This window comes from Ceratotherium simum, chromosome 39 (assembly GCF_057802395.1).
Source record: "Ceratotherium simum simum isolate JZ-2026a chromosome 39, ASM5780239v1, whole genome shotgun sequence".
Lineage (NCBI taxonomy): Eukaryota > Metazoa > Chordata > Mammalia > Perissodactyla > Rhinocerotidae > Ceratotherium > Ceratotherium simum.
The window spans coordinates 5,035,684-5,163,405 of record NC_141938.1 but is presented as its reverse complement, the minus strand read 5'-3'; the positions used below and the strand labels follow the sequence as shown (position 1 = coordinate 5,163,405).

The window sequence follows — 127,722 nt, the reverse complement described above, 5'->3', positions numbered from 1 at the left end:
CTATGACATACAACTATCTGCTGGGGCTTTGGGGGAAAAAATAAATAAATAAAATCTTTAAAAAAAAATAGCATTGGGAGCAAAAACAAGCCACCATTTCGGTAGAAAAGTGACTTCTGGGTATTCAGAATGGTTAACTTTAGAAAATGTTTCTCACATAAAAATATTTGTGTCTCACTGAAAATATAAACAGGAACTCTTTCTCATGGTGGTGAAATCACTCTCTATGGTCATGACCCACCCCTTACTTGTGGTTACACTATTTAGTCCATCTATAATGAGAGTTGTTAGAAAACTGGTTTCATCTAAATAATCATCTCCTTGATTGGTGAGTCTATGATCCTAGAGAGTAACCCTCATTCTGAAAGTGTTGGAATCACTCTGTGATAGGCATCCTCTCCATATAGTACACACGGGTACCATTTCTGACCATTTCCTCTCCCAATTCCCAGAGGAAATTCTTACCTTTAATATCACCTCAGACAAACAGCCCCACCAAATTCCACCCAAACTGCAGCAATAACTCCACGATACCCAGGGACAGAAGCATCCCTGGAGGCCATCTGACAGATGGAAACTGAGGGGCAGGGCCAAAGAGCCATAAGTGATCTCAACGGAGAGAGAACATAAGAGCCCAGTTTGCAACCACTGCTCATCATACAGGGTGGAACACTGCTGGGCAGTAGCATCATCGATCAGTCACCCATCAATGCAGGAAGAAAAGTTCTGTGGATATTCAGCATCAAGCATTGAGAGATGGAGAAGATATTTCCATTTCATTATCTGTTTTTCATCTTTCCTTTAAGAACTATCTAGAAAATAATAGTCTAGAAGCAGGTTTACTGGAAATCAATATGATTTCATATGTCACGAATGCCTCTTTTTTGTTGTTTTGCCTTCTAACTCCTCATCTGTACCTCAAATAAAGGACACACCATACTAAGAATGTGCACTCACTTGGGAAAATGCACATGTCTGGCTCCACTCTCATACACTATCAGAAACATGGTGCTGAGGAAACTGCATTTCATCACTGCCTTCCCCACCCTGCTTTCATTGGCACCTGTGGGAATTGTACATTTCCAGTAGTGGCCTCATCTGGACAGAAAGTGGGGATGTGCTTCCTGCACTGATGAACTGATAAATTGTCCTGCTTCTCACGTAACATTAGGGGCAGTCTGGCTCTCTCTTGAAGTCATATCATGGTGCTCTCAAAGGTCCTTTAATCACTGTGGTTGGCACAACAGACATGATGTCTTAAGGTTGTCTTGGGTAAAAGCATTTGGTTCCTGTTTATCTCCATCACGGGAAACATGAGGGCCAGAATATACTTAGAGAGTTAGTGAATCCACCTGCACTGAGGGAAGCCCTTGAGAACTCAAGAATCTCCTACAAGGTGGTCTTCCAAGCCAAACAAAGAGCTCCACTTAAGAAGCACAGGGAGTTGTTTGTAGGTATGGAGAGAGAGATTTTTCCATGACTTTGAAAAATGGCCCTAATGGAATGAGTTACCCAAGATTCAAGAGGCTGCTCTGTTGGAGGAGGTCACCGAGAGGATGTGACCACTGGTTGACCCTCCAGCAGGACTCGGGCAATGGGAGCCTCCTTACCCACTCCCTGTCCTGGGAATATACATTCTGCCCACTCTTCCCAAACTAAGCGATATTTCAAGGATGCAGCCTGGAGAGAGTATTGTGTTGTTGAGACCATCAGGACTGTAGACATTACTGAACCCCATTAAAGGCTCTATATAAACTTTCAAGATTCTTGTGGGCGGATGTGGAGAGCTCCTCATCTTGTTCCACCTAAGACAAGCCTCATATATAAGTTCTGTTGCTTATTAATGCTGCCACCTCCCAATCTGGAGTGATCTGCCTCTTTCTTCAGTCTCTCCTTGCCTCCATGTACAGGAGCCAGTTTCAAATGCCACCAGAGAACTCTCGAGTTCTCAAACATGCTGTTAGTTCTGAAGGAAAATAAGAGAGCAATTGATCCTTCTTGTGCTGGGAAGCATGAAGTACCTTTAAATGGCACAAGATGAAGATATATGTTTGCGCTTTAAAACTGCTTTTTCTTTATGATCTGACTGAACTGTGACATGGTGTTTGAGGTAGTGGTGAGAGGAAGAATTAACCAAATTATTCTATCTAGTGGGGAAGGCATGAATTACCAAAAACTACTTATCACAGAATTCATTTAGTGAAGATTTGAAAGTATGGGAAAGTAAGCACGTAGCAGAAATCAAAACAGTCATCACAGAACTTTATTAAAAGCACTATTTCTCAGTAGTCCTACAGGCCAGTTGCAACCTTACATGTCAAGGAACCATTGGGTCATCTACAGTGTAAAATGTTGTAGATTCCACTGAGAGAAGTTCTGCTTTCTAAGTAGTTATAAAGATGATGATGACAATGACAGTGAGAAAAGTAACAGGAATGCTGACACTAACAATAGAGGCACTTTAGGGAGGCTTACTAAGTGTAAGGCACTGCACTCAGCACCACAGATGGATTGGCTCATGACTTTTCATCTTCACAAACTTCTAACAGGGAAGCACTAGTATGATACTATTTGATAAGAGGGGAAACAGACTCAGGGGAGCTAAGTGACTTGTCTGACTTTACACAGGCAGTCAGGAGGGTGCTCAGATTCACCACCAGGCTGCCCGACTCAAACCAAGCTTTGCCACTGAGCACATTTCACCTTTTATTATGAAATTAGGACAATGATTCATAAACTAGGATGGACCCTCTGTAAGAATCAGAATCAACTTTGTTCTTCCTCACTAGCCTTATTAAAATCCCCACTATGGAATAGATTGCTCTTGCCCTTGGTTGAAGTTGAAATCTGAAAAGGGTGCTACAAACTAAAAGAAATATACACCAGGTGTATATATGACCAGGTGGGATTTATTCCAGGGATGCAGGGTTGGGTTAACCTCTCAAAATCCATTAATGTGATACATCATATTAATAGAGTAAAAAGTGAAAATGACCTGATCATCTCAATAGACTCAGAGGAAATGCTTGACAAAATCCAACATCCTTTCATGATAGAAACACTCAGCTAAACCAGGATTGGAAGGAAATTTCCTGAACCTGATAATGAGCAACTATGGGACACCCACAGCTAATGTTATATTTAAAGGTGAAAGTCTGGATATTTTCTCCCAGAAATTAAGAACAAAACAAGAATGTTTGCACTTGCCACTTCTGTTTGACAATGTACTAGCGATTTTAGCCAGAACAGTTTTGCAAGAAAAGTAAATAAAAAGCATCCAGACTGGGTAGGAAGATGTAAAACTGTCTCCACTTGCATCTGACTTATCTTGTAAATAGAAAACTCTAAGCAATCCACTAAAAAAATTTATTAGAACTGATAATCGAGTACAACAAGTTTTTATGATACAAGTTAAGTAGATAAAAATAAATGATATTTTATACACTGCAATGAACAGCCTAATAATGAAATTAACAAAAGAAATCTACTTATAAGAGCATCAAAAAGAATAAAATAGGAATAAATTTAATAAAAGAAATAGAAAATAATCCCCAAACTGCAAAACACCATTAAAAATTAATAAAGATCTACAAGTGTGAAATAACAAATATTGGCGTGGATGTGAAGAAAAGGAACCCTGTGTACTGCCAGTGGGAATGTAAATTGGTGCAGCCACTATGGAAAATATTATGGAGGCTCATCTAAAAATTGAAACAGACCCACCATATGATTCAGCAATTCCACTTCTGGCTATTTATCCAAAGAAAGGAAAAATGCTAACTCAAAAAGATATATGCACCCCCATGTTCACAGCACCATTATTTACAATAGCCAAGGTACAGAAACAACCTAAGTGTCCACCAATAAATAAATGGATAAAGAAATTGTGGTATACATGTACAATGGAAATTATTCAGTCATAAAAAAGAATGAAATCTTGCCATTTGTGACAACATGGATAGATCTCGATGGCATTACTCTACGTGAAATATGTCAGACAGAGAAAGACAATAATTATATGATCTCTCTTATATGTGGAATCTAAAACAAACAAACAAACAAACAAAAACACCAAGTTCATGGATCCAGATAAGAGAGTGGTGGTTGCCAGAGGCACAGGGTGGCAGGTGGCATAAATGGGTAAAGGGGGTGAAAAGGTAAAATGAAAAAGAAAGGGAGCTGTATCAAAAGATGCATATTTATGATAATCACAGAATGACAGAAAAATGATTATATACTTTTATATATTTTAAATTTACAAACTGTGCACCACTGCTCTTGGATGGTCATTACTGAGTGTACATATGCGCAGAGGGATGTCAGTTACAGAGCTGCAGGCATTCTGAGGGCATGTGGAGAAAGACCCTCTTCTAGCCACATTTTCCCTGAAACTAAATTCTAGTAATATCAACTATTAAACTTTTTTTATTGCCAAAAATTTGATTTGCATTTTTGGAAATTAAAGGAATAGAGTGAGGTTGGGAGGGGATTTAGATATTTAGACATTGCAAATCTTTAATAAAATGAGCAAAGATCTTGGAGTGATGCTTTTTCCTTGTTCTTTATTACTCCCTAACCAATAGAGGCAAGAAAAAAAAAAAGAGTGAACCCTAAAAATCAATCAATCAATCAATAAAAGGGAAAATAGCCCATGTTCATGGATCCTTAGATTTAACACTGTTGAAATAACACTTCCTAGAATGACTCATATTTTCAACACAATCCCTATCAGAATCTCAGCTGACTTCTTTATAGAAATTGGCAAGCTTTTTATAAATTATATGGAATTGCAGGGGAACCAGAATCACTAAACCAATCTTGAAAAAGTAAGACAAAGTAATAAGACTAACATTTCCTGATTTAAAATCTGACTACTCAACACAGTAATCCAGGTATGTGGTAACGACACAAGGACAGACACACAGATCAATGGATTTGAATGAGATTCTAGATGTAAACCCATTCATCCATGGTCACCTCATTTTTGAAAAAGGTACCAAAAATCAGGAAAGAATATTCATTTTCAAAAACTGGTGCTGGGACAACTGGATAACAACATGCAGAAGAATGGTTGACCCATACATTACAGCACACGCAATTATTTACCAAAATGGATCAAAGACCTAAACCAGAAGTAAAACAGTAATAGTCTTAGAAAAAACATAGAGGAAAATATGACCTTAGATTTGGCAAAGAATTATGAAATGTGAAACCTGAAGTAAAAACACTAAAAGAAATAGATAATTTGAACTTCATCAAAATTAATCACTTTTGTACTTCAAAGGACACAATCAGAAAAGTGAAGACACCCATGGGAACCCCTGTGCACTTCTGGTGGGAATGTAAAATCATACCGCCACTGTGGAAAACAGTATGACACTTTTTTAAAAATTACAGAGACTGTTACCATATGATCCAGCAATTCCACTTCTGAGTATATACCAAAAAGAATTCAAAACATAGAGTCAAACAGATATTTGTACTCCTGTGGTCATAGGAGCATTATTCACAGTAGCCAAAAAGGGTAAGCAACCCAAGTGCTCATTAATGGATGAATGGATCAAGAAAATGTGGTACACACATAGAACAGAATATTATTCAGCTTTAAAAAGAAATGAGGGCTGGCCCCGTGGCTTAGCGGTTAAGTGCATGTGCTCCGCTGCTGGCGGCCCAGGGTTCTGATCCCGGGCGCGCCCTGACATACCGCTTCTCTGGCCATGCTGAGGCCGCGTCCCACATACAGCAACTAGAAGGATGTGCAGCTATGACATACAACTATCTACTGGGGCTTTGGGGGAAAAATAAATAAATAAATAAAATTAAAAAAAAAAAAAAAAGAAATGAAATTCTGACCCATGCTACAACATGGGTGAACCTTGAGGACATCATGCTAAGTGAAACAAGCTAGTCAAAAAAAAGACAAAAACTGTATGAGTCCACTGATATGAGGTACCTAGAGTAGTCAAATTTATAGAAACGGCAGAAGAGTAGTTGTCAGGGCCTGGGGTGCAAGGGCAAGCCGGCAGTGCTGTTTAATATGGATAGAGTTGTAGTTTTGCAAGATGAAAAGAGTTCTGGAGATTGGTTTCACAATGTCATTGTACTTCACACTACTGAACTATACACTTAAATATGTATGAGATGTAACTTTTTTTTTTTTTGGTGAGGAAGATTAGCCCTGAGCTAACATCTGTTGCCAAACCTCCTATTTTTGCTGAGGAAGATTGGCCCTGGGCTAACATCTGTGCCCATCTTCCTCTACTTTGTTTGTGGGACGCTTGCCACAGCATGGTTTGATAAGCCGGGCGTATGTCCGCACCTGGGATGGGAACCTGCGAACCCTGGGCCACCAAAGCAGGGCGTGCCAGCTTAACCGCTACGCCACCTGCTGGCCCCAAGATGTAACTTTTACACAATAAATATAGAAGGTGATCAAAAGATACACTCTTAATGTTATAGAATAAATAAGTCATGAGGATGTAATGTACAGCATGGTGACTATAGTTAATAATACTGAATTGTACATTTATTTATTTTTTAATTTTTTGTTTATTGCAGTAACATTGGTTTATAACATTGTAAAAATTTCAGGTGTACATCATTATACTTCTATTTCTGCATAATTACATCATGTTCACCACCCAAATACTAATTACAACCCGTCACCACACACATGTGCTGAATTACCCCTTTCCCCCTCCTCCCTCCCCCTTCCCCTCTGGTAACCACCAATCCAATCTCTGTCTCTATGTGTTTGTTTATTGTTGTTGTTATCTACTACTTAATGAAGGAAATCATACCGTAATTGACCTTTTCCCTCTGACTTATTTCACTTTGCATAATACCCTCAATGTCCATGCATGTTATCACAAATGGCTGGATTTCATCATTTCTTATGGCTGAGTAGTATTCCATTGTGTATATATACCACAGCTTCTTTATCCATTCGTCCCTTGATGGGCACTTAGGTTGCTTCCAAGTCTTGGCTATTGTGAATAACGCTGCAATGAACACAGGGGTGCATGTATCTTTTTTTTTTTTTTTTTTAAAGATTTTATTTATTTATTTTTCCCCCAAAGCCCCAGTACATAGTTGTCTGTCATAGCTGCACATCCTTCTAGTTGCTGTATGTGGGATGCGGCCTCAGCATGGTTGGAGGAGTGGTGCCTCGGTGCGCACCCGGGATCCGAACCCGGGCCGCCGGCAGCAGAGAGCACGCACTTAACCGCTAAGCCACGGGGCCGGCCCGAACACAGGGGTGCATGTATCTTTATGCACTTGTGTTTTCAAGTTCTTTGGATAAATACCCAGCAGTGGAATAGCTGGGTCATATGGTAGTTCTAGCCTTGATATTTTGAGGAATCTCCATTCTGTTTTCCATAGTGGCTGCACCAGTTTGCGCTCCCACCAGCAGTGTATGAGAGTTCTCTTCTCTCCACATCCTCTCCAACACATGTTGTTTCCTGTCTTGTTAATTATAGCCATTCTGACGGGCGTGAGGTGATATCTCATTGTAGTTTTGATTTGCATTTCCCTGATAGTTAATGATTTTGAACATCTTTTCATGTGTCTGTTGGCCATCTGTCTATCTTCTTTGGAGAAATGTCTGTTCAGGTCTTTTGCCCATTTTTTAATTGGGTTGTTAGTTTTTTGTTGTTGAGATGCATGAGTTCTTTATATATTTTGGAGATTAAGCCCTTATCAGATGTATGGTTAGCAAATATCTTCTTCCAATTGTTAGGTTGTCGTTTCATTTTGTTGATGGTTTCCTTTGCTGTGCAGAAGCTTTTTAGTTTGATGTAGTCCCATTTATTTTTTCTATTGTTTCTCTTGCCCGGTCAGACATGGTGCTTGAAAATATGTTGCTAAGACCGATGTCGAAGAGCGTACTGCCTATTTTTTTTCTAGAATTTTCATAGTTTCAGGTCTTACATTCAAGTCTTTAATCCATTTGGAGTTAATTTTTGTGTATGGTGTAAGGTAAGGGTCTACTTTCATTTTTTTTGCATGTGGCTATCCAGTTTTCCCAACACCATTTGTTGAAGAGACTTTCTTTTCTCCATTGTATGTTCTTGGCTCCTTTGTCAAAGATTAGCTGTCCATAGATGTGTGGGTTTATTTCTGGTCTTTCGATTCTATTCCATTGATCTGTGTCTGTTTTTGTGCCAGTACCATGCTGTTTTGGTTACTATAGCTTTGTAGTATATTTTGAAATCAGGGAATGTGATACCTCCAGCTTTGTTCTTTTTTCTCAGGATTCCTTTAGCTATTCGGGGGTCTTTTGTTGTTCTGAATTGTACATTTAAAATTTGCTAAGAGAGATCTTAAAAGTTTTCAACACAAGAAAAAAATTTATTACTCTGTGTGGTGATGGATGTTAACCAGACTTATTGTCGTAAACCTGAAATGAATATAATGTTGAGTGTCAATTATATCTCAATTAAAAAAAAATGAAGTACATGGAGGCTGCCCGGTGGCGCAAGTGGCTAAGTGTGTGCGCTCCGCTGCGGTGGCCTGAGGTTCGCGGGTTCTGATCCCCGGTGTCGATGCACTGCTTGTCAGGCCATGCTGTGGCGGTGTCCCATATAAAGTAGAGGAAGATGGGCACGGATGTTAGCCCAGGGCCAGTCTTCCTCAGCAAAAAGAGGAGGATTGGCAGATGTTAGCTCAGGGCCGATCTTCCTCCCCCAAAAAAAGAAGTATTGATACATGCTACAACATGGAATTCCCTGAAAAAATTATACCATGAATAAAGTCAAACACAAAGACCACATAATATACAATTCCATTCATATGAAAGTAAATAAATATGGAAATTTATAGCGACAGAAAATAGATTAGTGGTTGCCTAGAGCTGGTGCTTGGAGGAGCTAGGTGGGAAGATAAGGCAGTGATAACTTAAGGGTATAGGCGTTTCTTTTTGGTGATGGAAATATTCTGAAATTGACTGTAGTGATAATTGCACAATATCTGTGAATACTGAAGATCAGTGAGTCGTAGACGTTAAAGGTCTCTATTGCATTGTATGTGTAAAGTTTCTCAAAAAAAAAATGTTCAAATAAGTGGACAAATGCATTAACAGCTTTACAATGCGAAAGAGTTTTGTACTGTATCTCTTAAGTATTTGACTACTTTCCAGGTACATCCCACATTTACATAACCTTTTCTTGTTTTTTTGTTATATCAGTCCACACGAAATGCATTACCTTAGGGATATTATAGACTTTTACATTTCAAAGTTCTCTCAGGATACATTCGAAAAAATGATCTAGGGGCTGGCCTGGTGGCATAGCGTTCAAGTTCATGCGCTCTGCTTTTGGGGCCCGGGATTCTCTGGTTCAGATCCGCGGTGCAGATCTACACACCCCTCACGGAGCCATGCTGTGGCTGCGTCCCACGCACAAATAGAGGAAGACAGAGACAGATGTTACCTCAGCGACAATCTTCCTCAAGCAAAAAGAGGAAGATTGACAACAGATGTTAGCTCAGGGCCACTCTTCCTCACCAAAAAAAAAAAAAAAGATCTAAAATAAAATTCCCTCGAGTGTAAAACGTGCGCCTGAGAATTGAATGAAAACATCTCACACCTAGTGGTTAGACTGAGAAGAGTCCTTGCGCTCAGCTATGGCTGCGGGTTCCAACTTCCCACCATAGCTAAAGGCTTGGGAGGCCACAGGATTTTTTAAAGTATGATATGAGTGGGCGTGGGGAAGCGCTGGGTGGAAGATCAAAGATCAAAGTGGAGACAGACTAATTATTACACATGGTGAGGTGATCTTAAGTGTGTTTGCAAAGAAGGGTCACCGTTCCCCGAGTGGCCTTGTAGCATTGCATTTCAACGGAAAAGTGCCCGGAGAGGACAATTTCCGGCTCTGGGTAGGCTGAGATCTGTAATCTCCATCCCGCTGTCACTCAGGACCGAGGACTTTCGAACTGTCCAATCAGGGTCGGCTCCGGGGCAGGTGGGTGGGGCGACACTCCGCCCCTTTCCCGACGTCCTGCTCGCGCCGCAGTCCTTCCGGTCACGGGCCGCTGTCCTTAAAGGTCCCGCGTTGCGTTGCCGCCAACTGTGTCGCGCTGTGACCTGTGCCGAATCGCAGCAAGGACGCGGGGGACCCAGGAAACTTAGAAATGGTGAGAGTTCTGTCCCGGGGGTTCAGAGACTCGGTTTGGGGCAGGAGGGGCTGGTTGGAAGTGGCTGGAACCGGCCGTGGCGGGACCGGCCTCCCCGCGGTCGCCTCCGAGTCTGCGGACCCGAGTCCGCGGGGGCGCCGCTCGGACCTCAGTCCCCTCCGGCCGCAGCGTGGGGGCGGGGCCGGCAGCCGGGACCCCGGGCGTCCTGTGGTCACTGCGCGCGGCGACTTCGGCCCCGGAGCCTCTCTGGGCAGCTCTGCGCCCGCAGCCCCGCGTGTCCCCATATGGTGCGGTGACCACGGGGAGGACATCAGGGACAATAGTGACTCAGTCTCCGGGGTTCGTGCGTGGGAGGAGCTGTGGTCTGTGGGGTCCCCAGTCCCTCCTTTCTTCTCAGAGGGGACTCGTGTTCTCCTGAGTTTTCTAAATGTTTAGAGAGCCGGGTCTCGAATCCACGACCCTGTCCCCCCAGCTCTCCCTAGGACTGGCAATAAATCCCTGAATTTCCAAATTCCTCCTTGCATCCCCAAACACCAACTTCTGGTCTCCGATTCACAGCATCATAATCAACTACAAACACACCCAGTATTTTAATTATTTATCATTTTTCCATAGTCAATGGGTGGCCCTTTTAAAAAGGTTTATTTCTTGTTTGTGGATGTTTAACATGAGAAAAAAGTAGTGAATAACCACCTGGAAATACCTTGTGTGAAATCCTCTGTCTCTCCTCCCAGGACGTGTCCTGGGCACAGACATTCAATCGTAAGTCCTCTGGGTTGGAGGTTCCTCTGGATAAACTTTTCTGGGTGATCGGTCCTGTCAGCACTGCCCCTCCTGGGTTTGTCACCGTGAAAAGATATATTCACTTTAGTTTAGTTTCAGTTTTTCAATGAATAAAAATTTATTTAATCAGTACAGCTTGAAAACAATATAAAATGTTTCCAAAGAGGAAAAAGTTTATTTTCAGGAAAAAAATAAAACATTCCAGTTTTACATTGTGTGATTTAAAAAATTGTTTTTATTTTGTCCTCCCAGAGCATGTTACTAATATTCTGGGGTCTTTTCTTTCATTTTGGGTGAGTTCAAATGGATTTCCAGGGCTTAGACTTGTAGTCCTGAAGTGTTCAAGTATGATTAATAGTTTATGGAACAATTTGTTGTCATGGAAATAATACTATATTAACATCTTTTTTTTTTCCCAGAATGCAATACATTCTTGTGGGGTTTCTTGTTGAGTCGGCAAAGTGTCAAAGAATTTTATTCCCTTATTTCCACGTAACGACTGGTTTCAGTGTTGTACCTGGATTGTTCAAACACTGGGTTTGTGTATTTAAAATATCAATAGTGGTGCAAAAAAACTCCAGTGGGGACAGAGGCCTGAGGGCAGTGGATCTAAGCTAAGGCCCCCTTGGGCCTGCACAGGGAAGGACTTAAAGGCCCAGTTGTTCTTCCTGGGGAGCCTCCCCCTGCAGGTGTCCTACTGCTCACACCCCCCCATGGAAGGAGCCTCTATACTGAGAGAAGCTGCAGAGCCCTGGAAAACTGGGGGTGCACGTGCACATGGGGTGTGGAGAGATACTCCTTCTGAGGGTGTAACTGGTTTCCCTGGGCCTCTTTCTAGCGGTAAGTGGGAGTCCACAGTGTAGGTGCACTCAGAGTGTGATTTGTTTACATTGAGAAAGTCGGTGCAAGTCAGGAGTTCTGTGTCCTGGATTAGGGCCCGTTAATTTGGGAGTTCATTTGGGTCAGAACCTTTAACTGAATCCAGCTGAGTTTTCCTCATTGTGAGAAGGGAAGCCTGAGAGAGGGAGCATTTGCATTATTCCCTGGGGAGAGGAGGGTGTGTGGAGCTCCCAGAGTTCACTCCTGTGGCTGCTCAGGTGCCCCACCCTCCTCCACCAGGGACTGACCCACTCCAGGGGTTCTGTCCCAACCAGGAGGGTCAGGAATATGGAAGCTTCTGAGTGTGGCTTTCCTTCTGTCCTGTGGGAAGCAGGCTGCTCATCTGTGCTGATTCCAGTATTTGTGTTTCTTTCTTTTAGATTCCTTATCGATTGACTAGTGCAGCCCTTTGGCTCTAGTTTCCCTTAGCACTTGGGCCCTGAAACTGTAAGTTGATTGAGAGATAAGATGTGAGGAAAGCAAGAAAATTGTGGAATCAAATAGAATCTTTGTTCCTTTTCGGCGAGAGAGACTCAAGATGTGAAATGAATGTATTGAAGTTCTCAGGTACATATTTCATTTTTAGGTCAGTTTTCTTATGTGCATGTCCCTAGAGATCATAGAAATTTAAAAAGCTAAAGCAGTTTAATTCCTGTTTTAATTGATGTGAGGGAAACTTCTGAAAGCTTATGTAAATCTTTGAAATTCTTACTATATTGAAGCAGATAAACTCAAACCCCTATCGCATTATAATATGCTGCTTATTCCTGGAAATACCCCCCAGTGTGAGATAGAGGGGAAGGACAAACTAGGATGCCGCATGTCCTTTTAGTTAGAAAGAGATTTGCAAATTTTTATTTTGAGTGGTTTACATTGTTGTAACCAGTAGTGTTTTTTGTTTTTTTTATAATTTTTATTTATTTATTTTTCCTCCAAAGCCCCAGTAGATAGTTGTATGTCATAGCTGCACATGCTTCTAGTTGCTGTATGTGGGACGCAGCCTCAGCATGGCAGGAGAAGCGGTGCGTCGGTGCGTGCCCAGGATCCGAACCTGGGCCACCAGCAGTGGAGCACGCGCACTTAACCGCTAAGCCACGGGGCCGGCCCTACCAATATTGTTTAAAGGATTTAAATCTTAGAATGGTTTCCAATGTATAGTAGTTAAAATTAAATAAAAGACTGTAAAATGGTAAAATATAGTATACATAAATTGCTTGTTTATTTGCAATAAAACTGTAAGACTGCAAAGTCTCACTCTAGAAGACTCGCTGCCAATATATCCTGGTCCCCTCCAGCACTGTTACTCCAGCCACCCCCAAATACAGTTTTAATCATTTCTTGAGCCTCCTGTTAGTGTTTCTTTATATAAATCAATCAAGAATGCATATTTTTCTTACCCACTTGGTTCCTGTAATAAGCAGTCAGGCTCCACATTTTGGATGACTCTCACAGCCTAAGCCTCACCCCTCCTTCTTCCCCTTGTGCCCCTACCTGGACAAGCTGATGAGAAAGCCTGGTTGTTCTCTTCTCTGGAGCAGGCAGGAGATTCCACCACACAAGCCCCTGCCTGTGTGCAGAACTCTTACCCCGGCCCCACTCTCAAGCCCAGTGCACACCAAGGCGAGGCTCTGTTCCTTGCTTTCTGAGCCCTTCCAGAGCTGCTTAAGAGGCTGGCCCTGTCCTCCCCTGAGACCTCTGTTATATGAGCCGTAAGCCTTTTCCTACCCTGTGTGTGTGTGTGTGTGTGTGTGTGTGTGTGCGCGCGCGCGTGCCACACTGGCATCAGTCTCAACAAGGGACCCACCCTTCTACAGTGACCATAACAGTTGTGCCCTGAGCAGCATGTCCAGACATGACCTCCCCCACCGTGGGTCTGTCTGCTCCTGCTCTGACTTGCTCACCTGCTTTGCTGCCTGGTGGTGGCCTGCACTGTGGGCTGCTGCTTGCTGGGGAGCCTGTGCTGTGAGCTGTGCTGCCCCGTGTTGCAGTGTTCACCCACCAAGCCTCAGTTCTAGGTTCAGCTGAGCAGAGTTGGCAATTTGAAGAATTTCTAGGCATTTGGGAGCAGGACTACGGGGTTGGGGCCTCCTTAAATGAGTCCTGGGTGAATGTCTTTCCTGGGATTTATCTGTGTGTTAGAGTGAAGCTGTGACAGAGGCTCTCGTGGCCTGACATTCGCCAGGGATGGAGGTGTAGACAGGGACTATAGCCTGTGCAAGAGGTGGGTCCATCAGATGGTCACTCCTGAAAGAGCAGTCATTTAAAAGAAAAAGAGAAGAGAAGGGGAAAGGCAGGCAGTAGGTGGTGGGCTGAGTCCACACTCCTAACACCAGAGGGCTCACCTGTACCCTTAAGTACCTCTGCTGCTGCTGCCCCTGCCTCTACTGGCACAAAGATCCTGACCTTCGGGTTATAGGGGACAACACTCATGGCTCCCGTGTGGCACAAGGTATTAGTTCAAACCTGACTTAAGTCCGGAATTGAAACCGTGTAAAGAACCAGTTGTCACAGGGGAGGCTCCTAACCCTGATGGCACTGTTTTGAGGCTCTTGGATGGAAAAAAATTTATAAATACCAGTGTAGAGAGGTACTCCTTCCACTGAAGTGTATACCGTGATGAAGAAAACTAATATTAAACAGGAAAGATCAGGAGGAAGGGAACAATAGATAAAATACTGAAACAAAGGTCCACAATTTGACCCAATTGGAAATCCAAAATATACTGAAAAAATTTACATAACAAAACAGAGGTACACTGCTTGGCTTTTGGGCCTGTACAACATAGGTTCTGAATTAATTTTGCTATCTGATGTAATGCACTAATTCAGAAACCTTCAAGCAGTTAATCAATACTAGGTGTCAAATTACAGTTATACCTGGGATCCCACTAAATTTAAGGAAGGTGCCCCTATGATCTTATGGGTGTTAATGAATATAATATAGATGACAAATGGGACAAATGTTTCATCTTTAGCCTTCAGAACTATGGTCTGTCTAAATTCTCCGTGGTCATAACACACATTGTCCTAAAATATCCCATAGTGAGCTGGGAAGCTCTGATCCAGTGATCAAGAATTAAAGTTAAATGAGTTATTTGCCACTTACAAATTGGCTTGACACATTGGGACCCCAGGGACCTTACCTCCAAAATCAAGCAGTTAAAATGGCCCAATGGCCATTACCCAGGGCCTTGAAGGATTGAAAACTGTATGGGAAACCTAGTTAGTGAAGGGTTGATTATTCCCAGTGCTTCTTTTAACAGCCCAATTTGCCCTGTTATTAAACCTGGAAAGAACGAATGGTACATCAGAGTGGTTTACCTCAGCTTGAGGCTATGGTTGCACAGAGATCTTTCTATTCTAGTTCCCAACAGTATGCAAATTACTACAACCAATCAGCAATTGATAAATATCCTGCTCTCACAGATTTGGCTAAGTCTGTTCTGCCAGTGCCTATGTCACCAGCCTCTCAGCTGCACTTGGCCTTCGCCTCTGAAGGGACATGATGCACCTTTACTAGGTTGTCCTCATGGATCTTCAACAGCTGTGCCCTCCCACACAGTTATTGCAGGCAGGATCTGAAATGCATCCTGGTTTCTCCAAGAACACAGGTATGAGGTTAAAGACATGTCCTCTGAGGACATTCAGGACTTACAAATATTGGAAAAAGGAGCTCACAAAAAGTGGATGGGACATTGCCATGTGTGTAATATGAGGCCCTGATAACTTTGTTAAATTTCTGGAAATTATTTGATAATCTGAGACCTGCTCCTTCTCTGACAGCATGAAGAAATAACAGTTGTTCCTCTTAGCACCCACAACGTCTAATGGGTTCTCTTGATGTTTGAGAGGCAATATATTCCTTGTTTACAAATTTTTCTTGACCCCATTTGTACTGTTACTGGCAAATTTGCCATCTTGAATAGGTACCACTATCACAAATTGAGGAGGTTCTCTTCAAATTTCATACAACCAACACTCCTATTAGTGCCCTCAGAGACTCCTTCACTATAGAGGCCTCAGTGACCTTCCGTCATCCTCCTGGTGTACTCATGATGGTCCTAAGTTGTCCATAGGCTTCTGATGCAAGAACGTGCCCTAGGCCCCACACTGTATGCCATTAGAGCTGCAATGACCTCTTCTTACAAGGCGATCCTGAAGGTAGATGCCCCTGATTGTGGGACCAAATATCCAGCAGTCCATTTTGACTTGCAACTTGGAAACAGCACCCCAGGAGCTAGCATGGCTACTGAGACCCGCTGGAGACACGATGGAGCCAAATCTGGGCCCTCTGAGATGTCCACCTGCAGGAGGTGGTGGTCTGAGGTCTTCCCTGTCCTCAGTCTCTTGCTAGTGCCATGCTTTTGAAGGAGGTCACCCCTTTCCCAGACCCCCAGGCTTCTCCAAAGTCTTTAGGACTCCCTGAATAAAAAGCAATGGGAGTTCATAGACTTTAGGGATGTGATCACCACATTTGTCCATGATGGAGCTCAGGCAGTGTTGTTTTTCATGTCTTAACTGGGACATCTCTGATGAAGGACTGGACACAAGTGTCATCATAACTGAGCATACCTCCAGCAGTCATCTTAGCACCAACCAACAACGGGCTCCAGCTGCAGACGTTACAGACTGTGGGTGATTCCCTGAGAGTTACCCCTCTCTAGTAAAATGACTCCAGAAATCTCTTGCCTACAGTTATCTACAATATAAATCAAAGTCATACTTGTCTCTACACATACGGAGGCCACACACAACCCTTGTCAGGACACTCTCTATCCACGTGGCGTTCCAGACACTACTAATAGTAACAAAGGGACTCATTTCACTTCTCAGAATATACAGTGCTGGGCTCTTAGCAAGGCATTCAATTTAAGGGTCTCCTCTCTTCCAAGTCTCAGGGTGCAGGCCTCATAGAGCACCATAATGGATATTTGAAATAAGTTCAAATTAGTGGATTGAAAGATGGTCTGCTTATGTCATCAGTCAGTCATCAGTGGTGAATATTAATGCATCTGTCTTTATCTTTTTTTTCTAGTAGACTTTACTTGTTTTTAAGAGCAGTTTCACATTCAGAGAAAACTTGACCGGAAAGTACAGAGATTTCCCATATAACCCCACCACCCCCACACACTTTGCCCTGCATTGTATATCTTGTATTGCTGTGGTACACTTGTTACATTTGATGCCAATTTGATGCATGAAAGTTCATAGTTTACATTAGTGTTGACTCTGTGTTATACAATCTCTGGGCTTTGGCTAATGTCAAATGTCACGTCTCCATCATTTCTGTATCCTGTGGAATACTTGCTCTGTCCTAAAAATCTCCTGTGCTCCATCTATTCATTCATCCCTCCCTCCCTCCCCCAAATCCCTGGCAACCAATGATCTTTCAGTGTCTTGTATTTGATCTTTTCCAGAATGTGACATGCTTGGAATCATACAGTGTGTAGCCTTGTCATATTGGCTTCTTTCACTTGGCAATATGATTCTAAAATTTCTCCATATCTTTTTGTGTTGATAACCTCATTTCTATTCATCACTGAAGAATATTTCATCCTATGTACATATCAGTGATTATTTATCCATTTGCCTATTGAAATGATCTTGGTTACATCCAGGTCTTGACAATTATGCATAAAGCTCCTGTAAACATTCACATGGAGGGATTTTTGTGAACATCAGTTTTCAGCTCAGGTGGGTAAATTTGAAGTGTGATTTCTGCATTGTGTGGTAAGCGTAGCCTTCCTTCCTTCCTTCCAAAGTAGGCATACCATTCTCCATTCACACCAGCAATGAATGAGGGTTCCTGTTGCTCTCCATCTGCACCATCGTTCGGTGTTCTCAGTGTTTTTAATTTCTGCCATTGTAATAAGTGCCTGGTAATATCTCATTCTTCTTTTATTTGAAATTTCCTAGTAACATGATTTTGAACATCTTTTCATGTGCTTATTTCCCATCTGTATATCATTGTTTAAGTGTGTGTTCAGATCTTTTGCCCATTTTTAACTGGGTTGAGTGTCTTCTTTTTTTTGAGTTTTAGTTCTTTAGGTATTTTGAGTACCAGTCTTTTATCAGATAAGTGATTTTAAAAGATTTTCTGCCAGTTTGTAGCCTGTATTTTCATTCTCTTAACACTGTTTCCTGAGCAGAAGTTTTTCATTTTAATGAAATCAAACTTATTTTTTTCTGTCTTGGATCTTGCATTTGGTGTTGTATCTAAAAATTAATCACCAAATCCAAGGTCATCGAGATTTTCTCATATGTTACCTTTTTGAGTGTTGTAGTATTACATTTTATACTAATATCTGTGATTTATTTTGAATTGATTTTTGTGAAAAATGTAAAGTCTGTGTCTGGATTCTTTTATTTTTTGCATGTTGATGGCCAGTGTTTCTGGTATTATTTGTTAAAAAGAGATTTTTTTCCTGTTGAATTGCCTTTTTTCCTTTGTAAAAGATGAGTTCACTATATCTGTGTGGATTTATAGGAAACAGTTGACTTTTGTGTATTAACATTTTATCTTTCAGCCTCCTCTACTCTCATCTTAGTTCAAGGGGTTTTCTTTGTTATTGGGGATTCTCTGAGATTTTCTGCGTAGATAATCTTGTGCCACAAGGACGGTTTTATTTCCTACTTTCAAATCGATGCACCTTTTGTTTCCTTTTCATGTCTAATTGCCTTACTCAGAATCCATTACAAGGTTGACTAGGAGTGGTGGGAGAGGGGACATCCTTGTTTTCTTCTTTTTTTGTGTGAGGAGGATCAGCCCTGAGCTAACATCCATGCCAATCCTCCTCTTTTTGCTGAGGAAGACCGGCCCTGAGCTGACATCTGTGCCCATCTTCCTCCACTTTATGTGGGACGCGGCCTCAGCGTGGCCGGAGAGGCGGTGGGTCGGTGCGCGCCTGGGATCCGAACCCCGGGCTGCCAGCAGCAGAGTGCGCGCACTTAACTGCTACGCCACGGGGCTGGCCCCTGTTTTCTTCTTGATGTTGCTGGAAAGCATCTAGTTCTTTCAGTGTAGTCCACTAATATTAAACAGAAGCCAAGTTGATGTAGAGGTAGGTGTGGGCAGAGGGGAAGCATGCTGTAGTCCGGTGAGTTGGTCTCAATCTTTCAGTGAGTCTGTGTCCCTGGGCTTGACCTTCTGTGTTACAATAAGGAATATATTTGGTCTTTGTCCTCAGTTCCTAGCAAAAACCTTTAGAAGCCATTGGAATTACTTGAGTGATAAGGGTGAAAGAGTGTCTTGTTTTAATGAGGCAACTCTCGGCCCAGCTCCTAGATGGCTTCAGGATGGGGTGGGACACCAGCAACACCAAGCCTTGATTAGAGACTTGAATCTTTCAGCCCCAGCTCCCAGCCCCAGTGGAGAGGAGAGGGCTGGAGACTGAGTTGACCAATGGCCAATGGCCAGTGATTTAATAAATTGTGCCCATACAATGAAATCACCATCAAAACACTTAAAAGACAGAACTGAGCGAGTTTCTGGTTTGGTGAACACATCCAGGTGCTGGGAGGGCCGAGTGTCCAGAGAGGATGTGGAATCTCTGCAGCCCCCTCCACCTCCACTCCCCTCACCCATACCACCCCCCTCCTTTGCCCTGTGCATGTCTGCCTTTTGTCTGCTCCTAAGTTGTATCCTTCATAGTAAACCAATGATAGTAAATAAAGTGGTTTGCTGAGTTCTCAGAAACATTTCAGTAAATTACCAAATGTAATGAAGTGTTGAGAGAATCTGTGAATCTATAGATGGCTGAGTAGAAATGTTGGTCTCCTGGGCACCCCATCTGTGGTTGGCATCTAAAGAAGGGGCAGTTTGTGGGACTGAGCTCTCAACCTGTGGAGACTGATGTGAACTGTGTGTAGTTAGTGTTAGAATTGAAGCGAACTGTTGGACAGCTCTTTGGTCATGTAGAGGTGAAGTGGCGTTGGAACAGACAGAAAAAATTTGGTGTCTAGAGGGGAATAAAACCCTATCATCCTCACAATTGCCCCACCTTTGAGAGCACAAAAGGCTAAAAGAGGCTCCAGTTGGCTATTTCATTGCCCCCTGCTCAGTTAGGTTTTGGGAAAATCCCAGTCATTTATGCTTTTGTGAAATAGATTGTTTTTAGGACATGCCTTGTTAAGAACAGAATATTTTGGGTAGTTTTTAAGATTGCTACCATTTTGTCTCTCTTTCTAATTGTGGAGGCCGTAGTTTACCCTGTGACCTCAATTCTCTGATGGTTGAGTTGTTGGTTTCAAGTCTCTTGGCTTTTTTCTTTTGAGAGCTGGCATCTGGCTTCTGAGCTCCTTGTGTGACAGTCCAGACACCAGCAGTCTCTGATTCCTTTTTTATTTCAGTTTTATTGAGAAAAAATTCACATACGTGACTGTATAAATTTAAGGTGTACAAGCTGGTGGTTTGGTTTACACATATTGTGAAATGATTACCACAATAGGTCAGTTAACATCCATTTTTTGATATAGGTAAAATGAAAAGAAAGAAGAAAAGAATAAAGAAAATAAATTTTTTCTTTGTGATGAGAACTTTTAACATTTACTCTCTTAACAGCTTTCCTATGTATCATACAGCAGTGTTAGCCATAGTTGTCAGTTTTTCATTACATCCCTAGTAATTGTTTGTCATATAAGAGGCTTGTACCTTCTGACCACCTTCCTGCAGTTGACCCTCCTTCTCCCCGCCGCCTCCCACCTCTGGTAACCACAAGTCTGATCTCCCTTTCGATGAGGTTTTTTTTTTTTTTTTATATTCCGCATATAAGTGAGATCAAAGTATTTGTCTATGGGCCGGCCCCGTGGCTTAGCGGTTAAGTGCGTGCTCTCCGCTGCCGGCGGCCCGGGTTCGGATCCCGGGTGCGCACCGAGGCACCGCTCCTCCAGCCATGCTGGGGCCGCGTCCCACATACAGCAACTAGAAGGATGTGCAGCTATGACAGACAACTGTGTACTGGGGCTTCGGGGGAAAAATAAATAAATAAAATCTTTAAAAAAAAAAAAAAAAGTATTTGTCTGTCTCTGTCTGACTTATTTCACTTAGCATACTGCCTTCAGGTTTCATCCATGTTTTCTCAAATAGTAAGGTTTTCTTGTTTTTTATGGCTGAAAAATACTCCATTGTATATATATGTGTGTGTGTGTATATATATATCTCTCTCTCACAACTTCTGTATCCATTCATCCATTGATGGATATGTATCTTCTCTATGGTAGATAGGGACCTTAGTGAGTGAGGATGTCATCATCAATCATTCTTTTCCCACCATCTAATACATCTTAAGCACTCCTGGAGGAACTGCTCGGGTGTGGATGGAAACAATGGACAGCAATACTGAAAGTCCGGCATTCCTGGGGTTAACAGCAGTCGTTCCCCGTAGAGATACAGGCATAGACAGAGTTCATCTTCATTTTAGTCATGTTTCAACGTTTTACTGCATGTGCTATTTGATCATGATCCAGATACACGGGTGTCTGGAACTCGAGACTTCCCTTGCTTTGGGCCATGGGTATTTGTGGTATTTATGTTTCTGTTTAATATCAGTTGAAAGGAATTGAAATTGCCTTTTGATTCAGCATATCATTTTGCTGCTATTCAGACTGAGTGCCGTAATTTCTATCTGATGAAACCTTCGAGTTTCTCCCAGTCTGAGGAAGGGTTCTGGTTGTCTGCACAGTTGTAGCCTATCATGGGTTTTCCTACGAGTGGAGTCATGTCTGTGCAAGTTCAATGTGATTTCCTGGTTAAAACACTAAAAAGAGCTGTGACTGTTTAGAGGGTAATGATCCAAGCAGTGACTGAGGAGAGCTGTAGACACACACAGCGAGTCATTTTGAGTAATACCCTGTGTGGTGGCAAAGGAGGTAAACCTGACATCCTCAAACTGGAAATTTTCTATGCCTTTTATAAGAGGAGTAGCTGAGAGGTTTTTGTTTCAATGATGCACAAAGACCCCAAAGCCCATTTTTACTGTTTTCAAAGATCATTTCCATATGTTTACATTTCCAGGAGATGTTTTGGAAGATGGGGTAAAACTTGACAGCTTTTGTTTTGTTAAACAACCATGGAAATCCAAGCTTCTTCCCTTTTTATCCAGTGGTAATTTATGTTTCCTTAGCAGTATAGAGATTATATGATTAATTGATGTCTTAATAGTTTATAACATGGTGAAATTTTGGTTGTACATTTTTGTTTGTCAGTCACCATATACATGTCTCTCTTCACCCCTTGTGCCCACCCCCCACCCACTTTGCCCCTGGTAACTACAATGCAGTTCTCTCTGACTGTGTGTTGGTTTACATTCCACATGTGAGTGAGATCATGTGGTGTTTGTCTTTCTTTTTCTGGCTTATTTCACTTAACGTAATACCCTCCAGGTCCATCCATGTTGTTGCAAATGGGACAATGTTGTCTTTTGTTATGGCTGAGTAGTATTCCATTGTATATATACACCACATTTTCTTGATCCAATCATCAGTCGAGGGACACTTGGGTTGCTTCCACTTCTTGGCTATGGTGAATAATGCTGCAGTGAACAGAGGGGTGCATAAGCCTCTTTGGATTGTTGATTTCAGGTTCGTTGGATAGATTCCCAGTAGTGGGATAGCTGGATCATAGGGTATTTCTATTTTTAATTTTTTGAGGAATCTCCATACCATTTTCCATAGAGGCTGCACCAGTTTGCATTCCCACCAGCTGTGTATGAGGGTTCCTGGTTCTCCACATCTTCTCCAACATTTGTTGTTTTTTGTCTTGGTGATTATAGCCATTCTAATGGGTGTGAGGTGATATCTTGGTGTTGTTTTGATTTGCATTTCCCTGATGATTAGTGATGTTGAACATCTTTTCATATGCCTATTGACCATCTGTATATCTTCTTTGGAGAAGTGTCTGTTCATTTCCTCTGCCTATTTTTTGATCCAGTTGTTAGTTTTTTTGTTGTTCAGTTGTGTGAGTTCTTTATATAGTATGGAGATTAACCCTTTGTCAGATAAATGTTTTGCAAATATTTTCTCCCAGCCGGTGGGTTGTCTATTCATTTTGATCCTGGTTTCGTTTGCCTTGCAGAAGCTCTTTAACCTGATGAAGTCCCACTTGTTTATTTTTTCTTTAGTTTCCCTAATCTGACTAGGCATGTCATCTGAAAAGATTCGTTTATGACCAATGTCAAATAGTGTGTTACCTATATTTTCTTCTATGAGTTTTGTAGATTCAGGTCTCACCTTCAGATCTTGGATCCATTTTGAGTTAATTTTTGTGAATGGTGATAGCTGATGGTCCACTTTCATTCTTTTGCATGTGGCTGTCCAGTTTTCCCAACACCATTTGTTGAGGAGACTTTCGTGTCTCCATTGTATGTTCTTAGCTCCTTTGTCGAAAATTAGCTGTCCGTATATGTGTGGTTTTATTTCTGGGCTTTCAATTCTGTTCCATTGATCCGTGTATCTGTTTTTGTACCAGTACCATGCTGTTTTGATTACTATTGCTTTGTAGTATGTTTTGAAGTCAGGGATTGTGGTGACTCCAGCTTTGTTCTTTTTTCTTAGGATTGCTTTAGCTATTCGGGGTCTTTTGTTGCCCTATGTGAACTTTAGTATTCTTTTTTCTATTTCCATGAAGATTGTCCTTGGGATTCTGATTGGGATTGCATTGAATCTGTAGATTGCGTTAGTTAATATAGACATTTTAACTATGTTTATTCTTCCAATCCACGTGCATGAGATATCTTTCCATTTCTGTCATTATCGATTTCTTTCAATAATGTCTTGTAGTTTTCATTGTGTAGCTCTTTCACTTCCTTGGTAAGATTTATTCCTAGACATTTTATTCTTTTTTATGGAATTGTAAATGGTATTATCATTTTGAGCTCTCTTTCTGTTAGTTCGTTATTAGCATACAGAAATGTAACTGATTTTTGTAGGTTGATTTTGTACCCTGCGACTTTGCTGTAGTTGTTGATTATTTCTAATAGTTTTCCGATGGATTCTTTAGGGTTTTCTATATATAAAATCATGTCTTCTGCAAATAGTGAGAGTTTCACGTCTTTGTTGGCTATTTGGATTCCTTTTTCTTGCCTAATTGCTTTGGCCAAAACCTCAGAACTATGTTGAATAAGAGTGGCGAGCGTGGGCAGCCTCTTCTCAGAGGAATGACTTTCAGACTTTTCCCGTTGAGTATGATGTTGGCTGTGGGTTTGTCATAAATAGCCTTTATTATGTTGAGGAACTTTTCTTCTATACCCATTTTGTTGAGAATTTTTATCATAAATGGAATTTGGATCTTTTCACATGCCTTCTCTGCATCTATTGAGATGACCATGTGGTTTTTATTCCTCATTTTGTTAATGTGGTGCATCACGTTGATTGATTTGTGCATGTTGAACCACCCCTGTGTCCCTGGTATAAGTCCCACTTGATCATGGTGTATGATCTTTTTCATGTATTGCTGTATTCGGTTTGCCAATATTTTGTTGAGGATTTTTGCATCTATGTTCATCAGTGATATTGGCCTGTGATTTTCCTTTTTGGTATTGTCTTTGTCTGGCTTTGGTATCAGGGTGATCTTGGCCTTGTAGGATGAGTTAGGAACTGTTCCATCTTCCTCTATTTTTTGGAATAGTTTGAGAAGGATGGGTGTTGGATCTTCTTTGAATGTTTGGTAAAATTCACCATCTGGAGAAGCCATCGAGTCCTGGACTTTTATTTTTTGTGAGGTTTTCGATTACTATTTTAGTCTTTTTACTTGTGATTGGTCTATTCAGATTCTCTGTTTCTTCTTGGTTCAGTTTTGGGAGGTTGTATGAGTCTAAGAATTTATCCATTTCTTCTAGATTGTCCAATTTGTTGGCCTATAGTTTCTCATAATATTCTCTTATAATCCTTTGTATTTCCGTGGTATCCATTGTAATTTCTCCTCCTTCATTTCTAATATTATTTATTTGAGCCTTTTCTCTTTTTTTCTTAGTAAGTCTGGTTAAGGGTTTGTCAATTTTGTTTCTCTTCTCAAAGAACCAACTCTTTGTTTCATTAATCCTTTCTACTGTTTTTTTGGTCTCAATGTCATTTATTTCTGCTCTAATTTTTATTGTTTCTCTTCTTTTGCTGACTTTGGGCTTTGTTTGTTCTTTTTCTAGTTCTGTTAGGTGTAATTTAAGGTTGCTTATTTGGGCTTTTTCTTGTTTGTTGAGGTGGGCCTGTATTGCTATGAATTTCCCTCTCAGGACTGCTTTTGGTGCATCCCATATGAGTTGGTATGGCATATTTTCATTCTTGTTTATTTCCAGATATTTTTTGATTTCTCCTTTAATTTCATCAGTGATCCATTGGTTGTTCAGTAGCATGTTGTTTAATCTCCACACCTTTGGCACTTTCCTAGTTTTTTTCTTATGGTTGATTTCCAGTTTCATAGCATTATGCTCTGAAAAAATGCTTGTTATGATTTCAATCTTCTTGAATTTATTGAAGCTTGCCTTGTTTCACAACATGTGGTCTATCCTTGAGAATATTCTATGCACGCTTGAGAAGAACGTGTAGTCAGCTGTTTTTGGATGGAGTGCTCTGTATAGGTCTACTAGGTCCATCTCGTCCAGTTTTTCATTTAAGTCCACTGTTTCTTTGTTGATTTTGTTTGTCTGCATGATCTATCCATTGATGTAAGTGGGGTATTAAGATCCCCAACACTATTATTGTGTTGTTGTTAATATCTCATTTTAGGTTTGTTAATAGTTGCTTTATGTACTTTGGTGCTCCTATGTTGGGTGCATATATATTTATAATTGATATGTCTTCTTGGTGGAGTGTTCCTTTTATCATTATATATTGCCCCTCTTTGTTTCTCATTACCTGTTTTATCTTGACGTCTGCTTTGTCTGATATGAGTATGGCAACACCTGCTTTTTTTGTTTGCCATTAGCTTGGAGTATTGTCTTCCATACTTTCACTCTGAGCCTGCGTTTGTCTTTAGAGCCGAGATGTGTTTCCTGGAGGCAGCATATTGTTGGGTCTTGCTTTTTAATCCATCCTGCCACTCTGTGTCTTCTGATTAGAGAGTTCAATCCATCCACATTTAGTGTAATTATTGATATATGAGGGCTTAACTTTGCTGTTTTATCGCTTATTTTCTGGTTCTTTTGCCCTTCCTTTGTTTCTTGTCCCGTGTGTTTTGGACTGCCAATTCAGTTTGGTTGTTCTGTCTTATGACTCTTTTAGTTTTCTCTTTATTTATCCTATGTGATTTTGTTCTTTTTTTTTTTTTGTGAGGAAGATCGGCACTGAGCTAACATCTGCCAGTCCTCCTCTTTTTGCTGAGGAAGACCTGCCCTGGGCTAACATCCACGCCCATCTTCCTCCACTTTATATGGGACGCCGCCACAGCATGGCTTGCCAAGCAGTGCATTGGTGCATGCCCAGGATCCGAACCCGCGAACCCTGCGCCGCCGCAGCGGAGTGCGCGCACTTAACAGCTTGCGCCACCGGGCTGGCCCCGACTTTGTTCTGATTATTTGTTTAGTGTTTACCTTGAGGTTTGTATAAAAAAATCTGTGTATGAGATAGTCCATTATCTGATGGCCTCTTATTCCCTTTTACTAAGTCAATTGGATCTCTTTTCTCTTCCCCTTCTAAGTTATTTTTGCCACAATTTATTCTATCTTGTGTTGTGGGTGTGTGGTTAAAGTGATGAGCTTATATTTATTTTTGGTGATTTCCTTCCTTTGATCTTTGCTTTTGGTATTTAAGTGGTTGTTATCCTATTCCGGTGAAGATTTACTATTTTTCTGATTTTGTCTACCTATTTTTCTCCTTGCTCTAACTTTGTATTCCCTTTCTCTTCTTTTTTTCAGGCCTGAGGGCCGCCTTGAGCATTCCTTGTAGTGGAGGTCTCATGGCCATCAACTCCCTTAGCTTTTGTTTATCTGGGAAAGTTATTATTTCTCCATCATATTTGAAGCATATTTTCGCTGGATAGAGTATTCTTGGCTGAAAATTTTTGTCTTTCAGTGTTTTGAATATATCATTCCAGTCTCTCCTAGCCTGTAAAGTTTCTGTTGAGAAATCCACTAAGAGCCTGATTGGAGTTCCTTTGTACGTTATTCTTGGTTTTTGTCTAGCTGCTCTTAATATTGTTTCTTTGTCGTCGACCTTTGCCAGTTTTACTACTATATGCCTTGGAGTGGGCCTTTGCCTGTTGACATATTTAGGCGACCTGTTGGCTTCACTTACAGGTATTTCCTGTTCCTTCCCCAGATTTGGGAATTTCTCAGCTATTATTTCCTTGAATAGGCTCTCTGTTCCTCTTTCCCTCTCTTCTCCCTCAGGAATACCTATAATTCTTATGTTACATTTCCTAATTGAGTTAGATATTTCTTGGAGACTTTCTTCATTTCTTTTTAGTCTTAGTTCTGTCTCCTCCTCCATCTGGAGCATATCTGTATTCCTATCCTCTATAATGCTAATTCTTTCCTCCATATTGTCAGCTCTGTTCTTTAAAGATTCCATATTCTCCTTTGTCTCCTCCATTGTGTTCTTAATTTCCATCAACACTGATTGGTTTTTCTTTATGATTTCAATCTCTTTTGTGAGGAAACTCCTTATCTCATTGAATTGTCTATCTGTTTTTTCTTGTATTTCATTGAACTTTTTTTTGATAGCTATTTTGTATTCTCTGTTGTTCAGGTTATGGATTTCTGTGCCTTCAGGGTTGATTTCTGGCTGCTTGTTATTTTCCTTCTGGATTGGCAATTTAATGTACTTTTACATCGTGGTTGCTGTATTGGCTTTGTTTTTCCTCATCCTAGAAATACCTGGTTGCAGTTTCCACCTGATGTCACAGTGTGGGGGTCAAGGGCTGTGTAATCTGAGCCCCCTGCACTCCGCCGCGGTGGTTCTGCTGCTGTGGGCCGCCCGGGCTTCACCCCGGCTACTCCGCTGCCGCAGCTGCCTGGGCTCTGCTCCGCCTTGGCTGTTCCGCTGCCCCAGGCCGCCCAGCCTCTGCCCTGGCTCCGCCCTGCCTACTCTGCTACCGTAGCTGCCTGAGCTCCACCCTGGCTACTCCGCCACTGCCACAGGCCTCCTGCAGTCTGCCCCGGCTGCTGGGCTGCTGTGGGCTGCCCGCACTCCGCCGGGGCTGCTCAGACTGGTAGGCTGAGCTGCAGTGTCATGCATGCGGTGGGTGAGGGGCTCTCTCCCTTGCCCGCTGGGTCTCTGGGTAGGCGTGCTTCTCACTTGCCCCTCATTATCCACTTTCCTGGGGTGCTCAGATGTTGATGGCACCCCTGCCGCAGTGCTGAGTCCTCTGTGTGCAGTTTCTCACTGGCTGAGAGAGCCTGAAGAGCTATGGTTTCCCTGCAGGTGGCCGTCACTCCCCTCTCTCTGGGAGCCACGTGACCCAAGTCACTGATGTGATCGGGAGGGAGAGGATTTCTCCTTACCTCTCCCCACTTCCTCCGCAGGCCCCAGCACGTCCACTCTCAGATGTGGGGCAGTGTGGGTCTTTCCGATGTCTCTCTGTGTAGTGTGAGTGTCTCTTGTTGGTCTATCCTTGACCCTTTTGTTGTATCTTATTGGGAGAAGAGTTTACTGGAAAGCTCACTCAGCCATGATGCTGACGTCACTCCTGATTATGTGATTTTATAATTATTAGTATTTCATTTGATCCCCTGCCTCCATCCTTCTTCTCATGATGCAGATGAAGAAAGTTAAGCACAGGGTCTCACCCAAATTCACATAACTCATAACAGTATAGTTTCTTAGTTTTGAAGGCTAATGGGCGATGTCAAAAATTTCAAACTCACAAGAATACTATGAGCTTTCTATATAGGCCCTTTGACAAATGTAGTATCAAAGTTGCCAAATATGACTCATACCTAAGCTGACATGGTGTTCCACTTATTTGACATTCTAAAAAAGGCGAAGGTATAGGAACCTGAAAGAGACCAGTTCTTAACTATGGGAAGTTTTAGTACAAATGGGCACCATGAGAGTGTTCCTGTGGGGTGATGGAGTGTTCTCCATCCTGATGGTGGTGTAACTATGTATTTGTAAAAACTCACAACTACTATAAAACTACTAAGTGAATATATTAAAAACACACCTCACACACCAAGATGATATTTCCCCTGCCCTAAACCAACCCAGGGCCAGGAACCAGATGACTAAGGACCATCTCTATGCCTCAAAGGCTGCTGGAATTGTCCAAAGTAGCCAATCCTTAGCTGGTCACTCTGCCCTGACTTAACATTTCCTGTGGAACCCCAAATGAAGGCTGTGGCCTAGGTTTTTGTCTCACTCCTGATTCTGCCTCCTGAGCAAACCTGATGCAGCCCCTGTGACCCTGCCTGGAATGGCATGTCACCTTATCTTGGGAAATGTAAGTAATAAAAATCTTTCAATGATATTGGTCTGTACTTGTTGTCATTTAGTCACTTCCATAAATTGAAATCTCAAGCATACAAATTAGATACAGATCCTAAGGAGAACGTGTTCAGTTAAGATGGTGGGGCCACCGTGGGAGGACTGAGTGAGGTCTGTGGGAATATGAGTCCACAGCAGAGGTGATGTTTACCAAGGAGCCTGCAGCAGAGGACATGGGTGCTGAGGGAGGAGATGCTCACCTTTGTCCCCTCACTGAGCTCACAATAGAAAAGCAAGGTGACAAAGGGACAATTCATGATGAGTGAGTTTCTGAATACATTTGTAGCAGTGAGAGGGGCTGGAACATCATGACTCCAGCCATTTTGGGCTCTGACTCTGCCATCCAGTCTCCCTTTGTGTGTTTTTTGTACAGATGTACTTTTTTTTTTTTTATGAGGAAGATCGGTCCTGAGCTAACATTCGTTGCCAATCCTCCTCTTTTTGCTGAGGAAGATCGGCCCTGAGCTAACATCTGTGCCCATCCTCCTTTACTTTATATGGGACGCTGCCACAGGATAGCTTGACAAGCGGTGCGTCAGTGCGCGCCTGGGATCTGAACCTGCGAACCCTAGGCTGCTGAAGCAGAGCGTGCTCACTTAACTGCTTGTGCTACTGGGCCGGCCCCTGAGATGTACTTTTTGTCCTGTGTGGTGTCAGGAACGGTGAAATTCCTTCCCCATCTGGAGGAGCTGAGACACCCTCTTTGGGGATTGGTTTGGGAGCCAGGAGACACCCCTCTACCAGGTGGGATGGGAGTGAGAACAAGGCACTGTGTGAAGGTCTGGGCCTGTGATGAGCTCTGTGTGAAGCTTCCATATGAATGTGTGTTTGACACACCCTCTGGTAGGTAGTTTGATGAACAAAGCAGAGCAAATATCCCTGTTTCCTTTAAAGATTTTATTTATTCATTTTTTTACCCCCAAAGCCCCAGTAGATAGTTGTATGTCATAGGTTCACATCCTTCTAGTTGCTGTACGTGGGACTCGGCCTCGCGTTGGACGGAGAAGTGGTGCCTCCGGGCACGCCCGGGATCCGAACCCGGGCCGCCAGCATCAGAGCGCGTGCACTTAACCGCTAAGCCACGGAGCCGGCCCTCCCTGTTTCCTTTAAAGCTGACATTTTAGGAGAGAGGAAGGAAAATATATAAATAAAATTATACGATGTGTCTGTTGGTGATTGGCCCTAAAGAGTAAAGAAAAGTGGGGAGGAGTGCAGAGGGCCTGGGCTCTGTGTGTCTATGGGAACATCTGTGTGCCTCTGAGTCATGAACTGTGAGTTTTTTTGAGTTTGTGTGTCTGTGTCCTCCTACATGTGCCATGACAAAGTCTGTGTGATTTTGTATGTCTGTCTGTGGAGCTATATGTGTGTGTCCATTGAAATCTGGAATGGTTGCCTAATGGCCCTGGTAGCACCTTTCTTAGCCCGTTCGGTAGAAGTGGTGAGAGCAGACATCTCTGTCTTCTCTCTGATATTAGAGAGAAAGCCTCCATTCATTCACCATCAAGAATTTTGTCAGCTGTGGGTTTTTCATTGACGCTGTATTTCAGGTTGAGGTAGTTTATTGAGGGAGTTTATCATAGTTTGTTGAGTGTTTTCCTTGTGAAGGGGTTTTGAACATGGTCTAATGCTTGTTTGTATCTATGGAGATGATCCTGTACTTTTTGACATAAATTTTGTTAATGGTTTCTTACGTTAATTAATTTTCAGATATGAAACAAACATTTCTTTCCTGGGTTAAATCTACTGTGGTCATGGTGTTTAGGTCATTTTATGTATTGCTCGATTCAGTGTACTAGTATTTTGTATGGGCTTTTTTCATCTATATTAAAAAGGAGTATTTGTGTGCTGCATAATGTATTGTGTATAATTATAATTATACTGTAATATACAGTATAAGTTATCTAATACTGCATATAGTGTGTATCTTTGCATGTACATGTGTATATATATTGAGAGAATGTAGAATACAGTATATATATATTTTTATATTTATGATATATGAAGTATATTACCTATATATAGTATGGGTAGTGTATAGTATAGTATTATATGTAATTAGTATATATTATATATAAGTAGACTATATTATATACAATTAACATATGTATAGTTAGTTTTGTAGTGTGTAGTATAGTGTTATATATATATTTTTTTCTTAAACATATTTTTATTTATTTATTTATTTATTTTTCCCCCAAAGCCCCAGTAGATAGTTGTATGTCATGGTTGCACATCCTTCTAGTTGCTGTATGTGGGACCGGCCTCAGCATGGCCAGAGAAGCGGCGCCTCGGTGCGCGCCGGGATCCGAACCCTGGCTGCCAGCATCGGAGGCCGCACACTTAACCGCTAAGCCACGGGGCCAGCCCCTAGTGTTATATTTTTAAAGAATAGTATTACAGTCTTAGTCATTAGCATAGTGGGTATCATTACCATGTCTGTCCACAGAATTATTCAAATAAGCCATTCACATCCTCCAGTGGGAACATTGGGGCACCTCACTATCTTGGTACTCCAAAGTCTGCCTTCCACACCATCTGTTTTCTCTGCTTCTGAGTGCAACTGAGGTGTCAGTATGTGTTTCAGAAATTTTAAGTAATTTATCAGCCTGAGGGTTGAAGTGAGGCTCTGCAGTTTGATTTTTAGTACATGCAGAGACATGTGTGACCTTCTTATGTATTTGAGTAATTATGAGCAAGATTATCTCAGAGTGCTTCCTCCTAAAATGGTGACCTTAAGGAGCTGATGCTGTTCTTGTTGTCAGGCAGCTAGACCATTGACAATGAGCTAGAAGTCTGTAAAAGTGTGAAGATGAGGTAGACAGCTGGCTAGGGCGTCCTCTAGCATGATGTCCTGGAGTTTGACATCCTGCTGACCATCATGTCCTGTCTTTGATCAGGGATGGCCTGGTAAGGGACAGTAGCAGCAGCTCTCCAGTGTTCCCCCCAGCATGTCAATGGTGCTGGTGACACACCACCATTGATATGAAAATAGGTGCAGGATTTATTTTTACATGAACAAGAAAGCAAAGCATATTTTACAGTGTAGACCACTTGATATTGCATATCAAAGGGAAGAAAAAATATGTACTGTAAATTTCTTCTTAGTACGTAAATGCTGTGAAAAGACTGACAAGAAATGAATTACATTGTTATCTACCTGAGCATGGGGAATCTAAACAGCAATGCTAGAATTCATGCTAGGAGCAGCCTTCAGAAACACTTTTAAATATCAGGCTGAGGTTTTGAAACTTGATGTTCACAATAAACAATTCAAGATAAACAAAAAAAAGTGTATGAATCATATTTTATATTTAATAGTGTTATATAACGAAAAGTAAGTTTTAAAGATCTAATTGCCTTTACTGAGCAATTCCTCACTTGGGCAGTGTGGGAGATCAAGATTTGGCCACCCTGAAATATATCTCTTTACCTTGATTGTTTTCTCTGAGGGACATTTGACCTCCCCCACTAACTGCCTAAAAAATTTGACATGCTGGCTCCTTCCTGGAACAGATCTTCTATCATGATGGCTGTAATGATAATGTAAAATAGATGTTACAGTGGGAGGGGCACCAAGCCCCTTTTAGCAAAAAACTCTCTCTCCCTGACCACATTATCTATAGATGACCCTGAAAAGAATTGTCTTCTTGCCCTCTGAAGTCCCAGACCACTACCCACCCCTAACAACTTCCTCGCCTTTAGCTACAATACTTAAGCAAGCAGCTTAGACAGAGGGACGAGTTGCTCATTTCTGAGCTTCTCCCATGTATACATGTTATTAAACTTGGTATTATTTTCTCCTGCTAACCTGTCTTGTTAATTATTTGGCCAGCCATAAGAACCTTAAGGGAAGGGGCAGAGGGGGATTCTCCCTCTTCCCCCACAGCAGCATCCTATCTTGCAAGTAGAGAGGAGCTCCAAGGAGCTACAGAAAGGGTTTAAATGCAGGACAAGGAAGTCATAAACAGGAAAAAAGGATTATTTTAGGCCAGGTTACCTCCCTTTCGGGACACAAGGATCTTCTTAGGTGGATTACCTCATCTTCCTTTGGAGGATGGAGAGGGCCCATGTGGCAGATTACCTCATTGGTGCTGACCAGAAAATCCTAGACTGACCCGTTAAGACTACATTGCTGGAGAAGGTTGAAGCTGCAGTTAGGTTATATGTTAAGCTCCGGTTTGGTGACATGGGCCTACCAAAAGTGACCCCATTTGGTGCTCGTGGTTTTCTTTTTCACAATTTCCCCCTTTTCCATCAGACTCTCAGTTTAACTGAGAGATTGATCAATATTTAAGGCATTAGCACCACTCTCAGCTGCTGCTGTGAAATTCTCTCAGTTTTTGTTGTTCTTTTAGGGGGTATCCAGAGGTCATGACATTTTTCTATAACCCCTGTGACTGTCAAAGGTGAAGGCTTCTGGTTTACAGTCTTTAAGTCAGTCACCTCTTCATTCCTTTTCTGATGTTCCAGTCTTACAGGAAATCACTTGCTTGGTGTTTAGTGGCTGCAAACAAGCATTTAAAGCTTTTGAGAGAATACAGTGCACCAGGGAGTTTATTATGATTACAATAAGCAGGATGGTTCTGAATATCTGGAGTGTACTTTGGAGCTGAGGTCACCAAGACCCAAACCAGTCACAATCAAATGAGTCAAAGAAAGACCCCATTCAAGGAGTCACCTTTTCAAAAAAGCCAAGTGGTTTGCTCAGTGATCTTATGTAATTGAGTTTCAACTTCTCCAGAAGTGTTAATTCAGGTGCAGCAGGAAGTTTGGCCACAGCACAGACTCCTCCTTGCTCAGCTAACAGATAATCAAGGGCTATTCTGTTACCAAGAACAACTTTGGCCAGATTGTCTGATGATCTTTGTTGGGCAACTATTGTTTTAGCAATGGAATTTGCAATATCTTCAAGGGCTAAGGAGAGGTTTTCTGATTATATTCTCATTTACATTTACTCCTAACCATTTACATTTACTCCCCTAACCAGGGAAGTATGGTCCTGTCAAAGGAAGTGAATCCTGAGTCCTGAATGCCTCCTGGTAGGTCCTTTCTAACAAAACAATGTAAATTTGAGGGAGTCAACTAGTGTGATGTCTTAGTTCACTTGTGAAACGTTAGGGGCTCAGGTAGATAAGGTAAGAGTCATTGTGCAGTTATGTACTATCCATCCAGGCTTTCATAGGTCTGAGGAGGACGATCACCACTACCGGCAAAGTTAAGTCCTGTGAGGGCACAAACCACTCTCACTAAGGTGGCGTTGTTAATGGATTCATTCACATGGACTGTTGCATTTGCCCATTCAAGCCAGGGGTCAATTAGATTTTCTCCTAGCCTGAAATAAAAAGTTTGTCTAAATTCCAGAGGTTACCTTTCTTGGCAATGGCCTGGGACATACAAATGATGGTGTTATCTTTCCAGGACCATAGCAGATTAAAGGAAAGAAAGAAAAGAAGTAAGGGTTTTATATTTAGCTGAAGTATTAAGTCTTGATCTGGCGTCTTAGGAGGAAGCAGGCTAAATCCGTGTCAGCTACTTCTCTTCCTTGTCAGTTTGATTTGGAGGTCTCCAGCATCTGTCAGGACCAGATGTCAGGTGGAGCCTTCTTCAGCTGTGAGGGGTCTATCCAAGGTTCAAGCCCCTGAAGTTTGGCTGTCATCTGGGTATATCAGGACCTGATATAGTGTCTTCCAAGGAGATTTGAGAGCAGTCTTGATCCTTACCAATTCATTTTTTCAATCTTAAAGTTATCAAAAAGTTATATTTGTCGAAAAGTCCTTTCTTTGAATGTCCTTGAAGTTGAAGCACTTTTGCAGGAACATTTGTAAAAGCATCAGAGTAAAACAGAGCTTTCTCTAAGTGACAAAGACTTAAAAATTCCCATGGTTCAGTATCTGATGAGAGTTCATTATAATGGAATTAACAAGGAAAATTGGTTATTTTTGTAACATACAACATTTTAAGATAATAATTGGAATTTTTACTGATGAGATTATACCAGGAAATATCAGATTTCTAGGAATTTCACACAATTCCTGGAACACTTAGGACATATACCTATACAGACACAACATAGAAAGGCTTAGTATCACCTTTTGTTTGACAAAGCTTCCCGTGTAATTTAACATATGAAGTAAGCCTAATTAGTGTAACATCTCCGTTTTTATAAGGAGAGAGAACACATTCTTTCAGATGTTTCAGGGGCCTTCTGGAAAAACTCAAAGTTAGTTCAAAGTCAAAAAGACTTCATTTAGAATTAGATTTTGGGGAAGTATGTCAAAAATAGCAAAAGGTTTTAGTTACTTGCCTAAATAGGATCACAGATCATTATGAAACAGTATTTAATTATCTACTTGACCAAAGTGAAAATAAAAGATGTAAAAGGCAAATATAGAAGTTTACATACTTGTCAGCAAAATTTGGCTCTTTTAATATTGAGAGTCCTGTGTATAAGTAATCAGAGACCTGACAAAGACAGCATGGAACATAGGTGATTATTGTGATAAAACAGAAGATCTTTTCTTTTTCTTCTGGGCAGATTACTTAAAAAGGAAGGGAAGCAAACCTTTTATACTATCTGATTATCAAGAGCAGACAAACAGTTAAAGAAAACACTGTCATTTTAACAGAGAGAAAACCAAATACTAATTTTACAGCAGCTTACTTTTATATAAAACTCATTTACTCAATTAAATGTATTCCAATCTTAGCTAGCCCTGGCCGCAGTGAAAATTCCTTTTCCTTATTGTTTTTAGTAGATTTGATTACATATATTAGAAATTTAGCCCTTAGAAAATTTTAATTTCTAGTAAAAACTAAGAAGCAAGCAATTATGAAGTATATTTTACATTAGCATTCTGTAGATTAGCAGACTTATAAGTACGTTTTATATTATCTAGAAACATGTGCTTCCTCATAGTAAATTTTTCAGCATGGCACAAGACATGTTTACTAATAGATCCAAATATCTTTAATTCCTCTGTAGAAAGAAGACAAAAGTGGATAAACCTGTGTTCAGTAATTAATGTTTTAGTATTTTTTCTTATTTGGAAATGATTTGGATACTCAATGAATTTAACTTATTTAACTTAACTCAGCAAAACTTTAAGGTTCCAGGTTACCAAAATGATTTGGGGAGACTATTTAAAAAATGTAAACTTTTAATCTTACTTATATATATTTAACTCACTTGGTTTTTAACAACTATGTTGAGATTACCCACAGAAACTTCATTAGACATCAGACAAAGTCAACCATCATCCAAAACTCATTTTTCTTGCTGAAAAATTTTGTAAAAAGTTGGGGCCGACCCGGTGGTGCAAGTGGTTAAGTGTGTGTGCTCCGCTGCGGCGGCCCAGGGTTCACCGGTTTGGATCCCGGGCGTGCACCGACGCACCACTTGGCAAGCCATGCTGTGTCCCATATAAAGTAGAGGAAGATGGGTATGGATGTTAGCCCAGGGCCAATCTTCCTCAGCAAAAAAAAGAGGAGGATTGGCAGATGTTAGCTCAGGGACGATCTTCCTCACCAAAAAAAAAAAAAGAAAAAAATTTGTGAAAGGTAACATGAATTCATTTGATTAATAAACCCAGCTGGAATAAGAGTTGTATGTCTGCATTATGTTAAATGTTGATAACTCTAAAGACATGTCGATTTTAATTAAATCTGCAAACTTAAACTAATATTAGTACCAAATATTTTCCCAAGTCATGTGAACCTGAAAAGCATTAGGGTTAGTTTCCATTATATTTTTTTTTTTTTTTTTTTTTTTTTTTTTTTTAAAGATTTTATTTATTTTATTTTTTCCCCCCAAAGCCCCAGCAGATAGTTGTATGTCATAGCTGCACATCCTCCTAGTTGCGGCATGTGGGACTCGGCCTCAGGATGGAGGGAGAAGTGGTGCCTCAATGTGCACCCGGGATCCGAACCCGGGCCGCCAGCATTGCAGCGCGCGCACTTAACCACCAAGCCACAGGGCCGGCCCTCCATTATATTTTTGAGAATTGATGACTACTAAGCACTTGTTTTTTCTGTCAGGCACTGAATATCAGCTTGCAATTTGGCCAAGTTTCTGGTTATAAAGTTATTAAGCCAATTAAATAGAACTATTTACAAATTAATTTTAGTAATACCATCCGCCAGTGGAAAAATACCGCATATCTACAAAACATACAGACAAATGCAAACAGAGATCTTATAGTTTTTATTTTAAAATTTTAGCCATGAGATAGGTATGGTAATGTAAAACTCACTGGTTATTAAGAAGTTGGATCTAAGTTGTTTCTGGTAGATGGAATAAGTAAAGGTTATCTGCTCAGATGGCTTTCACTAATATCTGTGGAGAAACACTAAAAAGATTTTTATCTGCCCAAGTTTCAAGTGACCTTTCCCCCTTTCATTTTTCTTCTGAAGTTCATACTTTTAACATTTGCATCTCAGAGGCACAGGAAAGCAATGCAAGTTTCTCCAAAAAGGACTTTGATTTCCTAAAGCCAATCATTTATAAGCATTTGGAGATGAATAGGGGAGGTTTTGGGATTGGTAAAAAAAAATTTTAACTGCCTTGAGAGCTGCATTTCTAGTTTTGCAAGGATTTGTGAGACCAGGACAGTTGCTCTCGATTGCTCCACGAATTGGGTAGTAGCCTAGATGCTAAAGGACTGACACCCATCCACCTAAGTTGGAATGCTTTCTTCTCCGTCTGGGTACGTTTAGCTTAGAAGAGAAGGCAAAAAAATTTTTTTTCTGTCAGGCACTGAATATCATCTTGCAATTTGGCCAAGTTTCTGGTTATAAAGTTATTAAATCTTTATTTTTTGTCAGGTTCCAGCCAGGACAAGCAGGGACAAACAGTGAATACTTCTGGTGATATTGAATAATCTCTTGGACTCAAGATGTGTCCCCAAGAAGAGTGCAAAAGATGTTATGTTCACAAGGTCTAGAGTCACTCCCAAAGATAGCCAAAAGAAAGAACCAACAACTTGCGTGTCTCAGGCAGGCAGAAAGCCAAGCCAGGTTTTTAGGACATAAAACAAGGGAAGCAAGAAGGAAATAGCTACCTTTGGGAGAGAAGGGATCAATAACCAATCGGTTTGGATTTGGAAAGGAAGGGACAGCATGAAATTTTATTTCCCTCTCTTGATACTACAGACAGTGACCCAGGAGAGCTGGCTCTGGTAAGAATTCTTACCCAGGGCCGGCCCCGTGGCTTAGCGGTTAAGTGCGTGCGCTCCGCTGCTGGCGGCCCGGGTTCGGATCCTGGGCGCACACCGAGGCACCGCTTCTCCGGCCATGCTGAGGCCGCGTCCCACATACAGCAACTAGAAGGGTGTGCAGCTATGACATACAACTATCTACTGTGGCTTTGGGGGAAAAAAATATTATATTTAAAAAAAAAAAAAAAGAATTCTTACCCAAAGCCAGCATTGGCCAGTTCTCCCAGGATTCCATCTCCAGGCTCCAAGTGGGATTGAAAGTAGAGGCTGTAGCTCTGGTGCTTACCAGGATTTGGCAAGGATTTTCACTAATTTTACTTGTAGTTTTTCTTGGCTGTTTAAGAGAATAATGTAATAGTTTACCAGAAAATCCCTCAGAGTCTTATCAACTTTGGGAAGGGCCTATGTGAGGGCCTTCCTTTTGAAGGTAGAAATGGGGGTGTGTGTAAGACCGTTAACTTGGTGAACTTTTGTTTATCGTCATGTAGTCTAGTTTTAGGTATGTCTTATATCTTTTAATTTTTCATCAGTATTTGCAATGAAACATTCAATAACCTATTTTTGAAACTTTGAAGCTTTTGTTTTTAAGTGCATTTCTTTTTTTATTATTTTGTTGAGGTCATAATTGTTTATAACATTGTGAAATTTCAGGTGTACATTATTATTTATCAGTTTCTGTATAGACTACATCATGCTCACCACCAATAGTCTAATTTTTATCTCTCACCATATATATGTGCCCCGTTACCCCTTTTGCCCACCCTGTAACCCCCATCCCCTCTGGTAACCACTAATCTGTTCTCTTTGTCCATGTGTTTGTTCATCTTTCACATATGAGTGTGAAATCACATGGTGTTTTTCTTTCTCTGTCTGGCTTATTTCACTTAACATAATAACCTCTAAGTCCATCCATGCTGTTGCAAATAGGACAGCTTTGTCCTTTTTTATGGCTGAGTAGTATTCCACTGTGTGTGTGTATGTGTGTGTGTTTGTATATTATATATATATATACACACACACGACATCTTTATCCATTCATCATTCGATGGGCATTTGGGTTGCTTTCACATCTTGGCTATTGTGAATATGCTGCAATGAACATAGGGGTGCATAAAAGTCTCTTTGACTTGTTGATTTCAAGTTCTCTGGATAAATACCCAGTAGTGGGATAGATGGATTGTATGGAATTTCTATTTTTAAGTTTTTGAGAAATCTCCATACTGTTTTCCATAGAGGCTGTACCAGTTTGCATTCCCACCAGCAGTGTGTGAGGGTTCCCTTTACTCCACATCCTCTCCAACATTTGTTTTTTGTCTTGGTAATTGTATCCATTCTGACAGGTGTAAGATGATGTCTCATTGTAGTTTTCATTTGCATTTCCCTAATTATTAGTCATTTTGAACATCTTTTCATGTGTCTATTGGCCATCTGTATATCTTCTTTGGAGAAATGTCTGTTCATATCCTCTGCCCATTTTTTGAATTGGTTGTTTGTTTTTTTGTTGTTGAGTTATATGAGTTCTTTATATATTTTGGAAATTAACCCCTTGTCAGATATATGATTTGCAAATATTTTCTCCCAGTTCATTTTCTTTCTGATTTCCTTTGCCTTGCAGAAGCTTTTAAGTGCATTTTTTTCTTTCTTTTTTTTTTTTTTTTGCTAAGAATGATTGTCCTTAGCTAACATCTATTGCTAGTCTTCCTCTTTTTTTTATGTGAGCTGCTGCCACAGCATGGCCACTGACAGATGAGTGGTATAGGTCTGTGCCCAGAAACTGAACCTGGGCTGCTGATGTGGAGCACATGGAACTTAACCACTAGGCCACCGGGGCTGGCCCTGCATTTCTTAATGATCTTATCTAATTGGAACATTCCTTTAATAAACACTTTTTTCCCTGAGTTTGACAGCAGTTAGGTGGGACCATTAGCTGCAAATGGAGTTTCACCCACTTTTCTGTCCAGCCTTATCTAGCTGCAAGTGGGGTACAATTCACATTCCTATCCAGCCTTGTTTTGGGGCCACCAACCTGATGGTTACCAAGCCAAGCTCTCAGGACACAAAAAATCTTAGTAAGATTTCACCATTTTTGTAGACATTTATAGCTTCCAGGACCATAGTTCTTAGGTATATAATAAGTGGTTGTGCCCAAAGGTGGCACACTTAACTCTTTAGATTTTAAGGATTCTATTTCTTTTAGCTAAGCCTTTGGGCCTTTCAGAGACAAACCATTACTGAAAAGAATGTGCCACTGGGTTGGAGATTGTGTGATGTTTCACAGTGTGCCTCATTGTACAGAAATTTTCTTGAGGTTGGTGAGTGACTTAGTGTCAGTCTAACCCATCTGTGACCAACTTATCCTGACATGAGAGCCTTTGAGTTTCATGGCCAGTGCTCTAACAGCCTTTAACTGCCCCACCCATGCCTACCAATTTTTGCAGCTTTTTGTTCTCTGAGATCCTCTTTAATGATAGCTTTTATATACATAAAACAAGAAAAACAAACATGTACCTGTACATACCAGGAGTAACCAAAAAATGCTACTGCAGACTAGCCAAGAAAAAGGCCCAATGTGCAACGTCAATTTCCAAAATGGATCCTAGGGAATGGAATGCACCAACAGACCTCAACAAATAGGTACTGCAGACTGATGCCAAACAGATGGTAAACTTCAGCTGCTAGTGGCAGTTCCCAACATGGAATCTGGGGAAGAATTCCAAACAAATGGGAATTGCAGACTAAACTGCCAACAGTTCCCAACATGGAATCTAGGGAGAGAAGCAAGAGCTAAGGCTTCCAATGAAATAGGGAATTGTGGCCTGAACTGCCAGCAGTTCCCAATGTGGCACTAGTGATTCCGGAAAAATGGAGAAATTTCTGGAAAGCCAATTAGATTACAGTCTTTAGGCAAACAGTGGAGCTCAGAACTGATAGGGAACTTATCCATGGCCTTCAGAAGTGGCAAGAAAAATAGAGAACTCGAAACGGGTTTATGGGTGCCACTCCAGTGTTTATCGTTGTCGCAAATGCTGTAAAAGTTTCCTTTGGATCCTGTTGCTGCCATCAAACCTGGGAAATAACAAAAATTCAACTGAGTAAATTTTAAAGATCTAATTGGCCTTATTGAGTGATTCATGAATTGGGCAGCCTCCCGTCTAGCAAGTAGAGAGGAGCTCCAAAGGGCTACAGAAAGGAAAATGATTTTAAAGGAAGTCATAAACAAAAAAGGGGATTATTTCAGACAAGGTTATTGCCCTTTGGGGACAAAAAGGTCTTATTAGTTGGATTACTCATCTTCCTTGGGGGATAGAGAAGGCCTATGTGGCAGATTACCTCATTGGTGCTGACCAGAAAATCCCAGAATGACCAGTTAAAACTGCATTCTTGGGGAAGGTTGAAACTGCAGTCAGGTTAGGTATTAAGCCCTGGTTTGTTGATGTGGGACTAGCAAATGTGACTTCATTTGGGGCCTGTGGTTTTCTTTTTAACAAAAGTTCATAATCAAATGACTAACGTATTTTCGATGGGAAGCCACAGCTGTATGTGTTAATTCTCTAAACAATAATTTTTTGAAGTGTCCGATATATTTTTGCAAACCATAAAATATTAATTTTCCCAATTCTGTTTCTCTATAAAATGACAAGTGATATTACAGCCTCTAGTGCCATTGTATATCAATCTGGAGAGGGTTTTCTGATATAGTCTGTGGATTAAGTACACTAGGGGTTTATCATAATATGAGGAGATCCACTCCCACTCCCCAGTGAAACTGGTAAAAATTACTATTATTATTATCATTTTTACCTTTTAATTTTTTTTTATTGTGGTCATAATAGTTTATAACATTTCAGTTGTACATTATTCACAGTTGCAAAATTTCAGTTGTACATTATTATTTGTCAGTCACCATATAAATGTGCCCGTTCACCACTTGTGCCCACCCCCCATGGTGAAAATTATTTTAAAACAATCATTTAAAGCCTCTGGAAATTGTCCTAAAGGCAAGCAGACAATGAGGAACATCTATTCAAGATCAATAGAAATTCTTTGAGAAAGAGGAGAGTGTGTTCTATTTGAACCATGTCCACTCCCTCCCCACTCTCAGCTCAAGAAGTCAACACTCCTCTCCCGAGTACTGCACCCTGAACCAGAAGACACAATTCTGTCTCCCTAAGCTTCCAGAATGGGGGCTTTTTCCTAGGATGAGCAGGACTTCTGCATTACCCATCCTGCCCTCAGCTCCCTATTGCTGAATTTAAGTCCCTCATTGGTTCACATGAGAACTGGGGACACTCTTCTTGCACCCAGCCCCTTCTCCTGGTACAGGGGCTCTGCTGTGCTCATGCTTTGCTGAGAATACTGGGCACTGATCCCTCTTTCCCCAGCTCATGAGGTGGCTGTAACAGGAGACAATCAAGAGGACCTCTGGCTGCTGTCTCTCCACTGCACTGATCACTCAGCCCCTAAAATGGGATTGTCACCCAGAGAGAGGCTTCCTGTTGTCCCCATCACAGCTCTGGAGTCCTGGCACAGAGATTTTGCCTGAACACAGGGGAAAAGCCAACCATAAAACACAAAGCTCTTAATCCTTCTCAAAGGAATTAACTTGGCCAGCAAAAGATCATGCAAAGTTCAAGTCAAAGGACTCTCTCAAGAAAGTAGAGAATGGGGTGAAAGGCAAATAATAGATTTGTTTATTTAATGAAGATACAGCTTAGGCTGTAGGCTGACTAGTTTTCTGGAAAGAACCAGGGAATTTGACTACTGGTAGGACACTTCCAAGTATCAGAACAAATATCAAACAGTGACTTCAGAAAGTATTTTTTCTGTAAAGGAGCCAGAATTTCAGTGGAGTATATCATAGAGCAAGTTATGCTCATCAGGACATTGGTGAAAATAGTAGAGCACTCAGTCAGCAATTAATCTAGTTTAACCATGGGGTGTGTCCATGAAAGAGAAAGACAGCGCTGTCATTATTACTGTCTCATGACAGTGGACATACCCAAAGTCATGTCTGATTCTAGGAGCTACGTCAGAGGTTCTCTCTGTGTGGAGGACATGGACTTAACTACAGTGATCCATCCTGTCACTGAATAAATAAATAAGCTAATAACAATAAAAGTCCCAGTAGAAAGTGGACCAGTGACCAGAGTTGCTATAACGTACTGCCTGAAATGTCTGGGTTTTGTCAAAAATATTAGACATGCAAAGATACAAGAAAGTAAGAACTATGAACTGGGAGAAAACCAGCAATTGAAAAAAACACCCTACTGGTACAGCAATCCACAGTAAAATTAATAGGTCTTGTCTCAGCAGAGAAAATGGAGGTCAGAAGGGAAAGGGAAAACATTCGAAGTGCACAAAGAAAAAAACTGTCAGTCAAGAATCCTATATTCACCAAACTACCGTGTAAAATATAAAGATGAAATAAAGACTTTCCTAGAGTAGCAAAAACAGAAAATATGTTAGTAGCCAACTGCCTTATGAGATTACTGAAGGAGTTCTTCAGCTTGAAAGCCAGTGGCCAGGATGGCAGTTGATATCAACCTAAAGAAACAAAAATGTTGGTATAAGTAATTAGGTAAATATGAAAGGCAGAATAAATACCTGTTTTCTCCATTCTTCTTTTAGCTGTTATTAAAAGAATTGTATAAAATACTATGTATTTAATGTGCTGTTGTGCTTATTCCATATAGAAATGTAATGTATGTGTAATTTGTTTCTCATTAAAAGCACAAAGTTCCTGGGTGGTAGCAAAGCTGTGTTGGGCTAAGGAAGTGACTACAGATAATAAAGAAATAACTGTAAAACTATATTAATGAGTTCTATGAATAGATATAATCTGCATAACAATAATACCACAAGAATGGCAAAAGGGAATGAGCTATATATGAGTAAAAATTACATGTGTCACTGGAATTAGGCTAGTATAAATCTGAAGTTTATTCTTATATATTAAGATGTATATGTTAAATAGTTGAGCAACCCCTAAAAAAAAAGAAACTTCAAAAATATAGTGAAGTCACTTAAAAATTAAAATGCCACATTAGAAAATATTCAGTTAATGCAATTGAAGCCATAAAGGAGGAGAGGAGAAAGTGAAAAGAACATAAGTGTAGAAAATGAAAAGTAAGATGGCAGGTGTAATTGCAACTATGTCAGTAAAACTAAATGTGAATGGATTACATTATCCAAACAGGAGGAAGAGATTGTCCCCTCAGATTAAACAAATAAACCATGATCTAAATATATACTGTGTTCAGGAAGCACGCTGTAGATTCAAAGATATAAACAGATTGAAAATGAAAGCTCTGGAAAGATGTATCCATAAACAGCACATGCAAGAAAATTGGATAGATGATAGAAATTTCCAGCAAAATATACTTAAAAAAATAGTCATTAGAGGTAATGGAAAACATATAACTAAAGGGTCAAAGTTTACGGCCTGCATCTAAAATAATACAAAGAAATAAGTTTACAGCCAGTAATGGCTATACTAACAAAAAAGAGAAATCTCAAATCAACAACCTAACCTTTCACCTTAGCAGACTTAAAAAGATGAGGTAGCAAACCCAAAGCAAGGAAAAAAGCAAATAATAAAAATTAGAGCAGAAATTAATGAAATGAGGAAGAGAAAAACCACAGAGAAAATCAATGAAACCAGAAGTGGGTTCCATGGAGAGAATAACAAAACTGACAAATCTTTAGCTAGATTGATCTAGAAAAAATGGGGGAAGATTCAAATTAATACAATCAGAAAGAAAGAAGGATATTACTACTGACATTGCTGAAATAAAAAAGATTATAAAAGAATTCAATGAAAAATTGTATGGCAACAAATTGTGTAACTAAGGTGAAATGGACAAATTCCTGAAAAGACACACACTTCTGAATCTAAATCAAGAATAAATGGAGAGGGCCGGCCCTATGGCTTGGTGGTTAAATGTGCGCTCTGCAATGCTGGTGGCCCGGGTTCGGATCCCAGGTGCGCATCAAGGCACCACTTCTCCGTCCATCCTGAGGCCGAGTCCCACATACAGCAACTAGAAGGATGTGCAGCTATGACATACAACTATCTACTGGGGCTTTGGGGGGAAAAAATTAAATAAATAAAATCTTTAAAAAAAAAAAAAAAAGAATAAATGGAGAATCTGAATAGAACTAGAACAAGTGAAGGGGGTTAAAATGATAACCACCCACAAAGTAGGTCTAGGCCCAGATGGCTTCAATACAGAATTCTCAAAACATTCAAAGATTATTTAATACTGATTCTTCACAAACTCCTTAAAAAATTAAAATGGAGAGAACACTTCATACTTGTATTGTGAGGCCAGTACAACAAATGCCAGCAAACTGAATCCAGCAATATAGAAAAGAATATACACCCTGACCAAGTGGGATTTATTCCAGGGAGGAAATGTTGGATTAACCTCTCAAATCCATTTATGTAATAAAGGATATCAATAGAGTAAAAGCAGAAATGGCAGATCATTTCAGTAGACTCAGGGAAAATAATTGAAAAAATCCAGTATCCTTTCATGAGTAAAGCCCTCAGATTACCAGGAATACAAGAAAAGTTCCTGACGTCATAATGAGCATCTAGGGAAAACTCACAGCTAGTATTACATTTAATTGTAAAAGACTGGATGCTTTCCCCTGAAGATGAGGAGCCAAAGAAGTATGTCTGCTTTCGCCACTTCTATTCTAGAATATACTGGAGATTTTAACCAGAGCCATTATGCAAGGAAAGGAGATAAAATGCATAAAGATTGGAAAGCTATGTCTACTCCAGCTGAGATATTTTGTTTTAGAAAACTCTAAGAAATCCACTAAATAAAATTGATAATTAAGATCAGCAACATGGTTAGGATGAAAGATTGAAATATAAAAATCCATTTTATTTCTATACACTTGCAATGAACAATCAGATAATGAAATAAAGAAATGCTTTGACCATAAAATCAAAAGGAATAAAATAGGAATAAATTTAGCAAAGTACAAAATGAATACTCAGAAAACTGCAAAATATGGTCAAAAGAAATTAAAAATGTATAAATAAATGGGAAAACATCCCAGTGTTGTGAATCAGAAGACAACATTGTTGAAATGGCACTGTTCCCCAAATGATGTGAGATTCAGCACGTACCTGTCATGATCCCAGCTTCTTCCTTTGTACAAATTGGGAAGCTCTTTCATAAAATTATGTGGAATTGTGATGGAACCAGAATAGCCAAAGCCATCTGGAAAAAGAAAAAGAAAATGGTAGGACTAACATTTCCTGATTTCAAACTTTGTCATATGCAATGGTAATCGAGAGTGTGATACTAACACAAGGATAGACATACAGATCTACAGAATAGATTGAAATTTGAGAGCTAAACCCATACTTTTGTGGTCAAATGATATTTGAAAAAAGTACCAAGTATGGGGCAAGAATATTCTTTTCATAAATTGGTGACAGGCCAAGTGGATAGCCATATGCAAAAGAAAGAAGTTTTATCATTACATGACACCACATACAGTAATTTACCGAAAAGGATAAAGACCTAAACATAAGAGTAAACTATAACACACTTAGATAAAACATAGGAAAAACTCCCTAACCTTGAATTAGGCAAAGATTGTTAGCTAATGCACCAAGAACAAAAATGGAAAAAAGTACGTAACTTGGACTTTGTCAAATTAATGACATTTGTGCTTCAAAGGATACTATCAAGAGAGTGAAAACACCCTTTGGAACCCTTGGGCACTATCACTGGGAATATAAAACCATGTTGATGATGTGAATTACAACATAGCAGTTTTTCAAAAAATTGCAAACTGAGTTACCATCGGAACTAGCAATGCTATTTTTCAAAATTGAAGTAGAATAGAAAGTAGGGACTTATAGATATATGTCCACTTGTGTTTATATGGGCATTATTCTCAGTAACCAAAAGGTGGAAGTAACCCAAGTGCCCATCAACAGATGAATGGATTAAAAAAATTGGGCACATACTTACAATGGTGTTTTTTTCAGCTTTAAAAAGAAAGCAAATTCTGACATGTGCTACAACGGAATGAACTATATACACTTGCAAAGTGGTGAAAGTGTAAATTTTATAGTAGGTGTAGACTACTACAAAATAAAAATTTTAAGGCAAGAGAGTGAAAACACAACCTACAGAATGAAAGAAAATTTGCAAATCATAACTGTAATAAGGAAATTGTATCAAAAATATCTAAAGACCTCTCAAAACTTAGTTATAAAACAAATAACTCAATTTAAATATGGCAAAGGATCTGAATACACTATTTTCCAAGGAAGATAGAGAAATGGTCAAGAGCATATGAGAAGATGCTGAACATTGTTAGTCATCAAGGAAATGCAAATCAAAACCCCAGTGAGATACCACCTCACAACCACTGGGATGGCCAGAGTCAAGAAGTGAGGTAAGAACAAGTTCTTTTTTTTTAATTTTGTGAAATTTTTCTTGTACATTATTGTTTGTCAGTCACCATATAAATGCATCCTTCCACCCCTTGTGCCCACGCCCCACCCCCCTAGGCCCTGGCAACCACCAAACAGTTCTATCTGCCCGTGTGTTGGTTTATCTTCCACATATGAGTGAAATCATGCACTGTTTCTCTTTCTCTTTCTGGCTTATTTCGCTTAACACAATACCCTCCAGGTCCATCTTTGTTGTTGCAAATGGGACCATTTTGTCTTTTTTTTATGGCTGAGTAGTATTCCATGGTATATATATACCACATCTTCTTTATCCAGTCATCAGTCGAGGGACACTTGGGTTGCTTCCACTTCTTGGCTATAGTGAATAATGCTGCAATGAACATAGGGGTGCATAAGCCTCTTTGGATTGTTGATTTCAGGTTCGTTGGGTAGATACCCAGTAGTGGGATAGCTAGATCATAAGGTATTCCTATTTTTAATTTTTTGAGGAATCTTGATACCGTTTTCCATAGAGGCTGCACCAGTTTGCATTCCCACCAGCAGTGGATTAGGGTTCTCATTTCTCCACATCCTCTCCAGCATTTGTTGCTTTTCGTCTTGATGATTATAGCCATTCTAAAGGGTGCAAGATGATATCTTAATGTAGTTTTGATTTGCATTTGCCTGATGATTAGTGATGTTGAGCATCTTTTCATGTGCCTATTGGCCATCTGTATATCTTCCTTGGAGAAGTGTCTGTTCATTTCCTCTGCCCATTTTTTGATTGGGTTGTTTGTTCTTTTGTTATTCAGTTGTGTGAGTTCTTTATATATTATGGAGATTAATCCCTTGTCAGATATATGGTTTGCAAATATTTCTTCCCAGCTGGTGTGTTGTCTATTCATTTTGATCCTGGTTTCATTTGCCTTGTAGAAGCTCTTTAATCTGATGAAGTCCCACTTGTTTATTTTTTCTTTTGTTTGCCATGTCTGAGTAGACATGGAATTCAAAAAGATCCCTTTATGGCTGATGACACGTAGTGTAGTACCTATATTTTCCTCCATGAGTTTTATAGTTTCACCTTCAGGTCATTGACCGATTCTGAGTTAATTTTTGGGTATGGTGAAAGAAGATGGTCTACTTTCATTCTTTTGCAAGTGGCTGCCCAGTTTTCCCAGCACCATTTATTGAAGAGACTTTCCTTTCTCCACTGTATGTTCTTAGCTCCTTTGTCAAAGATTAGCTGCCCAGAGATATGAGGTTTTATTTCTGGACTTTCAATTCTGTTCCGTTGATCTGTGTGTCTGTTTTTGTACCAGTACCATGCTGTTTTAATTACTGTCACTTTGGAGTATGTTTTGAAGTCAGGGATTGTGATTCTTCCAGCCTTGTTCTTCTTTTTCAGGATTGCTTTAGCTATACAAGGTCTTCGGTTGCCCCATATGAATGTAGTATGTTTTGTTCTATTTCTGTGAAGAATGTCTTTGGGATTCTGATTGGGATTGCATTGAATCTGTAGATTGCTTTAGGTAGTATGGACATTTTAACTATGTTTCTTCTTCCAGTCCAAGTGCATGGAATATTTTTCCATATCGTTATGTCATTGATTTCACTCAATAATGTTTTATAGTTTTCACTGTATAGGTCTTTCACTTCCTTGGTTAAATTTACTCCTAGATATTTTATTTTTTGTTGCAATTGTAAATGGGATTGTCTTCTTGAGTTCTCTTTCTGTTAGTTTGTTGTTGGTATATAGAAATGCAACTGATTTCTGTAAGTTGATTTTGTACCCTGCAACTTTGCTGTAGTTGTTGATTATTTCTAATGGTTTTCCAATGGATTCTTTAGGGTTTTCTATATATAAGATCACGTCATCTGCAAACAGCGAGAGTTTCACTTCTTCGTTGCCTATTTGGATTCCTTTTATTCCTTTTTCTTGCCTAATTGCCCTGGCCAGAACCTCCAGTACTGTGTTGAATAAGAGTGGTGAGAGTGGGCACCCTTGTCTTGTGCCTGTTTTCAGAGGGATGGCTTTCAGTTTTTCCCCCTTGAGTATGATGTTGGCTGTGGGTTTGTCATATATGGCCTTTATTATGTTAAGGTACTTTCCTTCTATACCCATTTTGTTGAGAGTTTTTATCATAAATGGATATTGGATCTTGTCAAAAGCCTTCTCTGCATCTATTGAGATGATCATATGGTTTTTATTCTTTGTTTTGTTAATGTGGTTTATCACATTGATTGATTTGTGGATGTTAAACTATCCCTGTGTCCCTGGTATAAATCCCACTTGATCACGGTGTATGATCTTTTTAATGTATTGCTGTATTGGGTTTGCCCATATTTTGTTGAGGATTTTTGCATCTATGTTCATCAGGGAGATTAGCCTGTAGTTTTCCTTCTTAGTATTGTCTTTGCCTGGCTTTGGTATCAGGGTGATGTTGGCCTCGTAGAATGTGTTGGGAATTGTTCCATCTTCCTCTATTTTTTGGAATAGTTTGAGAAGGATAGGTGTTAAGTCTTCTTTCTCTGGTCCTGGACTTTCATTTTTTGGGAGGTTTTTGATTACTGTTTCAATCTTTTTACTTGTGATTGGTCTATTTGGGTTCTCTATTTCTTCTTGATTCAGTTTTGGGAAGTTGTATGAGTCTAGGAATTTATCCATTTCTTCTAGATTGTCCAATTTGTTGGCATATAGTTTTTCATAGTATTCTCTTATAATCTTTTGTATTTCTGTGGTATCTCTTGTAACTTCTCCTTTTTCATTTCTAATTTTATTTATTTGAGCCTTTTCTCCTTTTTTCCTGGTGAGTCTGGCTAAGAGTTTGTCAATTCTGTTTATCTTCTGAAAGAACCAGCTCTTTGTTTCATTGATCCTTTCTAGTGTTTTTTTTAAATTTCAATTTCATTTGTTTGTGTTCTGATTTTTATTATTTCCCTTCTTCTGCTGACTTTAGGCTTTGTTTGTTCTTCTTTTTCATATTCTGTTAGATGTAGTTTAAGGTTGCTTATTTGGACTTTTTCTTGTTTGTTAAGGTGGGCCTGTATTGCTATGAGTTTCCCTGTCGGGACTGCTTTTGCTTCATCCCATATGAGTTGGTAACGGTAGATTTTCATTTTCATTTGTCTCTAGATATGCTTTGATTTCTGCTTTAATTTCATCAACGATCCACTGGTGGTTTAGTAGCATGTTGTTGAGTCTCCACAGCTTGGTCACTTTCTGGGTTTTTTCCTTGTAGTTGATTTCTAACTTCATGGCATTACGGTCTGAAAAGATGCTTGTTATGATTTCGATCTTTTAAAATTTATATAAGCATGCCTTGTTTCCCAACATGTGGTCTATTCTTGAGAATGTTCCATGCACGCTTGAGAAGAATGTGTAATGTGCTGTGTTTGGATGGAGTGCTCTGTGTATGTCTCTTAAGTCCATCTCATCTAGTTTTTTGTTTAGGTCCATTATTTCCTTATTTATTTACTGTTTGGATGATTTGTCCATTGATGAGAGTGGGGTCTTAAGATCACCTACTATTATTGTGTTGTTGTTAATATCTCCTTTTAGGTTTGTTAATAGTTGCTTTATGTACCTTGGTGCTCCTGTGCTGGGTGCATATATATTTAAAAGTGATATGTCTTCTTGGTGGAGTGTCCCTTTTATCATTATATATCGCACCTCTTTGTGTCTCATTACCTGTTTTATCTTGAAGTCAACTTTGCCTGATATAAGTATGGCAACACCTGCTTTCTTTTGTTTGCCATTAGCTGGGAGCATTGTCTTCTATCCTTTCACTCTGAGCCTGTGTTTGTCTTTAGAGCTGAGACGTGTTTCCTGGAGTCAGCATATTGTTGGGTCTTGTTTTTTAATCCATCCCACCACTCTGTGTCTTTTGATTGAAGAGTTCAGTCCATTTACATATAGGGTAATTATTGATATAGGGGGGCTTGTTGTTATTTTATCGCTCTTTTTCCAGCCTTTTTGCATTTCTTTTGTTTCTCGTCCCGTGTGTTTTGGACTACCAGTTTAGTTTGGTAGTTCTGTTTGGGGGTTCTCTTAGTTTTCTCTTTCTTTATCATGTGTGATTGTGTTCTGATTATTTGGTTAGTGGTTACCATGAGGTTTGTATAAAAAAATCTCATGGATGTGATAGTCCATTTTTTGATGGCCTCTTATTCCCTTAGACTAAGTTGATTCGATCCCTTTCCTCTTCCCCTTCTAAGTTGTTGTTGCCACATCTTATTCCTTCTTGTGTTGTGAGTTCGCATTTAACATGATGAGGTTATTTATACTTCGTGATTACCTTCCTTTGATCTTTGGTTTTATAATTAAGTGTTTGCTAATCTATTTTGATAGAGGACTGCAATTTTTCTGGTTATGTCGTCCTATTTTCCTCCTTGTTCAAAACTTTGAATCCCCTTTCTTTTTTTTTCCTCAGGGATGAGGGCCTTCTTGAGCACTTCTTGTGGTGGGGGTCTTGTGGCAATGAGCTCCCTTAGCTTTTGCTTATCTAGGATGGTTATTATTTCTCCATCATATCTGAAGGATATTTTAGCTGGATAGAGTGTTCTTGGCTGAAAGTTTTTGTCCTCCAGAATCTTGAATATATTGTTCCACTCTCTCCTAGCCTGTGAAGTTTCTCTCGAGAAATCGGCTGAGAGCCTGATATGAAATCGTTTGTATGTTGTTATTTTTTTTTGTCTAGCTGCCCTTAATATTTTTTCTTTGTTGTTGACTTTTGCCAGCTTTACTACTATATCCCTTGGAGAGGGTCTTTTCGTGTTGATATATTTAGGAGATCTCTTTATTTCATTCACTGGTATTTCCAGCTCCTTCCCCTGGTTTGGAAAATTCAGCTATTATTTCTTTGAACAAGTTCTCTGCTCCTTTTTCCCTCTCTTCTCCCCCTGGTATACTTATAATCCTTAGGTTGGATTTCCTAATTGAGTCAGATATTTCTCGGAAGGTTTCTTCATTTCTTTTTAGTCGTAGTTCTCTTTCCTCCTCCATCTGGAGCATTTCTGTCCTCAATATTGCTAGTTCTTTCCTCCATATTGTCAGCCTTGATGCTTAAGGCTTCCAGATTTGTCTTTATCTCGCCTATTGTGTTTTTCATCTATAAGATTTCTTCTTGGTTTTTTTTTCACAGTTTCAATCTCTTTTGTGAAGAAACTCCTGATTTCATTGAATTATCTGTCTGTGTTTTCTTGTATTTCATTAAGCTTTTTCATGATGGCTATTTTCAATTCTCTGTCATTAAGGTTATACATTTCTGTGCTTTCTGTGTTGACTTCTGGCTGCTTGTCATTTTCCTTTTGGTCTGGAGATTTAATATATTTTTGCATGGTGCCTGTCGGTGTTGGCTTACTTTTCCTCATAGTGAAAATATATGGTCGCAATTTCCTCTTGCTGCTGCTGGGTGGGGGTCACGGGCTGTGTATCCTGGCCCACCTGAATCCTTGAGCCCTCTTGTCTGCCCCTGGCTGATCTGAGGTGTGGCTGAGTGGAGGCTGCTGCGGGGGAAGCTGGGAACAGCTGGAGCTGGAGCATGGGAACAGCTGAGACTGGAACGCAGCTAGGCCGAAGCAGCTGGGGCTCGGGTGTGGGTGGGTTGAAGTAGCTGCAGCTGAAGTGCTGCTGGGCCAAAGAAGCAGGAGCTGGAGCGCTGCTGGGCCAAAAAAGCTGGAACTGGAGTGTGCTGGGCCGAAGAAGCTGGAACTGGAGTACAGTGGGCCGAAGTTTCTAGCACCAAGTCAGCTGAAGCCTGAGCACAGGCCAAGCTGAAGCAGCTAGAGCCAGGGCGGGGGCAGTCAAGCTGAAGGAGCTAGGGGCCATGGCACGGTGGAGCCAGAGAAGCTGGGGCCGTGGCTTGCTCCAGCTGTGGCTGTGGTGTCGTGGGTCCTGACTGCTGCTGCCTCTGGTGCAGGCTCGCCCCTCCTCTGGTCAGGCCCAAGTCCCTGGGGGCCGCTGCCTGTGGGCAGCTGCCTCTGGGGATGGGGCTGAGCTGAAGCGCTGCTGTGCTGAAGTGCCTGTCAGGTGGGCCGGGTTGCGGAGGGGCGCTTATTTTCGCCTCCCCTATCTCAGAGGTTTCTCGCCTCGCTGTCACTCTCTGCTCTCCTGAGGGGCTAGCTTGTTTAAACTACCCTCGCAACAGTACTGATCCCTCCATAGGGGGATTCCCTTGGGCTGTGAGGGGTCTTGGAGAGTGTGGGAGAGTGCCGGTTTTCACGTGGCGAGCTGCCCCTCCCCCTCCCCTGAGAGCCGTGTGGTCTCAGTCTCTGGGTCGCAGTCCTTGGGGAAGGAAGGGAGCTCCTCTTACCTCCTTCCATGTACTCTGGGGATTCCAGCACCTCAGTCCTTGGGTGTACGGCTGCCTGGGTGCCTCAGACATCCCATGTGTTGTGTGAATAGCTTCTGTTGGAATATGAATGTCCTTTTTGTTGTGTCTTAGAGGGGGAAAGTTCAATGGGGGAAGCTCACTCCGCCATGATGCTGACGTCACTCTCCAGAACAAGTTTTGTTGAGGATACATTTAGAAATTTGAACTCTCATACATGGGTGGTGAGAATATAAAATGGGGTAGTCACTGTGGGGAAAGGTCTGGGAGTTCCCCCGATATAAAAGCTAAAATTACCATATGACGATCAATTCCGCTCCTAGGTACTTACTTCTGTGTGTTTGTGTGTGTGTGTGTCTGTCTGTCTGTGTGTGGTGAGAATGCTTAATCCACTGTCTTAGCAAATTCCAAGTATACAAATTGTATACATATATCAAATGATCACATTGTAATCTTATATATATAGACAAATTTTTTAATCAGTTATACCTCAGTAAAGGTAGGGGGAGGAGGAAGATTTTCCAGGTCTATCCCACGTTTACATAATGATTCATGGCTTTTCTTATATCAGTGAAAATAGGAATCAGTTGCCCTAGATCTGGATATTATAGTGGTTAACATTTGAAAGGTCTCTAGGAACGTAGTCAAAAGCTGATCTAAAATAAATTTCCTTCCAGTGTAACATGTACACCTGAGACTTTAATGAGCACATGTTACACCCTGTGGTTAGACTGAGAAGAGTCCTTGAACCCAGGCTATGGCTATGGGATTCAAACTTCCCACCAGAGCCAAGTACTCTGGGATTCTTTGTCTTCAGTACCAAATGAGCAGGGTGGGGAAGGGATGAGTGGAAGGCTCATCACTAGTACAGATCACATTAAAATGCAGCCTGACTCTTTATTACAGATGGGGAGGTCACATTGAAGTGCCTACATTTCTAAACAAGAGTCACAGTTCCATGATTGGCCCCCCAGCCTTATGACATTCCCTTGACACCTAGAGGACATGAGACCCTCTTGTTTCAGTGTGGTCTGGCCTGGCCATCCTCAGGGTTTGTACTTTCTCCATTTGAAACTCAATCAGGATTTCCCAGTGCACACCAGGTGCCCACGTGTTCACAAAGACCTGTGTGAAAAGAGTAGAGGCAGCCCCAGGCCTGGAAAAAGGCAGCCCCTGGCTTGCAAATGTGCCAGATGAGTCAGGTTCCAGCCAGCAGCCTAGGCTGGTTTTGCTGAGCCATGGAACCACCCACACTCTGTCACTCAGGCGTAAGTGGATGGGGCCTTTTGGACTGTCCAATCGGGAGCCACTGGGGCAGGTGGGTGGGGTGATCCACTGCACCTCCCTGGACCTCCCCTCTTGCTCCTGCTTGCTCAGGATGGATTGTTGCTTCCATTAACAGTCCCTGGTGGCTCTGCCACAGCCTCTGTCACACTGTGATCTGCACTGGTTATGGAAGTCCTAGGAAGGACTCAGGGGGACCCAGGAGACTAGAAATGTTAAGTGTGCTGCCCTAGGGTGAGGAGATGGGGAGGAGGGCCTGGTCAGAATCATTTGTGTCAGGACCCGACCTCTCCTTGGTCAACTGTGGAGTCTGTGGATCTGAGTCCACTGGTGGCGCTGCTTGGACCCTTGTTCCGTCTGGCTGGCAGCGAGGGGGCTGGGCCAGCAGCCTGGACCCTGGGCATCCTGTCATCGAGGACAGTGACTTCATCCCTGGAGCCTCTCTGGGCAGCTCTGCACCTGCATCCCCACACTGTGTGGTGCCATGGGGAAGGTTGTCAGGGACAATGGTGACTCTGTCTCCTGAGTTCATGCGTGCGAGGTGCTGTGGTCTCTGGGGTCCTCAGTGCCTCCTTTCTCCCCGGCGCCATCTGATTTTTCCTGAGTCTTCCAAATGTTTGGGGAGCAGGGTCTCCAATCCACAACCCTGTTCCCCCCAGGCTAGTTCTTCTTAGGACTGACAGTAAGTCTCTAAACTTTCAGATTCCTACCTGCATTCCCAAAACCAACTTCTCCTCTCCAATTCCCAGCATCATTATCAACTCCTCCTCCTCCACGGTGCATTTCCCACAGACCCAATATTTTAACTGTTCGTCATTTTTCCCCAGAGCCATGCATGGCTTTTTTAAAGATTTCATTTGCCTATGGATATTTTACATGAGAGGAAAGCAGAGAATAACCATGCGAGACTACATTGCAGGAAATCCTTGTGCCCCTCCTCCTAGGATGTTTCTGGGCACAGACATCCTATGGGAAGTCGTTTGGGTGGAGGTTCCTCTTGGGAAAATTACCTGTGTAATCTGGCCCATCGGCACTGTCCCTACCTGGGTTTGTGACCTAGAAAAGATATATTCACTTATCTAAGTCTGTTTTCATTAAGGGTAAATATGTTACCACCCAAGGTGGGGGGTGGGGGACGGGGTCGTCTGCTCACCGCAAGACATGCCATAGTTGAGAGGCAAGGAGGTAGGAGAGAAAGGACTTTTTATTACGGCTTGCTGGCAAGACAGAAGATGGCAGTCTCATGTCCAAAAGAACCGCCTTACAGAACAAAGACTACAGGCTAGTTATATATGGAGCTGGTCAGCAGGTGTAGGCGTACATCTGATCCCTGGGCGAGAGCAGACATCTACTCTCCAGGTGGGGACATCCATCTGACCTCCAGGTGGGGGCAGACATCTGGTCTTAGTTCTTGATAGTCTTTTGTTTTACTGGATATGCATCAGAGATCAGAGCAACACCCTATACCCTGATCTTTCAGTTGTCATTAATGATGGCTCTCAGCATAGACTCTTTGCCTAGGGGGTCATCATATTTCTAAGGAACTAAAAAGAACAAACTTATCAACTTATAGCAGCTGGGAAGGGCCATAAAATCTATGCAGCCTGTCTGGGTTAGTTAGTCAGAGGTCGTTCAAAGTTACAACAGGGTTTCTTTTATACAGTATGGCTTCCCTTATGTCAACTTTGTGTTGAGCTGGTATCAAATATATTTATCAGTGAAGCTTGGAAGACAATATAAAATATTTCCAAACAGGCAACAAAGAGGTGAATTTCAGAAAAAAAATATATTCCTGTGTCACATTCTGTTTATTAAGAATACTTGTTTCACTCTTTCCTCCCCTGAACGTGTGTAGTAGGCTTCTGGTGTCTGTTCTTCACTTCTGGATGTTTTCAAATAAAATTCCAGGGCTTAGACATGCAGACCACAAGGGTTCAAGTGTGACTTCTTGCCATGGAAATAATGTAACCACAGGACCAGGAACAGAATTTGCCAGCCCAAAATATGGGCTGTTTTGAGCTTATGATTATTAAAAAGCAGCAGACAGGAAAAGCTCTGAAAACCTAGTAGACGTTACCCTTTTGTAAGTGAAATTTACATTTATAAGAGAAGTGTCCATTTGTAAGGATGCCTCCATCCCTGTGCCAGGAAGGCAAAGATGACTCTAATCTCTAAAAACTCTTATCAATGGGGATGGCAATGAGTGAAATCTGCATTACAAGTTTACCCTTGTTTACTGTGCTTTTCCTGGTAACTTCCCATAAGTAACCCCATCTGAACAACAGGATGTTAAAGCTATTTTTCAAGGGAGGTGAGCCAGCCAGGAGCATGTTCAGAAGAGAGAGTTTTGACCTGCCAATCAAAACTCATCCTGCCAGGGCCTCTGCACACCAGCCAGCCCTCCCTGCTCCCTAAACCTCACCCCATGCTTTGGATGGGGGAAACAGAGTTGAGAGCCTGTCCTTCTGTCAGCTTGCCAATCAATCAAATGTTTCTTCGTTCAAAGACTGATGTGCCATCTTGTCAGCTTCTGTGCACATCAGGTGGTGAGCCCTTGCTCAGTAGCAGTAATAATTAACAGGCTTTTTTTCCTGAAAGAAATAGATATTTTGAGTTTTCTGGTTGAACTACTGAAAATACCTTATAATTTTCTCCCCTATTTTCCATGGAAAGGCTGGGTTTAAGTGACTTTGCAGGAATTATTCAAACACTGAGTTTGTGTCATTTAAAATAACAGTGAGGTTCCAAAGCATCTATAGTGGGGTCAGAGTCCTGAGGGCAGTGGGTCTAAGCTAAGGCCCCCTTGGGCCTGCAAAGGGAAGGAATGAAGGCCCAGTTGTTCTTCCTGGGGAGCCTCCCCCTGCAGGTGTCCTACTGCTCACACCCCCCATGGAAGGAGCCTCTATACTGAGAGGAGCTGCAGAGCCCTGGAAAGCTGGGGGTGCACGTGCTCATGGGGTGGGGAGGTGATGCCCTTTCTGAGGCTGTGGTCATGATTCTTTAGGCCTAGATGTTTTAAACACTGAATTTTACACCCACACTGGGAGAGAGAAGTCAAGACGGTGGCGTAGGCAGACTCTGAACTCACCTCCTCCCGTGGACACAGCCAATTTACAACTACTCGTGGAAAAATTACCCCTGAGACAGAACTGAAAACTGGATAAGAGGAACTTCTGCAACAACAGACAATCCTAACTGAGGTAACAGAGGCAGAAACTCCCTTCTGGAGAGGAAAAACGCTGCCTTCACAAGCCGCAGCGCCTCACGGCCGCCCGGGAGCAACCCAAAGGTATGCAGCCCTCCCTGGAGGCGTGGGGCCCTGAGCCGGGGAGCACCCCCCCGTGGGCTTTTTGTGGACCCAGCACAATTGAGACGAGTGGCATAATATCTGACTTTGCCTGCTACTAAAACATTGGGGAATACCCCCAGAAAAGCTGGTTCACAAAGACATTAAAACCGGCTCTTAAAGGGCCCACGCGCAAACTCACCCATTTCAGAAAGCAACCTAAAATCACCAGAAAGAAAGGTGCACAGTGCTTTGGTGAAAAGAGACTCACCTAATAGGCCCTGTATGCATCTCGGTGAGAGGGGAGACCTCTCCAGGGACTGGGACATTGGCAGCGGCCATTGTTGTGGCCTGGTGTGGGCGTGCTTGACACAGACCCCATTGGAGTTCTCCCTGAGGCCTGCTAGCCCAGGCCTGCCCCACCCACTAGAGCACCGATTTGATCCAGCTCAGCCAGGGCAGGCAGCCCACCCTACAGACTGGCCCCACCCAACAACAAGCCCTCAGGCAACTTGTGGGCCTGCATAGATTGGTGACTGGATTCTCTGCAGCCTGGCAACTGAGCCTACTTCAGTGGGGCAGGGCATGCACAAGGAGCGGGTGGAGAGTGTGGGGCAGTGGTGGAGTGTGTGGGGCTCCCGCCATTGAGAGACTGGGTCCGCTTCAGGAGGTCGGGGCACGCACACGGGGCAGGACTGTGTTGACTGTGTGTGTGGACCTGTGGGCGGCAGGGCTTGTCAGCTGCAGAAGACTTGTGCTTCTCAAAGACCCACATAGGGGGTTTGCCCCACCTTCCAAAGCCTGAAACAATTGGGTGCTCCCGTGCCTGAGGCCAGCCCCACCCAGCTGCAATCCTCAGAGAGCTGACAAGAGACCTAATAGGCTAGAGGCTTACAGCAATTGTAAGGCCCTGAGCCTAACAACCTGCCACGCTGGGGGCCTACTCACTTAAAAGAAATACTGCAACACAAATGTGGTATTAGAACTTGCAGCCAACTGTGCTGGGGCTCCCCACACCTGATAAAGAGACTGAAGGGCCCACAACAACTACAAGCAGCTGAGCATTACAACAGCTGGCCAGGAGCATAACTCAGCCTCCCTGGGTGCCTACAGGGAGAGCAAACAGGCCACAACAGGACACACATAGCCCACATAGGGGTCACCCCTGGAACATTGAGAACTGAGGGAAGCACACGGCAGGCCTCCTAAGCTATCACTTACATAAGGTCACCTATCCAAGAGCAGGAGACGTAGCTGACCTACCTAATACGTAGTCACAAGCATAGGGAAAGAGGCAAAATGAGGAGGCAAAGGAATACATTCCAAGTAAGGGAACCGGACAAAACCCCAGAAAAGGAACTAAGTGAAACAGAAATGAGCAACCTACCCGACAGAGAGTTCAAACAAAGAGTGTTAAGAATGCTCACTGATTTGGGGAGAAGAATAGATGAACTCAGTGAGAATGTCAACAAAGAAATGGAAGATATAAAAAAGAACCAATCAGAAATGAAGAATACCATACTGGAAATGAAAAATTCACTAGAGGGACTCAAAAGCAGAGTAAAGGATACAGAAGAATGGATCTGTGAGCTGGACGAAAGACTAGAAGAAATTACCCAAGCTGAACAGGTAAAAGAGAAAAGAATTAAAAAGAGTGAGGACAGTCTAAGGGATCTCTGGGACAACATCAAGTGCACTAACATCCGCGTTATAGGTGTCCCGGAAGGAGAAGAGTGAGACAAAGGGGCAGAGAATTTATTTCAAGAAATAATAGCTGAAAACTTCCCTAACCTAAGGAAGGAAACAGACATCCAGGTACAGGAAGCACAGAGAGCCCCAAACAATATAAACCCAAAGAGGCCCACACCAAGACACATCATAATCAAAATGTCCAGAATTAAAGATAAAGAAGGGCTGGCCCTGTGGCTTGGCAGTTAAGTGCGTGCGCTCCGCTGCTGGCGGCCCGGGTTCGAATCCCGGGTGTGCACTGACGCACTGCTTCTCCGGCCATGCTGAGGCCGCGTCCCACATACAGCAACTAGAAGGACGTGCAGCTATGACATACAACTATCTACTGGGGCTTTGGGGGAAAAATAAATAAATAAATAAAATTATATAAAAAATAAATAAATAAATAAAGATAAAGAGAGAATCCTAAAAGTCAAGTTACATACAAAGGAAACCCCGTAAGGCTATCAGCTGACTTCTCAGCAGAACCCTTACAGCCTAGAAGAGAATGGCATGATATATGTAAAGTGCTAAAAGGAAAAAACTTACAGCCAAGAATACTCTACCCAGCAAGGTTATCATTCAAAATGCAAGGAGAGACCAAAAATTTCCCAGACAAGCAAAAATTAAAGGAGTTTGTCACCAAGAAACCAGTGCTACAAGAAATGTTAAAGGGACTGATTTAAGGGGAAAAGAGAAGACCACCAATAGGAAAAATTATCTATTTCCATGATAAGAGGGTAATGGATACAAATGCACAAAAAAGAGGTTAGATATGATATCAAAAATATAAAAGGTGGGAGGAGGGGAGTTAAAGAGTGGAGCTTTCAGACAGAGGTCAAACTAAAGAGACCATCAATTCTGTGTAGAAGAAGGAACGAACAGAGAAGGACTACTAAAACACTGAGAAAAAAAGTTAAAAAATGGCATTAGGTACACCCACACTGTAGGTGCACTGAGAGTGTCATTTCTGCCCATTGAGAAAGTCTGTGAAGACCAGGAGTTCTGCCCTGTGGACAGAGGGTTTATGAATTTGGGGGTTCATTTGGGTCAGAACCTGAAACTGAATCCGGCTGCGAGTTTAATCACTTGTGAGAAGGGAAGCCTGGGGGAGGCAGTGCTTCCATGCTCACAGGAGAGGGGAGGGTGTGTGGAGCCCCCAGAGTTCACTCCTGTGGCTACTCAGGTGTTCTCTCCCTGCTTCCCAGGCACAAGTCCACTTTAGGGGTTATATTTCAATCAAGAGTTTTTAGACCCTAAATTGGGGAGTATGGTCAACTTTCTGAGTATAGGCTCTCATTGTGAACTGTAGCCAAGCAGGCTGCTTCTATGAGCTGATTGGAATATATGTGTTTCTGTCCCTGGATTGGTTTATCAAATGATTTGATTTGATTGTAGTTTCCTTTAGCACTGTGGGTTCTAAAATGTGTGTTGATTGAGTGATATGATATGAGGCAAGAAAATTGTGGAATGAAATAGAATATTCTGTTCCATTTAAACAAGAGAACCCCTGATGTGAGATGGGTGTATTAAGTTCTCAGTTGCATTTTCCTAATGTAGATCAGTTTTTGTATGTTAACGTCCCTAGAGAAATTTGACATTTAAAAGGCTATACTCTTCTTAAGGCAAATGAATTCCTATTGTAATGGATGTGAGGAAAAAGCACTTGAATTTCTGTTTTCATTCATATGAGGAAGCAGGTCAAAGCTTATGTAAATCTTTGGAATTCCTAGTTTATTGCAGGGCTTAATTGCCAACCCCTAATGTCTTGTAATATGTGACTCCTTCCTGAACGTATCCCCAGTGTGAAATGTAGTGGAGGGACAAACTATAATGCCCCTTGTCCTTCCTGTTACGAAAAGATTTTGTAACAGAATTTAAATTTTTATTGTCTGCAGTTTTATATTCATTAGTGTATCAAGGATTAAATCTCGCTGTGGTTTCCTATGTAGAAATGTTAAAATGGGATTAATTTTAAAAAACAAAAGCTAATTAAAAATAATGATCAACCATTGAGAAATATGTGTAGATAAATTTATCTCCTTATTTGGAATAAGTAATGCATGGGAAGATTAAGAAATTCCTAAGAGAGGACAGAACCTTAAGGAGACTCCCTGCCTGCACGTCCTGCCCCACTCCTCTGCTCTCACTCCAGCCCCCCTCAAATGACCAGTTTTGATCACTGCTTCATCCTCCTGTTAGTGTTTCTATATGTAAGAACAAGCCAGTGTGAATGCCTATTATTCTTACACTGTTTGTCCTTGTAATGAGTAGCCAGGGTCCACATATTTGGTGTTTGGCTTCTGAACACTTAAGCCTCACCCCTCCCTTTCCCCTAGGCCTTCTTGTCTGGACGGGCTGATGAGAAAGCCTGGAGGCTCCTGCACTGTGAGCTGCTGCTTGCTGGGCAGCTCCTCCTGTGAGCTGTGCTGCCCTGTGTGCACTGTTCACCCACCACGCCTGGGTTCTATAACGGAGGAGTCCTACTTGGCAGTTTCAGTTCCTTTGGGAGCTGGAGTCTGGGAATGGGGCCCTCCTTAATGTGGTCCTGGGTTATGTCTTCATGGAAACTGTGTGTTTAGAGTGAAGGTGAGACTGAGGCTGGGGTTGCCTCAACATTATGGGGAATCTGGGGTTATGAGGATGATTATACCCTGTGCGTGAGCTGAGCCCATCAGATGGTCACTGGTTAAAGAGCAGTTATCTCAGAGAGAAAGAGAAACAGGAAACACAGCCAGTAGGTGTTGAGATTACAGAGGGCTCACCAGGGCCCCCAGGTTAACTCTGTTGCTGCCCCTGTGTCTATTGCAACAAAGATCCTCACCCTCTGGGTTATAGCAGACAACACCCACAGTCTGAGTTTAGCTCAGAAAAAGGATTAGTTAAAACCCAACTTAAGACAAAATTCCTTAAACTCTATAAAGCAACTGGTTGTCATGGAGGAGGCCTCTAACCCTGATGGCAGTGATTTGAGGCTCTCAGGAGGAGGACCTTACTTGTCCATAGGCTTCTGATGCAAGAACCTGCTCTAGTCCTCACACTATATGCCATTAGAGTTGCTATTGTCACCAGATACTGAGATCTCTTGAAAAAACAGGCTCTCTCAAGCACTGAGCATGTGACCCTCTACCAGGGTGCCTATTATTCCTTTGGCCATGAAAACAGACTCCCAGAAGCTCAGCCTGGGTACTGATACCTACTTGTGATATGATGGAGCCTAACATTGGTCCTCTTGCTTATGTGACCTGCACAAGGGGCATGACCTTTCTTTCTTCAGTTCATTGATAGATGTTAGGGTGATAGAGGAGGTCACCCCTCTTCCAGACATATTGTTTTCCTGCATAGTTCCTTGGGATTAGCTGAATGCACAGCACTGGGGAGTGCATAGACCTTAAGGATGACAATACACATTTGTACATGATGAAGCTCAGTGGAGAGTTGCTGCTCTTCATCCCTTAATTGGGACATCCCTGATGAAGAACCAAACCTAAGTGTCACCAGATGTAACCAAATATCAGGCAGTCATTTTACCACCAGTTAAAAAAGTGGTCTCATCTGCACATGTTCACAAACTCTTGGATAATTGTCTAAGAGGTGCCCCTTTCTGGTTAAAGAACTGTGGGATTCCCTTTAATCAGAGATACTCAAAACCAAAATCAAGGCATTCCTTGTCTGTACGTTACTAGGTCTACAATACAAGGACTCACCAGGACACTCATTATCCACCTTGGAGTTCTGACACTACTGAGATTAACTATGGCACCTCTCAGAGTATACAGTGCCCTGCTCTCCAACAAGGCATTCGGTGGAAGTTTCACCCCCCTTATGGGTCTCAGGCTCATAGAGCACCATACTGGCTTATTGAAATCAGTTGAATGAGAGATGTCCTGTTTCAGTCATCAGGGGTGAAGTGTAATGAGTCTGTCTTCATCTTGTTTTTGAAAGACTTCGGTTTTCTTTAGAGCAGTTTTTCATTCACAGAAAAATTGATCAGAATTACAGAGAGTGCCCACATAACCCTTCTCTCTCCATCCACACAGTTTGCACTCTTTTTCACATTTTGTATTTCTGCTGTACATTTGTTATAATTTCCAAACCCGTATTGATGCATCACAGTGCTCAGTGTACGTTAGCATTGACTCTTTGTGTTATATAACGTATGGTTTTTGGCAAAGGTGTAGTGACATGGACCCATCATTTGTATATCACATAGTGTAGTTTCACTTCCCTAAAAATCCTCTGTGCTCCACCTGTTGATTCATCCCTCCCCCAACCCCCAAATCCTTCACAACTAAAGATCTTTCTATTGGCACATACTTTTCTCTTTTTCAGAATGTCGTATTCTTGGAATCACACACTACATAGCCTTGTCACATGGGCTTCTTTCCCTTAGCAGTAGAGTTTTAAGGTTCCTCCATGTGTTTTCACGGTTTCATACCTCATTTCTTTTTATCCCTGAGCAGTATTTCACTGTATGGATACACCACTGATTGTTTTTGTCTATTCGAGTCTTGAAGGACATCTTGTTTAAGACTCTAACTCTTGCCTGTTATGAATAAAGCACCTGTAATCATTCATGTCTAGGTTTTGTGTGAACATAAGGTTTCAGTTCATTTGAAAAATACGAAGGATGGGCCAGACCTGTGGCTTGGTGGTTATGGGCCAGACCTGTGGCTTGGTGGTTAAGTGCGCGCGCTGCGATGCTGGTGGCCCGGGTTCGGATCCCAGGTGCGCATAGAGGCACCACTTCTCCGTCCATCCTGAGGCCGAGTCCCACATACAGCAACTAGAAGGATGTGCAGCTATGACATACAACTATCTACTGGGGCTTTGGGGGGAAAAAATTAAATAAATAAAATCTTTAAAAAAAAAAAAAAGAAAAATACGAAGGAGTGTGATTTTGGATCTTACTCTATGTAATAACAGTGTATTTTGTTTTGAAGGAAATTTCCTGTCTTCCATTTTAGGTGTACCAAATTCCATTTCCACCAGCAATGAATGAGGATTGCCTTGTAGTTTCACCTCTTCACCAATATTTGGTCCTCTGAGTGTTTTGAGTTTTATCTATTTGATTAAAGTTTTTAGTGATACTTCATTGTTCCATTTGCAGTTTTCCAATGACATTTGATGTGGAGCGTGTTTTCATATCGCTTATTTCCCATCTATATATTTTCTTCAGTGAGCTGTCTGTTCAGATCTTTTGGCCATTTTTCAGTTGGGTTGTTTATCTTCTGACTGTTGAGTTTTAAGTGTTTAGATATTCGAGATACCACTCACTTATCCGATAACTGTTTCACAATCACGACTGTTTCTCTTACTCTGTGAATTGTGTTGTTATTCTCTCGACATTGTCTTTCTCAGAGCAGGAGTTTTTCATTTTAATTAAGTAAAATTTTTGTTTTTTTCTTTTGTGGACCTTGCTTTTTGGTTTTGTATCTAAAAATTCATCTCCAAACCGAAGGTCATCTAGATTTTTTCCTATGTTATCTTCTAGGAGTTTATTTCTTTCGCATTTTACATTTAGATCTGTGATGTGTGTTGAGTTAATTTTTGTGAAAGATGTAAGGCTGGTGTCTACATTCGTTTTTTTGTGTGTGTGACGGTATGTGCGTATCCATTGTTTCCTCTACTATTTGTTTAAAAGGCTTTCCTTTTCATTTGAATTGCCTTTCCTTCTTTTTCAAAGATCTGTTGACTATGTTTGTTTGGGTCTATATGGAAAGGAATTGGCTCACTTATCCTTCAGCTGTTCTATACTCTCTTATTAATTCCAGGAGTTATTTCTGTTGTTATGAATTCTCTCAGATGTTTCACAGAGACACTCATGTCGTATGCAACAAATGTTGTAAATTTAGCTACAGATTTTGTGACGATATTCTTTCTCAAGTGGAAGTTCCCCCCTGTTACTAGTTTATCATACATGCATGTTGGATTTTATCAAATCCTTTTTTATTTTCATTTCCCCCTCCTTTCCTTTCTGATATTGGTAATTTCTGTCATCCATTTTTTCTTTGGTATCTTCGCTAGAGGTTCATCAATTTTATTTGTCTTGTCAAAGAACCATTTAATTTTCTTCATTGGTTTCCCACAATGATAATGATTTCTTTTCTAAGTTTTAACATTTCTTTAATTGTGCTTCCTTTGCGTTTAATTTTGTTTTCTTTTTATTATTTCCTAAGGTAGATGCTTACATTATTGATTATAGATCTTTTGTTTTTCCAGTGTATTTGTTCAATGATGTAAATTTCCCTCTAGACACTGGTTTTGCTGCATCCAAGAACCTTTGGTATGTTGTGTTTTTATTTCATTTAGTTAAAAATATGTTTTTATTTCCCTTGAGACTTCTCTGATACTGTATATTATTTAGAAGTATATTGTTGAATCCCCACGTATATGGGGGTTTTCCAAATATCTTGCTGTTATTGACTTCTAGATGAATGCCTCTGTGGTGTGAGAGCATATTTTGTATGATTTGAGTTCTTTCAAATCTGTTAAGATGTGCTCTCTGTCCCAGAGTGTGCTTTGTCTTGCTGAATGTTGCATGTGAACTTGAGAAGAATGTATATTCTGCTCTTTTTGTATGAAGTATTCCATACATTACAATGAAGTCCAGTTGTTTCATAGTGCTGTTCAGTTCACCTCTTTCTTTGCTCATTTCCTGCCCGCTGGAATTCATAGTTCATAATAAAGGGTGTTGAATTCTGCTGCTATACTACTATATTCATCTATTTCTCTTTGCATTCTATCAGTTCTTGCTTCATGTATTTTGCCCCTCTGTTGTTATTCACATACGCATGAAGGATTGCTGTGCCATCTTGGAGAATAGACCCCTTTGTCAGTATCTAATGCCCCTCTCTATCCCTGAATTTTCCTTGGTTTAAAATCTGCATTGTCTATAAATCATATACTTATGGCAGCTTTCTTTTGATTAGTGTTGGCATGGTCTACTTTTCTCCATCCCTTTACCCTTCATCTATCAATGTCTGTATAGTTAAAGTGAGTTTCTTTGTAGATAGTTCTTGTAGATAACGTATAATTGTATGTTTGGAAACCTGATGTTACTGTGTCTTTCAATTTTATCGAGACCATTGATGATTCAAGTGGTTATTCATACAGTTGGATTAATATTTTCCAAACCTTTTACTGTTTTCCATTTTTACCCTTTTTGTTTTTTTCTTTTTGTCTTCCACCGTTTTTCCACTTTCTCTGGCTGAAATTGAGCATTTGCTCTGATTCTATTTTTCCCCCTCTTTTAGCATATCAGTTACACATTTTTTAAGAAACATTTTTTTGTGTGGCTGCCCTTGACTTTGCAGCATACATTTACAACTAACGCACCTCCTTTGCCGAATAACACTATACCAGTTCATGTTGTGCATGTAGCTCTTAACACACTATTTCCAATTTTGCCTTCCCTGTCCCTTGTCACATAGCTGTCATTTATTTCACTTGTCCATAAGCTTCTCATTACCAAATACATTGTTGCTAATATTATTTTAAACAAAGTATCATTTTTATAAGAAATATAAAATATATATTACCTTCTTTTTTTCTTTTTCTAATCCTCTACCTTTATTGTTTACATTCTTTCTGATAAATTTTTGAACACTTCATTCAAAGTACATGTACTCGTGACAAATTTCTTCAGTTTTTGTCTCAGAAAGTCCTTATTTCTCCTTTGTTTATTAAGGATAATTTTGCTTGACAGAGAATTCTAAGAGAGTATTTTTTTATTTTCAAAACTTTAAATATTTCACTCTGTTCTTTCTTGCGTGGTTTTTGAAGAGAAGTCCAATTTAATTCAAATCTTTGTTTGTTTATACCTGAGGTGTGTTTCTTATCTGGCATGTCTCAATACATTCTCTGTCTTTGATTTTTCTCTAGTTTGAATGATATCATTGGGTGTGCACTTTTGTAATTTATCATGTTTAGTGTTCTCTGAGCTTCCTGGATATAGAGTTTGCTGGCTATCATTAACTTAAGGTTATTTTGATGATTATTACTTCACTTGTTTGTTCTGTTTCTTTCTGTCTTTCTTTCCCTTTAGGTATTCACAATATATCTTTTAAAACCTTCTGTTAGAGAGGGTTGCCCTAGGCTTCATGAATGTTGTGTTCTCTGTCTCTTTCCTTTTGTCTTTGCATGAGACTCTTGTGAAATAGATTTTCTGTTTGGCACAGGCCTTGATAAGTACAGAATATCTGGGGCATATTTCAGAATGCCATCTTTTTTTTTCTCTTTCCCCATTATGGAGACACTAGCTTGCTATATGACCTCAAGGATATCATGGATCTAAGAAGAGTTGTTCATTTCAAGTTTGTTCATTTTCTTCTTGTGAGATCAAGAATGACAGCTTCTAAGTTCCTTAAATGTGGGATCAGAAGTTGGCAGGGCATCATCTAGAGTGTCTGGTCAGGAAACACTTCCTCTTGAAGATAGAGAATTAGGATTTTATGTTCTTTCAGAGGGAAGCAATGTTAAATCCTTCACATATTTTGTAATCATGGGCAAATTTACCATCAAACCATTGTGAACTCCCTGCAATCTGCAGCTCTTAACCTGCCCCTCGAGGCCAGCAAGGCCCAGGGTCCGCTGTTAGGGTTTGAGCTAGAAGAGCTCTTATGGTACATGATTATCTCACCGTCTGTTGTAAAAATTGGTGGGAACTAGCTTTGGGGCACATGAATATAGGGACTTTATGGTCTAAGTTGTCATGCCTTCTTACTTTTGTCTGAGCTCTAAGTTCCAAATAAGTTTTTAGCCCCATCAAATCATATATAAAGGGAAAGGAAGAACTGAGTCTATAATAAATACTACACAAGTTAAAAGCAGTGCTTCCTCACAAGTACATTTACATTCATCCAGCTGCCTCTGATTACTTGTAATGGCCTGGAGTACTTTAGGACAATGTGGGCAGCTGGGCTTTGTTAAAAGTTTGATTTCTACAGGCCTCCTGCCCTCTCTGTTTGGTGACTGGACTAGACAAAGGAGCTTCCAGTTGTTCACTATGTTTTTGTCCATTGAAATCTCTTGCAGATTTGACCCTCTGCCTCGTGAAGTGCTATAACTGGTGGGTAATAAGGAAGAAGATGAAAGAATTTTTCTCACAAGGAACCATCAGCCTTTAAAGGATAATATTGGTTTCATTTGTTTGAAATTTCTGTCATTGCCCAAGATTCTCTGGACCCCGTGAATAGAGAAAAATACAATGTTATGTGATCACATTAAAATGTGTATTTTCCACGTGTTCATGATGCTTTTAAATTGATGACAATATGTGTACAGAAAAGCTGAGTTTTTGATGACCATGACATAGAATTAGTGTTTGGAGATGAGAATCACATGTAACTTTCCTACAAATGAAGAATAGGTCCCCACTGCTGTTGCACTTATGCATCCTACTCTACACATATTTATGATGTTTTAGGACTCAGTGGCCATTGAGGATGTGACTGTGAACTTCACCCCAGAGGAGTGGGCTTTACTGGATCCTTCACAGAAGAAACTCTACAGAGATGTGATGTGGGAAACCTTCAGGAACCTGACCTCAATAGGTAAGAATGAGGACATTGACTCCATCAATTAGAGAAACAAGTGTGTCTTGCCCATCAGCATTGTTCCAAGATGTAAAATGTGGAAACAGGGGATATTGGTTAATAAACTAGAAATGGTCATAGCTCATCATGGACTTAGAATCTAGAAGTTTTTCTAGGGCCAGCCCCGTGGCTTAGCGGTTAAGTATGCACGCTCCGCTGCTGGCGGCCCGGGTTCGGATCCCGGGCATGCACCGATGCACCACTTCTCCGGCCATGCTGAGGCTGCGTCCCACATACAGCAACTAGAAGAATGTGCAGCTATGACATACAACTATCTACTGGGGCTTTGGGGGAAAAAATAAATAAATAAAATTATTAAAAATAAATAAATAAAAATTTTTCTATAATTTGTAATGCTTTGAAATCAACTCTCTGGGTCTGCATTTCAGGAAAAGCATGGGAAGATCATAATATTGAAGATCACTACAAATACCAAGAGAGAATACAAAGGTGAGTCACACTCACAATAGGAAACAGTGTCTCACATGAGAATTCTGATATTTTATGAAATTTTAAAAAGAAGCAAGCAAACAAATAATCCTTACTTCAAATTTAGCTATTCTTAGAAAATTTTCACAAAATATACCTTCTGAAATGTGATGTATAGGTTCAGTTTTTGCAAAATAGTTCCCTTGGAAATGTATTAAGAAATCACATAGGGCCGGCCCTGTGGCTTGGTGGTTAAGTGCGCGCGCTGCGATGCTGGCGGCCCGGGTTCGGATCCCGGGTGCGCATCGAGGCACCACTTCTCCGTTCATCCTGAGGCCGAGTCCCACATACAGCAACTAGAAGGATGTGCAGCTACGACACACAACTATCCACTGGGGCTTTGGGGGGAAAAATAAAATAAATAAAATCTTTAAAAAAAAAAAAAAAAGAAATCACATATAGGAATATCACTGTTTAGATAATAACAAAGGTGAAGTCCTTTTGTAGAGCATTCAGTATATTCAATTTCTGAGCATTCAGACAAGGCAGAAAACCTAAACTTTTCCTATGAATCATAATCAATATAACAAATATAAAGTCATTAATGAAGAAATCATTAAAAATGTGCTTCTCATTTTTTACAGAAGTCATATGGTAGGGAGACTCTGTGAAACTGAAGAGGGTAGTCAGTGTGGAGAAAACAGCTGTATTTCAAATCTCAATCTCAACAAGAAAACTACAGGAGCTAAACCACGTGACTGCAGTGAATGTGGAAAAGTACATCATTCATCCCTTATTAGGCACATTAGATGTCACACTGAACACAAACCGTATGACTATGAAAACTATGGAGAGAAGCCATATAAATGTAAGGAATGTGGGAAAGCCTTCACTTTTCCCAGTTTTCTTCAAATACATGAAAGAACTCATACTGGAGAGAAACCTTATAAATGTAAAATATGTGGTAAAGCCTTCCGTTTATCCCATGGTTTTAAACTACATGAAAGAATTCATACTGGAGAGAAACCATATGAATGTAAAAAATGCAGTAAAGCATTCATTTCTTCTGGTTCTCTTCAAAAACATGAAAGAACTCATACTGGAGAGAAACCCTATGAATGTAAAATATGTGGTAAAGCCTTCCGTTTATCCCATGGTTTTAAACTACATGAAAGAATTCATACTGGAGAGAAACCTCATGAATGTAAAAAATGCAGTAAAGCATTCACTTCTTCTACTTCTCTTCAAATACATGAAAGAACTCACACTGGAGAGAAACCCTATGAATGTAAAGAATGCAGGAAAGCCTTCAGTTGTATTAGTTCTCTTCGAAAACATGAAATAACTCACAGAGGAGAGAAACCTCATGAATGTAAAAAATGCGGTAAGGCGTTCACTTCTTCTAGTTCTCTTCAAAACCATGAAAGAACTCATACTGGAGAGAAACCTCGTGAATGTAAAATATGTGGTAAAGCCTTAAGTTTATCCTATAGCGTTAAAGTACATGAAAGAATTCATACTGGAGAGAAACCATATCAGTGTAAAAAATGCAGTAAAGCATTCACTTCAGCCGGTTCTCTTCATGTACATGAAAGGATTCACACTGGAGAGAAACCCTATGAATGTAAGGAATGTGGGAGAGCGTTCAGTTATAATAGTTCTCTTCGAAAACATGAAATAACTCACACTGGAGAGAAACCTCATAAATGTAAAAAATGCAGTAAAGCATTCACCTCTTCCAGTTCTCTTCGAGTACATGAAAGAATTCACACTGGAGAGAAACCCTATGAATGTAAAAACTGCAGTAAAGCATTCACCTCTTCCAGTTCTCTTCGAGTACATGAAAGAATTCACACTGGAGAGAAACTGTATGAATGTAAAAAATGCAGTAAAGCATTCAGTTGTACAAGTGCTCTTCAAAAACATGAAAGAACTCATACTGGAGAGAAAACTTATGAATGTAAAATATGTGGTAAGGCCTTCTGTTTTTCCAGTAATATTCAAGTACATAAAAGAATTCATACTGGAGAGAAAGCTTATGAATGTAAAAAATGTAGTAAAACATTCACTTCTTCCACTTCTCTTCAAAATCATGAAAGAAATCATACTAGATAGAAACCGTCTGAATGTAAAAATGTAGTAAAGCGTTTAGTTTTCTCAGTTCACTTCCAGGACATGAAAGAAGTCACACTGGAGAGAAATCCTGTGAATGTCAGTAAAATGGGAAAGTCTTTAATTCTTGTGGAAACTTTCAAGGATATGTGCAAATGCACACTAGAGGAAAAACTATGTAAATGTAAAGAATGTGGGCAAGCCTTTTCTCATCCAGTTCTCTGTGAAGGCATGAAAGGACTCACTTGATCAAAACCTCTTGAATGTAAATAGTGTGGGAAGGACTTCAATTGGCCTACATCCTTCTATGTGAAACTCCCACGAAAAAGAAATAGAAATGTAAGTCATAAGAGAAAGCTTGATGGAAATTAATGTGCATATAATGTTGTAGAAAACTTTCAACATGAAAGATTTGTTATAAAAGTTGTAAACTTATTGTGTTTACCAAGCCTCTTTCCCAAAGTCCAACATTGAATTGTGGATTTCTATTAATAACTTTCAGAAATGAATACTGAGGTGAGATAATTCTGTGAGTCTTCCTTCATTAGTACTACATAAAGATTAATAGGTGGTGCTTTTTTCTTAAATCAGTTAATAATATTTTCTCTTTACTTCTTTTAAAATATTTTAATTGTTCTGTGTTAGGGGCCCATTGAAAAATGATGGTTTGTAGTCCATGGGTTTTTTTTAATAGCCTTGAATTGCAGTTCCCGGATATGCCTAATCCATTGTGCATTTTGTACCTTTATTAGAGAAAGCTCCTGTTGTGGGCTGGTGGGTATAGGAGCCTGTTTTTATTTTCCACACTATTAAACAGTTGGAATAAATTGTTATGTATGGCAAGATTATCAAAGAGTATACTTTATTGTGAATTCTTATTTTTATATTTGGGCTTTTGTTCTTTGTCCTTCCTTCTGACTGGTATTTGGTGAATAGACTTTGAATTAAGTAGAGGCCTGTGATAGGGCAAGAAAATCTAGAGCTGGAGACATCACCCCTGTATTGTGTTATGTCAGTGAGGGTAATAATAAGAACTAGATCTTTAAAAATCCATCCCCTTTATGGTTCCATGATGGAATTCACCAGTAGCCTCTCTTGCATGAGATTTGAAAGACAGAAGCAAACAAGGCATTAGTCAGATTTTGGAGCCACCATACAGGGAGAGAGACAGTTACGTAGGAGCTTCAGCGAAACCATCTTCCATCCCATTTTCTGGACTCTTTGCCTTTCTAGTCAACAGTATCTTGAAAAGCACCACCCACTGTTTGATTTACATTTTCTTACAGGTGTATTTTCCACTGATGTTTTCACAAGTTTCACATCAAAGATCCATTAGAGTTAGGATTTTTCTGTAAGGCCTCTTGTGTCCACCAGGAAACTAAGTCAGACTTGTGGTTAGGAGTATTCTCTCGGTGACAGCTGTATAAGGTCTAATGTGCATAGGAAACACCTTATGCTGTTAATAGTGCTAGTGAACGTGTTTTCCTGATTCACCATGATGTCTACAATGTGCAATAAGAAGAAGGAACTGGAAGTTTGTTTCTCTGCTGCATTGTGTAGTGGCTGCCTTCACCCAGTTCTTCCACGTGAGAACAATCACCTTTCTCATGTTATGAAGACTGTGTGAGTTTCCTGTTACTTGTATCTGAACATATTCCCTTAATATATTTTCAATAATGTCTGATTGTATATCATTTAAACTAGTACATTTCCTTGAGAAATGAACACTTCTGTAGTTGTTTCATTTATATATTTTATCAACTGGTTTTATTTCCTCAGAATATATTAAAATTCCTTTTAATTATGGATTTTCAGATATACTTTGCAATTTTCATTTTATCATCATATATTATGTGTAAATTTTGTCATGTACATACAAATTCAGGTATTCTTTCCTCAGGGAAACTTTATTTTTTATTCTTTTATACTTGTAATTTTTGTCATGAATCTAACTTCTCATTTATACTTAACCCAAAACTAAAAAATCATGGTTTTTTCAGTGCCTTTTCCAGTGACCTGCAGGATTGCACCTGTAATCAAAGAGAGAGGTGTAATGAATTCTAACAAGATTGACCACAGACCATAAAGGACTGTGAGGTATAACAGTGACAGGGTGCTCAGAAGCACTTCTTACAATATTTTGGCATGTGATTGTTGATTTGACTGCTATTCAAGTAAGCAGGTCATTTTCTGTATTGAATGTTGTGAAGAGGTAAACTTGATTCTATTAAGTTTATCACTTTATCTTTGGTAAACATAATCATTATTTTCTAGAAGGGGGAAACTACGTAGTGGAGCTAAAGTTAATTTGTAAAAAATTCCAGGGGCCAGCCCCGTGGCTTAGTGGTTAAGTGCACGCGCTCCAGTACTGGCGGCCCAGGTTCGGATCCTGGGTGCACACCAGCGCACCACTTCTCCGGCCATGCTGAGACCACGTCCCACATACAGCAACTAGAAGGACGTGCAGCTGCGACATACAACTATCTACTGGGGCTTTGGGGCAAAATAAATAAATAAATAAAATTATAAATCAGGTTGTGTGGACAGATCTTTAGAAATACTGTGGTCCTAAATCATTAAAGTGTATCCCAAGTGGGTTCTGCCCCGGGACATCCTCAGTCATGTGCATCAGCATCATTTCTTTTCACTGCCATCCATAGACCATTTCCAGCTGTTCATTTCCCACATCAAGCCTACCCTGTGCCTGCTTACTTGGAAACATCTTTAGAAATCCACACGTGTCCCCCTCTGGAACATTTCCCTGAGCCAACAGGAGGGGCCTGTGAGCTGAGAGGGGCCCAGAAGCCGTGGTAGAACCCATGTCACGCGCACATTCTGTCAGCTGTCAGCCACAGCAACCACAAACATCCCATATTTATCGGATCTGCTTGCTTACTTTTTCATACAACACTTAGAAATTGACTGACTTTGAATTGGGAAAAAAGGGCTCTAGAAAACTTTGAAATACCTGCCCCTCCATTAGCATCTCCCTTCACTCACCCTTTTGCCATAAAGGCTTTAGCAGGCTCCCGTTATGCATCCAAGAGTCCCTAAACTCACAGTGGACATAAGTTGCCCAAGGCATTCTTCTACCAAAAGTACATTCCATTGATACCCTGTCAGGTTTCGTAATGTAAAGACAATTCTGAGAACCTTGCAAAGCACTTTGTTTACTATTAGTGGTTTACATAAGGGTACAACTCCGGAGCAGGCAGAAGTTAGAGATGCAAAGGGCAATGTAGGGCAGTGATATGGATGAGGGGAGTGGAGGTGGAGGGGGCTGCAGAGATTCCACATCCTCTCTGGACACTCCACCCTTGCAGCACATGGATGTGTTCACTAACCTAGAAACTCTCTAAATTGTCTTTGGGGTTCTAAGGGAGGTTTCATTACATGGGCACAATTTATTCAATCATTGGCCATTGGTGATTAACCCAGTCTCCAGCCCCTCTCCTCTCCACACACAGGCTGGGAGCTGGGTCTATAAGTTCCAAGCCTCTAATCGAGGCTTGGTGTTTCTGGTGTCCAACTCCATCCATCTTGAGGTCATCTAGGAACTGGCCAAGAATTGCCTCATTCAAACAAAAGACACTATCACCTTAACACTCAAGTAATTGCAAGGGCTTCAAGAGATTTTTGCTAGGAACTGAGGGCAAAGATCAAGTATCTTTCTTATTATGTCACAGGAGGTTAAGTCCAGGGACACAGGCTCACTAAAGGATTGAGACCAAATCACTGGGTTAGAGAACGCTGCTTCTCAGCCCACACCTACCTCTACATCACCTGGGCTCTTGTTTAATATTAATGGACTACACTGAAAAAGCTAGATGCTTCTGGTAAGATCAGGAGGAAGGCAACAGTGTCCCCTCGCACCACTCCTAGTCAACCCTGTACTGGAATTAGCTAATGCAATTAGACACACACAAAAATAAGAGATATACAGATTGGGAAACGAGATAAAAATGTCTTTGTGGCATATGACAAGGTTATCTATGGAGAAAATCTGAAAGAATTTCCAATAACAATGAAAACCCCTTGAACTAATACAAGAGTAGAGGAAGGTTGAAGGATAAAAGGTTAATATACAAAAGTCAATTGTTTCCTATTGGTCATAAGGGAATATTTTCGGATGACATGCCTACCCAGACTAGGGAAACTAAAGAAAAAATAAACAAGTGGGACTTTATCGGATTAAAGAGCTTCTACAAGACAAATGAAACTAGAATCGAGATGAACAGACAATCCCACCAGCTGGGAGAGAATATTTGCAAAACATACATCTGAAAAGGGGTTGATCTCCATAATATATAAAGAACTCACGAGGGCCGCCCCGTGGCTTAGCGGTTAAGTGCGTGCGCTCCGCTGCTGGCGGCCCGGGTTCAGATCCCGGGCGTGCACTGACGCAACGCTTCTCTGGCTATGCTGAGGCCGTGTCCCACATACAGCAACTGGAAGGATGTGCGGCTATGACATACAACTATCTACTGGGGCTTTGGGGGGGGGAAATAAATAAATAAAATCTTTAAAAAAAAAAAGAACTCACGAAACTGAACAACAAAAAAAACCCAATCAAAAAATGGGCAGAGGAAATGAACAGACACTTCTCCAAAGAAGATATATGGCCAATAGGCACATGAAAAGATGTTCAACATCATTAATCATTAGGGAAATGCAAATCAAAGCAACACTAAGATATCACCTCATGCCCGTTAGAATGGCTATAATCACCAAGACAAAAAACAACAAATGTTGGAGAGGATGTGGAGAAACAGGAACCATCATACACAGCTGGTGGGAATGCAAACTGGGGCAGCCTCTATGGAAAAAGATATGGAGATTCCTCAAAGAATTAAAAATAGAGATGCCCTATGATCCAGCCATCCCACTACTGGGAATCTATCGAACGAACCTGAAATCAACAATCCAAAGAGGCTTATGCACCCTTATGTTCATTGCAGCATTATTCACCATAGCCAAGAAGTGGAAGCAACCTAAGTGTCCCTTGACTGACGATTGGATTAAGAAGATTGGTGTGTATATATACAATGGAATACTACTCAGCCATAAAAAAAGACAAAATCGTCCCATTTGCAACAACATGGATGGGCCTGGAGGGTATTATGTTAAGTGAAGTAAGCCAGGAGGAGAAAGACAAATACTGTATGATCTTACTCATATGTGGAATATAAACCAACACATAGACAGAGAAAACTGTATTGTGGTTACCAGGGGCAAGGGGGGTGGGTGGTGGGCACAAGGGGTGAAGGGAGTCATATATACGGTGATGGACAAACAAAAATGTACAACCCAAAATTTCACAATATTAAAAACTATTAAAACATCAATAAAACATTAATTAATTAAAATTAAAAAGTCAATTGTTTCCTATAGATCCACACAGATATAGTGAACTCATCTTTGACAAAGGAGCAGAGGCACTGTAATGGGGAAACATTCTTTACAACAAATAATGCCAAAAAAAAAAAAATCTTAGCACAGACTTTATACTTTTCATAAAAATTAACTCAGAATGGATCAATGATCTTAGTGTAAAATGCAAAACTGCAGCACTCCTAAAAGATAACACAGGAGAAAGAATAATAATATTCTGTTCTATGTGTGTACCATGTTTTGTTGAGCCATTCATCTGTTGATGGACACTTGGGTTGTTTCCACTTTTTGGCTCCTGTGAATAATGCTCCTATGAACACAGGTATACAAATATCTGTTTGAGTCCACATTTTTTATTCTTTTGGGTAAATACTCAGAAATGGAATTGCTGGATCATATGGTGACACTCGGTAATTTTTGAAAAAGTGCCATACTGCTTTCCACAGTGGCAACATGATTTTACATTCTCACCAGAAGGGTACAAGGGTTCCAATGGGTGTTTTCACTTTCTTGATGGAGACCTTGGAAGCACAAAAGTGATTAATTTCAATGAAGTTCAATTTAATAATTCTTTGCCAAATCCAAGGTCATATTTTCTCCTATGTTTTTCCTAAGAGTATTGTAGTTTGACCTCATATTTAGGTCTTCAATCTATTTTGGTAAATTATTGTATGTGGTGTAATGTAAGGGTCTGTTACCACCCAACATGGGGCCTTCTGCTCGCTGCAAGACATGCCAATAGTCAAGAGGCAAGGTGGTAGGAGAAAAAGGACTTTTTTATTGCAGCTTGCCAGCAGGAGGGAAGATGGCCGACTCATGTCCAAAAGAACCATCTTCAAGGGGCACAAAATCTTACAGCAGTTATATAGGCCATTGGGTTATTGGGGAGGGGGCTAGGAATGTTGGCCTTCTGGTGTTATAGACTGGGAGTGCCACACCAGATCTTTCAGTTTTCACTGATGATCTATCAGCATAGACTCTCTGTTCAGAGGTCATCACATTCCTAAAAAACTCAAAAAAACAAAGTTATCATCTTATCGCTGCTGAGAGGTACATGCACAAGCAGGGGTCGTAAAATCTACTGAGCAGTTAGATCTCCTGGAGGGTGCATATCCAGCTGCGTTAGTTTGTCAGAGGTCATTCAAAGTTACAATAGAGTTTTTCTTTTCTACAATATGGCTTCCCTCATGTCAACCTTGTCTTGAGCTGGTATCAGGTCCAACTTCCTTGCTCTGCATGATGCTATCCAGTTGTCCTAGCACTAATTTTCATAAAAAATATTCTTTCCTCGTTCTTGGCACCTTTTTTGAAAATCAATTGACCATAGATGAATGGGTTTATATCTGGAGTTTCAATGAAATCCATTGATCTGTGTGTCTGGCCCTGTGTCATTACCAGATACCTTGATTACCATGCTGAGTAGTCAGATTAGAAATCAGGAGATGTTAATCCTACTACTTTGTTTTACTTTTGAAGATTGGATTGGTTGTTCTGGTTCTCCTGCAGTTCCATATAATTTATGAAACAACTTGCTAATTTTTGTTATCAACTTAAAAAGCCAATTTGCCTGTTATTTTTATCTCAAAATGAGTTTATTCAAGAGTAGCCAATAGCCAGTCCTGATTGAAACCAGCAAACAGTTAGCCATTGATGATTAACCAGCTAGTAACTATGGGGGATCAGAATTGGCCCCCACTCCCACTAACTAACCAAAGGAGTTTGGAATGGGAGGCCTGCCCCCAGAACAGGCCATCACCATAGACATCTCTGGTATCTGGGTAGGTCCCTGCTAAACCCCATTCTGAGTTCCGGTTACCCTTTATAAGAGACATTTACATTTGTAAAGAAAATCTCCGTTTGTAAACAGGTATCTTCTTGTACCAGGAAGAAGCGGGGGATGGCCTTACCTAGAAACTTATCAGAACGGAAGATGAGGACTTAAATCTGCATGATAAACTTACCCATTGTTAACTGTGCTGTTTAGGTAATATGCTATGTGACTCCCACTAGGTTCCTATAGATAACATCCCCCTGGAGCTGGGATCACCATGGTAATGGGTGTTTGAGCTATTTTTTTTCAGGAACCGAACCCCTTGTCCACTTCAGGCCAGATTGAGACCACCAACCCGTCAACTGGGCCCACGCAGACATGTGTCTGATAAGCAGACAAGTGTCCGATAAGTGACCTTTTGACTGTAAGTGGTTGGAACTCCATCCTCAGGGCATGCTAATGCTGCCATTCTGTGGACATGTGTCCTACGAAGAGGCATGAAGCCTGACTACGCTTTCGCAGATCATCAATTACCTCTCTCTCCTCACCTCCAATCATTTCAGACCACCTTGCCCCAACCCATAAATATCCCTGAGTTCCTATTTTCAGGGAAGCGGATTTGAGATTCATTCTCCCGTTTCCACACTTGGCTGCCTTGTGATTAAACCCTTTCTCTGCTGCAATCTCGTCATCTCCGTGTTTGGCTTTCTGGACGGCGGGCAACAACGGACGTGGTGCGGTAACGTGATGGCCTAGTGGTTAAAGTTTGGTGTTCTCCACTTTGGTGGCTCAGATTCGGTTCCTGAGTACGCAACCACACCACATCTGTCAGTAGCCATGCTGTGGTGGTGGCTCACATAGAAGAACTAGAAGAACTTACAACTAATATATACAACCAAGCACTGAGGCTTTTGGCAAAAAGAGAAAAAAGAGAAAGATTAGCAACAGATGTTAGCTTCAGGATGAATCTTCAAAAAAAAAAAAAATCTGCCCTTTAAAAAATAAAGAATAGCCCAAAGAATTGCAATTTGGGATGTGCATGCTATCGCAAACCATAGGCAAATCCAGCAAAGAAAGAAAAGCTGCTTCTATAGAGAAAAAGAGGAAGTACGGAAGGGCTGTTCTAAATGAATATCCACTGGGGGAAGTAACAGCTCAGGGCAGCAATGTCTCCTCAATTGCCGAGCGGCAGCATTTCTCTTTGGCTGGGCTGTTGCAGGGTGAGAGGAGAAATCTTCCTTCAGTAGTGATGTAGTTTTACTTCCTATCCACGATGAAAGCCATGACCTCTTCCCGTTTGGTGTAATGGAGGATGTGTGGTAGGGCATGAGAGCTCCCCCTACAGGCCTTCCCGACTCCAATTTAGTTAAGGTTTTTTTTTTTTTTTTTAAAGATTTTATTTATTTTATTTTTTTCCCCCCAAAGCCCCAGTAGATAGTTGTATGTCATAGCTGCACATACTTCTAGTTGCTGTATGTGGGACTCGGCCTCAGGATGGACGGAGAAGTGGTGCCTCGATGCACACCCGGGATCCGAACCCGGGCCACCAGCATCGCAGCGCGCGCACTTAACCACCAAGCCACAGGGCCGGCCCAGTTAAGGTTTATTTTATTAACTTTCACATTATAAAGAAGTCATCTGATATTCTTCTTTTTTTCCCCCCCAAAGCCCCAGTAGATAGTTGTATGTCATAGTTGCACATCCTTCTAGTTGCTGTATGTGGGACGCGGCCTCAGCATGGCCGGAGAAGCGGTGCGTCGGTGCGGGCTCGGGATCTGAACCTGGGCCCCCAGCAGCGGAGCCGCTGCACTTAACTGCTAAACCACGGGGCCGGCCCTCAGCTGATATTCTGATAGTGATTTTGTTGAAAATCGACATCATTCTGGGAAGTATTGCCATCTCAACAGTGTTAAATCTCAGGATCCAGGAACATAGGCTATTTTCCCTTTTATTTATTTATTTGTTTATTTACTTAATTTATTTTTAGACTTCACTCTTTCTTTTTCTTGCCTCTTGATTAGGGAGTAATAAAGAGCAGGGAAGATGATGGCGTCACTCCAAAGTCTTTCCTCATCTTTAGTAAAGATTGACAATGTCTAAATATCCAAATCCCCTCCCAACCTCACCCCATTCCTTTTAATTTTCACAAATGCAAATCAAATTTTTGGCAATAGAAAAGTTTAATGGTTATTACTACAAATTAGTTTCAGGAAAAATGTGGGTAGAAGAGGGTTTTTCTCCATATACCCTTAGAATTCTTGCAGCTCTGTAAGTGACATCCCCCTGCATGTATGTACATTCATTAATGACCATCCAATAACAATGGTGCTTAGTTTGTAAATTTAAAATATATGAAAGTATATAATAATTTTTCTGTCACTGTATGATTATCATAAATGTGCATTTTTTGAGTCCACTCTCTTTCATTTTGTTTTTTCTTTTTACCTTTTGACCCCCTTCACCCATTTCTCCCACTCCCCACCCTCCGCCTCTGGCAACTACAAGTCTGTTCTCTGTATCCCTAAGCTTGGTGTTTTAATTTGTTTGTTTTTTTTGTTTTTTTTTAGATTCCACATATAACAGAGAACATACAATATTTGTCTTTCTCTGTCTGACTTATTTCAGTTAACATAATGCCATCAAGATCCATGCATGTTGTCACAAAAGGCAAGAGTTCATTCATTTTTTATGGCTGAATTATATTCCATTGTACAAGTATGCCACAATATCTTTATCCATTTATTTATTGATGGACACTTAGGTTGTTTCTGTATCTTGGCTATTGTAAATAATGGCGCAATGAACATGGGGGTGCATATATCTTTTTGAGTTAGCGTTTTGCTTCTTTGGGTAAATACCCAGAAGTGGAATTGCTAAATCATATGGTAGGTCTATTTTAATTTTTTGATGAACCTCCATACTGTTTTCCATAGTGGCTGCACCAATTTACATTCCTACCGACAGTACACAAGGGTTCCCTTTTCTTTACATCCTTGCCGACATTTGTTATTTCACACTTGTAATTTTATTTATTTATTTATTTTTTTCCCCAAAGCCCCAGTAGATAGTTGTATGTCATAGCTGCACATCTTCTAGTTGCTGTATGTGGGACGTGGCCTCAGCATGGCCGGAGAAGCGGTGCGTCAGTGCACGCCCGGGATCCGAACCCGGGCCGCCAGCAGCGGAGCACATGCATTTAACTGCTAAGCCATGGGGCTGGCCCACACACTTGTAAATGTTTATTAATTTTTAAATGATGTTTTGCAGTTTTCAGAGTAGTTTCTACTTCTTTTGTTATATTTATTCCTAATTTATTGTTGATGCTGTTATAAATAGATTACTTTTGTTAAACTTATTATCAGATTGTTCATTGCAGTGGATAAAATACAATTTATTTTTATATTCATATCTTGTATCAAACAAACTTGCTGTACTCGATGATCAGTTCTAATAGATTTTTTTAACGGATTCCTTAGAGTTTTCTGTTTACAAGATAAGTCAGATGCAAGTGAAGATAGTTTTACATCTTCTTACCCAGTCCAGATTCTTTTTTGTTTCCTTTACTTGCAAAACTGTTCTGGCTGAAATCTCCAGTACATTGTCAAATAGAAGTGGCAAGAGCAGACACTCTTGTTTTGCTCCTCATTTCTGGGAGAAAATATTCAGCCTTTCACCATTAAGTATAATATTAGTTGTGGGTGTCTTGCACTTGCTCCTTATCAGGTTCAGGAAATTTCCTTCAAATCCTGGTTTGCTGAGTTTTTCTATCATGAAAGGATGTTTGAATTTGTCAAGTATTTCCTCTGAGTCTATTGAGATGATCAGGTCATTTTTGCTCTTTATTAATATGATGTGCTACATTAATGGATTTTGAGAGGTTAACCCAACCCTGCATCCCTGGAATAAGTCCCACCTGGTCGTGGTATATAATTCTGTTAAGATGTTTCTGGATTAGCTACTGGTATTAGTTGAGGAATTTTTGGATCCATATTCACAAAGGAAAGAGGTCTGCAGTTTTTTCGGTGATATTTTTGTCTGATTTTGGTATAACACTGGCTTCAAAAATGAGTTTGAAGTATTATGTTAATTCTGTTTTGAGGGGAGACTTGGTGAAGAACCACTATCAAACCTTATTGGATGTTTTGGAGAATTCTGCTGTGAAACCCTCCGGGCCTGGGCTTGGCTTTATGGGTAGATTTTTGTTTACTAATTCAACCACTTCGCATCTTATAATTCTGTTCAGATTTTCTGCTTCTCCATAGTCATCTTTGGTAGTTTGTGTATTTCTAGAAATTTTTCCATTTCACCTATCTAATTTCTTTGCATGCAATTGTTCATTGACCTCCTTTATAATCCTGTGTATTTCTATAATCTCAGTAGTAATATCCTCTCTTTCATTCTGATTCCAGGAATTTCGGTTGGCGTTGTTTTTCTTCAGGTCAATCCAGCTAAATTGTCTATTACTTCTCCATTGGAAATCTTGTTGATCTTTTTATAGAACCCACTTTTGGTTTCATCGATTTTCTTTGTTTCCTATTCTCTCTTTTCTTTGTCTCTGCTCTAATTTTTATTATTTCCTTGTCTCCTTACTTTTGGTTTGGTGTCTCATCCTTTCCAATGTGTTAGATCACATGTTAAGTTATTGATTTGAGATCTTTCTTCTTTGTTAGTTTAGGCATTTATGGGTATATATTTTATCTGTATAGTGTTTTTGATGTAGCCCATAAACTTTGGTATATTGGATCCTCATTTTCATTCATTAAAAATGCGTTGTATTGTCCCTATTGATTTCTTTGACCCATTGGTTATTTAGGAGTGTCTTATTTAATTTCTTCATATTTGTGAGTTTCCCCAAATATCACAATATGCTGATTTCTAATTTCATTTCGTTGTAGTCAGAGGTCTTTGTATTTTAATTTTAAATTTTAGATTTCCAGGCATTTTAAATTTAATGAGATTTTTTTTTATGCTGAGGACTTGATCAACCCTAGAGAAAGGTCCATGTGTTGTTGAGATGAGTATGTGTTCTGTTGTGTAAGAATGTGTAAGAAGTTGCATGCCAGATGCAAAAAACCTTTATCACATGCCCCAGTAATGATTCCACATTTGGAAAACAGCTATAATTGACATCCTAATCTCTTTAGCTTTGCAATATTCTAAACTCACTCTCCATAGTTTTCTAATAAACAAACAAGCAAATTAAAGAGGAAGATGGTTAAAAAGTGCCCCCATATATCTCATGTCTTTGATGATAGAACTTACCTCTGCCATTCCTCCATGGATAAGGTGTTCCTTCTGGGTTACTATCTTTGTTGGGGAACAGATCAGGAAGCACTCACATGGCCTTTCTGCCCAGAATATGCCTCACTAAAAGTGTTAGGAAACCAACATAGGTATTTTGTGCGTTAATAAGTACATCTGTTTTCATTATATATTAGGTCTAATGAGCTAATCTATTTTCGTAACTTTGTTAGGCATTTATCATTTATAATTTTGTAAGGTTTGTTCATGGCCTTTGAACATGTCTATTGGAATATTCATTATTTGTTTATGTTACTAAGAGCTATCTAAAATGTTAGTGATATTATCTTTTTCTCTATATTATTATTGAAAACAATTTCCCAGGTGGTGTTTCTATATCTTTTATTATTATCAATGATATATTCACATTTTTTAGTTTATCAAATCTATTTAACTTTTATTTACATTTTTCTTGGGATGTCATGCCCTCTACTTTATAAGGATACAGAAATACATTCTGATGTTTACTCTCAGTATTTTCGTTTCATGTTTTTTATTGTGTAACTCTTTACTCCATAGAGAATTTATTTGGATGGAGGAGACAGGAGAGTTATAGACTGCCACAATTCATCAACTATTTTGTTACATCCTTCTGTCTGTTTATACACCATCAAGGGTTCATCTGACTAGTCCACAGTATCTCAACATTGACGCTACTGACACTTTCGACAAGATAATACTCTTTGTTAAGGTGACTATTTTGTGCATCATAAGATCCCTAGATGTCTGTAGCAGTGCTACCCACCTCCAACAGTCGTGACACCCCAACATGCCCGCAGATATTGCCAAATGTGCCCTGAGAGGCAAAATCATCCCTATGATAAGCAACTGGTCAGTTCTTATGGTGGCAACAGACCATTAAATTATCACAACTCATTAATTTTGTAATTAGTGCATCTGGTGAAAACTTGTTCTTCTTCATTCTTTATTTGCAATAATTTCCTGAATACCCTTTGGAGTTATTTTCAGAGATATACTTTAGAATTACAGTACTTTGTGGCAGAAACAATGATCCTGATGGAAATGTCTTTAAAAATGTGGCTGTGTGTAGAGAGATCTGCATCTTTGACTTCAGGAGTCTTCCACACACCAGAGTTGATTATATTTCCATGGAGGTGATGCCTGTGTCATCAGGAAACACTCAGACTTCTCTGCATATAGATCCCACATGTGCCATTAACCCCAAACCTCCAAATTTCATATATATTTTGCAGGACATGTGATTTTAATTTTATAATATATGTTATGTATAAGGTACGTATTTACACAATGTTCAGCAAACTGACTCCATCAGTTTTAGTAATTTTCCAGTTATTTTATCTTCAGCTTCTCAAATAAACAATGCTGTCATCTCTAATAACATTATTTGCTTCTTTCATCTTATTCATCCTATTGATCATTGTGTTTTCTGACGTGAAGTTAGAGATGAAAGCAATGATAAACACTTAGAGTGAAAAGAAACATCTTTGGTTGTTGTTTCAGTTGGTTCCTCCTTTCCATGTGAGAGATGCCTCTCACACAGCAGTTCCTCATCATGCTCTGCTCACAAACGTCTTCTCTGAGCACTAAGGTGGCCTTGCAGTCATTGCGCCAGAGAGTGACTGTGGGATTTTAAGACCAAAAGGTGACTAAAAATACTGTGGCACCATCTTCAGATTTCAACCAAGGGCAAGAGCATCTATTCATAGTGGAGATTTTAATAAGGTTAGTGGGGAAGAATAAAGTTGTTTCTGATTTGCACAAAGGTGTCTGTTCTAGTCAATGAGTCATTTGTCCTAATTTCATAATAAGAGGTGAAGTGTGCTCGGTGGCAAAGCTTGGTGTGAGTCAGGCATCATGGTGATGAATTGGAGCACCTGTGTAAAGTCAGACAAGTCACTTAGCTCCCCTAAGTCTCATTTCCCTCTCTTATCAAATGGGATTGTATTAGTGCTTCCCTGTTAGAAGTCTGTGAAGATGAAAAGTCATGAGCCAATCCAGCTATGGTGCTGAGTGCAGTGCCTTACACTTAGTAAGCCCCCCTGAAGTGCTTTTAATGTTAAGTGTCCACATTCCTGTTGCTATTCTCACTGTCGTTCTCATCGTGATCTTTATAAAGTCTTAGAAAGCAGACCTTCTTTCAGTGGAATCTACAACATTTTACACTGCAGGTGACCCAGTCGTTCCTTGAAATGTAAGGTTGCAATTGGCCTGTAAAACTACAGAGAACTAATGCTTTTAATAAAGTCCTGTGATGACTATTTTAATTTCCTCTTTGCGTGCTTACTTTCCCATACTTTGAACTCTTGACTACATAAATGATGTGATAATTAGTTGTTGGTACTTCATGCCTTCCCAGTAAATAGAACAATTTAGTTGATCCTTCTTCCCACTACTGCCTGAAGCACCAAGTCATAGTTCAGTCAGACCATGAAGAAGATTATTTTTAAAGTGCAAACGTGTATCTTGCTGTTGTGCCATTTAAAGGTACTCTATGCTTCCCAGCACAAGAAAGGTCAATTGCTCTCTTATTTTCATTCAGAGCTAAGAGGATGTTGGTTCAGAACCTCAAGAGTTCTCTGGGTGCAGCTGGCTCCTCCATGGAGGGTAAGGAGAGACTGAAGAATGAGGCAGATAACTCCACATTGGGAGGTGGCAATTTTAATAAGCAAGGGAACTAACATCTGCGGCTTGTCTTAGGTGGGGCAAGATGAGTAGATCTCCACACCTGCCCATCAGAATCTTAAAACTTATATAGAAGCTTTGACAGGGTCTAGTAAGGTCTACGGTCCAGATGGTCTCAACAGCACATTATTCTCTCCAGGCTGCATCCTTGAAATGGCTCTTAGTTCAGGAACAGTGGGTGGAATGTATATTCCAAGGACAGTGGTGTGGTTAAGAAGCCTCTGGTTGCCCGAGTCCAGCTGGAGGGTCAACCAGTAGTCATGTCCTCACAGTCACCTCCTCCAACAGAGCGGCTTCTGGAACCTTACGTTCTTATGGGCTTCCCTCAGTGCAGGTGGATGCACCAAAACTCTAAGTATATTTTGGCCCTTGTGTTTGCCATGATGGAGATTAACAGGAATCACATGTTCTTACCAAACACAACCTTAAGGTATCATGTCTATTTTGCTGACCACAGTGATTAAAGGACCTTTGAGAGCACCATGATGTGACCTCAAGACAGAGCCAGACTGTCCCTAATGTCACCTGTGAGAAGCAGAACAATTTATCAGTTTATCAGTGCAGGAAGCACATCCCCAGTTTCTGCCCAGATGGGGCCACTACTGGACCTGTAAAATTTTCACAGGTGCAAATGAAAGTAGGGTGGGGAAGGGCAGTGATGAAATGTTTCCTCAGCACCATGTTTCTGACAGTGTGTGAGAGTGGAGCCAGACTTATGCATCTTCCCAGGTGAATGCACTGTTGGGGGAAGAGGGAGAAATCCCCCTCTGCCCTTTCCCTTAAGGTTCTTATGGCTGGCCAAATAATTAACAAGACAGCTTAGCAGGAGAAAATAATACCAAGTTTAATAACATGTATACATGGGAGAAAGCAGGGACACTGCGTTTCTCAACACAATAGCAGAAATTCTCGTCTTAAATACCATGTTCAGCCAATGACAAAGGAGGATGTTGGGGGTGGGGGGAGTCAGTCACAGGAGATTACCACTAAAGCACTGTAAACAAGAGTAAGGTTATTATGCAGATTTAAGGCCTCACCTTCCACATTGATAAGTTTCTAGAAATGAGGTCGTCCCCCCTCTTCCCAATACGGAGAGGGAGATACCTTTACAAATGGAGATTTCCCTTATAAATGTAAATGTTTGGCAACTCCTCGCAGGGCCATCCAGAGAATGTGGCCAGAGAGACTGAACTTCCGATAAGATGGGCTTGTTGGTGCCTTTCCTATTGTAACATCTATTTTACATTATATTACAGCCATCAGGTAGAAGATCTGTTCCAGGAAGGAGTTACTATGTCAAATTCTTTAGGCAGTTAATGGGGGAGGTCAAATGTCCGTCAGAGAAAACAATCAAGGTAAAGAGAGAGATTTCAGGGTAGCCAAATCTTGATCTCCCACAGCACATTCTTAGTATGGTGTGTCCTTTATTTGAGGTACAGATGAGGAGTTAGGAGATAAAACAAAAAAACCGAGGCATTCCTGACTTATGAAATCAGAGTGATTTCCAGTAAACTTGCTTCTAGACTTTTATTTTCCAGATAGTTCTTAAAGGGATGATGAAAAACAGATAAATAAATGGAAATATCTTCTCCATTTCTCAGTGCTTGATTCTGAATATCCATGGACCTTTTCTTCCTTCATTGGATGGGTGACCGATGGATGATGTTACTGCCTAGCAGTGTTGCCCCTTGTATGATGAGCACTGGTTGCAAAATGGGCTGTTATTTTCTCTCTTCATTGAAATCAGTTATGGCTCTTTGGCTCTGCCCCTCAGTTTCCACCTGTCAGATGGCCTCTAGGGATGCTTCTCTGTCTCTGGGCTTGGTGGAGTTATTGCTGCAGTTTGGGTGGACTTTGGTGGGACTGTTTGTCTGAGATGATATTAAAGGTGAGCACTTCCTCAGGGAATTGGGAGAAGAAATGGTCAGAAACAGTATCTGTGCAGACTATATGCAGAGGATGCCTGTCATGGAGTGATTCCAACACTGTCAGAATGAACGTTACTCTCTAGGATCATAGACTCACCAATCAGGGAGATGATTATTTAGATGAAACCCAGTTTTATGATAAGTCTCATTATAGATGGACTAAATAGTGTAACCACAAGTAAGGGGTGGATCATGACCACAGAGAGTGATTTACCCATTGTTGAGAAAGAGTTCCTGCTTATATTCTCCATGGGATACACATATTTTCATATCAGAAACATTTTTTAAAGTTAACCATTCTGAATACCCAGAAGTCATTTTCTCCTGAAATGAAGGCTTGTTCTTGGTTTTAATGCTCTTTTTCTGAACCTGACTGAAGTTCTGGAAGGATGCCCACCTAATGCATCCCTGGTGTCTGTGCCTGTGTACCTATTAGGCAAAACTGTGTCAGACTCCAGTTGTCAACAAAGATCAAAATGTCGAGAGACTAATCACTGCAGATGACGAGGTGACTTTTAATTGTGTTTATAAAAAGACCGCAGTTCCAGGAGGGCGCTCCCAGCACTACTTTTCAATGCAAATCTCCCTGTGGAGGACAAGGTCTGGCGGGCATTAGGCTCCGATACACAGCTTGACGGGGCTGTCACTCAAGAAGGAGGGGGCAAGGTCTTGTGAGCTGTCCAATCAGAGGCGGCGCTGGGGCAGGTGGGTGGGACAAAGGAGCGAACCACCGGGAAGTAGCTGCTCGCTCCTTCCGCGCTAGGGATCCCGTCCTCCGCCATTAAAGCCCCCAGGGTGGTCTGCCGCCGACGGTGTCGCGCTGTGATCGCTACCAAATCGTAGGAAGGAGGGCAGAGAACCCCGGGAACTTAGAAATGGTGAGAGTTTGGCCCGGGCGTTGGGGGTCAGGGGAGGAGGGTCTGGTCGGAACCGGCCGTGGCGGGACCGGCCTCCCCGCGGTCACCTCCGAGTCTGCGGACCCGAGTCCGCGGGGGCGCCGCTCGGACCTCAGTCCCCTCTGGCCGCAGCGTGGGGGCCGGGCCGGCAGCCGGGACCCCGGGCGGCCTGTGGTCACTGCGCGCGGCGACTTCGCCCCGGAGCCTCTCTGGGCAGCTCTGCGCCCGCAGCCCCGCGTGTCCCCAGATGGTGCGGTGACCACGGGGAGGGTAATCAGGGACAGTGTGACTCGGTCTCCGGGGCTCCTGCGTGGGAGGAGCTGTGGCCTGTGGGGTCTTCAGTGCCTCCTTTCTCCCCAGGGGGAACCTATTCTGAATTTTCCATATATTTGGGCAGCATGGTCTCAAATCCACGACATTGTCCCCCCAGTCTAGGTCTTCCTAGGGCTGGCACCAGAGCCCTGAATTTCCAGTCCCTCCCAGAATTCCCAAAGCCCACGTTCCCATCTCTGATTCACAGCATTATCAACTGTTTGTCCTCCTTTGTCGATTTGAAACAGATCCAATATTTTAATTGTTTACCATTTTTTCACAGTCAACGGATGGCTGTGTCTAAAAGATTTATTTTGTGTGTGTGGATATTTTACATGAGTGAAAAGCAGGCTATAGCCGCCTGGAACTACGTGGTGAGAAATCCTTGTGCCTCTCCCTCCAGGATCTTTCCTGAGCGCAGACAGCTTAGGGGAAGTCCTTTGGGTGGAGTTTCCTCTTGCAAGCATTTTTCCACAAGCTCTCCTGTCAGCAGTGTCCCCAAGTTAGTCACCTTTAAGAGATTTATTCACTTTATTTTAGTCTCAGTTTTTCAATGAATGAAAACTGATTTAATCAATACAAAACGCAATGTAAAATATTTCCAAAAAGGCAAGAAAGAGGTTGTGGAGGATCAGAATTGGCCACCCTAAAATGTGTCTGTATGAGGATTATTTTGGGCTGGTTACTTTTTTTTTAATTTATTTTATTTTATTTTATTTATTTATTTATTTCCCCCAAAGCCCCAGTAGATAGTTGTATGTCATAGTTGCACATCCTTCTAGTTGCTGTATGTGGGACGCGGCCTCAGCATGGCCAGACAAGCACTGCGTCGTCGGTGCGCACCCGGGATCCGAACCCGGGCTGCCAGCAGCGGAGCGCACACACCACTAAGCCACGGGGCCGGCCCCCAAGGGCTGGTTACTTTTAAGAAACTGCAGACGGGGAAGAAGCTCTGAAAATCAGGTAGAAGTTACTCTTTGTAAGGGACATTTACATTTGTAGGGAAATCTCCATTTGTAAAGATGTCTCCCTCTCTGTACCAGGAAGAAGGGGGGATGACCTTATCTCTAGAAACTCTTATCAATGCAGAAGGCAAAGACTTAAATCTGCATAACAACCTTAACGTTTGTTGACTGCTTATCTCTCATAACTGACTCCCCGGCTGCCCCAACACCCTCCTTTGTCTTTAGCTGAGGATAGTGTTTAAGGTAACAGCCTCCGCCATTTTGGTGAGTTGCTCAGTTTTCCTGGGTCTCTCCCACGTATACATCTTATAAAGCTTTGTTTGGTTTTCTCCTGTTATTCTGTCTCATGTCCATTTAATTCGTAGCCCAGTCAGAAGGACCTAGAGGCTAGAGGATTTGTCTTCCTCCCCTACAAGGTGAATTAGAGAAAAGTGAATTATACTAATATTTGTTTGCGTGTAATCCATTCTTTCTCTTTTTTTGTCCCATCGTGGATAGTAGTATTCTGAGATCTGTTCTTTAATGTTGGGGTTGTGGGAGATCAAGCTTTGGCCACCCTGAAATATATCTCTTTACTTGATTATTTTCTCTGATGGACATTTGACCTCCCCCAAACTGCCTCAAGGAATTTAACTCTGGGCTTCAACAGACTGGCAGGGTCCTCGCTAAACCCATTCTTTTCAAAGTTCTGTTTACCAAATATTTACATTTGTAAAGGTATCTCCCTCTGTGTGCTGGGAAGGCGGGGGATGACCTTATCTGTGAAAACTCTTATCAGGACGGAAGAAGACTTAATCTACAACCTCTTTTTTTTTTTTTTTTTTTTAAAGATTTTATTTTTATTTATTTTTTCCCCCCAAAGCCCCAGTAGATAGTTGTGTGTCACAGCTGCACATCCTTCTAGTTGCTGTATGTGGGACGTGGCCTCAGCATGGCCGGAGAAGCAGCGCGTCGGTGCGAGCCCGGGATCCGAACCCGGGTCGCCAGCAGTGGAGCGCACTCACTTAACCACTAAGCCACGGGGCCGGCCCCAACCTCTTGATTACTATAATTCCTGTCTCTCCTGCCACTTTCTCTATAGGTGGCCCTGCAAAGCATTGTCTGACAAACATTTACATTTCCCTCTTCATGTAAATTGTCTTCTTCCCCTCTGAAATCCCAAAACACCACACATCGCCAATATCCTCCTTTGTCTTTAGCTGAAGATAGTATTTAAGATGAGAGTCTCTGCCATTTTGTTGAGAAACTCAGTGTCCCTGGTTTCTCCCGTGTATACATGTTATTAAACTTGGTATTATTTTCTCCTGCTAAGCTGTCTTGTTAATTATTTGGCCAGACATAAGAACCTAAAGGGAAAGGGCAGAGGGGGATTCTCCCTCTTCCCCTACAGGGGAGTTCAAAAGTTAAAACTTTCCAGGAGTCAGACTTGCAGACCTGAAGTGCTCAAGTTTCTTGCCATGGAAGTAACAATTAAGTAACATTATTTTTTTCCAGCATGCTTTAGATACTTCTGGGCTTTCTTGCTGAGCTCGCACAGTGCCTTACAATCTTCTTCCCTCCTTTCCACATAAACACTGGGTTTGAGTGATTTTGTGTGATTGTTCAAACACTGGGTTCATGTTATTTAAAATATCAGTGTGGTCCAGAGCAACTCCAGTGGAGGAGAGAGGTCTGAGGCTGATGACTCCAAGATACAACCCCCTTGAGCCTCCAGTGGAAGCACTTGAACGTCCAGTTGTTCTGGGGGAGCTTCACCCTGCAGGTGTCCTCCCTGCTCTCCCCCACCTTGAAAGGAGCCTTTATACTGAGAGAAGCTGCAGAGTCCCGGAAAGCTGGGGGTGCACCATGCGATGTTTGGTTGGAGGAGGTGGGGGGGAGGGAGGTGATGCTCTTTCTGAGGTTGTAACAGTGCTTCACTTGGGCCTGTTTCTAGATACACTTTTTTTTGTTGTTGTTTTTTTTTAATAATTTTTATTATTATTATTATTATTTCCCCCCCCAAAGTCCCAGTAAATAGTTGCATGTCATAGCTGCACATCCTTCTAGTTGCTGTATGTGGGACGCGGCCTCAGCGTGGCTGGAGAAGCAGTGCGTCGGTGCGCGCCCAGGATCCAAACTCGGGTCGCCAGCAGCGGAGCGCGCGCACTTAACCGCTAAGCCACGGGGCCGGCCCACACGTTTGAGTTTTCACAGTGTAGGGGCACACAGAGGGTAATTTGTGCACATTGAGAAAGTCTGTGAAAGTCACGAATTCTGTGTCCTTGATTTTCCTGCATAAATTTGGGAGTTTATTTGGGTCACAACCTTAAACTGATTCCTGCTAAGTTGACAGTGGCCGAGTGTGGGGGTTTCTCATTGGTTGAATGTGGGGGTTTCTCATTGGCTGGGCTGTTGTTGGGCAAGGAGAAATTCTTCCTCATTCTTGCTGAAGTCTGTAAAGTAAGCTGCTTCCTGCTGGGGAATGGGAGGGACAGTTCTTGTTTGGGTTCTGCAAGGTATGATGAGTAGCAGTGGGTGAGAGTTTCCCCTTCAGGGCTTCCTGACTCCATTTTTAATGAGATTTCCTGTATTTCTCTTGACATTTGCAACCCCAGGTGACTGTGAAGTGAGGCAGTGGCAGAACCCAGAACCTCTGTCATGAGGCACAGGCCCCTGCAACACAGTACTCGCCACTGTCACATAAACATCACTTCTGCACCAACAAGCACAGTTTCACAATATTGTCAATATGACCAATAATGTCTAAAAGAGAGGTCCTGCCTATCCCAGCTCTGGGAGTCCCTCAGGTGCCCAGCTGTACCTGAATCCCTCTCCCTGAGATCACTGGCACATTCTACCCTGCAGTTTCAGTGGCTCATGTGCTGACCAACCACAGCTCGCTCACCTCAGAACCCGCCTCCAGAGAGAGTTTGGGGAACACCCACCAAGGCTGGTGGTTACTTTCTCTGGAACAGGTCTCACCCTGCAGAGTTCCAGCCCTGAGGCCTGTGGGAAATGGCGATCTCAAGCAGACCCTTCTCAGTCACAGGGCCCCTCCCTTCACATGGCTCCCGGAATGCAACGGGCACCACACCAAGGGAAGTGGGGGGAAATGGTGAGGATTTACACCCCTCCTGAAGTGTGCAGGCACAGGTGATGCCCCCTCCTCTGTCCACTGTTTCTTGAAGGGAAGCAGCAGACATGAGCCAAGCCATGTCCCAGTGTGCTCTTGCAACAACTTCCTCTGATTCACTGTGTCCCCAAGGTGATGTCTCTGTGTCTGGGAGACCTGGGGTCTGAGGTCCCAAGGCCTCCTCCCCCCATCAGTGAACGTTCCGGGACAGGGCAGTGCTCAAGGCTTTGGTGAGGATGGCCCATGGGGCTGACTGCCGTGACATCTGTGTGCACCAATGGCCTGGGTGATATGGATGATGGCATTATCTTTCCAGGCCAATGCCAGACTAAAGGAAAGAAAGAAAAGAAGTAAGGGTTTTAGGTTTAGCCAAAGTAGGAATTCTTGATCTGGTGTCTTAGGAGGAAGCAGTCTACATCCATGTCAGCTACTTCTCTTCCTTGTCAATTTGATTTGGAGGTCTCCAGCATCTGTCAGGACCAGATGTCAGGTGGAGCCTTCTTCGGCTGTGAGGTGTGTATCCAAGGTTCAAGTCCCTGAGGTTTTGCTGTCATCTGGGTAGTGAGGAGGACCTGGTATAATTTCTTCCAAGGAGATTTAAGAGCAGTCTTTATTCTTACCAGCTCATTTTTATGATCTTAAAGTCATTAGAAATTTATACTTGTCAGAAAATCCTTTCCTTGGATCTCCTTGAAGATGAAGCACATTTGGAGGAACACTTTTGTAAAAGCATCAGAGTAAAACAACTGTCTGTAAATGACAGACTTAAAAATGCCCATGGTTAAAGATCTTGTGAGAGTTCACTAAAATGGAATTTACAATAAAAGTTGGTTATTTTTCAAACAGAACATTTTAAGATAATAACTGAAATTATGACTGCTAATATTTATACCAGAACATATCAGATTTCCAGGAATTTCACACAATTTCTGGAACACTTGGAACGTATACCTATATGGACACAACACAAAGATACTTACTATTACTTCTTATTTGAAAATGCTTCCCATGTAATTTAACATATCAAGATATTAGTTTAACATATTTTTTATAAGGAGAGAGAAGAAATCCTTTGAGATGTTCTGGGGCCGCTTGGAAAAATCCAAAGTCAGTTGAAAGTCAAAGACTTCATTTAGGATTTGATTTTGAAAAGTTTGTCAAAAATATCAAAAAGTTTTAGATACTTTCCAAATTAGGATCACAGATCGTTATGAAACAATACTTGCTTATCTCTTTGACTAAAGTGGCAATAGAAGATTTTAAAGGGAGATACAAAAACTTCCATAGTTTTGAGCAAAATTTAGCTCTTTTAATATCTAGAGTACTTGGTTTAAGTAATCAAAGACCTGATGAAGACCACATGGAAGTTAGGTGATTATTTTGAGAAGACACAAGATCTTTGTTTTTATTTTCTAGGCAGATTACTTAAAAAGTAAGGAAACAATCTTTATATAATCTCTGATTTTTCAAGAGCCCACCAATAGTTCAAGAAAACTTAGTCCTTTTAACAGAGAGAAAACCAAGTAATAATTTTGCACCAGCTTACTTTTGATATTAAAACTCATTTACCTGATTAAATTTATTCCAACCTTACCCAGCCCTGACCACACATAAAATTCCTTTTTCTTTTTTAATTTTACCAATTTTAATTACATATATTAGAATTTTTAACCCTCTAAAAATTTTAATTTCTAGTGAAAACTAACAAGCAAGCAATTATGAACTGTCTTTGACATTAGCATTCTGTGGATTGGCAGACATAAATACTTTTTATAATTTCTAGAAAGCTGCTTCCTCAGAGGAAGATTTTCAGCGTTGCAGAAGACATGTTTTACTAATGGATCCAAATATTTTTAATTCCTCTGTAGAAGGAAGCAGAAATGGATAAACTTATGTTAAGTCATTGTTTCACTATTTTTCCTTATTTGGAAATGATCTGGATAGTCAGTGAATTTAACTGAACTCGTCATTTAAGTTAACTCAGGAAAACTTTCAGGTTACAGATTACCAAAAATATTTGGGGAGACTATGTAAAAAGTACAGTTGGAACATTTTATCTTACTTATATCTGTGTAATTTGCTTTTTCATAACAACTAAGTTTAGATTACCCACAAAAACGTCATTACACGTTAGAAAAAGTCAGCCATCATCCCAAACTAGTTTTTCTTGCTGACAAATTTTGTAAGAGATAACATGGATTCATTTGATTAATGACTCCAGATGGAATAAGTGTTGTATGTCTGCATTATATTCAATGTTGATAACTCTAAAGACATGTCTATTTTAGTTAAATCAACAAATTTAAACCAGCTTTTGTAACAAATATTTTCCCATATTGTGTGAAGCTGAAAAGCATTTGGGTTAGTTTCTGTTATATTTTTGAGAATTTTATAAATACTCAGTGCTTGTTTGTTTAAGGTAATTAAATAGAACTATTCACAAATTAATTTTAGTAATACCATCCACAGGTGAAAAAATACCACATATCTACAAAACACACAGACACATGCAGAGACCTTAACACTTTTCATTTTAAAATTTTAGCCATGAGACAGGTACAGTAATGTAAAACTCACTAGTTATTAAGAAGTTGGATCTAAGTTGTTTTTCTAGAACATGGAATAAGTTAAGATTACCTGCTCAGATGGGTAAAGCCTTTTCACTGATATCTGTGGAGAAACACTAGAAAGATTTTTATTTGCCAAAGTTTCAAATGACTTTTCATTTTTCTTCTGGTAATTATTACCTCCCTGAAGTTCATACTTTAACAGTTGCATCTCAGAGGCACAGAGAAGCAATGCAAGTTTCTCCAAGAAGGACTTTGAAATCCTAAGGCCAATAATTCTTAAGCCTTTTGAGAAGAACAGGGGAGGTTTTGGGATTGGCGAAAGGAACTTTTACTGCCTTGAGAGCTGCATTTGTAGTTTTGCAAGCATTTGTGAGATCAGGACAGTTGCTCTCAATTCCTCAAATACAATTGGGTAGTAGCCTAGATGCTAAAGGACTGACACCCATCCACCTATGTTGGAGTGCTTTTCTTTCCCTCTGGGTACATTTACCTTAGAGCAGGAGGCAAAATTTTTTTCTATCAGGCTCTGAATATCAGCTTGCAATTTGGCGAAGTTTCTGGTTGTAAAGTTATAAAATCCTTTGGAATATCTTGTCAGGTTTCTACCAGGACAATCCAGGACAAGCAGTGAATACTTCTGGCGATATTGAACAACCACTGGACTCAAGGGGTGTCCCAAGGATATTTTCTTTAGAAGATCTAGAGTCACTCCCAAAGATAGCCAAAGGAGAGAAACAAGAACTTGCATATCCCAGGCAGGCAGAAAGTCAAGCAGGGTTTTAGGACATAAAACAAGGCAAGCAAGAAGGCAATAGCTAATCCTGGGAGAGGAAGGATCAATAACTAACTGGTCTGGATTTGGAAAAGCAGGGACAACATGAACTTTTATTTCCCTCTCTTGCCTGGGCACTACAGATAGTGATGCAGGAGAGCTGGCTCTGATAAGAATTCTTACCCAAAGCCAGCGTTTGCCAGTTCTCCCAGGATTTGATCTGCAGGGTCCAAGTCGGGTTTAAAGTAGTGGGTGTATGGGGCCGGCCTGGTGGCATAGTGGTTAAGTTCTTGCACTCTGCTTCGGCAGCCCGGGTTTCATGGGTTCGGATCCCTGGTGCAGACCTATGCACCGCCTATCAAGCCATGCTGTGGCAGGCGTCCCACATATCAAGTAAAGGAAGATGGGCATGGATGTTAGCCCAGGGCCAATCTTCCTCAGCAAAAAGAGGTGGATTGGTAACAGATGTTAGCTCAGGGCTAATCTTCCTCACCTAAGAAAAAAAAAAGGAAGTAGTGGGTGTAGCTCTAGTATCTATCAGAATTTGGCAAGGTTTTTCAGTAATTTTAATTGTAGTTTCTCTTGGCTGTTTAAGGGGATAATGTAGTAGTTCGCCAGAAAAGCCCTCAGAGTCCTGTCAACTTTGGGAAGGACCTATATGGGGGCCCACCTTTGAAGGTACTTATGGGGGTGACTGTGAGGCCAGTAACTTGGTGAAATATTGTTTATTGTCATGTAGTCTTATTTAAGGCATGTCATATCTTTAATTTATCATAACTTTTTGGAATGAAACTTTCAATGAAGGTATTTTTGAAATTTTGAAGACTGTTTTTTAGCGCATTTCGTAAATCATCTTATCTAATAGGAATGTTCCTCATTTTAGCCGTTTTTATTTCCCTGAGAGCTGGCAGCAGCTTGGTAGGATCCTTAGCTGTAAATGGAGCTTCACCCACATTTTTGTCCAGCCTTTTCTAGCTGCAAATGGGGTGCAACTCACACTTCTATCCAGCCTTGTTTTGCAGCCCCCAGTCTGAGAGTTACCAAGCCAACCTCTCAGGACACAAAAAAATCTTAGTAAGATTTTGCCATTTTTGTAGATATTTATAGCTTCCATGACCATAGTTCTTCGATATGTAATAAGTAGATGTGCAGGAAAGTGGCACACTTTACTATTTAGACTTTAAGGATTCTGTTACTTTTAAGGATTCTATTACTTTGAGCCTCTCAGAGCCAAACTAATACCTGAAATGTTTGTACCACTTGATTGGAGATTGTGTGATGTTTCACAGTGTATCTCATTGCAAGGAAATTGTCTTGAGATTGGCGGATGACCTAGTGTCAATCGAACTGGATACATGACCAACCTATCCTAACATGGGAGCCTTTGAGTCAGGTGGCAAGATCTCTAATATTCTTTAAATGCCCCACCCGTGCCTACCAATTTTTGAAGGTTTTGGTCTCTGAGATCCTCTTTAGCAGTCTCCCTTTTTTACATAAAGCAAGAAAAACAAACGTGCACTTCAACATGCCAGCAGTAACCAAAAGATGTTACTGTGGACTGGCCAAGAAGAGGCCCTGTGCACACCATATGCAATTCCCAACATGGAACCTGGGAGTGGGGAAAAGATTGAACCAGCAGACCTCAACAAATAGGGACCGGGGACTAATGCCAAAAAGATGGGAAACTGCAGCTGTCACCAGCAGTTCTCAGTATGGTATCTGGGGACAGAACCGTGAACTGGGGCTTCCACTTAAATGGGGAATTGTGGTCTGAACTACCAGCAGTTCCCAACATGAAACTAGTGATTCCAGACAAATGGCGAACTGACTGGAAAGCCAAATAGATTGGGAGGTTTTGGCAAGACAGTGGAGCTCAGAACCAAGACAGAACTCATCCATGGCCCTCAGAAATGATAAGAAAGATAGAGAACCCAAAAGAGGTTCACTGCTACCTTGCCTGTGTTTCTCATTGTCCCCAAATGCTGTCAGAAATTTGTTTTGGATCCTGTGCTGCCACCAAATCTGTAACATAACAAAGATTCAGCTGAGTAGATTTTAAAGATCTAATCAGCTTTATTGAGCGATTCATCAATTGAGCAGCATCCCATCTAGCAAGTAGAGAGGAGCTACAAAGGACTATAGAAAGGGAAGGGTTTTAAAGGCAGGACAAGGAAGTCATAAACAGAAAAAGGGATTACTTTAGGCAAGGTTACCTCACTTTGGGGAGAAAAAGATCTTATTAGTGGGATAACCTTTTCTTCCTTTGCAAGATGGAGAGGGCCCATGTGGCAGGTTACCTCATTGATGTTGACCAGAAAAATCTCAGAATGACCATTGAAGACTACATCCCTGGGGAAGGTTGAAGCTATAGTCAGGTTAGGTATTAAGCCCCGGTTTGGTGATGTGGGAGTAGCAAAAGTGACTCTGGTGCCTCTGGTTTTCTTTTAACAATAGTTTATAATCTAATGACTAATGCATTTTTAGTGGAAAGTCATATCTGTATGTGTTAATCATCTAAACAATTTTTCTTATTTTCCTTTTTTATTGATGTTTTAATAGTTTTTAACATTGTGAAATTTTGGGTTGTACGTTTTTGTCCATGGTGATTATAGCCATTCTAACGGGCGTGAGGTGATATCTTAGTGTTGTTTTGATTTGCATTTCCCTGATGATCAGTGATGTTGAACATCTTTTCATGTGCCTATTGGCCATCTGTATATTTTTTTTGGAGAAGTATCTGTTCATTTCCTCTGCCCATCTTTTGATCGGGTTGTTTGTTTTTTTGTTGTTCAGTTGTGTGAGTTCTTTATATATTATGGAGATCAACCCCTTGTCAGTTGTATGTTTTGCAAATATTCTCTCCCAGCTGGTGGATTGTCTGTTTGTCTTGATTCTGGTTTCGTTTGTCTTATAGAAGCTCTTTAATCTGATAAAGTCCGACTTGTTTATTTTTTCTTTAGTTTCCCTAGTCTGGGTAGGCATGTCATCCGAAAAGATTCCTTTATGACCAATGTCAAATAGTGTGTTGCCTATATTTTCTTTTATGAGTTTTATAGTTTCAGGTCTCATCTTCAGGTCTTTGATCCATTTTGAGTTAATTTTTGTGAATGGCAAAAGCAGATTCATTCTTTTGCATGTGGCTGTCCAGTTTTCCCAACACTGTTTATTGAAGAGACTTTCCTTTCTCCATTGTATGTTCTTAGCACCTTTGTTGAAAATTAGCTGTCCGTATATGTGTGGTTTTATTTCTGGGCTTTCAGTTCTGTTCCATTGATCTGTGTGTCTGTTTTTGTACCAGTACCATGCTGTTTTGATTACTATCCCTTTGTAGTATGTTTTGAAGTCAGGGATTGTGATGCCTCCTGCTCTGTTCTTTTTTCTTAGGATTGCTTTAGCTATTCGGGGTCTTTAGTTGCCCCATATAAATTTTAGTATTCTTTTTTCTATTTCTGTGAAGAATGTCATTGGGATTCTGATTGGGATTGCATTGAATCTGTAGATTGCTTTAGGTAATATAGACAATTAAACTATGTTTATTCTTCCAATCCACGTGCATGGGATATCTTTCCATTTCTTTATGTCGTCATCAATTTCTTTCAATAATGTCTTGTAGTTCTCATTGTATAGGTCATTCATCTCCTTGCTAAGATTTATTCCTAGGTATTTTATTCTTTTTGATGCAACTGTAAATGGTATTATCTTTTTGAGCTCTTTTTCTGTTAGTTCATTATTAGCATACAGAAATGCAACTAATTTTTGTAGATTGGTTTTGTACCCTGCAACTTTGCTGTAGTTGTTGATTATTTCTAATAGTTTTCCAATGGATTCTTTAGGGTTTTCTCTATATAAAATCATGTCATCTGCAAATAGTGAGAGTTTCACTTCTTCGTTACCTATTTGGATTCCTTTTAATCGTTTTTCTTGCCTAATTGCTCTGGCCCAAACTTCCAGTACTATGTTGAATGGGAGTGGTGAGAGTGGGCAGCCCTGCCTCGTTCGTGTTCTCAGAGGAATGGCTTTCAGTCTTTCCCCGTTGAGTATGATGTTGGCTGTGGGTTTGTCATAAATAGCCTTTATTATGTTGAGGTACTTTCCTTCTATTCCCATTTTTGTTGTGAGTTTTTATCATAAATGGATGTTGTATCTTGTCAAATGCCTTCTCTGCGTCAATTGAGATGACCATGTGGTTTTTATTCTTTGTTTTGTTGATGTGATGTATCACGTTGATTGATTTGCGGATGTTGAACCATCCCTGCATCCCTAGTATAAATCCCACTTGATCATGGTGTATGATCTTTTTAATGTATTGCTGTATTCGGTTTGCCAATATTTTGTTGAGGATTTTTGCATCTATGTTCATCAGCGATATTGGCCTGTAATTTTCTTTCTATGTATTGTCTTTGTCTGGCTTTGGTATCAGGGTGATGTTGGCCTCGTAGAATGATTTAGGAAGTGTTCCATCTTCCTCTATTTTTTGGAATAGTTTGAGAAGGATGGGTATTAAATCTTCTTTGAATGTTTGGTAAAATTCACCAGAGAAGCCATCTAGTCCTGGACTTTTATTTTGGGGGAGGTTTTTGATTACTATTTCAATCTCTTTACTTGTGATTGGTCTATTCAGATTCTCCATTTCTTCTTGGTTCAGTTTTGGGAAGTTGTATGAGTCTAAGAATTTATCCATTTCTTCTAGATTGTCCAATTTGTTGGCATATAATTTCTCATAGTATTCTCTTATAATCCTCTGTATTTCCATCTTATCCGTTGTAACTTCTCTTTCATTTCTAATTTTATTTACTTGAGCCTTTTCTCTTTTTTTCTTAGTAAGCCTGGCTAAGGGTTTGTCAATTTTGTTTATCTTCTCAAAGAACCAACTCTTTGTTTCATTATCCTTTCTACTGTTTTTTTGGTCTCAATTTCATTTATTTCTGCTCTGATTTTTATTATTTCTCTCCTTCTGCTGACTTTGGGCTTTGTTTGTTCTTCTTTTTCTAGTTCTATAGGTGTAATTTAAGGTTGCTTATTTGGGTTTTTCTTGTTTGTTAAGGTGGGCTTGTATCGCTATGAGTTTCCCTCTCAGGACCGCTTTTGTTGCATCCCATATGGTTTGGTATGGTGTATTTTCATTTTCATTTGTTTCCAGATGGTTTTTGATTTCTCCTTTAATTTCATCAATGATCCATTGGTTGTTCAGTAGCATGTTGTTTAATCTCCACATTTTTGTCAGGTTCCCAGTTTTTTTTCAAGGTTCATTTCCAGTTTCATAGCATTATGGTCTGAAAAGATGCTTGTTATGATTTCAATCTTCTTAAATTTATTGAGGCTTGCTTTGTTTCTCAACATATGGTCTATCCTTGAATGTTCCACGCGTGCTTGAGAAGAATGTGTAGTCAGCTGTTTTTGGATGGAGTGCTCTGTATATGTCTACTAGGTCCATCTCATCGAGTTTTTCATTTAAGTCTACTATTTCTTTATTGACTTTTTGTCTGGATGATCTATCCATTGATGTAAGTGGGGTATTAAGATCCCCTACTATTGTGTTGTTGTTAATGTCTCTTTTTAGTTTGTTAATAGTTGCTTTATGTACATTGGTGCTCCTATGTTGGGTGCATATATATTTATAAGTGATATATCTTCTTGGTGGAGTGTCCCTTTTATCATTATATATTTCCCCTCTTTGTCTTTCTTAACCTGTTTTATCTTGAAGTCTACTTTGTCTGATATGAGTATGGCAACACCTGCTTTCTTTTGTTTGCCATTAGCTTGGAGTATTGTCTTCCATCCTTTCACTCTGAGCCTGTGCTTGTCTTTAGTGCTGAGATATGTTTCCTGGAGGCAGCATATTGTTGGGTCTTGCTTTTTAATCCATCCTGCCACTCTGTATCTTTTGATTGGAGAGTTCAATCTATTTACATTTAGGGTAATTATTGATATTTGAGGGCTTAATGTTGCTAGTTTGTCACTTATTTTTAAACCATTATTTTTTGAAGTGTCCAACATTTTTAAAACCATAAAAAATTAGTATTGTCAATTCTGTTTCTCTATGAAATGACAAGTGATATTACAGCCTGCAGTGCCATTGTATATCACTCTGGAGAGAGTTTTCTGATATGGGCTGTGTATTAAATGCACTAGGGTCATATAATAATATGAGGAGCTCCACTGACCTATTCCCCAGTTAAACAGGTGGGAATTATTTTATTTATTTATTTATTTTTTGTGAGGATGATCAGCCCTGAGCTAACATCCGTGCTAATCCCCTTCTTTTTGCTGAGGAAGACTGGCTCTGCGCTAACATCTATTGCCAATCCTCCTCCTTTTTTCCTTCCCCAAAGCCCCAGTAGATAGTTGTATGTCATAGCTGCACATCCTGCTAGTTGCTGTATGTGGGACGCGGCCTCAGCATCGCCAGAGAAGCGGTGGGTCGGTGCGCGCCCGGGATCTGAACCCGGGCCGCCAGTAGCGGAGCGTGCGCACTTAACCGCTAAGCCACGGGGCCAGCCCCGGGAATTATTTTAAAACAACCATTTAAAGCCTTTAGAAATTGTCCTAAAGGCAAAGAGCAAATGAGGAGCATCTATTGAAGAAAATCAATGGAAATTCTGTGAGAAAAGGAAGAGTGTGTGGGATTTGAACCATGTTCACTCTCTCCCCACTCTCAGCTCAGCAAGTGAACACTTCTCTCCAGAGTGCCGCACCCTGAACCAGAATACATGTTTCTTTCTCCAAAAGTTCCAGAATGGGGGCTTTTTCCTAGGAAGAGCAGGACTTCAACATTACCCATCCTGCCATCAGCTCCCTATTGCTGAATTTAAGTCTCTCATTGGTTCACATGAGAACTGGGGACACTCTTCTTGCACCCAGCCCCTTCTCCTGGTACAGAGGCTCTGCTGTGCTCATGCTTTGCTGAGAATACTGGGCACTGGTCACTCTTTCCCCAGCTCATGAGGTGGCTGTAACATGAGACAATCAAGAGGACCTCTGGCTGCTGTCTCTCCACTGCGCTGATCACTCAACCCCTAAATTGGTATTGTCTCCTAGAGCAAATCTTGCTATTGTCCCTATCACAGCTCCAGAGTCCTGGAACTGAGATTTTTCCTGAACACAGGGGAGAAGCTGTTAATTCCTTCCCAGAGGAATTAACTTGGCCAGCAAAAGATCATGAAAAGTTCAAGTGAAATGACACTCTCAAAAAAGTGGAGAATGAGGTGAAAGGCAACGAGTAGACTTGTGTATTCAATGAAGATACTGCTTAGACTGTAGGCTGACTAGTTTCTGGAAATAACCAGAGAATTCCACTGTTGGGAGTGTGCTTCCAAGGGTCAGAACAAATATCAAACAGTGACTTCAGAAAGTATTTCTACAAAGGAGCCAGAACTTCACTGGAGTATTTGATAGAGGAAGTTATGCCCCCTAGCACATTGGTGAAAACAGTAGAACAATAAGCCAGCGATTAATCTAGTTTAACCATGGGGTGCGTCCATGATGGAGGAAGAGAGCCCTACCAGTACCACTGTCTCATGACAGTAGATGTACCCAGAGCCATGCTGGATTCTAGGAGATATATCAGAGGTTTCACTCTATGTGGAGGATACAGACTTAACTAAAGTAATCCACCCAGTCACTGAACAAGCAATTAAGCTAATAACAGTAAAAAGTAAAAGTAGGAAGGGAACCAGAACCCAGAGTTGCTAAAACATATTACCTTAAATTTCTTTTTTGCATCAAAAATCTGAGACGTGAAGATACAGGAAAGTACGAACTATACACTGGGAAAAAAAACAGCAATTAAAAAATTACCCAGCTCTAACAGGAAACACCATTAAATTAGCAAGTGACATCTCAGCAGAGAAAAGAGGTCAGAAAGCAGAGGGATAACATATTCAAAGTGCACAAAGAATAAAACCTGTCAACCAAGAATCCTATATTCACCAAAATTACCCTGCAAAATATAAAGCTGAAATAAAGACTTATCCAGATTAGCAAAAACTGAGAAAATTTATTAACAGCCAGCTGTTTTATGAGATTACTGAAGGAGTTCTTCAGGTTGAAAGCAAGTGACCCAGGATGGAAATTGATATCAACAATAAGAAAGAAAAATGCAAGCATAAGTAATTATGTAAATATGAAAGAATAAATACCTTTTTTCTCCTTTTTCTCTTAGCTATTATCAAAGGAATTGTATAAAATACTACATATTTAATATGCTGTTGTGCTTATTCCATATAGAAATGTAATATATGTGTAATTTGTTTCTCATTAAAAGCATGAAGTTCCGGGGCCAGCCCCGTGGCGTAGCGGTTAAGTGCGCACGCTCTGCTGCTGGTGGCCCGGGTTCAGATCCCTGGTGCGCTCTGACGCACCACTTGGCAGGCCATGCTGTGTCGGCATCCCATGTAACGTGGAGGAAGATGGGCACAGATGTTAGCTCAGGGCTGATCTTCCTCACCAAAAAAAACAAAACAAACAAACAAAAAAAAACAAAACAAAAACCGCAAAGTTCCTGGGTGAGAGCAAAGCTGTGTTGGGCTAAGGAAGTGACTACAAATGGTGTAGAAATAAGTGTAACCATATATTCTTAAGTTATATCAGTAATAGATATAATGTGCACAACAATAATACCACAAAAATGGCAAAAGGCAAGAGAGGAATATAGGAGTAAAAATTCCGTATATCCCTGGAATTAAGCTAGTATGCATTTCTTCTCATCTCTTAGAATATCACTTACACATTTTTGAAAAGCATTTTGTTAATGGTTGCCCTTGAGTTTTCAGTATACATTTACAGCTAACCTACCTCCTCTGCCAAATAACACTTTACCACTTCACTGTTGTGCAAGTTCCTCTTAAGACACATTTCCCAATTTCCCTTTCCTGTTTCTTTATCACGTTTTTGTCATTTATTTCACTTGTCCATAAGCTTGTCATTACCACATGCATTGTTGCTAATATTATTGTAAGCAAAGTGTCATTTGTTGTACTATTTATAAGAAATATAAAAGCTATTTTACCTTCATTTTTTCTTTTTCTAAACCTCTACCTTTGTCATTTACTTTCTTCCTGTTAAATTTTTGAACATTTTGTTCAATATAGGTGCACTGATGATAAATTTCCTCAAATTTTTCCCAGAAAATCCTTATTTCTCCTTTTTTTTGAAGGAGATTTTTTTTGACAGATGTGTAGGGGAGTGCTTGTTTTTATTTTCAAAACTTTTTACTCTATACTCTGTTCTTGTTTTTTTTTTTTTTTTAAGATTTTATTTATTCATTTTTTTCCCCCCAAAGCCCCAGTAGATAGTTGTATGTCATAGGTTCACATCCTTCTAGTTGCTGTACGTGGGACTCGGCCTCGCATTGGACGGAGAAGTGGTGCCTTGGGGCGTGCCCGGGATCCGAACCCGGGCCGCCAGCATCAGAGCGCGCGCACTTAACCGCTAAGCCACGGAGCCGGCCCTATACTCTGTTCTTGTTTGCATGGTTTTTGAAAGGAAGTACAGTTTAATTCAAGTCTTCATTTCTTCATACCTAAGATCTTTCTTCTCTGGCATTTCACAATATATTCTCTGTCTTTGATTTTTCTCTTGTTTGAATATGATATTGTGGGGGTGTCTGCTATTGCACTTTATCATGTTTAGTGTTCTCTGAGATTTCTAGATGTGCGGTTTGCCAACTATCATTAATTTTAGGATTTTTTGTGATTATTACTTCACTTGTTTCTTCTCTTTCTTTCTGTCTTTTCCTTCAGATATTCCCCTTATGTGTATTTTGAACCTTCTGTTAAAGAGGGTTGTTCTAGACTTCAGGGGTATTGTGTTTTTTTTGTTGTTTTTGTCTTTGCATTGGGCTCTGGTGAAATAGACTTTTTCTTTAGTACAGGCCTTGTTAAGAACAGAATATCTGTGTTACATTTCAAAATGCCATCTGTTTTTATCTTTTTCCTAATTTTGGAGACGTTGGTTTGCCCTATGACCTCAAGGCTTACATGGATCTAAGAAGAGTCATTCATTTCAAGTTTGTTCATTTTCTTCTTGTGAGATAAAGAATGACAGCTTCTAAGTTCCTTAAGTGTGGGATCAGAAGTTGGCAGGCATCATCTAGAGTGTCTGGTGAGGAAACACTTTCTGTTGAAGTTGAAGAATGGAGATTTTATGTTCTTTGGAGGAAAGCACTGTGAAATCCTTCATGTATTGTATAATCATCAGCAAATTGACTCTCACACCACTGTGGACTTCAGTGAACTCCCTTACAATCTGCAGCTCTTAACCTGCCCCTCAAGGCCAGCAAGGCTCAAGGTACCCTGTTAGGGTTTGACTGGAAAGAGCTGTTCTGGCACATTGTTATCTCACTGTGTGTTCTAAAAATTGGCATGAATTAGCCTTGAGGCAGTTGAGTATAGGGATTTTATGGTCTAATTTGTCATGCCTTCTTCCTTGTGTCTGAGCTCTAAGTTCCAAATAACTTTCTAGCCCCATCACATCACACAGAGAGAGAAAGAAAGAACTGAGTGTATGATAAATATTACACGTTAAAAGTGATGCTTCCCCCCAAGAAGGTTTACATTCACCAGCTGCATCTGATCCCTTGTAATGATCTGGAGGAATTTAGGACAGTGTGACCAGTTGGACTTCATTATAAGTCTGATTTCTACAGGCCTCCTGGCCTCTCTTGTTGGTGATGGGAGTACAGAAAAAGCTTCCAGTTCTTCCCTATGTTTTTATCCATTGAAACCTCATGCAGATTTGCCCCTCTGCCTCATGGAGCGCTGTGACTGGTGGGTAATGAGGAAGAAAAGAACAAATTTTTCTCAGAAGGAATCATCAGTCCTAAAATGATATTTGCTTCATTTCTATAACATTTGTGTCATTTCCTAATATGCTCTGTACCCTGCCATTACAGAGAAATATGATGTAATGAAGTCACAGTAAGAATATGTAAATTCTTTCCTTGTGTTCATAATACTGTTAAATTGATGAGGAAGGATGCATAGAAAATGAGTGACTTTTTGATGATTACAACGCAGAATAAATGTTTGGAGATGACATAATCATATGCAACCTTCCTGCATATGAAGTACAGATCCCCAGTGCTGTCAGCCTTATGCATCTCACTCTACACATATTTGTGATGTTTTAGGACTCAGTGGCCATTGAGGATGTGGCTATGAACTTCACCCCAGAGGAGTGGGCTTTAGTGAATCCTTCACAGAAGAAACTCTACAGAGATGTGATGTGGGAAACCTTCAGGAACCTGGCCTCTATAGGTAAGACTGAGGACATTCCTTCCCTTCATCAGCTAGAGAACAAGTGTTTCTTGCCCATCAGCATGGTTCCCAGATGTAGAATGTGGAAACAAGAGATGTTTGTAAATAAACTAGAAATGGTCATAGCTCATCATGGACGTAAAGCTAAATTTTTTTCTATAACTTCTAATACTTTGGAATCATCTTTCTGGGTCTGCATTTCAGGAAAAATATGGGAAGATCGTGATATTGAAGATCAGTACAAAAACCAAGGGAGAAAACAGAGGTGAGTCACACTTAACAATAGAAAGCAGTGTCTGATGTAAGAATTCTGGTATGTTAGGAAATTTTAAAAGCAAGCAAGGAAAATAAATATCCCTTGCTTCAAATTTAGCTATTAGAAAATTTTCACCAAATATACTTTCTGAAATGTGATGTAGAGGATCAGTTTTTGCAAAATAGTTCGCTTAGAAACAGGATTAATAAATTCTGTATATGAATATCACTGTTTTGATAACATGAAGGGTGAAAGCCTCTTGTAAAGCATTCATTATATTTAATTTCTGAGAATTGAGACAAGACAGAAAACCTAAACTTTTCTTGTGAATCATAATAAATATAATAAACATAAAATTATTAATAATGTGGTTCTTATTTCTTACAGTGGTCATACAACAAGGAGACTCTGTGAAAGTTTAGAGCATAGTCAATATGGAGATAAATTCAGCCTTACTCCAAATCTCAATCTGAACAACAAAACTACAGGAGCTAAACCATGCGAAAGCAGCTCATGTGGAAACGTCTTCTTGCATCATTCATCTCTTAAGACACACATTCAATATCACAATGAACACAAGCTATATGACAGTCAAAAATATGGAGAGAAGCCATGTAAATGTAAGGAATGTGGGAAAGCCTTCCCTTTTCCCAGTGCTCTTCAAAGACATGAAAGAACTCATACTGGAGAGAAACCTTATGAATGTAAAAAATGCAGTAAAGCATTCACCTCTTCTAGTTACCTTCAAATACATGAAAGAACTCATACTGGAGAGAAACCCTATGACTGTAAAAAGTGCAGTAAAGCATTCACTTCTTCCTGTTCTCTTCGAGTACATGAAAGAATTCATACTGGAGAGAAACCTTATGAATGTAAAAAATGCAATAAAGCATTCACTTTTGCCAGTTCACTTCAGTTACATGAAAGAACTCATACTGGAACGAAACCCTATAAATGTAAAAAATGCATTAAAGCATTCACTTCTTCCCTTTCTCTTCAAGATCATGAAGGAATTCATACTGGAGAGAAACCCTATGAATGTAAAAAATGCGGTAAAGGATTCTCTTATTCCAGTTCTCTTCGAGTACATGCAAGAATTCATACTGGAGACAAACCCTATTCATGTAAAAAATGCAGTAAAGCATTCACTTTTTTTGGTTCCTTTCGAAGACATGAAAGAATTCATACTGGAGAGAAATGCTAAAAATGTAAAAAATGCAGGAAAGCATTCACTTCTTCCTGTTCTCTTCAAGATCATGAAAGAATTCATACTGGAGACAAACTCTATGAATGTAAAAAATGCAGTAAAGCATTCACTTTTTTCAGTTCTCTTCAAAAACATGAAAGAATCCATACTGGAGAGAAACCCTATCAATGTAAAAAATGCAATAAAGCATTCACTTTTCCTAGTTATCTTCAATTACATGAAAGAAGGCACACTGGAGGGGCCATCCCCGTGGCTTAGCAGTTAAGTCTGCGTGCTCCGCTACTGGCGGCCCCGCGTTTGGGTCCCAGGCACGCACCGACACTCCTCTTGTCCGGCCATCCTGAGGCCGTGTCCCAGATACAGCAAATAGAAGGATGTGCAACTGTGACATACAACTATCTGCTGGGGCTTTGTGGAGAAAAAAGGGAAAATAAAAAAAAAGAAGTCACATTGGAGAGAAAGCCTATGAATGTCAGGAAAGAGGTTAAATCCTTTGTGATGCCAACTTTTGAGAATATGCAAGAATGCACACTAGAGGAAAAACCATGTAAAGGTAAAGAATGTGGGAGAGCTTTTGTCATCCCAGTTCTTTCTGAAGGCATGAAAGGACTCAGTTGATAAAAACCTCTGGAATGTAAACAGCATGGGAAAGACTTCATTGGCCTACGTCCTATGCGAAACTTCCAACCAGAAATAAATATAAATAAAATGTAAGTAACATGGGAAACTTGATGGAAATTAACTTGTATATGATGTTCTAGAAAACTTTCAACATGAAAGAGTTATAAAAGTTGTAAATATATTGTGTTTACCAAGCCACTTCAAGTGCAACATTGCACTGTGGGTTTCTATTAATAACTTTCAGAAGTGAATATTGAGGTGAGATAATTCTGAGTCATCCTTCATCAATACTACTTCAAGATTATTAGGTGGTGCTTTTTTCTTAATTCAGTTAATAATATTTTATCTTGGGGCTGGCCCAGTGGTGCAGTGGTTAAATTCACATGTTCTGCTTCAGCGGCCTGGGGTTTGCCAGTTCAGATCCCGGGTGCAGACCTGCTCATGGCTCATCAAGCCATGCTGAGGCAGCGTCCCATGTAGAAGAGTAGATACACAAGAGCTTTGTGTATCACTGTACAAAATGATACACAACTATGTACCGGGGGTGGGGGAGAAAATGAAAAGAAAAGAGGAATATAGGCAACAGATGTTAGCGCAGGGCCAGTCTTCCTCAAAATAAAACAATAATAATGTTTTCTCTTTATTTTTTAATAAGGTTTTAATTGTTCTTTTTTAAAAGGCCATTGAGAAATGACAGTTTGTAGTTGTTGGGATTTTCTTCCTGGCCTTGTATTGCAGATTTGCCTTATCCACTGTGCATTTTGTACCTCTCTTAGAGAAAGCTCCTTTTTGGGGTGGTGGGTATAGAAGCCTGTTTTTATTTTCCATACTATGGAACAGTTGGAATAAAGTTTTATGAATGGCAAGTTTGTCAAAGGATATACTTTCCTGTGAATTTCTTTTCACATTTGGGCCTTTGCTCTTTGTCCTTCCTTCTGACTGGTATTTGGTGAACAGACTTTGAGTTAAGTAGAGGCCTGTGATAGGGCAACAATTTCTACACTACCTGTATTGTGTTATGTCAATGTGGGTAATATTAAGAACTGGAGCTTTAAGAATCCCCTCCCCTTTGTACTTCCATGTTGGAATTCACCAGTAGTGTCACTTGCATGAGATTTGGAAGGCAGAAGCAAACAAGGCATTGGTGAGATTTTGGAGCCACAGTACAAGGAGAGAGACTGTTACATAGGAGCTTCAAGGACACTGTCCTCAATCCCATTTTCTGAATTCTTTGCTCTTCTTTTATCTTGAAAAGCACCACCAACTGTTGGGACTTCCATTTTCTTAGAGTTGTATTTTCCTCTTATATTTTCACAAGCTTCACATCAAAGATCCATTAGAGTTAGGATTCTTCTCTAAGGTCTGTTGTGTCCATCAGGAATGTAATTCAGACTTTTGTGGTTGGGAGTATTCTCTGATACCATAGGTGACAGCTGTGTAAGGTCTGAAGTGTATAGGAAACACCTATGCTGTTAACAGTGCTAGTGAGCATGTTTCCTGATTCGCCATGTCATCTCCAGTGGGGCATAAACAGAAGGACATGGGAGTTTTGTTTCTCTGCTACATTGTGCAGTGGCTGCCTTGACCCGGTTCTTCCATGTGAAAACAATCCCCTTTCTCATGTCAAGAAGACTGTGTGTTTCCTGTCACTTGTAGCTGAATGTATTCCCTCAGTATGTTTTCTTTTTTTGTGTGTATGTGAGGGTATCAGCCCTGTGCTAACATCTGCCAATCCTCTTTTATTGCTGAGGAAGACTGGCCCTGGGCTAACATCCATGCCCATCTTCCTCCACTTTGTATGGGATGCCACCACAGCATGGCTCGCCAAGTGGTGCGTCGGTGCACACCTGGGATCAGAACCGGCGAACCCTGGGCCGCTGCAGTGGAGCATGCGCACTTAACCGCTTGCGCCACTGGGCCGGCCCCTCAGTATGTTTTCATTACTGTTTGATTGTATGTCGTTAAAACTATGTGTTTCCTTGTGAAATGAACACTTCTGTGGTTGTTTTATTGATATATTTTATCAACTGTTCTAATCCAGTGTATGCTAATAAATATTATTGTGGTTTTATTTCCTCAGAATGTATTAAAATTCATTTTAATTATGGATTTTCAGATATACTTTGCAATTTTCTGCATTTAATCATTATACATTATGAGGCAACTTTGCCATTTGCATACAAATTCAGGTATGTTTTCCTCACGCAAACTTTAATTTATATTCTTTTATAGTTACTGTTTTTGTCGTGAAACTAATTTTCAAATTTATTCTTAACACAAAACTTAAAAACCATGGTTTTTTAACGCCCTCTTGCCACTGACCTGCAAGACTGCAGCTGTAGTCAAAGAGAGGGGTGCAGTAAATTCTAAGAAGATTGACCACAGACCATAAAGGACTGTGAGGTGTAACAGTGACAGGGTGCTCAGAAATCCTCCTTACAAGATGTTGGCATGTGGTTGTGGATTTGATTGCTATTCAAGGAGGAAGGTTGTTTTCTCTATTGGATGCTGTGAGGAGGTAAACCTAATTCTATCTTTGTAAGCGTTTTGTCCTTGATAAATATAATCATTCTTTTCTAGAAGGCAAAACATTGCAGTGGAGCAAAAGTTATTTTCTAAGAAGTGCCAGTCTTTTTAGTGAGAAGAAGGAAACTTAGTCATATTTATGATTTACAATTTTATCTTTTACTGTTTGTACTGGTATGTTACAGAATATTTTTAGTATTGTCCTGGTGACTGTACCTTTGATGAGGGAGGTGTGTGAGATTTTTCTTTTCAGCAGGATGAGACTTGGCCTTGCAGTGACTGCAGGCAGCCCCTGGTCCTCTGGGACAGCTTTTGCCTTTCCTGCTTATTATCAAAACACTGATGTATTTCCTGTGGCATATTAGACACTGTTGACAATGAAGTACCTCAGCTAAATTATATAAATTCACTTCTTAGTATACTACATCATATTTTTAATATCTCCTTTATGACTCAGTGGACACCTTTGAGATTAGTTGAGTTGTGAGACCATATAAACCTAGCAAGGGAGAGAGACAGGAGCACTCTGCCAATCAAGCCTTTCTTTCTCAGAGACTATGCTTTTGATGCTAATGTTTCAACATCCCTCACATGCCATGTTGTACCCAATTTACCATAAACGAGGCATGTTCATATTTGGATATAGTGCTTGAAACAAAGAAATTCTTGCAGTCCTGGTACTTGTATATTTGTGGGAAAAGAGAGATGATGACAAATACTAAAGCTTTGTTTATAAGATAGAGACAAGGGCTTTGAAGGAAAGTAAAACATAACATTGAGCTAATAGGCAGGCTGAGGTGTGTACATATCTCTTCTGTGAGGGTAGGAGTGAGTGAGGGTATCGTTGTTTAGAGGTAATCATCTAAGGAATAATTGAGGGAAGCTGCAGAGATATTATTTTGAATAATATCCTAATTGAGTATAAAAGGAGAATGGGAAATTTTCAATATCTTTTCATCACAGGAGTGGCTGGAAGTCTAGTTTCCATGATCCACCAAGCCCGGGAGCCCATTTAGCTGTTCACAGGTTTCATTTCCTTATGCTTAGATGTCCAGCACATGGTGTGGAAAGGTAGGAAACAGCAGTAACAGCTTCAAGATTTAAAACAGCAAAGGAAATTGAATATTTTCCTTTATTTTAGCGTTAACTTACATATTGGATGGGTTTCGTTCAAATAGGCACCACAGGAGTGTTCTTTTGGAGTGATGGGATGTTTTTCATCTTTTGATGACAGTATTTCTAGACGTTTGTGAAAACTCATGAAGCATGTAAACTATTTTATATATGTTTATATATGTGCTATATATAATTATTAGAAAATGAATAATATAATTGATTTCATATGCTAGGAGAATGTTAGGCTCTCCTGAACCTTGATATTTATCAGCTCTTCTTTCCAGCACTGTGGCATCCTTCTGAGGAAGATTGCAGGACTGGGCAAGAAGGACTTTCCTGCAACCCTGTCTTAATTGAAAAAACACCCTCTAGGTTTGCACCTGCCCTCATCTCATACTCATAACTAGGAGTGAAATGAAAGGGCTTCCAGAATCTGTCCTTGAGTTTAAATCAGGTTCTGTGGACAGATCTTTAGAAATACTGTGGTTCTAAAATAATAAAAGTGTATCCCAAGTGGGTTCTGCCCCGGGACATCCTCAGTCATGTGCATCAGCATCATTTCTTTCCCTGCCATCCATAGACCATTTCCAGCTGTTCATTTCCCAAATCAAGCCTACCCTGTGCCTGCTTACTTGGAACCATCTTTAGAAATCCACACGTGTCCCCCTCTGGAAAATTTCTCTGAGGCAACAGGAGGGGCCTGTGAGCTGAGAGGGGGACAGAAGCTGTGGTAGAACCCATATCACGGGCACATTCTGTCAGCTGTCAGCCACAGTGACCACAACATCCCATATTTATCGGATCTGCTTGCTTACTTATTCATACAACACTTAGAAATTGACTGACTTTGAGTTGGAAAACAAAGGGCTCTAGAAAACTTTGAAATAGCTGTCTCTCCATTAGGATCTCCCTTCACTCACCCCTTTACCATAAAGGCTTTAGCAGTCTCCCGTCATGCATCCAAGAGTCTCTAAACCTCTCACAGTGGACATAAGTTGCCCGAGGCATTCTTCTACCAAAACTATTCTAATCCATTGCTGCACAGAATTAAAGAAGCCCCTGATGGGAACGGAGACAGTCTTTATATAAGTGGAGGCCCTCTCAGGGCCTGAGTTGATCCTCCACAGCCAGCATCCTGTGTTTCCTTGGGTCCTGAATGCAGGACCCCTCAAGTTGCTAATCAGAGGCCTTTGCATTGAAGAGATATGGGTACTTAGAGGATAGATCCAAAAATGTTGCTTCTGGCACATCCTTCATAGAGGAGTAAGTGTGTTTCCCTCTTCTCTGATTGACATAATCTATTATGGGGGCTGTCACTTCCTTTTCAGGCACAGTGGCCACTCGGGGAGTCATATACATTATAGACAGTGTGCTGCCACCACACCTGATACAGTCCAATGCAGAGATGCTGTATTCATTTCCTAGCTCAAACAGACCATCTTGAATCAAAGATTGGACTCAAGTATCAAATCAATTAGTCAAACTCCAGAGAGTCATGCTAGCAATAGAAAATTCCATGGCCAAGAATTGAACTCATGTGCTCATTTTTACAGATCATTTGGCCATTGCCAGTGGTCTAGCTGTCTCATTCCATCATTAATAAAAACCCCTCATCCAAGGCTGCCTTGTGGCATAAAGGACTCTGGGAATATCTTGCCTCACAAGAACCGAGTACAAATCAGGTCTCTCTTTCCTCTGCACATATCAACCCTCAGTCTGCAGAGGCTCATGTCATTGCTCAGGGTGAATTGACCCACATTTCTTAGACACACATCAACACCTCAGACCTGATGTTATTAACCTTGGACATTTGATCAAACATAATAGGAAACCATTTGGAGGCCTTTCACCTAAAGTTTTAGGCAAAATGCAAGAAACTTCCCTCATCTGCCATGGCTACCTTACTGACTGACCAAAGGGCTTAATGTGCAAGAAAAACAAGTCGCTGGTAATATAATTGAAGGACACACTCTCCATGCTGAGGAAGGGGTCCCTACAGCTGATCCAAATAGATATTATTAGGGCCCCTCACCTCCTCTGTGGGGGCACTTGCTATGCTCAGACCATGGTAGAAACTTATATAGAAACATTACTCATGCTATCATACATCACCTGAAACCAAATGCAAGAATTCACCAAGATGCTGTAGAAATTGTTGATAATATCAGCTCATTTATCAAAATACAAAACACTAGGCTCCTGAAAAAGGTATTCAGTGGACCTTGTACCTCTCTTACAACCCCGGGCTACCCGCTCATAGGATGGCCTAATGGCTGACTTAGACAAACTTTGCTGTCTTCTAAATAGGCCTTCCTGCTGATGGAGTCATTAGTTAGATTCCGTCCCCAGTCTTTAGGGCCAATTTTGTCATCATCAGGCTTACCGACATCTTATAAGTAGGGCCTTTCTATACTAGACATTGCTGTCAGAATGGGCCCTCCTACAGGTCTTTGGTTTACTGTAGTCCTGCACGCCGGCCACCACTCAACATCCCACTCCTGGGTCTTCCTCCTAACATCACCTGTAGTCTATGTACCCTGTGTGTCAATATTTCATTTTGATCACACTCCCTGCAAACCCTTCTAGCCCACCGAACGTAAATGTCCAGTTTTCCAACTATTTGCACTCGCATGCTCATTGTTGTGGGAGTCACTGGTCTTGACCTGTGCACACATGATGTCATTCAACAAACACATTAATGTCAGTCAAGAAATGTCCAAAACACTCAAACTCATGTAGCAGACACTAATGTTTGAGTATTTTACATGAAAGAAAACTCCCTGGCAGCCATGGTAGCTGATGATTACTTGGGTTTGGACTATTTATTAAGCAGCTAGGGAGAGCTCTGTTCCCCTAAAAGGGCTGCTTGCTGCATGTGGGCAGGCTACGCTGGCAAGGTGCCACCAGTAATACAACAAATGAGACAACAGACTAAACAGTAACACTACTAGAATATTCGAGCAGAGTCTAGAACCATACCAACACACTTTCCTGGATCTCTCCAACACCCTTGGATGACTGGATTCAAAGATTTTTTGAGGCTTTGTGTTCCTGATTATAATTGCCTGTGCTTTTCACATGGCTTTTCAATTAATATTCAGATTCATTTAATGAGATGTCATCCTTCAGTCAGTAAGCCTCAGGAGTGAACTTGAATAAAGATGCTGACCTCATTTTTAATATTGGAGTCTCCACCAGCTTTAGATACCTGCTCACCCTGCCTCGCCCACAGTGGGTAAATACGTCAGGAAGGTTGACACATGCCCCTTTTCTTTTTGTGCCAATAGGTAGAAGGGTCAAACTTTGAAAACCTGCAGCCTCTACCCCTATAGACCTGAAAAGTTGAAGCCATTCTCCCTGCACAGGCCAACCCACCCTGCTTACCCTTGCCGCCATACTTTACTTAGAAAGTAGCTGTGAGTCATAAACATACTTCTGTTAACTTGATGCATGTGGCCACAGTCTTGATGTTCAATCCCATTTTAGGTAGGGTGTTCATCCTGCCACCAATAGGGCAATGATGAAACAGAAAGTAACAAATAGAAAATGTATTCAGGTTAGAGAATTTGTATAAGATGAGGAAAAGAAATCCAAATACAGAGATTCCAGTATGATAATGTTTTTAGATGCATTAGTCATGAAAGAAAACCTTGCAACCATCCACATGGCTCTAGCTGTAGAATGAACAAGTGAAAATGGAATAGTCTATCAAGGGAAAATACAGAGCAACAGATGTGAATGGATGGTTTCTGTTCCAATATGTAAAGAGCTCTGAGTGATCATCTCATCTTCACAGCAAGAAAAACTTGAAACACTGAAAAAGAACATCTCAGGGCCAGCCCAGTGGTGTAGTGGTTAAGTTTGCACACTCCGCTTTAGTGGCCCAGAGTTCACAGGTTCAGATCCTGGGGGTGAACCTATGCACTACTTATCAAGCTGCGCTGTGGCAGTGTCCCACATATAAAGTAGAGGAAGACGGGCACGGATGTTAGCCCAGGGCCGATCTTCCTCAGCAAAAAGAGGATTGGCAACGGATGTTAGCTCAGGGCTGATCTTCCTCACAAAAAAATAGGAACATCTGTTCATAGATCAAAGAGATTTGAGGTTACATGGCAAACAATGCCCCCAAAATGAGAGACTGGAAATATAGAGGATTACCATGTACTAGGAGACATGACAGGAGCCAGCCGCTTTCTAGGAACACATGAACTGTAGTAGATGGATTGCTGGAGACACAGTGTGGATTATCTCAAGAATTAAAAACTCTAGGGGGGCCAAGTTTAGAGGGCCAAAAATTCATGAATGTTTCCTTCAGCAGCCCAACCTGGTTCTCATAGTGAAGACCCGAAGAAATTGCCTCCTGCTTTATGCAGCAAATGGGGGAAACATTTTGATGTGCACAGAAAGCATTTTGTTGTCTGTAATGTAGACCAACCCTTAAAGGAAACTAAAGTGCCAAAGTCTTGTCTCATGGGCATAGTGCAGACACATACCTGCAGTCACTTCAGGTTCCTCTCTGACAAAAGGGGAGGAAATGTAGGTGCTAAGAACCTGTTCCGAAGTTCATAGTCCAGGGATTCTTTACCACCAAACATTGCAGTTTTCATCCTAACATAAGAATATATTTTCCTTTTCAAATACCTGACACCATATCAGCAGGGCCCCAGGATAAAAACAGTGGATTAAAACAGAGCTGCAAGACACAGACTCTACTTAAGAAATTAGTTTCTAGGGAAACGCAAGCCCACCAGGGAGATAAATACAAGGACACTAGAGTACAATGCTTCTGACACCTCCAGCTGCAGGAAACATTAAAAGTAGTCTGACTTCTGGGGCCGGCCTGGTGGTGTAGCGGTTAAGTTCGCACATTCCACTTCAGTGGCCTGGGGTTTGCTGGTTCAGATTCTGGGCGTGGACTTAGCGCTCATCAAGCCATGCTGAGGTGGCCTCCCACATAGGAGAGCTACAACTCTACAACTATGTACTGGGGCTTTGGGGAGAGAAAAGAAAAAAAGAGGAAGATTGGCAACAGATGTTAGTGCAGGGCCAAAACTTCCTCAAAAAAAAAAAAAGTCTGACTTCGAATCAAGAAATCATAACACCTCACTCTAAATGCCTATCTATCTCAAATCTTACCGTGAAAATTTACAGCTGTGTGAATATTAAAATAACACACTGCTGGACAAACCATTGAGTCAAAGACAAAATCAAAAGGGAATTTAGTATATCTGCTGCCAAAGCAAGCAAAAGAAAATTTAAGAAATATCTCAAGACAAACAAATATTAAAAGGCAACTTAAGAAAACTTGTGGGATGCAGCCTAAAGAGAAATAAAAGGGAAGATTGTAGTGAAAAACACAGATATTAAGAAAAAATATATCAAATTAACAACCGAACTTTACACCTAAAGTAGCCACAAAAGGAACAAGAAAGTAAACACAAAGATAGCTAAAGATAGGGAATGATAAATATTTATCATATATATATGATATATATCAGATATATATCATATATAAATATTTCTGCTCTAAAGCAGAAATAAATAGAGAATAGACAAACAATAGTTTCAATGTTGAAGAGATAAACCAAGTCAACAAACTCTTAGGTAGGCTAACACTGAAAACAAGAGAGAATACTCAAGTACATAAATTCAGAAATGGAAGACATGATACAACGGACGCCTCAAAAAATTGTGAACATTTATATGCAAACAAATTGGATAACTTAGAAGAAATAGATAAATTCCTAGAAACATGTAATGTACCAAGAAAGAATTAAATATTAAGACTCTTGAATATACCAGTACCAAATAACAACACATTCAAAGAATTAATATCAATCCTTGTTGAACTCTCCCAAAACGAAGTAGAAGACATACTTCCAAACGCATTTTATGAGCCAGCATCTCCCTGATGTCAAGCCAGACAAAGACACTAGAGGAAAAGAAAACTACAAGCCAATATCTCTCTGGCAACTTGGCTTGACCATAGTGCCGAGGTATTAGTTGAAAAATTCTACTGGGTATCTCTGTGCAGAGTTTCTTTTTTTCAAGAAATTATGGGTGGATTTGGAGTAAATCAGCCCCCCCCCCCCATGTGGATGTGCCTCATTCAATCAATTCTAGTTCTTAACGGAACACAGACTGGCCTTCCATGAACAGGAATGAATTCTGCCTGCAAACTGCATTTCTACTTGAACTACAATTCTCCCTCTGGGTTCCTGTCTTGCACATCTAGACTATTGATTTTGGACTGAACCAAGTCTTTATATTCACACAAGTCACTTCTGAAAACAGGAACAGAAAAGAAAAAATAATATACACGTATAAACACACACACATACATCATGTTGGTTCTGTTTCCCTGGTGAACCCTAACACCATATTTTATGCTTAATATTTTATAAATCAAATGTGTGATTCATTTCAAATAGGAAGCCATTTTTTTGTGTAATTCTCTGAACAGTAATTTTTTTGAAATGTTCAATACATTTTTGCAAACCATAAAATATAAATTTTCTCTTTTGTTCACATATAAAATCACAAGTAATATTAGAGCTTCTTCCATCATATTTCAAACTGTTGAGTATCTAGTGGAATGGGCTTCATACTAAATGTATTAGGATGGCATAACTGAGAGGAGCTCTGCTGACCTACTCCCCAATAAAACTGGTGAATATTATTTTAATACACATTCAGAGCTGCTAGAAATGGTCCTAAAGGCACACAGGAAATGATGAACATTTATTCAAGAAAATCTTAGAAATTTTGTAAGAAACATGAGAATCTGTGGTATTAGAACCAAGAGCACTGCCTCCCTAGCTTCTCCCAGCTGACACTGGTGAAGACCCCACTCCAGACTCCTGCAGTCTAGAACACATAGCACCCTGTCACCCCAGCTCCCACCAACAGGGCTATCTTCCTGAGAAGGACAAAATATCAACATTTCAAACCTTGTGCCCAGCTACCTGTTGCTGAGGGTAAATAAGTGCTTGAAAAGTGGGGACGCCAGTGTTTCAGTCCCTATGCATGGAACTGAGGTGATGCCTTTGGAGTGGTGTGCTGACAGTACTTGGAAGCTGATCGCCCTTGTTCCATCTCATGAGGTGAGTGTAACATAAGTCACTTGTTGGGGGCCAGGAGACACAACTGAGAGGACCTCTGGCTGCTGTCTCTTTAGTGCACTGAGCCCTCAGCTCCTAAAATGGGATTGTCACTCAGAGAGGCTTCCCATTGTCCTCAAAAGAGCTCCAGGCTCCTGGCATAGAGATTTTGTGTGAACATGGGGGTAAAGTTAGCCAAAGAACACAAAGCTCTTAATCACTTTCCAAAGAATTAATTTGGTTGGCCCAAGATCATGAGAAGTTCAAGTCAAAGGATACTCTCAAGAAAGTGGTGAAAGGCAATTAGGAATAGATTTGTATATTTATTGAAGATACAGCCTAGAGTGTAAGGCAAGTATTTTTCTGAAAAAGAAAAAGACATGGAATTACACTGCTGAGAGGAGGCTAACAAGGCTCAGAACAAGTATCACCCAATGACTTCAGAAGATATTTGTACAAAAGAGCCAGAATTTTATTGAATGATTGGTAGAGCAAGTTATGCCCCCAGGACATTGGTGAAGGCAATAGAGCAAGCAGCCAGCAATTAATTGAATGTAATTGATGGCTGTAGTTCATGAAGGAGAAAGAGAGCCGTCCCAATATCTCTGTCCCAGGAGAGTAGGCTTTCCCAAAGCTATGTCTGATTCTAGAAGGTACGTCAGAGGTTTCACTCTGTGTGGGGACATAGATTTAAATCCAGCCAGTCACTGAACAAATAAATAAGCCAATTACAGTAAAAACTCCCAGAAGGAAGGGGACCAGTACCTAGAGTTACTACAATATATTACCTACAATGTCTGATTTGCAACAAAATTAAGAGTAATTCAGACATACAAGAACGTAGGAACCATACACTGGGAAAACAGCAGTTGAAAAGATGACCAAAGTCTTACAAGGAAACCCCAGTAAAATTAGCAGCTGAAGTCTCAGCAGAAGAAAAGCAGGTCAGAAGGCAGAGAGATAACATGTTCAAAGTGCACGAAGAAAAAACCTCTCAGCCAGCAATCCTATATTCACCAAAATTCCATTGTAAAAAATGAACGTAAAATAAAGACCTTCCCAGATAAACAAAACTGAGAGCATATATTGACAGCCAGCTGCCATGCAAGAATGGCTGGAGGAGATCTTCAGGCTGAAAGCAAGTCACCCCAGGTGGTAATTCATCTCAATATAAAGAAACTAAAACACCAGAATATGTAATTATGTAATTATGAAAAACAGAATCAGTACCTGTTTTCTCCTCTTAACTGATATCAAGGGAATTATATAAAATACTATGTATGTAAAGTGCTGTTGGGACTATAATATATAGAAATGTAATATATGTGTAATATGTTTGCCATCAAATGCAGAAAAGACGTGGTGGGACCAAACTGTATTGAGCTAAGGGAATGACTACAGATGGTAAAGAAATGACTGTGAAAATATATTATTGGGTTACATCATTAATAGATATAACGTGCCTAACAATACCACAAAAATGGCAAAAGGGAATAGAGCAATATATGAGTAAGGTTTCCCAGTATCACTGGGATCAAGGTTGTATAAATCTGAAGCTCATTCCTGTAAATTGAGAAGTATATGTAAAACAGTGGAGGAACCCCCTAAACAACATCAAAAATACAGTGAAAAACATTTAAATATTAAAATGCTACATTAGAAGATATTCACTTAATGCCATAGAAAGCTGTAAAGAGTGAGTAGAGAAAGTAAAAAGACCATGAGAATCATAGAAAACAAAAAGTAAACTGACAGATGTAATCGTAAGTATGTCAAATAGTACTAAATGTGAATGGATTACATTATCCAAATAGGAGGAAGAGATTGTCACCTCAAATTAAAAAATAAATAAAATCATGATCTAAATATTTGCTGTGTACAGGAAGCACACTTCAGATTCAAAGATACAAATGGATTGAAGCTAAAAGCACAGGAAAGAAACATCTGTAAACGGCACCCACAAGGTAGCTGGAGCGCTAATGCAAATATCTGGCCAAATAGACTTGAAAACATGAATTATCACCAGAGATATTGAGGAGCATTATATCATGCAGAAAGGGTCAAATTTATGGGCTGCATCTCAAACCCAAGACAGAAAAAGACTTATGGCCATCAATCCCTATGCTAGCAAAGAGGAGAGATCTCAAATCAATAACCTAACCTTTCACCTAAACAGACTAGAAAAGATGAGGTACCAAACCCATAGCAAGGAGGAAAGGAGATAATAAGAGTAGAGCAGAAACTATGAAATGAGGAAGAGAAAAACCACAGAGAAAATCAATGAAACCAAAAGGGGGTTCTAAGGAATGATTAACAAAATTGACAGATCTACATGTAGATTAATCGAGAGTAAAAGAAGGAAGATTCAAATTAATACAGTCAAGACAAAAGCAGGATATTGCTACTGACATTGCAGAAATAAAAGGAATTATAAAAGAATTCAACAAACAATTGTATGGCAACAAATTAGGTAAATCAGATGAAATGGATAAATTGCTCAAAAGACACAAACTACTGACACTAATTCTAGAGTAAATGGGAATCTGAATAGAACTACGATAAGTGAAATCCTTTAATCAATAAATGAAAGGCCCTCTAAGTAATCCTAGGCCCAAATGGCTTCCACCCAGAAGTCTCCAAAACACTCAAAGTTTCTTACATATTCTCCACAAGCTCTTCTAAATAATAGAATGGAGACAACACTTCACACTCACTTTGTGAGGCCAGTACTACTCTGATACTAAAACCACAAAAACTACACCCCTATTTCTTTTGTGTATATGGATGCAAAAAACCTCAACAAATACTAGGAAGCCGAATCCAGCAACATCAAATAAAATTATACACCATGACTAAGTGGGTTTATTCCAGGGTGAAAGGTTGGGTTAAAATATCAAAATCTATTAATGTGATAAAGGATATCAAAAATCAAAAATGGCAAGATCATTTCAATAGAATCAAGGTAAATAACCGACAAAATCAGTACTCTTTCAGGATTAAAACATTCAGCATAACAAGAATAGGGTTTTTTATGGAAAACTCACAGCTAATATATATATATATTTTATTGTGGTAACTTTGGTTTATAACGTATAAATTTCAGGTGTACATCATTATACTTCTATTTCTGCATAGATTACATCATGTTGCTAATATTATATTTAATGGTGAAAGACTGGAATTCTTCCACATCAAGATAAGGAACCAAATAAGGATGTCTGCTTTTGCCACTTCTGTTCCAGACTGTACTGGAGATGTTAGCCAGAACCATCAGGCAAGAAAAGAAATAAAATGCATGCAGATTGGTTGTGAAGATCTAAAACTCTATTTCCAGATGAGGTGCGTTGTGTAGAGGTTCAGATTATGTCACCTCAAAGTATGGCATGTTAGCATATTGAATATTTGGAATTAAAGGTGCTTGATAGACAGCCACTGCAAGAAAGACACTCTGGCCCTCCTTTGTCCCCCTAAAAGCAGGAGGTGAATTTCCCACATGGACGGTATGCTACTTGAACCCGGAGGGCAGAAGGCAAACTTATCACCAGAAACAAGAATGTAGGGCTGAGAAGGCTAGATAAACAAACCTTGTTGTTCACCATTTATTACCCCTAGCCCAAACCCCCTCTGCCTTGTCAGTTGTTCCCCAGTTTATTGTTTCTTTGTCTAAAAGGCATGAAATCTTCCTGCTCTGATTACTTCTTTGAGTCTCACCTTTTTGGAGGCTCCCATACATAGGTAATTACATTTGTTTTTCTTCTTTTAACCTATCTTATGTCACTTTAATTATTATAACAGCCAAAGAACCTAGAAGGGAAGATGGGGGCAGTTTTCTACCCCTACACTTGCGTACAGAAAAGTCTGGGAAGTCCACCAAAAAACTATTAGATGTGATAATTGAATGCTGCATTGTTGTAGGATACAAGATCAAAATATAAAAATGAAGTGTATTTCTATATACTTGCAATGAACAATCAGATAATGAAATTAAGAAAATAAATGCATTTACAATAGTATTGAAAGGAATAAGATACTTAGGAATATATTTAACACAAATATTACAAAACAAATAGTATGAAAACTACAAACATAAATTGGGAAATGTCCCAAATTCATGGATCACAATACTTACTGTTGAAATGTCACGTCTCCCCAAAATGATTTGAAGAGTCAACACAACACATAATCCCAACTGATTTCTGTATCGAAATTGGGCAATTCATTCATAAATTTATATGGTATTGCAGGGAAACAGAATAGCCAAACCTTTTTTTTTTTTTTTTTTTTTTTGCTAAGGAAGATTCACCCTGAGCTAACATCCATTGCCAATCTTCCTCTGTTTTTATGTGAGATGCTGCCACAGCATGGCCAATGACAGATAAGTGGTATGGGTCCACAGCCGGGAGCCGAACCTGGGCTGCATAAGTGGAGTGCACTGAACTTAATCACTAGGCCACCAGGGCTGGCCTTGGCCAAACCATTCTTGATAAAGAAAAACAAACTGGTTGAACTAATATTTCCTGATATCAGCACTTTGTACTAAGCAGTGATCATCAAGGTCGTGTGGTATTGACACAAGGTTAGACATACAGAGCTGTGGAATAGATTGCAATTTGAGAAATAAACCCACACATCTATGGTCAACTGATTTTTTTTTCAAAAGTGCCAGGAATGGGCAAAGAATATTCTTTTCACAAATTGGTGGTGGACCAAGTGGATAGCCATATGCAAAGAAAGAGGTTGTACACTTATATCACACCACATACAGTAATTTACCCAGAAGAATCAAAGACCTAAACAAGTGTAAAACTATAACAATTAGATAAAATATGGGGAAAAATTCCTGACTTTGAATTTGGGAAAGAATTGTTAGATATAACACTAAGAGCAAAAAGGAGGGCCAAAAGGTGATTTAATGACTTTTGTGCTTCAAAAGACACCATCAAGAAAGTGAAAACACTTTTTGGAACCCTTGTGCACTATTGCTGGGAATATCAGATCATGTTCATGGTATCAAAAACAATATGGTATTTCCTCAAAAAATTAGGAGCTGAGTTGCCATCTGATCTAGTGATTCTATTTCTGGGTAAGGACCCAAAAGAATTGAAAGCAGAGACTCAAACACGTACATGTCCACTCGTGTTCACATTAGCATTATTCACAATAGCCAAAAGGTGGAAGTAACCCAAGTGTCCTTCAACAGTTGAATGGATCAAAGTTCTACCAGTGGCTTTTAATATCTCCACTGTCCAGACAGTGCCTGTGATTTTCCCTAAAGATTAATACCTAGGCATCACGGGGTCAATTTTGAAGAGAAAAACAACTATTTTGAGTTACTGCCTAGGAATTTTC

At 40.5% G+C, this 127,722-nt stretch overlaps 2 protein-coding genes across 2 annotated transcripts; both read left to right on the top strand.

The window, feature by feature from the left end:
* Nucleotides 1-10,026: 10,026 nt before the first annotated feature.
* Nucleotides 10,027-73,463, top strand: LOC101403381 (uncharacterized). Its single transcript, XM_087425404.1, has 4 exons — nucleotides 10,027-10,134; nucleotides 69,901-70,027; nucleotides 70,459-70,519; nucleotides 71,143-73,463. Exons 1-4 carry the CDS (start codon nucleotides 10,132-10,134, stop codon nucleotides 72,611-72,613), a joined length of 1,662 nt encoding a protein of 553 aa, XP_087281530.1. The 5' UTR covers nucleotides 10,027-10,131; the 3' UTR covers nucleotides 72,614-73,463.
* A 16,959-nt stretch (nucleotides 73,464-90,422) lies between these two features.
* LOC147912124 (uncharacterized) lies at nucleotides 90,423-113,740 on the top strand. The gene is made up of 4 exons (XM_087425406.1): nucleotides 90,423-90,543; nucleotides 109,421-109,547; nucleotides 109,752-109,812; nucleotides 110,191-113,740. Exons 1-4 carry the CDS (start codon nucleotides 90,541-90,543, stop codon nucleotides 111,005-111,007), a joined length of 1,008 nt encoding a protein of 335 aa, XP_087281532.1. The 5' UTR covers nucleotides 90,423-90,540; the 3' UTR covers nucleotides 111,008-113,740.
* The last annotated feature ends 13,982 nt before the right edge of the window (nucleotides 113,741-127,722 follow it).

What these genes read in the sequence shown, in the direction of transcription:
- LOC101403381 (XM_087425404.1), top strand. An exon ending in CAGGAACCTGACCTCAATAG is followed by an intron (nt 70,028 to 70,458) that starts GTAAGAATGAGG and finishes TCTGCATTTCAG; the next exon opens with GAAAAGCATGGGAAGATCAT. An exon ending in TACCAAGAGAGAATACAAAG is followed by an intron (nt 70,520 to 71,142) that starts GTGAGTCACACT and finishes CATTTTTTACAG; the next exon opens with AAGTCATATGGTAGGGAGAC.
- LOC147912124 (XM_087425406.1), top strand. An exon ending in CAGGAACCTGGCCTCTATAG is followed by an intron (nt 109,548 to 109,751) that starts GTAAGACTGAGG and finishes TCTGCATTTCAG; the next exon opens with GAAAAATATGGGAAGATCGT. An exon ending in AACCAAGGGAGAAAACAGAG is followed by an intron (nt 109,813 to 110,190) that starts GTGAGTCACACT and finishes TATTTCTTACAG; the next exon opens with TGGTCATACAACAAGGAGAC.